Source organism: Sinohyriopsis cumingii, chromosome 14 (genome assembly GCF_028554795.1).
Source record: "Sinohyriopsis cumingii isolate HCF-2022 chromosome 14, ASM2855479v2, whole genome shotgun sequence".
In the NCBI taxonomy this organism is placed as follows: domain Eukaryota; kingdom Metazoa; phylum Mollusca; class Bivalvia; order Unionida; family Unionidae; genus Sinohyriopsis; species Sinohyriopsis cumingii.
In genome coordinates, this window is record NC_142974.1 from 118,154,150 (window position 1) to 118,298,328 (window position 144,179).

The 144,179-nt window shown below is 35.8% G+C and overlaps 1 protein-coding gene across 2 annotated transcripts; it reads right to left on the reverse strand.

Moving 5' to 3' along the window:
• Window positions 1-5,584: 5,584 nt before the first annotated feature.
• On the reverse strand, window positions 5,585-120,034 carry LOC149784694 (uncharacterized). Of its 2 annotated transcripts, none has more exons than XM_089932731.1 (3): window positions 119,348-120,034; window positions 67,192-67,441; window positions 5,585-21,612 (listed from the first exon to the last, which is right to left on the reverse strand). In XM_089932731.1, exon 3 carries the CDS (start codon window positions 21,512-21,514, stop codon window positions 18,557-18,559), a length of 2,958 nt encoding a protein of 985 aa, XP_089788857.1. In that variant the 5' UTR covers window positions 21,515-21,612; window positions 67,192-67,441; window positions 119,348-120,034; the 3' UTR covers window positions 5,585-18,556. The 2 variants fall into 2 exon arrangements, with proteins under 2 accessions (XP_089788857.1, XP_089788858.1); XM_089932732.1 differs by lacking the exon at window positions 119,348-120,034 and adding an exon at window positions 116,460-116,743.
• Window positions 120,035-144,179: the final 24,145 nt, after the last annotated feature.

The window sequence follows — 144,179 nt, forward strand, 5'->3', positions numbered from 1 at the left end:
ATAAGAGATTAGGTGTGCTCAATGAGATTTGTTCTATGCGTATTTTTCACCTTTAGAACATAATAGTGCCATGAAATTAAATAATTGGTTACCTTAGTTACACAATTTTATCATGTTAGTTGAAGCAGTTATCTCAATTTACATCATATTTACTGACTTGTGTATTGCATATAGCAATAAAAAATGAATGTTGGTAGAGGGTGGCGTTGGATATCATTAAAAGTAACTCGTCATAAAATAGTGATCGTCTATCACACACGGTAAATAAATTACTATAACTCACTTATTTTTAATTATATATTTCCTTATAGCAAAACACTGATATGCATGTCCGTATTCTTAGTGGATGTCAAGAAAAACAGATTTTCATTTGGTTTAGATATTAGTTTTCAAATCATAGATAATCTCTAATCCCTTTACTTTCGGTTCGTCGGGATTCATTCGTCAAAGCTGGAGTGAAACATTTTATTTTTGAGGTTTGTGAATACGAATTGAATGATACAAATAATGGTTGGTAATTAGGATTGTGGTTGGTAATTAGGATTGTGGTTGATTATTAGAGGACGATTAGGGTTGTGGTGGGTGGTAAGGTTCTGGTTGGTATGAAATTTAAAAAAAATAGCAAGTTTTGAGATTAGATTGTTGATCTCAAAATGTGTTATCTGTTGTTATGCGAGTTGAATTTTAGAGTGGGTACAATATCCTAGGGTGTGGGTGCAATGTCAATGGGTGGTGATCTAAACAAAAGTCGTTTGTGGTGAGCTTTCTGAGAAAATAAATGACGAATAGTCAAAAAAAATATAAACTTACGCGGATTATTTGGAGGTAATGCTCACAGTTACTTGTCAAAGTGTCATCATCTAGCGGGAACATGTGGAATTAATGTTTAAGTTACTTCCTTTTTTATATATGATTATATACAGACATATATTTTTCATCTTTCATAGATGACTGGATTCGGATATAACAAGGAGTAAATTCCTACTGTTAAAGTGATCAAGTAATGTATTTGACGGAGAAACCTTTCGTCGTATCATTATAGTTTGCATTTTGTTCTTTAATATAGCAAGCACTTCATTGATGTCGCGATCGCTCCGGTGGCCTAGTGATTAGAGCGTCCGCCTCGGATGCGGTAGGTCGTGGGTTCTATCCCCGACCAAGTCATACCAAAGATTTTAAAAAATGGTACTGAATAGCTGCCTCGTTTGGTGCTCAGCATTAAGAGGTTAGTGTTAGGACTGGTCGGCCTGGTGTCAGGATAATGGGACTGGGTGGGACATGTCTGCGGCATGATGCCCCAGTGCTAGACATCACTATAAGCTGTCACACTGCAGACATCGCAGCGATATGACTGAACAATTGTTAAAGCTACGTACAAAATCCAGATTATTGTCTATATTTAACATTTTTACGGTGATTGTGGTCGATTGTACTTGGTTTGTTGATACAAAAATCCCATTCTAATCCCTTTGCATGATGATCCGTAGTGATCTTACCCACATCTGGGTCAAGGTGGTTTCTTCCTAGAGCCATTTCTGTGTTGACCATATTTCTAGCAATGTGGAACCGACCATATCATTTTCAACGTGGGGTGGGTGCGTTCATTTTTAAACTAAATTATAGGCCTCAAATAGTTCTTCTTTTTTTAAATCATGTTCTTTTTGGAAATCAGTAAGCTAATTTGTTCTTTAACTTATTTGAAATCGTGAGGTTAAAAAAAAAGAAATATCGCAAATCGAAAGATAATTTTAGACCAGCACCCAATGAAAATGGCGTGTCCCTTACTGAGATTCAATGGTACACCGTAATATTTATAAAGCCGACTTTGAAAGACGAAAGCACAGTGGTGCATTTAATATCGATACACAAGGTGAGGGAATCAACTTGCCGATTTAGCGAATGTTGATTCGTTTCACAAGATATTTTCTTATATGGAAGATTTTCCACTATCTCGGGGTCACTGCAGCCATCTGAATCACGTGACCTGTCTATACTCGTCAAGAAAGTTCCGTATAGATACCTTGACGGGCATATCCACAATCGAACTGAGTATTCAGAATGAGCAAATGACATAAGGCGAGAGCTGGGTTACATTTGGGTTGTCATTATGTGAATTCTTTGCTGAGAAACCAAAGTAAATTCTTTTTCATCTACTTCAAAAGTCAAATTGTTCAGGATCCATCTTTGACAAGGTCTCCCACTATTGTCTTATGTGTTTTCCCCATAATGGAAAAAGGTTATTGCATCATCTGTGATCCCCACCCACCTCGAAACCCAACACGAGGTTGGTTGTTTTAATAAAAATACATGTACACATTACTAGGGATACTATGTTGAGACAATTGAAGCTCAGTGACAGGAACACAATAAGGTAGCCATCACCTGGTGATATGGGTGGGCATATAACCCGCGACCTCAAGGTTAAGAGTCCAACACTCAACCGAGCTAGACAGTCTCCAGAATTGTGACAAATTTATTGTGCTTCATGTGTTATGGCTACATAGATCCATATACTCGAACAAAGTAGAATCCTTATTGATCGAACCCATGTAGCCACCTTCAAAGGCCCTGTACGTGATGAATCTGTCACTAGCATAGTCTATAGACCGATCTCCTCTTGTACTTTTATATATCAATATGATCAGTAGCTATAGAGGCCGAGAACAAGGCTAACATAGCCTTCTAAAGTTTACATTATTTTTCCAGTAGATGAAAGCATCTTTTCTGACCATTTACCTACGCAAAGTTAAGGCTGAATGTTGTATAGTACATCAGAAATGGTGGCCCCGAGTGGCCGAGTGGTCTAAAGCGCTGTCGGTTACGGATCACTGCCATCTCACCTTTGTCTGGGTGGGTTCGAGTCTCGGATGCAGCCAATCTGGGTATGTGAGAAAGCTTGCCAGTAGCTTCTCGTGGGTCGGTGGGTCTTTCCGGAGTTTTCCTGGGTTGTTCCTCCACCATTAACACTGGCCGCAATGTACAGCCTATGTGTGCTGAAAATGGCGTTAAACCCAACAACAACAACAACATCAGAATGGATACAACTATGCCTTTCCTGCTCATCCATCAGGATCCGGTTATCCACTGACAAGGGATGCAACTCTTGGTAAAAAGAAAGTGCATCATTTGGGTCCACAGTGGGGAGTACTTGTACCATTATTTAATTGCCCATCTTTGCTAGCCCAAGTTCCGATATACACTTTGGCATGTGAATCCGATAATTCTGTGCAACAGGTCTGTGAATTTCAAAATCAAGTTGTTCAATTTTGAAGAATGTTCTTACATTACACGATCGAGACAAAGGGGAGCACACAAGTGGACTGGACTCATAAATAAGCAACTTTCGACTGCCGGTCCATATTTGTACAAGTACATCCTTATACACAAATACAACTGTAATGTCTTCTCTCTGGTATGTAGTCATACTTTTGATGTTAAACCTTTTGACCAATGTTCAATGCACTGCTGTTACATGATATAGGTTTGGTGGCGTGATATACTAAGGGAGACAACCCATGGACTCACTATATGTCAATAGGACACAACACTGAAATACCTGATCAATCCACCAAAGTGTAGATATGGTTAACATATCGGAACCTTTGCTAGCTAAGATTGTAATTGCCTTCAGTGGTGAGGACTGGAACCTATATTGCTGCATCTAATAACTGCCTACAGTGGCAAGGACTGGTACCATCTAGTAACTGTCTACAGTGGGGAGGAATGGTACCTACAGTGGGGAGGAATGGTACCATCTAGTAATAGCCTACATTGCAGATGACTGGTACCATCTAGTAACTGCCTACATGGGGAGGAATGGTACCTTCTAGTAATACCCTACATTGCAGATGACTGGTACCATCTAGTAACTGCCTACAGGGGGAGGAATGGTACCATCTAGTAATAGCCTACACTGCAGATGACTGGTACCATTAAGTAACTGTCTACAGTGGCAAGGACTGGTACCATCTAGTAACAGCCTACATTGCAGATGACTGGTACCATCTAGTAACTACCTATATTGGGGAGGAATGGTACCATCTAGTAACAGCCTACATTGCAGATGACTGGTACCATCTAGTAACTGCCTACAGGGGGAGGAATGGTACCATCTAGTAACAGCCTACATTGCAGATGACTGGTACCATCTAGTAACTGCCTACAGGGGGAGGAATGGTACCATATAGTAATTGACTACATTGCAGATGACTGGTGCCATCTAGTAACTGCCTACATTGCAGATGACTGGTACCATCTAGTAACTGCCTACAGGGGGAGGAATGGTACCATATAGTAATTGCCTACATTGCAGATGACTGGTGCCATCTAGTAACTGCCTACATTGCAGATGACTGGTATCATCTAGTAACTGCCTACAGGGGGAGGAATGGTACCTTCTAGTAATAGCCTACATTGCAGATGACTGGTAACATCTAGTAACTGTCTATATTGGGGAGGAATGGTACCTTCTAGTAACTGCCTACAGGGGGAGGAATGGTACCTTCTAGTAATAGCCTACATTGCAGATGACTTGTACCATCTAGTAACTGCCTACAGTGGGGAGAAATGGTACCTTCTAGCAATAGCTTACATTGAAGATGACTGGTACCATCTAGTAACTACCTATATTGGGGAGGAATGGTACCATATAGTAATTGCCTACATTGCAGATGACTGGTACCATCTAGTAACTGCCTACAGGGGGAGGAATGGTACCATATAGTAATTGCCTACATTGCAGATGACTGGTACCATCTAGTAACTGTCTACAGTGGGGAGGAATGGTACCATCTAGTAATAGCCTACATTGCAGATGACTGGTACCATCTAGTAACTACCTATATTGGGGAGGAATGGTACCATATAGTAATTGCCTACATTGCAGATGACTGGTACCATCTAATAACTGTCTACAGTGGGGAGGAATGGTACCATCTAGTAACTGCCTACATTGCAGATGACTGGTACCATCTAGTAACTGTCTATAGTGGGGAGGAATGGTACCTTCGAGTAATAGCCTACATTGCAGATGATTGGTAACATCTAGTAACTACCTATATTGGGGAGGAAAGGTACCATATAGCAATTGCCTACATTGCAGATGACTGGTACCATCTAGTAACTGCCTACAGGGGGAGGAATGGTACCTTCTAGTAATAGCCTACATTGCAGATGACTGGTAACATCTAGTAACTGCCTACAGGGGGAGGAATAGTACCATATAGTAATTGCCTACATTGCAGATGACTGGTACCATCTAGTAACTGTCTACAGTGGGGAGGAAGGGTACCTTCTAGTAATAGCCTACATTGCAGACGACTGGTACCATCTAGTAACTGTCTACAGTGGGGAGGAAGGGTACCTTCTAGTAATTGACTACATTGCAGATGACTGGTAACATCTAGTAACTGCCTACAGTGGCAAGGACTGGTACTATCTGTAACTGTCTACAGAGGGAAGAACTTGTACCATCAAGTAATTTCCTAAAGTGGGAGGACAGTTACCATCTAGTAATTGTAAGGAAAAGTCACTGACCAAGAGTAAGAATCTAAAATATGGTGAAACATAACAAGAAAGTCATTACTTTGCTGTAATATTAACTTTTATTAAACATATTTTTATTCAAATGTAAGTTCATGAGTTCTTTCACTAAAATATTTCGACATATTTGAGTCTGTTAAAATGAGGTATTTGACATGTAAAAAGTAAACAAAAAGTGCCTGAAAATAGAAACGGAAAATGAGGTACAATGTCAGTATTATATATATATATATACACCAATTTTGAAAACTCCACATGCCCTTGTAGGACTTGAATAGCTCTAAAGTCTGTTACTAACAATCATATATATAATCTGACTTCAACAAATCAATATAGCTATGGTCTACTATATTTAGAACATTATATTTATATGTGAATCTTGAACCTAATGCTACTGATGGTTTATCATATTGTATAGTATGATTATACACCACTATATGTGTATATATATATATATATATATATGTATATACAAACCGAACTTATAGTGTAGTTGAATAAAGTTGCTCTCAGTGTGGCAGTTTTCAACATGGATTTTCCTATCAACCCTTCGAGCCATATGAATCCAAAGTTGGGTGCATTATTAATTTGTTTCTAAACTGAACATTTTTAAAAGATTTTACAAAGATGAAAGGATCAAGTTCCAATTGATTCCTTTCTTTTGTTATGTTCCCATAGTTACAAGAACATTTTGAGGACAAGGCCTATGTGATTTCTGGCCATTAGTCTAATCCTACAGGATCCGACATACTTGTACATTCCTTTTTTTACGTAAATATTTGTACATTCTACCTTCATTTATTTTTAAACTTCTGAGTCATAAGCATATGCATAACCAATTAGTATTAGCAATGGTGCCAGGTCATGAAAATGGTAAAATTAGAAGACATGTTTAAATAATTTATCTCGATATCAAGTCAGCATCGGAAATTCTAAAGCAATGTCCATTTATTATTTTGTAATTTATATTAAAATATCCGTCCAAAGCCCCGGTACTTAGCGAAGAATTGCAGGATAAAAGGGACCGGAATTCTTAAAACTTGCATGATAAAGACATAGAAGACACAGTGTAACCTCACTATAAGGTACCTCTTCATAATATGCAACATTAAGCATACAATACTCCCATATGTAATACAAGATGCCTATTATATTCCATATGTAACATGGAACACTATGCATATTATAATCCCATGTGTAATAAGAGACATTGTACACACTGTATACCCATATATAATATGGAACACACTGTGCATACTGTACTCCTAAGTATAAAGTAGATAATATAGATATTGTATTCCAACATATAATATGGGATAACCTATGCATGCTGTAGTTCCCATAATAGAAGACACTATGCATACTATTACCCATGTATAATATGGGACACACTATGTATACTACATTCCCAGGAATAATATGGAACAATATGCAAACTATACCCCCAAAGTATAATATAGGACGCGATGTATATATTCCCAGGGAAAATATGGGACACAATATACATGCTGTCTTCACATGGATTCCATGGGACACAATATGCATACTATATTCCCAATGATACTATGGGATACACTATACATACTATATTCACAGAGTTATGGGACACACTATGCATACTATATTCCCAAGAATAAAATGAGACACATAATGCATAGTCTTCACACTGGTAATATGGGACACATTATGCATACCATATTCCCAGGGATACTACGAGACACTATGAATTCATTGTTCCCAAATACTATGGGACATACTATGCATAATATACTCTCAGAATCCTATGGGACACTCTATGCATAATATGTTCTCATGGATCATATGGGACACACAATGCATACTATATTCCATGGGATAATATGGGACACAATGCATACTATATTCCATGGGACAATATGGAACACTATGCATAGTATAATCTAAGGTGCAATGTGGTGTACATATTTTTATGATGGAATCCAAACACATTTGGTAGCAGTAATAATCTCTCCTCCAATATAATGTACCCTGGCATAATGTACCCAGGTATGATGTATCCCAATATAATGTACCCGGATATAGTGTCATCTCATTTACATGTACATCATTAGGAGTTCTTGAACAGTGTTATATTAAGGTACTACAGACATTGTGGGATGAGATTTTGAAAGCATTTTATGACAGTGATATGAAAATTGCAGTCCTACCTACTTTTATTAAACAAAATAATATAACGGAAAGTTTTGAAAGTTCTTGATGATGTGAAACGATGATCATCTTTCTACAATTTGTTTCAAGTACAAGTCTCTGTCTTTCCCCTGAAAATTTGTATCAATTCCTGGCCAATGTTTATTCATAAAAAACCCAAAGGATATTGGACTTATTCCCAAACATGGGATAACATTTAATGCCACCAGTAATATAAGAATACACACTGACATCACACCCACTGATGACAGCAAATTATATACTTTGTACCCAGTTATTTTTTAATTCCATGATTTTAAATCTTACTTATTTCAGTATAATAACATTTTCAAGTATATTAAAGGTATACATAATATTCTATCTACAAGAAATGGACAGTTCTAGTTATTTAAACAAATTTTCTAACACATCTGAGGAATAACTAATGAACAGTAACTGACGAGTTCTCCTCTGTATTTTTGTAATGACATTGACTGTTGGAAAACAAAATAAACATAAATACACATAGCCTGCTATTACCCGTAAGGTACTGATTACGTCCTAAATCTACGATTTCAAAGCTAAGTATGATTTAAAGGAATCCTAAATTTTATATTTAAATCACAAAGTTACAGAAGATTTTCATAACACCATGCAAGTGATGTAAAATATAAACTGTCTAAAGTTACAACAGACGATCACTTTAAGAAATGTAGGACACAAAGAAATGTAGGTCACTGTATGAAATATAGGACACTGTATGAAATATAGGTCATATGACACCTATCTGATCATAATGCATATGCAAAAAGACAAATTACCTTGTGCTGAATACAATTTATGGACAAAAAAAATTAAAGCAGCAAGTACAACTGATCAACTTAACAAACACAAATTAAAAAAGTTATATTTGGCTATTGCCGTTAGTGTCCTATGTTTGTTACAGACTTATCAAAACATGTGTACATTGTTGAGTTAGAAACATGATTTCCATGCAATTCAATCTAATCTTTTTAAATGTGGACGATATTTGCCCTTTATAATGTTTTTGTGGCAAATTTTTAAAATCCAATAAATTTCACTTTGAGCTTTATTCAAAATCAAACTGTCAACTCAGCATTTCAAAGGAAATGAAAAGGCTGCATAAAAATCTGGCAACTATATAGACCAAACATTTTGCTTAACAAAAATTTTTCAACGAAATTGTCTTCTAAAATTAGTTACCAATTTGTGTCTTTTCCAAGTGTTTTGTACAAGTGACTTAATATTACACATAGATAAATGTTACGTCTTTAACCTACCAACATCACTGACGTAACTGTTGTGTTTAAAAACACAACTATATTATGTTTGTTAAGAATGGATACATCTTAACATAAACTGAATGCAGTCAAGATGGAAACAAACGTATTTCAATCTATATAAAACACAGGCAAATGTTAAAACAATACAATAAAATATATGCAATGGCCACAAAAGATTAAATTCTTTTTTCTTACAAAAGTCTTAAAGCTTTATGCATGATTTACTGGCATGCTAATGAAGTACGTATGACGATGATAGTATTTAAACGATGCCATGACGATGAACAGAAATGCCATGACGATGAACAGAGAATATTCCGAATAAAATGTAAATCTGGGGTATACGGCAGAAACAGACAAGAGAGAAATATTGATTTTCAACAACAGTAACATTCACAAATCGAATGAAAAGAAGATAAAAACATTACTTTAGTGTGAACCACCTGATTACGGAAAATATTTGCAGAATTAGACCTGAAATTACACACTAGTGCTTATGTTGATGTTAATAATTATACCCATTATCTGCCATCGTAAAATGACCGAAAAGAATTGGATCAATGCAGTCTGTTAAGAGTGGTCAGTAGAACAAACAAAACAGACCTTGATCTGCTGGTACATTGTGCAATAGCAGATCAGGGTCTATGTTGTTTGCAGTTGGAGCCGACTTATAACTAAGTATATACAGCAGTGTCATAAAAATGTTATAAACTCAAATGTAATCTACCATGTTACGAGTAAGTTTTACGTCCTAACTTTTTACCAATTTATTCACCGTGTAAAAACTAATCCCATACATATTTATATGAATTATAATCCATTATCTCTTGATTATTTATCCATTGATGTTAGGTACATGAAGAAAAATTTTTTTTTACAGCTATTTCATGAACATTTACAATGGGATAAATAACCTATTAGGTTATAAACTGTTCATCCTCCATATCCGAGGTCTTAGAATTTCTTATATGTAACTTGATGCCTTCTATTAATTTGATCTGAACAAATTCATCAATATACCCTTTCTTTTCGGTCAATAATGGTCACATCTGTTTGTAGTTGCTTTTTCTTATTTGTTGGGGATTTTTATTTAAATTTCACTACTGTCCAAAATGCAATAAAAGAACTGAGAAATGTATGAATGTAAGAACAGAGAAAAATATTAACTACATTTTGATCTAAATTGAACACCAATTTATTTCTGTATTTCAAATAGTTGTAAAAAAATCACTATAATTGTTTATATCATTACTCTGATAAAAATATTATTTTTCATAATAATATAAACAATTTCTTGAAATTAAATGAAAAAAAAATTCCTAACCTTACATTTCTTTTAAAATCAAGCTTCCAGAAATGTTAGGTTGTTAAAATGTTCTCATTCCTGTGACACGTTACTTTTCTCAATTCTACAGCTGTTGTAGTCAATGTTCTTTTCAAGGATATTAAAAAAATTATGACGGATGCCATGTTAGTGATTGCCAAATGGACATGATGAATGAAAGGACAATGACAAGCCCCAATCTGAATGTGAATTAAAATTAACTCTAAAAATTTAGGTAAAACAACTGATAAAGGAAATGATGTTGAGGTGAAAATGTGTAAAATAACACCCGTATCTAATGAAATTTGCAATTTCAGCATGTTGACGAAAATTGTCTTATCCATCTGACATAAAATTTACAAAAACCTGAAGCCTAACCAAAAAAACATTGGTAATTTCTTTGAATTTCTGATCAAATACTGCTGCAATAAACTGTTCCCAATTGCAATGCCAACAAGTTTCAGAAACACTGTTCCCATCTGCAGTGCTAACAAATTCAGAAACTAAAAGTTTCTTCTTAACAGTCTGATACAAACCAAAACAGTTTGAGTGATTAAAAGAATTTAGCCTATTTGGCAAAAAAAGAATATGCATGCAAACAACTGACTATGTGCTAAGAACAGTATTCATGAAAATGTTACATCATCCAAAATTCAGTGTATGTGTGAAAATGGTGCTAAAACTGGGTGACTGGAAGTAAACTCCAATACTGTACATACAAGTCATATTCAACTTCAAACTGCACAGATTCAAATCTGCTGTGACATAATACACTTGACAGATCTGGGTCGACACAATTTACTAGGATTAATATGTAAAACAAACACAGAACATCATCTGCCAGCCCGTATTGTGATTCCAGATTGGAGTCGATGTTGTTTTCAGTTGGCCTGGACTCACAGGCAATTACATACTGTAAATGTACATTTGAGTCCTGAAAAGCAAGTTTTTACTAAAAATCCCCAAATTCCTTTCTCAGAAATCGATTTTGCATCATCTTAATCAGTTTTATCTACGATGCTGAAATTTGCCCTGGACATTTTAAAAGTCACTAATGAGTGCATTTAGCCCATTTAACTTGTATTGTTTGCATTAATACTCTGTACATTATTTTCTATTAAAGAAATTAAGGTTTCTGAAGAACTTAGATTTTTTTAAACAGTTCTGTGTAAAGAAAGTATTTTGTGAAATACTATTCTGTACACTTAAAAATATCGGGTAAATTTCCACAAGATCCAAATCACATGTATGGCAGAAACACGTGGCAATCCTATCAGAGTTAGCACTACTTGTCTGTGTTAAGAACTCTCCACTATGGAGGTGCATTCCTCTACAGATATACCTGAGCTAAATAAAAAAGATGCAAAATTATTTTTTGACACTGATTTAGTCCAATGCCTTAAGTAGTAACAAGGTATCATGTATACATGAATAGTGGTAAAAAAAAATTTTTAAATTCTTTTATGGAGTTTTCAAAGCAGCTTCTGTCCCACAAAGTATGCTGTGATAAATGCAAGCATGCTTTGTAATGAGTACTTCTTTATACCTGTTTTGATCAAAAGATGTAAGCACTTGTTATGACTACAATTATTACAAGCTCCTTACTGGTGAAAAAAAAAACACTCTAAGTTGATGGAGTTTACTTCCATCATTTCACTTTTCGTCTTCCATTAAATTTTGTATTGTGAAATTAGAAAATGAACTCTGAAATTGAAGAGATCTTTAAATGTCTACTGAAGCATGTTTGGTTTTGTTGGTCTCACAAGTCTGTGGGTACCATATTTATTCACAGTCAAGTGCCAGTAATGACAGTATGTGGGTACCATATATACTTGCATTCAAGTGTGATCCAACTGTACAGTATTGTGGGTACCATATATACTTGCACTCAAGTGTGATCCAACTGTACAGTATTGTGGGTACCATATATACTTGCATTCAAGTGTGATCCAACTGTACAGTATTGTGGGTACCATATATACTTGCACTCAAGTGTGATCCAACTGTACAGTATTGTGGGTACCATATATACTTGCACTCAAGTGTGATCCAACTGTACAGTATTGTGGGTACCATATATACTTGCATTCAAGTGTGATCCAACTGTACAGTATTGTGGGTACCATATATACTAGCATTCAAGTGTGATCCAACTGTACAGTATTGTGGGTACCATATATACTTGCACTCAAGTGTGATCCAACTGTACAGTATTGTGGGTACCATATATACTTGCACTCAAGTGTGATCCAACTGTACAGTATTGTGGGTGCCATATATACTTGCATTCAAGTGTGATCCAACTGTAGTCTGCATAGACACATATCTGACATCACATTATGAACCAGCAGACAAAGTTCTGTGCAGTTTGTTAGGACTAATCAATAAAACAAACAACATAGACATAAATCTACTGGTGCATTATGCAATGGCAAATCATGGTCTATATCGTTTGCAGTTAGACCCGAGTTACACAAGTATATATGGAAGGTTGAAATTCATTTTTTTTTAAATGCAATATGTTGCCACTTTTATGAATACATTGCCATGTCAGGTTTGAAAAAATAATTTTCTCAACTTAGGTATCAAGAAATAGAATTTGTTAAAATTAGGATTTGACAAAAGTTTTATGTTACTGTCATTATGCTTTTACCAAACTGAGAAAAGAACAATCTGCAAACATCACAAATCTTAGAACCAACCATCAAATGATGCAATTATCACATAATCTTTCACAGGGGGAAAAAATTGAAAATTTAATTTTTATTTGCCCATTTTTAATTAGTTATTTTTTTATTTCAATTACAGGCAAATAAAAACCTATCATGAGTACACACACACACACACACACATACATATATATATATATATATATATATATATATATATATATATATATATATATACACATACTCTTCTCTACCATATGTAATTACAAGTTTCACTTTAATTCTCAAATAAATCAATAATGTCTGCAACTGATGCATTATATTTTCAAGCACGATCTTCATTTCTTCATGAAACATCTCCATACTCAGAAACTCTGCCCTTTTTTCAAACTGAGTGCAGAATCCCCCCCCCCCCAATTTATCAGGTTTAAAATAGACTATGTATATACATACTTAAATGTACAATTTTGTGTGGTTTTGTTATGACTATTACGACATAACTTTTTATGGATAATATTGCAGTTCAGTCAAGGAAATGAAATTAACAATGTGTAATGTTTGCAGATGTTCCTTTTTGGTTTGATAGTTTGGTAACTTTAAAAAATGTATGATTCGACACAGCCATATAAACAGCGATTATAAAAGATTCTATTTCTGAATATGATCTATGTTATAAGCTACATCATAAACAACTCTGTACAATAATGAAACATAATTAAACAATAATGCTCTACACATTGTATTGTGTAAGTTAAGTGAGGTATGGCAAACAGCACAGTTCTATAATGATACAAACACACAATGATGTATACATATTCTATAAACAAAAATTAAAATAAAACAAAAATTTGCATAAAATTTAAGAGCGTCAATTACGGGACATAAAACTAGAGGTAAGTTTCCACCTCTGACATTGAACAGGCTTCAACAGAAATCAATCCAAGAAGAAAACAATGAACAGAGAAGATGCTGTAAATACAGCTAGCTCCAATTGAGCAAACTTTCTGTTTCGTTATTACATGAAATGTGTACTAATGGTAACTAACAAATAGGGACAAATAAAAAACAAAATATAAGAAATGTAGCATTCAAAGTTTGTGACGATAATATATGTGAATCATCTGCGTAGAGTTTACACTGAAGACTTGATCTACAATCTGGATCAATAGATCTTTGATTGACCTCCATAAAGGTCACAGGTACACAAGTGATTTTGCCCTGCTATCCATCCACAGATCTCATACCCCTTCCCAGAGCATAGGAGGGTATTTAAACTTAAGGCTTAATACCAGAAAACTTCTACCTTAAAAGCAATTTTTTAGTAGGGATGGAAGGAAACTTTTGCAGTAACATGGGCCTTCAAAATATAGCAAACTGAGGTATTTTAATTTGCATATTATTCTGAATTTAAATACTCATTTGTCCCAGGTGTTAGCGATGAGAGCTGGCATAGATCTTGTATAATGAATGAACCCCGCAGTATTTCCAAAACTGTTCCAATTAACCAATTAACCATAAGCACATATTGCAGATGATAGGGGTTATTAATTAGGTACAATTATCATATCTGTTCTTTAGTGGTATACCAGAATCAGCATGTACTTGAATGTCCTTGAATAATGCTCAACAGTATCAACAAATTTACCTCACCTGAAGAAAAGCAGCAGTTATCTCCCTTGGTATATGTAGCTTTGTGCTATTGACATTTTGCATGCTTTTTCTAAACAATTAATTTGATATGATTGGTCATGAACTACAGTATATACTTGCTTATAAGTCATGTCAAACAGCAATGATCCTGATCTGCCACAGCATAATGTGTACAGATCAGGGACTTTCTTGTTTGTCCTAGTGATTACTCAAAAAAAATAAATGCACAGACCCAGATCTGACAGCACATTCTAGTTTTGCATTTTGTTTAACTTATATGTAAGTATATACAATATTTATTATAATCCTCACTGATGATGTATCTTTTGCTGTTTCCATGGCAACAGAGGAATGACTGATGCTTATAAAATAGGATAGAAAGAGTTGAAAAAATTACAACTGGTATGACTTGAAGTTTCTAATAGTTATAATTCTGGATAACATTTTCATTCTATAAAATCCTTAAGACTTTTTTTGGATGAACTATACATGCTATGTGCATCTGGTCGTGCAACAATTTACATATCAAAACTGTACATATACTCACTTCACTGTACTGGACAAAAGCTTCTTGTTAAATCTACTGCTATTGATGTAGTATACACAGTACTCGATCACTAATGTTACACAGTACTCACCTCAGTTTTCTGTTTGTTTTTGCTTTAATAATACTTTTAACACATTGACTGTACGATGCAAAGGAACTGCTTGCTAAAGCACTTTCCCTAGAACACACTGAGACATCTGACCTAAGATGGCACAGGTGGGTATCGAACTGGTGACCCATTTATTGAATATTATGCATAACCATCTGAGCTACCATATATATATATATATATATATATATATATATATATATATATATATATATATATATATATAAGGAAGTTCCTTTTATCAACTGGGTATGGATCCAATTAAATGTTTTCAAAATACCTTATTATAAGGTTACCTCACTATAATGCCAGTAACTTTCATGGATGACATGATGAGTTTTATACTGAGAGAGTACTGTACCCATTAAAACAAAACTATGCTGACGTGCTGTCAAATTTTACTTTTGTAACAGAGTTTACACATTATTCGAAACTGATCCATGCTTAAAATCGGATATACGAGCTTGTTTAACTAACACCATTACCCAATAGCAGAGGAGAATGAGAAATACCATCACACAATGAGTCAGAGGATCAGGGTCAACTGGGTTCAGCCATTTCTTGATTTCAATTGAATAGTATGCATTAAAATCTGACTTTGTGACTCATTCAATTGAATAGTATGCATTAAAATCTGACCTTGTGACTCATTCAATTGAATAGTATGCATTAAAATCTAACCTTGTGACTCATTCAATTGAATAGCATGCATTAAAATCTGACCTTGTGACTCATTCAATTGAATAGTATGCATTAAAATCTGACCTTGTGACTCATTCAGTGATGTCAGATCTGGCTCTCCTCGCTGAAGATTGAATGGCAAGTCCTTCATCACTTTGTGGGGGATTGTGCACCACAATTCACTCCAAATTGCAAGTAATCAGCAAATACACAGCATATGTGTTATATAATCAAAGAATACTCAGTATTTGTATTAGGTAATCAATGAATACTAAGTATATGTGTTACGTAATCAATGAATACACAGTGTATATGCTACATAAAGAGAAAACTTGTAAAATCCTTTAATCATGCAGCAAGATTTCCCCTCCATTATTTGGTCCATTGTGGAAAGATATAGTTAAATTTTTTAAAATCTGCAACAAAAGTATGCAAGAATCAGTTTGGTCTCATGGCTATTCATGAACACTAATAAGTCTCTAGAACTGTGCCATCCTCTTTCTACTGTCATTTATTGCCAAATGTGTTTTTTTTTCCTACTTCAAGTTTGTAGCAAAATCACAAAAAGTAAATATGATCATAAGTATGAAACAAACTTGTTAAATTCATGCCATAACAAAATCCCTGAAAAATATGGATAATTAGCTTACAGGTAAATAGAAAACAATCGAGTTCACTAGAAAAAGACAGGTGCAGAATAACTCTTCTATAATTCACACTCTAGTGCAGAATAATTCTTGTATAATTCACACTCAAGTGCAAACAGAGCAACTCTTGCATAATTTACACTCTTGTGCAAACTGAGGAAGCCAAGATCTATTGTCACATAATGCACCAGCAAATCATAGTCTTTTTTAGTCAGAGATGGTCACTGGTTATAAGGACAGTCTTACCTATTCAGACAGGGCCAGCCTTAGGCTGATTGGACCCATTTGGCCCAATTGGGCCACTTGCTCAAATGGGCCATGTGCATTAGTAATTGTTAAAAAATATATCTATAGAGAAGTAATTTTAAAGCAATGGAAGAAAAATTTTAAGTTCAATATCATAAAAAATTTGTTTAAAAGTTTATGCTGTGCTCACAGGAGGCCCCCATGAATAAATCCAGAGGGCCCTGCCAAAATGATCCAAATCAGGTTATGCATTTGCTAAGTCCACTACTATAGTCAGAGATGGTCACTGATTATTAAAGGTCTTTCCTACTCACAGGTGGTCATTGATTATGAACAGAGTCTTTCCTAGGCATAGATGGTCATTGATTATAAAAGAAAAAATGGCATGCAATCTCTGAGGTTTTTTTTTTTTTTTAATCTTTCAAAATAAGACAACGAACTGCAGACATACATACGATATATAAATCTAGATTAATTAGTGTGAATTTTGGAGTCATAATTAGTGTGAATTTTGGAGTCATAATTAGTGTGAATTTTGGAGTCATAATTAGTGTGAATTTTGGAGTCATTCTTTAAACAGGATAATTAGCTAGCATAATATCACTATGTGACTAACCAAGTGGAAAACCATAAAGATTTCAAGCTGTATATATCCAGATTTACTGAAGCAAAGTTTCCAACAGTATAGTTGATCAACAGATGAAAAGAGTGGTATTGTTTGAGTGTATGATGTCAGTTGAGAAATTACATGACATAATCACACAGATACAGCCCTCCTAATCCAAGTATTATGTTAATTACAGTTAATTTATGTTAATTACAGTTAATTATTCACATATACCATCAGACATTTTTACAATTGTTTGAACTTCCACAACATATCAAGGTTATTAACAGGTGATGTGGCACAGCATAAGTTACTGTCCTTTTTCTTGAGACAGAACAGTTTTCTCAGGCACAAATTATATTCTCATCGCATCCTCAAAATGCACTGCCAGATCAGGGTCTATGTTGTTTGTTCTACTGATTACGCCTAACAAACTACACAGACCTAGATCTTTAGCATACTGTATGACTGGGTCAATATAGTTTACAGTTAGATCCAACTTGTATGCATATATAGACAGTATATACAGACCAATAACGATGTCTATATAACAGTGTCTGATATTGATCAGCTGAAGCTGCGATTCTTTTATAGGTATATAATAAAGACTTGGATCTGTTGTTGCACAATACGTCAGCAGATCTGGTTTTATGCTATTTGTTAAAATCATAAGTAGTGATTGCCCTTTCAGATATGACACAAATATCCTCCCCATAAATGTTCATGTATTTCTACGCCTCTTGATAACATTATTAATCATTACATAATCTGCTTACCCATATAAAGTTATAACTTTCACCTTTAACCTTCTGACCTCTATATTTGCATGCACAGATGCTGATTTTTTGTATTGGGACATACCACCGAGGTATACTGGGATGAAAAGGTTCAATTTTTCATATAAATTTCTTTTGTACAAAAATAATGACCATTTCCTCCCCTTGATGTCTTCCTTGCTTCCATATGATATAGATATAATTAATATTACTAGTACATTCAGTGAATTGTAAAAACTATATATGTCAAAAATAGACCTATAACATAGAACTATTACCTACATGATAGCTAACGTAAATGTTCTGATACATGAAGTGAGAAGTACATTTTGTCATGACAGTCTTCGCCACACACTGGGCAGACAAAAGGCCGAGAAAAATCTCGAGCATGAAGTTTTGCGTGAATGCGATACATTGCATACTCCATGAAGAAACAATCGCAATGATAGCATCTGAAGAGTTTCCCTGAGGCAACCATGGCAGAGATGAAGTCGTAATCTTTCCCTGACTGAAGAGATGACGGTGAGGTAGCTTCCATGCTGACAGCTGGGGCTGGGGGAGACATCATTTGAGTCATCATCATGGACTGAGGACTGGACAGCATTACTTCTGAATTATTTCGCCCACAGCAGAGGTTCACCTGCACTGCAGAGTCGTTATGACCAGGTCTGATAGGTGCATATGAGGATCGTCGAGACTCTGACCCACTTAGAGACCTTGAGCGTGACCTTGACCTTTCTACCGAGGTATTTGATATACTTGACTGGTCACTCTGTTGGTCAATTGGTTTCTGTATGCTAAGATTTAATGCATCAAGTTGAGGACTTTGACTAGAGGTGTCATATCCAATGGAGACAGACTGAGGTATCTGTGGTGCTTGAGGTGAGGTAGTAAGTCTTGGTGGGAAGAGGTTTCGTGAGGTGAGGTGCTGTGTATACCCAGTGTACATAGAGTAAAGTGCATTCTGACTGGATGTCACAGCGATTGCTGCAGCTGCATGCTGCTGCTGAGATGGGTCGAGGTAGTTTAATGTGGAGGCATCATGATTTCCTCCAGGTAATGTAAGATCATTTGATTTTGTTGTAATGTTTGGAGAGGTATGTGGCGTTAGAAATGAGTTGTTTCGAATGAGATGCTTGCTGTAAGTTCTTTTGCTCCTGCCTGTTTTGTAATCTGGCTTAATGAACAAATCCCAGACACTTTCAGCAATGATGCCATGCCTCCGAGCATGACGTCTCAAAGTTGATCCACGTGTAAACTTTGCCCCACATATATTACACTGGAAAGGTTTAACACCTGTATGAAGCTTAATGTGGGATTTCATGTTATTCTTGTAACCAAATCGTTTACCGCAAATTGGACAGGAATATGGTTTTTGTGCTTCATGCGATTTGAGGTGAAAACTGAGGTAGCCTTTAGGGAAATCTCTCTTACATTCTTGACAGTTCTCCATTACTTGTTTGGGGTCTTCCGATTCATGTCCAACGTCTGCCTGAGATGTGGAGAACGATGGTGGTGGTAGTGGTGGTGGTTGAGCTGACAGTTCACTCTTGTCCATTTCAGTCTCGAATGTCTCATCTAAATTATCATTATTTGCATTGTCATCTTCTTCATCAGTTAATGCATCATTTTCAGAACCATCTCGTAGATACAACAGCGAGTCCCGCTCCATCTTTGGCAGATTGTGGGATAGAAGATGATCCTTGAGCTCTGTCTGCACAAGAGATGCCTTTCCACAATGCCTACATAACCAAGGACCTTCTTGATGTCCTCGGCGCATGTGTGCTTTTAATGTTCGTACGCTTGTAAATAATGACCCACATACTGCACACACACAATTTATGTCTTCTCCTTTGTGCTGTTTCTCATGCTCTACCCGCATTGATGCTTTTACGAACCTCTGGCCACAAAATTTACAAGTAAATGGTTTAAATTTTGTGTGAAGCTGCTCATGTAAATGAAGTTTACCCGTGCTTTCAAATGTTTTGCTGCAAATGCCACATTTAAAAACTCCCATGAGAATTCTGTCTTTTATCTCCTGAGAGGAATCATTCTCATTTCCTATTTCATTGTCACCCGTGTCATCACCCGTTTCACCTTGTATATCAAAATTATCTCCTGAAATTTCTGACTTTGGGGAAACCCCTTCCTGCTTTGATTCATACACTGAGGTATGGTAATTGTTAGGCATATCATAATTTATGTCCTCTGTATCAAACTCATTTGGATCCTGAACATCCATTGTGTAATTTCCAGTCTGGTTTATGGATCTTTCCAAATCAGACTGGTTCTGTAATAACTGTTCTCTATTAAAATCACTAGTAAACAATGAGGTATTTTCTTGTCTTTGTCCACTTGAGGTATGAGAAGAAGAAATTAAGTCAATCCCTTGAGAGAGAAAATTTAAACTCCCTGATGAGGTCTCTGTACGATTAGGTGAGCCACCAGATTCTGGCGTCAAACGTAAAATACTTGACATATCATGTTCCTGAGAATGGGGGTCAGTACCCCCAAGAGCTGCCTGATCTGGCTCATGACTTTCCTGCTTTACAATAACACTTGTATACCCGCTTATTGAAGAGTCCTCACGTCTTTCCACTGTAGGTGGTGGAGTCAGAAGAATGGAGGTAGCATTTCCCTGAGAATCAGAGGTTTGACCAATCCCTGAGGCAGAGACTGGTCCAAATGACTGTCCAGCCGAAGTGGAGTTGCTCTTCTCAAGCCTCTCTTCTGCTGGTGTTGTATGATTGCCACGCACTGTTTCCTCACCAATGTAGCTAGACACTGCAGCTCGTAGAAGAGGACAACGTTTCTCATGGTAGCGTCGTGTTGTTGATCGCGTAAAAACTTTTCCGCAGTAGCTGCATGTACGTGACTTTCTAGGATACCCATTAGAGGTGAACTGGTACATATCTCCTGGGTAACCGTAACTAGGCATTGCTACTCCACTTAAACCATAAGGGAAGTGTTCGGTGCCACGGTAACTAGCACTGCTGGTGGAGTAAACAGCACTGTCAGATGAAGCCCCAGTATTTAAAGGTGGAGACCCAATACTTTGTCCATTACTGCGTGATTTAGAAGTCTGACTGATACCCGTAGATGTACTTCCTGAGTAGACTGGACTTGCCATTGATGAACTGACAGCCAAACTTGTCGCCATGTTGGCTGGCAATCCATATGTAGAAAGAAGACTGGAGTTTTGAAGAAAAGCCTGAGAAGGGGAGTAACTCTTGCTGGACAAATCCATGTTAAAGCGACGATTAATTTCCTGATTAATGAAGTGTAGATGCAATATGAATTCCCTGACAATGAATGTTGATCATTACACAGAGTGAATGGCAGTATCTGAAAAGAGATTAAAAAATAGTTAAGAATACAAATGTTTTGAAAATTGTTGCTAAAAATTCAACATCTCACCTGCAAATAGATCATTCAATACTGATGACCACCAAATATAAACCTTCTAAAAATATGTTGTTTCCTTCAGGATCCCATGAGATGAAATTTACAGTGCATTTTTGTGTACATGATTTTAGCATTATTATGATAGAATTTTGATGGAATTTGAAGCCCAATGCTCTAAATCTGCCATTGATGTGTATCAATGTTATCAAAATTGTCTGTTAACACATTAATCCCTAGCGAAAATTAAACCAACAAGAGGACCAAGTGGGCTGCAGATTGCTCATCAGGTGGCATCTGTGTAAAACGTAAATGCAAAAGCAGCTGTTAGCACATTAACCCCTAATGACAACTTAACGGGGCAGAAGGTAGTAGCCTACTGCCGAGCTCTGTAGCGTCATGGTCATGCATGATACATTAAAGTGGGTGGTATTATATAGAAAGGTAGACAGATGTAGCTCTACAATGATACCAAAAAATCTGGAATATCTAGTTGCACCACAAAATACACATTAAAAACTCCTTTTTTGGACCCGACTTGTTTTTACCCAAAATTCGACCATGGTTGGAATCCTATTTTGTGTCCGGATTTTAGACTTTTTGGTCTCAGATCTAAGGCAGACCAGTATGAACTGCAAACAGAGAGATGAACCTTTGCAAAAAGTATGATAAGATCGGCATTTGGAATAAACAGTGGTCTCGATATGAAAATAATGGGTCCGTTAAGCAAAAAAAAGAGAAAAACTCCAACTTTTACCCTTCTGCTCATGCGCAAGTCAAATAGCCAATGAAAAACGATGTTTCTAACACAACTAGGCAATATGTTATTGAGAGATGACCGGAGATTTGGTGTTTTTGAGTCTATTCAGAAATAACTTTCAAAATGTGTTTCCTACTCAATTTTCAGGCTAAAATGGCAAAAAGCTCAAGGGGTTAATGTTAAACAGTGCATTTTGATGATGTCACCAAATTTGAATATTCCTTGCGTATTTAATCACTTGCACATTGACAATGCACATAAATTACAAATTTAGCAATTTGTTGACAATTTGTAAAAAACAATTCCCTGTTAACACATTAACCCCTAGCGACGACTTAACGGGGCAGGAGGTAGTAGCCTACTGCCAAGTTCTGTGGCGTCATGGTCATGCATGATACACTAAAGTGGGTGGTATTATAGAAAAGTAGACAGATGTAGCTCTACAATGATACCAAATAATCTGGAATATCTAATTGCACTACAAAATACAGATTAAAAAAAACTCATTTTTTGGACCCAACTTTTTTTTACCCCAAATTCGCCTGTGGTCGGAATCCGATTCTGTGTCTGAATTTTAGACTTTTTGGTCTCAGATCTAAGGCAGACCAGTATGAACTGCAAACAGACTGATGAGCCTTTGCAAAAAGTAGGATAAGATGGGCATTTGGAACAAAGAGCGGTCTCCATACAAAAATAATAACTCGGTTTAGAAAAAAACCAAAAAAAACCCACTATTACCCTTCTGCTCATGCACGAGTCAAATAGCCAATGAAAAACAATGTTTCTAACACAACTAGGCAGATGAACCTTTGCAAAAAGTAGGATAAGATGGGCATTTGGAATAAACAGTGGTCTCGATATGAAAATAATGGGTCGGTTAAGCAAAAAAAAAAGAAAAAAAAGAACTCCCAATATTTACCCTTCTGCTCATGCACGATCCAAATAGCCAACAAAAAAACGATGTTTCTAACACAACTAGGCATTAGGTTATTGGAAAATCACCTGGAAGTTGATGTATGAGGATGTATTCAGAAATAGCTTTTAAAATGTGTTTCCTACTCTAATTTCAGGCGAAAACGACAAAAACCTCCAGGGGTTAATGTGCTAATAGGCAGTTGGTAAGGTAATGGTACCATGTAGATAATGCAAGTTACACTGTGGCCAACTAGGGTATCACACTTCTTTTAACAGGCAACTGGTAAGGTATGGGTACCACGTGGATAATGCAAGTTACATTATGGCCAAATAGGTTATCACAGATCACAGTTCTTTTTTAACATTATTACGTTATTTTTCCAGGTATAGCTAATAAAATACCAGCTGCATACAGGTGATGCTAGTTATATTATTTTCGGATGGGTAATGATACTTAGTTTTCCGAGTTGCTGGTAAAATCTGTCTTATGAAAATATTTTTGTGGCTAGCAATTAGTTACCAGTACGTTTATTCTAAGCCATCTCATAAAGTAGCACACTCATTTTAAAAATTATTTGGCTGCCAAGACACAAAAGAGCTAGTGCTCTTTAATTGGCCAATTGCTCAAATAGCGCAGTCAATTGTTTTTTATTTAATTTCCTTTGGAAACTAGATCCATTATTTGATTTTATCTGTTTTATTATCTGACTTTTTCATTTGACCTCATTTTGTACACAACATTCTTCTTTATACCCCAACCACCTCCAAAATTATTTATGACATAAGAAGTAGGTCAATGTTTTATTTTTACAACTCGGATATGGGAGGTCACGGGTTAACACCCTGGCAGAGTCATACCAAAGACTTATAAAAATGGTACTAGCAGCTGCCTTGCTTGGTGATCAGCACTACGAGATTAATTTTACGACTGGTCGACCTGGTGTCAGTATAATGTAATGGTGTTGGCATGATGACGCAGCACTAGACACTAGACTATAAACTACCACACTGCCAACTTCATAGTGACATGACTGAAAATAAAGCTACATTAAAATTCCAAATCACACACACATGCACAGACATACATGTACACACATACATACAAACACATGCAGACATACAATCAAACACACACACACAAACACACACACAGACACACACAAACACATTTCTACAACTCATCTTTTGTAATAGGATAAATAACAGAAACTTGTGCATCAGTTAGATCTATGTACCAAACTGAAAACTGCACAGAACCATCAGCCAGTGCACTACATGACAGCAGACAGTGGGTCTATGCAGTTTAGTACAATTAATTAGAAGCACAAATACAGACCATGATCTGCCAGTGCATTATGTGACAGCAGACCTAGGTCTATCCAGTTTAGTACAATTAATTAGTAGCACAAACATGGGCCATGATCTGCCAGTGCATTATGTGACAGCAGACCTAGGTCTATCCAGTTTTTAGTACAATTAATTAGAAGCACAAACATAGACCATGATCTGCCAGGTTATTATGTGCATTGCAGACCTGGGTCTATGCTACTTGTCACTGGACCTAAATTTTACATCAGTATCTATTGTCACTAATAGATCAACTCTGATTTGGATGAAAAGATTCGCAGGACCAATAGCTTTTCTTTTTTTATTGTGTTGTTGTTGTTCTGTTTAGCCCTGAAATAGCTCATTTATTTTTGCCAGTTAACTTGGACAATAAATTGCAGATATGTTGCCCCCTTTATAATCATCTTGCAAACACTATAAAGCAATTGCTGTAATTGGGTTTAATGTCATTTTTCAGCACAAGATAGGCTATACATGGCGGCCAGTAATAATGGTGGAGGAAGAAACCAGGAAAACCCTGGAAAGAACCACCGACCCATGAGAAGCTACCCGCAAGCTTTCTCACATTCAGTGTATCCCCTAGGGGTGCAAGACTGTGAGTCAAAAATCTCCTTGGTGTCAAAACTGGGGGACGGACTGAGTAAAAAACAAACTTTGGTATCAAAACCAGGGGTCAAATTAAAAATTTGGGGGTCTCGGAAACGCAAATGAGGGTAAAGGGAAACAGTGCACATTCCCACATTGGCTGAGCCCAAGACTCGAACCCACAAAGACAGAGGTGAGATGGCAGTGATCCGTAACAGTGAGCGCTTTAGACCACTCTGCACTATGGGCCCCATAAAGCAATTGTGAAAGTTAACAATTTGTCCAGGAGCTTTAATTTAATATGATTAATGTTTATTAAAATTAATTACTTTAATGAGACATACCAGTGAATATAATTGTTCCTGCATATATAATTGCACATACCCTGACTGCAGTCACATAAAGCACTGTCGTATCTGGATCTATGCTGTTTGCTAGTAGTTATCAATAAACCAAACAGTATAGCTGGCAGTTCAGGGTCTATGTTGTTTACATAAATGGTACAATCAAAACATTTAACATTTGAGCTCTACTCCTAGCCACCTTTTCTGCTATTTTGCAAATTTACTTTTGACAGGGATGGGGGTGGGGTGGGGAAGGGAGTCTTTGAAAGCTATCTAAAAAAATACAATTTTGCAGTCATTTTATTTCCTTGTATTAGCAACATAAGTACCTTTGCAAAAAAAATTAAACATTCTAAATGTGGCGCCTAGCTTTGCGTGTAAGCTGATGTAGAATTGAGGGGAAAAAACTAGCATAAAACAGACAAACCAATTAGGTGGACAGTTTGCAAAAGTGAATCCCCAAATGACTGACAGTTCATGACACAGGTTTTTGTTGGATGCATGTTTACACAACCAAGCCCACAGTTTGACAAGGTTTTACATCTGACTGCCCTAACTTTGTGGACAACTTTGTGCAAACATGCATTACAGAGGTGTGTTGAAAGTTATGTTTATTACATATATATGGGAAGTGACTTGCCTGAGAGTTTAAATATTATTCATGTATAGTACAACCACATCTGTTATCGCATAATTTGCCAGTATGGTACAAGCCTGACTTTAACCTCACCAACCCACATCAAGTGCATTTCGATCAATCTGGGCTTTTCTGCATTAGATTTCAATCTTGTCTGATTGTAATTATTGGTCACATGCTTGAAAAAATCTGAACCACTTGGGTAAGACTAAAACTGTGTTCATATGCCATGGATGCCCCTGCAAGTATGATGCTATTAATAGATAAGGTTCTTTGTAAAATCAGTTACCATAAACCAATTATTGTTGTTGTTGTAGGGTTTAATGCCATTTTTCAGCACAAGATAGGCTATACATGGCAGCCAGTATAATTGGTGGAGGAAGAACCCTGGACAACCCCGGGAAGAACCACAGACTCACAAGAAGCTACTGGCAGGCTTTTTCACGTACCAACGTTAGCCGAGGCTCAGACTCGAACTCACGCAGACAGAAGTGAGATGGCAGTGATCCATAACGGTGAGCACTTTAGACCACTCACGGCTCGGGGCCCCTCATAAACCAATTAAACTTTGCCTGAAAACAGTAAAACTCAAACTCTGTCAGCATTTTCTTAATATAATAAACTCAATTTGGTTCCAATCTACATGTATTAGTGCTTCAAAAGTTACCAAATGGAAACTGAAGGTAAACCTTCTAAGACAAACAGGGCCCATAACTCTGTAAAACTATGCCATAAAACAATACAAACTGAATTTGGCATGCTTCTTTTATAATGAAAAGCCCCATGTCATTCTGATTTCAATCCATCAAGCGAAAATTAAAATGATGGGCTATCTTCTATGTAAACAATTTTACAGAAAACATGAAAATCTAACTGACCCAGGGTCTCCTTAACGTAAAATCTCATACCAAATTTAATTTCAGATGATAAAGTCCTTCACAAGTTATGGCGCAGTTCCAAAACAATAGCTGTAATGCCTGTACAACAAGGGATGAGATGGATATACAAGGATAACACTAGACGTCTCAACCACAGATATGGGGGGATGTTATTAAAACACAATGAGATACAATATTTCTGCCACTTTAGTATCTGAGGCAAAATTGGATACAAAAATGTACCTTGAACCTCATGTTTTCAAGATTGCAGCATCTGATTCAACGCAAGCTTTTGCTCTTAACCATTTTTTTTCTACGATTAATAAGGTACAGTAACTACTACTATAATCATAATCAGCAAGGAATTCAACATCTATCTTATTTTTTCATTAGCGATTAACGACTATATTGAAAACTCATTCTTAATTAAAAAATATTACTTTAAAAAAATCTCATAAAAAGCACTATTTTGTCTTGACAGTTACAGCACTGAAATAGTGACCAATTTAAAGAAGCTGTAAATCAATCTATTTTCATGTGAACAGATTTTCATGGTTTTCCATCAGTACAAAAATGTTGAGTTTCCAGTCCTAGAGTTTGTAATTTGAGAGATGGGTCTTACAGTTTCAAAATAAAAATCATTGCTCACTGGCTTTTTAAAATTTATTTCTGGTTTGTAGCCAGCACAAAATCAATGAAATTGGTTATAGTTTAATTTACAGTGGTTCCAGTATTCAGCAAAATAAAAGACCACTCAAAAAATATCCTTCTTGCATGCATAAGTGTTTCTATACAAGAATGACACTAAACTAATGACTGATGAATATAATCCACAAAACATCTTAGCTATAATGCTACCTTGCCATTAGTGCCCCTCAAACCACCAGATGTCTCCACCAGATGGTCGTCACATTTCTAGTCTAAAATGTTGGCTTGCTATTAGTGTACCTCAAACCAGAAGACACCTGTCAGACATGTGTGACAATTTCTTGTCTACAACATTGGCTGATCATTTGTGTTCCTCAATCCAGGTGTCTCTACCTGTCAGACACATGTGACAATTTCCTGTCTACAACCGGTGGCTGAAAATTCTTTCAGCTTGGTTTTTAGACCAAACTATTTTTACCCTATAAGAGTTTGGTCTCAACTGTATCTAAAAAGGTATAATGAACCATGTAGATGAAGAACAGAAATGTCAGACAAAAAACTAGTTGCTAACTAGTTGCTAACAGGAAAATATATTTACTTTATATTTAATATCATGCTGTAATATTGACGACATCATTATGTAATAATGATGATGTCATAATGTAATATTTATGATGTAATAATGATGATGTTATAATGTAATGCTAACATTTTTTCAAGCTGTTCAAATATCTCTTTTACAAAAGCAGACAGCCTTACAGTCCAGGGTCAATACTTGCATCACGTCACATCCTTACATGGTCTCACACTGAGTAACTTCTTTATTGCCTGTGCACACAAAAAAAACCCAAGAAAACAACCAGTTATAAATGGCAAGATTGTCAAATAAGGTCAGGGTCTTTATTATCCATACTTTTTAGCACTGAAAACACTGTAAAACATGTTTTTTCATAAATGATCTCCCAAAAGGCAAACCATGGAACTGGGTCTAGGAAGGGGGGCGGGGTATTTTTTTCTTCCTTATACTGCTAGCGGCTACTCACTTAAAGGTTTAATTAACAGTTAACAGTTAATGTTGTTGTTTTGGGTTTTACGTCATTTCTCACCACAAGATACATGGTGGCCAATATAACTGGTGGAGCAAGAAACCAGGAAAACCCAGGTAAGAATCACCAACCCTCAGTTAGCTACTGGCAGCTTTATCACATACCCACATTAGCCAAGCCAACAAATCCAACCCATGCAGACAGAGGTGAGAGGTGATCAGCAAAGGTGAGCGTTTCTGACCACTTGGCCACCTGGGGTACCTACTTCAAGGTCAAAATATGGAGGTTTCTGTTTAAACTTGTCATTGAATTTTCAATTACCTGAAGGAAAAGAACATTTTTGTTTTTCTTACAAAATTTTACCGCAGATTTACAATGACTGACTTTTAAAGTAGCAGTCTAACAAAACTAAACAGGTATTATCTGCCCTGGAAGTGAAGTACTAATAGAAGAAAACCTTGCTAACATAGAAAATAAAGTGAAGGGAATTTGCTACATTAAGAAATGAACAGAGATCTGGAATAAATATAAGAAACTGAAATAACTATTAACTATAAAGGTATACTCCATAGTCTATACAGGCATTACAGTCCATAAAGCCAATAATTTATAAGGCCAGTAAAGTCCAAACAGTCAACTCAATCCAGTCTACAGTCAATATAATCCAAACAGTCAATACCATCATAGCGTATATACAGTCAATACAGTCAATAGTGTCTATACAGTCAATACAGCCCAGTCTACACAGAAAATACAATCCAAACAGTCAATACAGTCCATAGTGTTCATAGTCAATACAGTCCATAGTGTCTTTACAGTTATTACAGTCCAATCTACAGTCAATACAGTCCATAGTGTTCATAGTCAATACAGTCCATAGTGACTATACAGTCAATACAGTCTATACAGTCAATACAGTCCAGTGTATATACAGTCAATACAGCCCAGTCTACACAGAAAATACAATCCAAACAGTCAATACAGTCCATAGTGTTCATAGTCAATACAGTCCATAGTGTCTTTACAGTCATTACAGTCCAGTCTACAGTCATTACAATCCAAACAGTCAATACAGTCCATAGTGTATATACAGTCAATACAGCCCAGTCTACACAGAATACAATCCAAACAGTCAATACAGTCCATAGTGTTCATAGTCAATACAGTCCATAGTGTCTTTACTACAGTCATTACAGTCCAGTCTACAGTCAATACAACCCAAACTGTCAATACAGTCCATAGTGTCTATACAGTCAATACAGTTCATAGTCAAAACAGTATATACAGTTTATAGCCTATAGAGCCAATACAGTCCGAACTGTCAGTACAGTCTGGTCTACAGTCAATACAATCCAAACAGTCAATACAAGCCAGTGTCTATACAGTCAATACAGTCTATACAGTCAATACAGTCCATATAGTCTATACAGTCTGTACAGTCAATACAGCCTATACAGTCCATACAGTATATACAGTCAATAGTCTAAACAGTCAATACAATCTATACAGTCCATAGAGTCTTTACAGTCATTACAGTCCAGTCTACAGTCATTACAATCCAAACAGTCAATACAGTCCATAGTGTATATACAGTCAATACAGCCCAGTCTACACAGAATACAATCCAAACAGTCAATACAGTCCATAGTATTCATAGTCAATACAGTCCATAGTGTCTTTACTACAGTCATTACAGTCCAGTCTACAGTCAATACAATCCAAACTGTCAATACAGTCAATACAGTTCATAGTCAAAACAGTATATACAGTCTATAGCCTATAGAGACAATACAGTCCAAACTGTCAATACAAGCCAGTGTCTATACAGTCAATACAGTCTATACAGTCAATACAGTCCATAGAGTCTATAAAGTCTGTACAGTCAATACAGTCTATACAGTCCATACAGTATATACAGTCAATAGTCTAAACAGTCAATACAATCCAAACAGTCAATACAAACCAGTGTCTATACAGTCAATACAGTCTATACAGTCAATACAGTCCATAGAGTCTATACAGTCTGTACAGTCAATACAGTCTATACAGTCCATACAGTATAAACAGTCAATAGTCTAAACAGTCAATACAATCTATACAGTCCATAGAGTCTACACAGTCTGTACAGTCAATACAGTCTATACAGTCCATAGAGTCTATACAGTCAATACAGTCCATAGAGTCTATACAATCAGTATGGGATTATTCATCTGGAGACCCTGACCACAGGATTAAATGACTACGTGGCCACATCACAAAATCCAATCTAAATGTGTAAAAAATATCTTTATTACTATTTACATACTTTTATTTGAACTCCAAGACTTTTAACAGTACTATGGAAACCATCGTACTCCACTGTGCATTTTGCTTCAACCATGTTACTATTGAAAAGTATTAATTAGTTAAGTATGGCTGCTAACTAATGTCAGAGGTAAACTGTATAAAAAAAAGAATCAATAACTTTTTTATACATTTTATACATTTGGTAATTCATTTTTTGCACTTTCAGAAGCTAGTATTGCCTAGTCTGGCAAAATTCATTTACCCTATTTTAATAGCTGCTATGGATAGTGTACTTTAGACTAATTCAGGCTGACTTTTTAGAACAAGGGAGCAGTCATTTTAGTTAGCAGTGTGCTTAGATCATGTACAATTTCCAAAAGTACAAAATCCAAAGAAATATCATCCACATTACATTCATGTAGCATAGAGATATGCCACCATTCTCTCCATTGTTCATGCTTTAAATGCAAACAACTTCACCTTACACTCTCTCAAACGTACATAATAACTGGTAAGTGCCCCCCTCCCCCTCTTTACACCTTGGTGGATCAAACATATATTGGTGCTTTGTCCTAGCAACATAAATTGGATTTCATGAGTTGCCTCCCTTAGTATGTAATGCCAACTAACCAGTAGCATGGTGCATTGTACAACACCAGCTGAAAATAGTGGGGGCAACTGACCCAAAAAGGATACTTTCGAAGTTTAACATAAAAGGTATGACTATGTACAAGAAGGAAGCCATTACAGTTGTTTCTGAGTAAAAGGTATTTGTGCTAACATGGACCCGCAATAGAAAATTGCTTATTTAACAGTCTGTGCAAATTGTGTGCTCCCCATGTCTCAATCATGTAGGAACAGTATTCAAATTTGAACAACTTAATTTTGATTGGAAGCAGTGGCTAAGAAATATTTGCTTGATATACCAAGGTGTAGACAGGGTTGTCACATTGGAACCTTGGCTAGTGAAGATGGGACACTTCTAACAGGTCTGAGGACTGGAAAATTATGGTTTGACTTACTTGATGAGGTTTATCTTGGTCTAACAACTGATCACTGTGTCCTGCAATATGCAGAATGACCACTTCTCAAGGTGCCATATATTTCTTGGCTTAATACAAACTTATCTTAAGCACAGGTATTCCATCAGGAATTTTTCTGTGATGAAAATGAGTAAACCCTGGATTCATCTTTTGGGGGATCAGTTAATATAATTACTTTCCCAATGTCAACCTTCTTCAATTCAGAAATTCAGCATGATTTTGAAATATTAAATTTTAGGACTGAGGCTCATTTGCACAAGCAACTCGAGCACTTTTTTTTTTCTTCCCGTGAAACCCATAGAACAAGAGTCCTTAGAAGTGAATATGTTCATATGGCTGATGTCATGCCAGACTTGTGACTATAATGGTGAATCTTCCCTGAGCACTTTACTCGAATTGCATTGGCACTAGATAACTTTCACATTGGCATTTGTCAAACTACACCAAACAAACCAAACTACCCTGCTGCAAACGCTGCACCAGCTTTCATTGCTAATGCAAGTCTGTGGTGGAAGGAATATTTCCCCCTTTTTTATAAAACCACATTCCATATCCATGTTATGCATGTTCAAACTGTATTTTCCTCTCAGAAATCCATAAGCCTCTCTGATGTTTTTTGTTAGAGAAAATGAATATGCAGCGTGTACTAACACAATGTTATAATGCTGATTGAAAGTAGAAAATCTTGTGTGTTACTCATTTTTACCATATGTACTTGTGTATAAGTCAAATCAAACTGCAAATAACAAAGCACCTGATCTGCCAAAGCATAATACAACCTACAGATCAGGGTCTATGTTTGTTCTACTGATTACTCCTAGAAAAATGCACAGACCCAGATCTGCCAGACCATGATGCAACCACAGATCTCAGCCTGTGCAGTTTGCAGTTTGACATATCTTATAAGCACGGACATGTGGTAAGTAATTTGTTTTCACTAAAGAATGCATTAAGGGGGGGGGGGGCTAAACAAATTTCTGGAGGAAGAGAGAATAGACTCCCAGAGACATGGTATACTATATAATAGTCAGATTCCACTGCAAACTGCATAGACCCAGATCTGTCATAGCATAATCTGATCCATGCATTTTGGACATGCTAGTTTTTATTAGCTTAAGGCAATTAACAAAAGCAAATTTTAAATTAGTTAACCCCTATTAAAATGCATGCATTTGAAAACTGAATATGCAAAGTTTTACCCTTTTTTCTTTTTGTTGTAAGCGGGTTGCAGGGTTGGGGGTGTCTTTTTTTTTTAAGTTCACCAATTATACACATTTATGCAAAAGTACCGTTATCCCATTCCTATTCTATTCAACAACCACCCCTGATGAGCCCCATTAAATCTGTTCCAGGATCTATGCATTCATGCACTGGCCTTGAAAACAGGCAATATTGATCAAACAGCTGAGCAAGACATGGCAACAGCAGCAGCAGAAGCAACACTATCAAGTTTATCAATGCCCTGCTACTGATTCAAAATCATCCTTGCATTCTAAGTCAATGTAATTTAAGGGAAGTAGTGAAGAAAAATCAATTCAGAAGAGAGGAGAAAAAACCCTAATGGAGCCTCAGTCATAATCCAGAATGGTGAAATGCATTAGTGCAGCTTGAAAACTGGTATTGACTAGAAAACAAATGAATCATGAAATAGAGAAAAGTCGGTCAACTCTAAAGATTAGCTAGATCAATCATATAAGTATTGAAAGGAATGCAACTAATGATAACCATGGGGAATGGGTTACTAATTTTTCTTTTCTTTGCTTTTGCTTGGAATTTATAAAACAGAAATTCTCATTTTTCTATAATAATGCTAACAATAACTTCCTTTCAAACCTGCTCAACCAGCTGGGCAAGTATTTAAATTCTTGATCTGACCAGATAAACATGTTACTAGTTCTTCTTTCTGAATGCATCTAGTATTGCAATTTGGTGGGTTTAGTGTCAGGTAATTGGAGTAATGTGCCTTGCCTAAGGACAGTGTTACTAGGGTTGGTGTCACCCAGTGCAGTAACTCATGGTGTTACCCCCACGGACCCCCTTCCTGCACAAAAAATCAAACATTTTATGGACAGTCATGTGCGGTAGGTAACTCGTGGTGTCACCCTATGGACCTCCTTCCTGCACAAAAATTCAAATTTTTTATAGACAGTCATTTTTGTGTGACCCTCTCTGATGGTGTCACTCAGTACGGTTAGCACCCCCTCCCATGTGAAGCCAGTGCCCAAGGACACACCACAGCAGTTGACCCAGGTTGACCAATCAATAGGATCTGAACATACACCCATTCTGTTATAAGTCTAGCATGCTAAACACTGACCCTGTGTTGAAATGGAAAAGAAATCAAGACCATGCAATATGTATGGGCTATGCTGCTATGACACAGTTTCAGGGGTCAAGGGAGGGTTGGTGTTCTCAAACAGTCAACTTCGTCTTCCAAAGTCTGAGATTTCAGATTTTTGGTGCAAATAGCCTTTCAAATTTTCAATAACCAATAACTACTACTTAAAATAATTTGGCTGATAGGATGTGTAAACCACCACCACTCCCAAAAATCACACGCCCAGCCAGAATTTTCCTCCCCCAACAATTCCGTTTATATTATGAACTAGAATGTTTGTGCAAATATACGTACATTTTTACGGACTGGCACCATGGCCATAACTAGGAACAAATATTTCATTTTTTTTAAAATTGCTCCCTACATGTCAATTATTATTATTTTTTTCTTTGCATTTTCCACACTGACATAATGGGGGTTAGGTAATGATCAATCTACTTCAATAAATTACAGTGAAATATAACTTGGAAAGAAAATGCTTAATTTGTAAGACAATTTTAAAGGACACTGCACCAGACATCAATGGATTGATACTTTTCATTTCCCACATGAAGTCAGTAAAACACCTGCATGTTTTTGGTAGAGGGGGGATTATGGGTAGGTACCTTGCAATCAGTTCTACCTACCTACCTGCCTTCATTTAATGAAGTAATATAACTAAACTTCCCCTGACCATCATCACCCATCAGCAAATGCCTCTTAAATCAATTCACTGTCTGATGCACTTTAATTATTTGACTGTTCAAAAATCAACTTCTATTTGATTAAATACAACCAAAATTCGATCCTGTCTCAGCTTTCACATCATATTTTAACAAGTTGCAATAGATTTTAAAAAATAATTTGTCTACAAGTCAGAAAGAAAGAAATTACAACAGCCACAATTTTGTACTTCTTGTACAATTGCTTCCTCATTTCCTAGCCTTCAGCTCTTTCAAGCTTGCATATAAACAAAACAATAAATTGCCTACCTGTACAATTTCAACAAACAACTCTAATAACGTATGGGGACACAAATCGCTGTCCAAAAATTTTACATCATGAAAGAACGATGTCATTATTAATTCGTATCTGTCATATTCATAATTTCTGCCATGAATCACATATATCTGGCATGATAAACATAAAATCTTCACCTGTGTGTGACAAATTTATACAACAAAACTCACATCATATTAACTGTGTAACAAATCTACATCACAAAACTCACACCATAATAACCTGTGTGACAAATCTACATCACAAAACTCACACCATAATAACCTGTGACAAATCTACATCACAAAACTCACATCATATTAACCTGTGACAAATCTACATCACAAAACTCACACCATAATAACCTGTGACAAATCTACATCACAAAACTCACATCATAATAACCTGTGACAAATCTACATCACAAAACTCACATCATAATAACCTGTGACAAATCTACATCACAAAACTCACATCATAATAACCTGTGACAAATCTACATCACAAAACTCACATCATAATAACCTGTGTGACAAATCTACATCAAAAAACTCACATCATAATAACCTGTGACAAATCTACATCACAAAACTCACATCATAATAACCTGTGACAAATCTACATCACAAAACTCACATCATAATAACCTGTGACAAATCTACATCACAAAACTCACATCATAATAACCTGTGACAAATCTACATCACAAAACTCACATCATATTAACCTGTGACAAATCTACATCACAAAACTCACACCATAATAACCTGTGACAAATCTACATCACAAAACTCACACCATAATAACCTGTGACAAATCTACATCACAAAACTCACACCATAATAACCTGTGACAAATCTACATCACAAAACTCACATCATAATAACCTGTGTGACAAATCTACATCACAAAACTCACATCATAATAACCTGTGTGACAAATCTACATCACAAAACTCACATCATAATAACCTGTGACAAATCTACATCACAAAACTCACATCATAATAACCTGTGCCAAATCTACATCACAAAACTCACATCATAATAACCTGTGACAAATCTACATCACAAAACTCACATCATAATAACCTGTGTGACAAACCTACATCACAAAACTCGCATCATAATCATATAATAGTAGGCCAACAAAAACAAAATAAGTGTGTTTCCTATTACACTGGTTTTAAAATTAGGGTAGGTACGTAGCTTCTTTATTTTTAAACATTATATATAAGGAGTAGAAAAAATAATGCACTTCACAAAACTCAAGGACAAATTGTTGCAAGAAATGAAACTATTTATCGATCATAATTGTGTCGTGTTCGAAACAATTTTTTTAATCGATGCTTAGTGCTCTGAAATTAGCAGTTATCATTTTTTTAACTGGATTGTCAGAAGTTCCATGACATTTCCAAAACTTTGCATGGTTTTGAGGATATCCATGACTTTTCAAGGCCCTTAAAATTTATTTTTTAAATTCCAAGACTTTTCCATGATTCCAGAAAATGCCAGAACATACTGACTACATGACACAGCATAAACCTGTGTTAAATAAATGTACACAACACAAAACATTAACCTGTGTCTGACAAATGTACACAAATACAACATGTTAACCTGTGTCTGACAAATGTACATGACATAGCATATAAAAAAGTAACCTGTGTCTGACAGATCTACACAACACAATATATGTAACATTATCTGACAAATGTACACAACACAGCATGTACCTGTGTGTGACAAATGTACATGATAGCATATACCTGTGTGACAAATGTACACACAAAACAACATATACCTGTGTGAAAACTGTACATGACAGCATAAACCTGTGTACACAACATATAACACATTAACCTGTCTGACAAATGTGTACATGACAGCATATACCTGTGTGTGGCATGTACACAACATATAACACACTAACCTGTGCATAACACATATATAACTTTAATTAATGCAGACCCTGATCTGCCAGTGCATGATACAGTAGAGATGACTTTAGATGCAGGCGGTGAACAAAAGGAATGCAAAGTCCTGGTCAGGGGACAAAAGATACAGTCTAATTTAAATTAACTAGCTTAAAAGCATCACTTAAACGTTTTGTAAACTTAGCTTTTAAGCTTCACAATTATTTCTAAAAAGTCTGAATTACAGTACATGTTTTATTTTTAAGTGTACAAATTTACTCCAGGTTCTGGCTTACAGGAACTTGCTGCTGTATGGTTTACTCTCACTATAAAGTTCATATGGTGTATCCTTACTATAAAGTTCCTATGTTGTAACCTCATTATAAAGTTCCTATGGTGTACCCTCACTACAAAGTTCCTATGGCGTATCCTTACTATAAAATTCCTGTGTTGTACCCTCACTATAAAGTTCATATGGTGTACCCTCACTACAAAGTTCCTATGGCATATCCTTACTATAAAGTTTCTATGTTGTACCCTCACTATAAAGTTCATATGGTGTACCCTCACTATAAAGCTCCTATGGGGTACCCTCACTATAAAGTTCATACGGTGTACCCTCACTATAAATCCCATCAATATATTGCATCCTCAATTTTAAAAAATATTTGAGCACAAAATCCAATTAAGTGGATCAAGAATATTTTATCATAGTCACTGGCTGATGACATTTTGAGATTTAATTGTAACTTTTCACCATTCAGTACACAAATAAATCAGAAGGTTTTTATTAACACTATTATGACAGTCATGTTGATACATCCATAATGTTCTTCCTATTATAATGCATATCACTTTAGTGGTCTCATGATCAGTGTGTGTGTGTGTGTGTGTGTGTGTATGTGTGTAAGAGAGAGAGAGAGAGAGAAGTACATTTTATATAAAAAATGTATTGGTCAGTTTTGACAGCAAGTTTTAATTAAGAATAAAATGAACTTACACATATTTGTGACATGTTGGGGATATATTTGTAGTCTATACCTGTATATGATGGATTTATGTGTATAATATATTTGTGACATGTAGGGGATAAATTCATACTCTATGCTAGTATGTCATGAATGTACATTTACTTCTACTTGTAACATTAAAAATAAACATATCATTCAAATAATTGCCTTCGTTGTTCTTGTGAAATCCAATCTCTCTCAACCTGATTTCAGCCTATTACTAAAAACTAATGAACACTATTCGATAAAAATATTATATTTAATATGGATGACAGTTTTAAAATAACGCCATTCTTTCATACTTCAGAGGCACATCAATAATACAAACTTCACTTTAACTGACCATTTAATTTTCTGAAGGCAGGAGTGTTAATCTTGGGTTTTTTTTCTCTCTCCAACCAGCTTATTTCCATTTCTCTCCAGACAATTTTGCTGACTATTACTATATCACAGTAGATGTATTTAGTAAGCTAGCCTGCATGTCACCAGTATTAAAAAAATGGGCCCAATTTCCCCCTGACAGGCCTCCTTGTAAGATGTGTTCATAACACAAAAGCAGACAAGTTGCACCAAGCCCTTCATCCTGTATGCACAAGTGCCGCATGTAGCTCACAATGAAAATGTGATGGCCATATGTATCCATGTATAATAACACTCTCAAGTAGTAATAATAATAATAATAATAATGACCTTATTTAAAGAGGGTAACACAATTAGCTAAAAACTAATCTACCTTGAGGCCCTCATACAAAGGAATTTATTTATTTAAGCTGCATCTCTGAAGCCACTGGATATATTGGGTTTGGAAGAAGGAAATAGAGTGGGCATTTCTAATCTCAGCTGGAATACTATTCCAGAGCAGAGTTCCAGAGTATTGGAAACTTTTTTTAAATAACTCCTTATTTGGTTTGGGAATTTTATACTGTTTGGTAGACATGGATCGCAGGTGGGGTGTATTTCCAGGTAGCCTATACTGGAATAGTGATTGTAAATATTCAGGAGCACTATTATGGGATATCCTGTACATTAATTTGGCTTTTCTCAAACAGATTCAGTCTTTAATAGGTAATATTTTTAACCTACCAGCTAAACTTTCCTTGCTTTCTTTCTGGATTGATATTAGCCCAAATGCTCTTTTTTGAAGATGTGCCAGCTTTGCTATGTTTTTATCATTTGAATTACCCCATACTGTACTACAGTAGTCCAAATAGGGTTGTATGTAACTGTTATAAAATAGTTTCCTGTGCCTTTCAGGGAGAAAATGTCTTATCCTACTGAGAAGCCATAAACTTGAATTGACTTTTTTACTGGTATGTTTGATATGTTCAGTCCATGATAGGTTATTATCTACCAGAACACCAAGTAGCCTATCATGACAGACTATTTGCAGATTTGTATCCTTCCACGTCAGACATAGTTCATCACTATCAAGATTTGTCCTTCTTTGCGGTGTTGAGATAAGTAATATTTTAGTTTTACCAGTATTTACCACCATGCCATTACATGTGCACCAGTTTTCCAGTTTGTTTAGTGCATCCTGTAAAGAAATTTCGAGCTCATGCTTTGTGTTTTGGATGTCTGACAATGTTGTGTCATCTGCATAGAGATCTGTAGATGATATTGAGTCTCTTAGTAAAAGTGGTAGGTCATTAATAAATAAAATGAATAGTAGTGGACCTAGAATTGAGCCTTGTGGTACTCCATATCTAATTGTTTCAGGTTCAGACAGAACATTATTTATGTAAACATGTTGTGTTCTCTCATTTAAGTATGAAGTAAACCATCTAATTGTTCTTTCATCACACTGGTAGATTTTCAGTTTCTTCAAAAGGATTTCATGATCCACCATGTCAAAAGCTTTCCTGAAATCTACAAATACAGTTCCTATTATTCTACCTTGGTCAAGTGCTTGAAGCCATTTATCAGTCAAGTGTCAGCAGTACATTCCCAGTTCTCTCTCCATGTAACAAACTGAAGACTGGGTGGGGGAGGTTGGTTTATTTTTGCGCATTTTATTAAAGTGCAAATATATAGTACATACTTGTCTTCTAGAATTCATTTTTCAGTGTGCATATACAAAGTACATACTTGTCTTCTAGAATTCATTTTTCAGTGTGCATATACAAAGTACATACTTGTCTTCTAGAATTCATTTTTCAGTGTGCATATACAAAGTACATACTTGTCTTCTAGAATTCATTTTTCAGTGTGCATATACAAAGTACATAATTGTCTTCTAGAATTCATTTTTCAGTGTGCATATACAAAGTACATAATTGTCTTCTAGAATTCATTTTCTTTCAGGGAAGCCATGGCAGACCAGTTGATAGAACATCAAATTTGCAATCTCAGGGATGCAAGTTAGATATCAATCCAAGCCAGCCTGTGTTTGGCTGCTTAGGTGTGCTCTATGGAAAGGCACATAGCTCCCATTTATATGGCACAATATAGTCAGTAACAAATTAAAAATGCCATTACGCCACTCACACCCCCAAATAATTTCTGTTATGATTACTCCATCTTGCTGGAAAACAACAAATATCAGCATTACTGCCACAATTGTTTGCTAATGCAATGCACTTTACTACACTTTACATAGAGAATTCAATGTAATAATGAACGTGTTACATATGCCGGTATTTCTGAAATCATTTATCTGACTTATAGCTGGTTTTCATTTGCAGTGACCAATATACAGCTATAACACAGATATATATTTTACTAATGTTTACTAAAACAAATGTAAAACTAAAATTTACAACCAAATGTTATGGATATTCCCAAGTTTTGTCATGTCTGCATTGAGGGTATCATAAATGAATGATGTCATCATGCCCAGCTATTCTGTAAACGAGCAACCATCATCAATCAATTTACTGAAAAAGTACCCTGAACAAATAATGAATTATCATATTTTTTTCACCCTATTTGTAAAAACCTTTCCCACCTTAAGTGTTATATTACAAAATCTGATAAATATATATAAATTTTCATAAGTTTTCAACCATGCTCTGCCATGGATGGAAAGGAGATGTCTTGATCTAATTCTTGGGAAATATAAAATGTGAACACCAATGAAAGTTTTCAAAATGTTATAAATTGCTTTGGTGTCAGAATGTTATATCTTAGATTGTTATAAAATAGTGGCAATAGCTGAAGAAAAATTGCTGACAATACTGTCAACATCTAGCTGTGTTTATTTTTCACTGTGTACTTCCTGTTTACGACAGCCTAATGTCATACAAAGTATGTGCATTATTTTGTTAATTGGCAGACGAAAAGAGAGCATGCCTACTTTTTCACAACAGTTATGTCTTTGTAAACAACCATTTGGTGTATGGCAGTTTTCTTCCATAAAATAGAAAATAGTATTGATATACACTGGTGAACAATTTCAATTTACATGCTTGTTTGCTTCAGATTAATGAAGAAACTTGTGTGCTTCATCCGATGTTTAAGAACTTTAGTTTTCCAGCCTCTGTTCCTGCTGGATAACCAGTTTTCTTAATGTCCATTGTTATATACTCATCAGTTTTCTTAATGTCCATTGTTATACACTCATCAGTTTTCAAGTCCATTGTTATATACTCATTAGTTTTCTTAATGTCCATTGTTATATACTCATCAGTTTTCAAGTCCATTGTTATATACTCATTAGTTCTCAAGTCCGTTGTTATATACTCATCAGTTTTCAAGTCCATTGTTATATACTCATCAGTTTTCTTAATGTCCATTGTTATATACTCATTAGTTTTCTTAATGTCCATTGTTATATACTCATTAGTTTTCAAGTCCGTTGTTATATACTCATCAGTTTTCAAGTCCATTGTTATATACTCATTAGTTTTCAAGTCCATTGTTATATACTCATTAGTTTTCAAGTCCGTTGTTATATACTCATCAGTTTTCTTAATGTCCATTGTTACATACTCATCAGTTTTCAAGTTTAAAAACGACTTTTTGATACTGGACCAAGGATGCTGTCATGTGAAGTTATGTGCAACGAATATGAGTAAAACCATTCTGTAAAAGGACACAATGGTCAACCAGTGTAACATGTACCATACTTTTCCAGGCCAGTGTAACATGTACCCTAATTTTCCAGGCCAATGTAACATGTACCCAACTTTCCTAAGCCAGTGTAACATATATCATACTTTTCCAGGCCAGTGTAACATGTATCATACTTTTCCAGGCCAGTGTAACATGCATCCTACTTTTCCAGGCCAGTATAACATCTATCCTACTTTTCCAGGCATGTAACATGTACCCTACTTTTCCAGGCCAGTGTAACATGTATCCTACTTTTCCAGGCCAGTGTAACATGTACTCTACTTTTCCAGGCCAGTGAAGTGGTAATATTCAAGTGGGTCTGACATCACATTAAAAAAAAAACAGATGTAAACATTGGCACTGCACATAGGGGCAAGGAGGTGCATTTGCCTCCCCCCTCCCCCTTCACCTCTAAACACGTTTTGGCCTACATCCATAAAACTTAACAGGTACATGTTCCACACACACACACACCTGACATGTTCCACCCACCCACCCCTACCCCAAAAATAATTCTGCCGGTGCCTCTGCATGTGAGTGGCAATGATTTATCTGTAAGAATAACATGGAGATGAAAGAAAATGACATATCAGACATTAAGTATATTAGATGATGTAACAAGAACATGATGATTCTGAAAAAATGCCAAATGGAAAAGAAATAATTCTTTCATGGATGTAACAAAGGATAACAAAATTTAAATTACTAAATTAGGAATCATACACCCCTCAAAAAAAAAAACTCAAAAACAAGAATGTGAAAACAAATTTGTCAATTTCAATCTTTCAAATTGATGATTATTCATTTGGAGTGCCTCTAATGTGTTGCTTAATCTTTGGTGAAAGAGCAAAATGGGCATACTGTTCCAACTAATTAATGATTGCAGCAGTCATATATTGATCTTATTGTTCACTATAATAACTAAGCTTGTTTCTTTGGTCTCTCCTTTATCACAGTCAGATTTGATCAGCTGGATATTTTCAATAGTGTTGATAAAATTGCAGGACAAACATTCCATTGATGTCTTACATCTTTTTCTGCACCCCAAAAAGTTCAATTTTTATATTTCCATTCATTTAAAAATAAATTGTTAGGATACTTAGTTTTCATTCCAGAAATGGAAAACGAGGGCTACTACTATGGTAGCTCTAAATATGGAATAATTTTGAAGAAAAAAATAGGGGTCACAAATACCCTTATGTGTTTCTTGCTATTTAAGACATTCAAACATATCATTATCACTGGCACTTGTCATGTCGATTTATTAATTTATATTATCAAAATTCAGTTCTCCAGTCCTATGTTTTGAAACAGTTGTCATGGAATCAGTCTATAGCATTATTTTCTACACTTTCCCTGTTTGCAAAAATAACTATGTCCACAGTTCAGGACTTGTTGCTGTCTTTCCTACTTATATTTGGATTCCTTGTACTCAAGCACCCATTGTCCTCTAAGATTTATTTAAGACATTTAAGTCCCAAAAAATTACATCCTGCAAACTACTTTGAAAATAAATGCAAAAGATTTCATCTCTTTTTCACATGTTCTATCAATGATCCATCAAGTGCTCCAATGATCTATGCCAAAACTAATCAAAGTCAGTAAGATATTTATGACAGCCAATGAAATCGATCATCTTAAACATCTTTGGCAATGAGCACACTTGATTCAGTCTAAAGGCAACTATATAATCTTTAGTTTGGTGGGGGGCATGTGCATTATGGTCAGCATGGGGAAAACCTGTGTGTGCCCGAGATGAGAAATAAGGGGCATGCTGCAAGGTAAATGAGATAAGAATAATAAGAAGTAATTTTTATGAAACCAAATTCAAAAGAAGTGGTTCTATTGTTGTTGTTGTGGGGTTTAATGCCATTTTTCAGCACAAGATAGGCTATACATGGCGGCCAGTATTAATGGTGGAGGAAGAACTCGGGGAAAACCCCGGAAAGAACCACTGACCCATGAGAAGCTACTGGCAAGCTTTCTCACGTACCAACATTGCCCGAACCTGATTCTGTTGTTAAAATGAAACAATTTTTTTCAAATTATATGCATTTTAAGGGAGATTTTATTGTTACTTCTATTGTAAGTCTCCACCTAGCTGATTGTAAAAACACAGGCTTAAAACAAATTAGTTACTTTGCATTGGACCTTCCTGGGCTTTGTTATTTTACAGTACAGCAACACAAATAGGTTATTTAGTTATCTCTTACCACATGTGGGAATGCAAATCCAGCTCGGATGCTAACAGGACAACAGCCGATAACTGCATCTTGTGGGTACAGATTTTCAACTTTGAGCACAAGCAAAATTTTCCTCATATTTTGCAAACAAAACTTCTTCATTGCCTTAGTGAACCTTTTAAGTGCACAGAAAGCACAATATGACTGCAGACAATTCCTTTTAAATATCTCCACTGACCTAAATCAATTTGTCTTTCATGGATGCACTGCAAGCTATGTTTTCTTGCAGCAAAAGTTTGGATCATGATAAGATTGTACATATCTAAAATTCAATGGCCTGAAATTCACCCCTAAAAAAATGAAACTGCATTGTGGATCCTTTTATCAATGAATAACAATGCTAAATGCTACATGCCCGTTTTTTTTCCTGGTTTTGACCTCCATTCTGCAAGCCTTGGCTGACGCTTTTTCCACTCTGTTTGTCTTTGTGACTACCTGGACCAATTAACAATTTCAGTTATGATTACATCTTGCAACTTTAGATATTTTAAGATGACTGGTTCAATCATCTATACAATTTCAAAGGACTGGTACAATGATCAATACAATTCAAATGAACAAAAACTTAATAAAAAGCAATTGTTTTGCAGAAACTTTTGGTTGTGCACCACATGCCAAGAACACAACCTTTTCTTCAGTTGGTACCTTTAATGGACAGGAATAAAAGCCTTTTGTATTCTTTGCTGCTTTGTTTTGTAACTAGATGTACAAGAAAAACAGTCCTATCTTGAGCAGAATTACATCTTTTGGGTGAATTTTCAAGTATTGTCAATGACCTGGATTATCAGGTTAACAATCCTCGGAAGTATCTTTGTCACGACACATGCAATTATAAAGCGTATATTTTTATTCCTGGAGAAAAAGATTTTTCAGATACAGGTAAAAGATGTAGACAAGATGGCCTGCTTTCTGAAGATGTTTACAGAATTAAAAAGTCAGAGTAACGCCATGGCATGCTTAATTTCAGTGCACAAGGTTTGAAATATGTTAATGAACTTAGAAGTTAATGCTTTTCACAGCATCATAGTCATAAAGGGTCTTTAAAAAAACTGCCAAATTCATCTATTTCTAAAAACAGTGACGATCAAATAATCATCCATAAATGTGTGACAACTGCACATCATTTATACAAGCCTTACCTTTATTCCTCCAATTTATTTCCTTGTATATTTAGATACTTCTCCCCTTTTACCGAAAGCAGGGGAGAATTTCACCCCATTATTATGCATATATACAAAATCCATAGATCACTTCAATTTGTATTTATGCATCTTAATGACAGATGTATTAGGGAGTCATTGTCATAGTAAGTCCTTATAACTGTATTGAAGGTGATTGCATATTATTCACATAATCAAATGTCTTGAGTATAAACAATGTATGTTATAAATCACTGAAAGAATTTTCTTCAGACAATGAATGAATTCTTGTTATAGCTGCCAATGCTGATGGACTACAATAAATTTAAATCACTGAAGCAATTTATTTTTCACCAGTTCCCAGTTTTCTATATACGTCGAACCATAAAATGTTCTCAAATAAACAACTGACAAATGGAAGGAAGGCAAAACCATCAGCAAAAAGAACTTGAAATGCCAGATTTTTCCCTTTGCACGCTTATGGGTATATACTGGTAAAACATTTTAAATTAATTATGCATTATTATTACTGTACATGAATTGACTACTATCTCACTTATTTCTTTGATACAAATGTATTAACTTTCAAATGGCCTTGACCTTGCCTTAGGACAAGAGTATATAAACATGAAGGGCAGAGCTAAAAAATTATACAGTCCATGTATGATAACTTACTTCTTATTGTTTAGTGCCAAAGACCATACACAAAAACTGAAACAAAAATCTTTAATAAAATGTTCAAATAACTTTGACCTTGAATGAAGGCCAGACAGATGGAAAGGATTTCTGAATATGAAAGTCAAGAGCTTTCTGGTAGCCAAAGCATGATATTACAGGGTTCAAGACCATAAATATAAATTAATAACTTTATCAAACTTTGCAAATGACAATGAACTTGCCTGCATGATGGTCAATAGGAGGTTATTGATTCATGAACAAAATAAGGCAAAAAAGTTGAAAGTACAAGAAAAATAGCTAACCCTTGCATGGTCAAAAGTACACGAAAAATAGGCAGCACTTGCATGGTCAAAAGTCAAAGAAAAATAGCTAGCCCTTGCGAAACCTGGGACCTATGATCATTCAAAACCTTGACCAATATTTTAAAATGACCCTGACCTTGGCTCATGGGGCAAAAGTGGATTGGGGTGCAAGAAGTTGAAATGTTGATGCCTACTGAATGCACAGTACAAGTATAACAGCTATTTAACTGAGATTGCAACCATACAAATATATCTTTAGCTAGAAACTTAACCATGATTTTGAAATAATTTTGACCTTGCTGAGCAAATGTTGTCGAGTTGTTAAAAAGTGTTTCTAATTTAGCAGTGGCAACTATATTGATTGTGGACAAGCTTCACTTGTACAAAATTGAAAGTTCCTTATTCCAAAATGATATAAAATTTAGTTACAACATTTAAAATCCTTCCTTCCAGGATTCCTTCTGTCAAATTCAGTCAAATTTTGTTGCGCATTTTTTCGTCAGAGGTCATTTCAAGGTTTTCTATCGTCAGAAGTCATATTTGATGGATGATGAATATCATTCCATTAAACTTTACAGCTCTTAATTTATACCCGACTGTTTTCCGTGGAATTTTGTCTAATTTTCTTGAGTATATTTTTTTGTGGGAAAAAAATTGTTTCATAGTTCTTTATATATTCTTCATGTGTTTGTGTTTTGGGGATGTTTAGTGTGCTTTAACAATATAAGTCATATCGCTATGATGTCTACCATATTGTGGCAGTTTATAGTTATGTCTAGCATTCGGGCATCATGTCACAGACATGCAACATGATGTCCCCCCAAGTCACATTATCCTGACCCCAGTGGCCTAGTGGTTAGAGCATCTGACTCAGATGCAGGAAGTCGCGAGTTTGAACCCCCGCCGAGTCATACCAGAGATGTAAAAATGGTACTAACAGCTGCATCGCTAGGCATTCAGCATTAAGAGGTTAGTGTTAGAACTGGTCAGCCTGGTGTCAGGATAATGTGACTGGGTGGGACATCATGCTACATGATTGCGGCATGATGCCCCAGTGCTAGACATCACCATAAATTGCCACAATGCAAGCATCATAGTAATATGACTGAAAACTTATTAAAGCTACATTAAAAATCCAAATCACACACACTCATAACAGGCCTCCCAGTCCTAACACTAACTTTGGAATGATGACCATGGTGCCAAGCAAGGCAGTTTCTAGTACAAACTTTTATAAGTCTCTGTTATGACTCAGCCAGGGTTTGAACCTGTGACCTCCACCATCCGATGCAGATGCTCTAACCACTTAGAACACTTAGTCTATTCTTTGTAATGTTGGCCATATTTGATGCCAGATCAGTATTATTTATACAAGCCCTTTATGCATGAACTCTTTAAAAGTCTGTTATGCTGGTTGCGATCAAATTTTGAAAGGTTTTTCAAATTTTGGTATAGTGGCAGATTTTTGTAAAAATCTGAAAGGCCCTCATGTCAGGAGGCTGTTGAATATGGTTGGTGGGTTTTGACAACTTCTGAACAATATTTTAGCTCTCTTGTACTGATTCAATAATAAACTAAACAATGACAAACACACTGAAATATTGTACATAATGAAAAGGAATATGTATTATCATAATAACATAATTATCTGAAACCACGTCACCATCTTGACTCGTGAAGATTTTGTCCCTGGTAACTGACTGTTGTTTTGTACCTTTGTACATCCAGTAACAAATGTTATGTTCCTTCTGTACTCAAGGTCATTTTCTATGATGGTTTGTTTTTAAGAACATTCTTCATGATGTCTTTTTTGGATGTCATTGTACATGTCTTCTTTGAAGGTCATTCTATATGTCTTTCTTTGAAGGTCATTCTACATGTCTTTCTTTGAAGGTCATTCTACATGTCTTCTTTGAAGGTCATTCTACATGTCTTCTTTGAAGGTCATTCTACATGTCTTTCTTTGAAGGTCATTCTACGTGTCTTCTTTGAAGGTCATTCTATATGAAGAATAGAACTGAGACTAGCACGGAACTGGTTGACACAGAGGGTGTTAAATTAATTTAGGTGAATTAGTACTGTACCAAAGAACTTTGCCTCAACAACTTTAAATTTAAAGTTGCAATCAAAACATATGGTGTGATAAAGAAATTAAGATCATTTATTTAAATTCAAAGATAAATGATTTTTTACGCTAAGCCATGTTATAACCAAGGGCAGTAATTCATAAACTACTTTTATATTTTATTAATATAATCTTTTTAACTTTGCTGAAGATAAAACATATTTTAAAACCCAGATTCTATAAAAACTTTTTGATGAAATCACTGAAAATAATCACTTTAAAAAAATTTGTTTTGGCTTCACAAGAGTTGTTATATGAAATGGCAACTTCAAACACAGGTGACAGTAAAATAAATTATAATGCTATCTTTTCATATATTTAATGGAAAATTTTATTAGCAGCATATCTTGATGCATCGACTAATTCATATTTCCTTTCAACTGGGCAATAAACATTCAAATTTTCACATGCACTGTAAAAAAGAACCAAGTGTTAGTTTTCAGTGAGGATTTCATAGGTATGTTGAATGATGGCCCTGTACCCACAAAACAAAACATGAATCAAAAAACTCGGTGGACAATATCACCTCTGTTAAAACACCACCACAACTTCCCACACTGATAAAAAAAATTTATTATCAGATGAAACTGTCAATTTCGATTAACCACAAAAATTTGTACCCACCAAAAATATGAGAATTCAAGCTAAGATAAGCTATGAATAGGGTTGAAATGATACACCTGTGCCATCTGTCAATATGATTCCTGATACACAGCCCACCACACAATACACTATCATACTATCACTACACATCAACTTGATGCTCTTTTCGTATTTAGAATGTCCATCAGTATTAGGTGGTGCTCTTCTGTATATGCTGACATCTTGGTTGTATGTCCAGTATGCAGATTATGGAGAGATGTAGAACTGTCATCTTTTCTTTGGCCATTCTTGTCTATATCAAGATTTTTTTAAAAATACTTCCAGACTGATGTGTCAATGATTTTTATTCAACCTTTCAGGTCAGTTCAGATTGTTATATTTAATCAGCTGTATGACTCAGTTTGGTCACCATTCCCATTCCCTTTGTTTTGCCTGAATGCATTAGAAAAATCGTATTTCATGTAATCACTTAAATGCGGGAAACGTTATGGTATTACCTTTAAAACAGAAGATAAAGTGCAATTTCCTCCTGCAAGGAAAATCTTTAACAATAATAATAATAATAATAATAATAACAATGACTTTATTTAAAGAGGGTAACACAATTAGCTAATAATTAATCTACTTGGTTTTCCAATAAAGGAGTCTTCTCATACAAAGAAATTTATTATAATTTTTGCTGCATCTCTGAAACCACTGGATATATTGGGTTTGGATGAAGGAAATAGAGTGGGCATTTCTAATCTCAACTAGAATACTATTCCAGAGAGTATTGGAAACATTTTTTGAATAATTCCTTATTTGGTTTGGGAGTTTTATATTGTTTGGTAGACATGGCTTGCAGATGAGGAGTATTACCAGGTAGCCTTTACTGGAACTGTGATCGTAAACATTCAGGAGTATTATTATTAGATATCTTGTACATTAATTTGGCTTTTCTGGATTAGGTCTTTAATAGGTAATACTTTTTAACTGACCAGCTAAATTTTCCTTGCTTTCTTTTGGGATTGATATGAGCCCCAAATGCTCTTTTTTGAAGATGTGCTAGTTTATCATTTGAATTACTCCAAACTGTATTACAGTAATCTAAATAGGTTGTATGTAAGTGTTATAAAATAGTTTTCTGTGCCTTTCTGGGAGAAAATGTCTTATCCTACTGAGAAGCAACATGTATATGACAGTATAAAGTATAAAAAGACAAACACTAATAATTATTTACTACTGTGAAAGATTAAAGTAACTTGTATTAGATAGGTATCATTTTGTATTGGCTTTTCACCTCTTGTAACAATATGGTTATCCATGTTGAAACATTATCAGTACATTGATATATTGTTTCACACCTAGCTATAGGTGCACAGTAAAGGGTCCACTTAAACAATTAGCTCCCTTGGGACTTAAGCAGAGAAATCTTTTTTAGAAAACCAAAGTTGTGAGAAGATGGGTATTTAAGGGCCATAACTTCTATCATTAATCAAGTGTTAAGTTAGAATTCCAGCTCCTCAATATAAGTAAACTCCCAAGTGTGAATAAAGATGTAAATTTGATCGACAAGGGCTCACAACTCTGTTCAAAATGAAGTACATATGACTTGGAGGTCTATGAAACAATGTGCACATAAAATTACTGAAGAATACATGAAACATACCATGAAAAGATACAAAGTTAATTAGCAAGGGCCACAACTCTGTACAAAATGACGCAGATAAGCAAGCCCACTGAAAGCTTATCTAGGTAAAAGAGACAATGCTCTTTCCAAGTTTCATCAAAATAATTTTAATTTTTCTCGAGTTATACTGATAGTATGGAATATCCTGAGCTTCTAAGTAACACTAAGAATATGCATAACAAGGGCCATAACTCTATCCAAATGGAGTTCTGAAACCTAACATGAATCCATAAAATGCACAACTGGTTTCCAAGACAGTTTTCATTGCAGCTTGCATCAGAATGTTGAATGGTTCTCAATTTATTTACAAGGAACAATCCATGTGAAAATATGAATTGTTATGGACAATAACCATTTTAAAAATGGAGCCGAGGAAACAAAACCCATACAAGGAACATTCAGGTCTAAAAGATAAAGTTTAGACTAAAATGCATATGAATGTGCATGGTTCTTGAGCTGTGCAAATTACAAGCAATAAAATAGAAAGAGTACAACATTATGTGTCTACTGTTGTTGTTGTTGTTGTTGTGGGTTTAACACCATTTTCAGCACATTTTTAAAAGCCATTATGTACATAACTGAAACTTTTGTTCACTTGACCTTTTCTGTTAGACTGACTGTGACCTTTGAACTTTGAATCCCAAAATTAAAAGGCTTCTTCCTTACCTCAAGTGTAAGTTAAGCCATTCAAAGTTCAGTTTCCGATTTGCACTGCAAAGTCATCATGGCCTCCATCCACAAAACTGATAACCTTCTTCCAAAAACTAAGTAAAGGCCATCCACAAAGTTTGGTCCTGGTAAGTGATGTATAACAAGGGTTAGAGTACAGAAACCATTTTCCTGTATGCAGTCGATTACAATAACCTTTGACCTTTTCATCCTAAGATCAATAGCATGTTTGGTAACTGTGGTACAGTGAACAATTTATACTATTGTGGAAACACTTTTTCTTTTTTCGATCTGTGACCTTGACCTTTGAACTTGTGACCCCAAAATCAACAGGTTTCTTATCAGAAGTCGAAGACATTCACAAAGCTTGGTAACTGTATACGGTGAACAACTCTGGTAATTGTGTGGGATAAAATATGTATAACACTGCAAAATGGATGAAAGGATAGACAGCATCATGTTGTATTTTGGAGCAAACTAAATATTTTAGTTGTTTTATTTCACACATTAAAGAAATGTCTAGGATACACACTTAAAGATTATTCAGACAATTCCTTGGAACATGTGGAAAGAACATTTCTAAATTCGTGCATACTGCATCCCCGAACAATTTTACAGGACAGCTTATAATGATATACGTGCACAATGTTTGCAATACAGTGAATTCACAGTGTGTTTACGGGGTAATGATTTCATTGATTTTATGAATTCAAGTCCCCACCCCAACAAAATGATGATTTATGTGTGACAATGTGAAACCCACATGAATTTTAAGTACATTTGAAAACGGATCTGCAAATGTACAAAGGTTTTTAGCCATGAAGGTAGAAAAGTCATATCATGTTCCCAAGGGCCATATATTCACCTAATTTCAATAAAATTTTATAATTACCCAAAGTCTATCAGACATTTGTATGTACTTACCCAATGTCATATCTTGTACCCAATGTTTAGGTTTGACATTTCTTATAATTATGCACTGTTTAAGACTATCTGAAATTTCTTGTAATTATACAATGTTTAAGACTATCTGAAATTTCTTATAATTACACAATGTTTAAGACTATCTGAAATTTCTTGTAATTACACAATGTTTAAGACTATCTGAAATTTCTTGTAATTATACAATTTTTAAGACTATCTAAAATTTCTTGTAATTGCACAATGTTTAAGACTATCTGAAATTTCTTATAATTGCACAATGTTTAAGACTATCTAAAATTTCTTGTAATTATACAATGTTTAAGACTATCTGAAATTTCTTGTAATCATACAATGTTTAAGACTATCTGAAATTTCTTGTAATTACACAATGTTTAAGACTATCTGAAATTTCTTGTAATTATACAATGTTTAAGACTATCTGAAATTTCTTGTAATTGCACAATGTTTAAGACAATCTGAAATTTCTTGTAATTATACAATGTTTAAGACTATCTGAAATTTCTTATAATTACACAATGTTTAAGACTATCTGAAATTTCTTGCAATTACACAATGTTCAACCATCTGACATTTCTTTTTATTACTGATGCACGCATTCAAATGATTTCAAAACCCAATTAGTTTAAACATATTTTAATTTGTAACAGAAAATTACAAGAGGTACAATACTGAAAGTATAAAAATGAAATCATGTGGCTTATAATGTGCTTCTCCATTAACAACACAAACAATATGAATATATGTTGAATGATATTAAGTTTTAACGACAAAAACCTAAATTATTTAATAATCAGAGTAAAGTGCCCCTTCGTTACACATTAGCATTTAGCTGAGGTATATGAAGCAGAGTGATCAATGAGGGAATTAGAAAAAGACAAGGATAAAGAAAAGAAAAAAGTTACAATGGAAAAAAATCAGTTAAAATGTGTTAAGCATCATGCACTAAGTTGAGAAAATAAAGAGAAAAGAAACCTGCAAGACAAAAATAAATAAATAAATAAATAAATAAATAAAAAAGGAACAAAAAAGCAAGAAAAGTTAACAGTGCTCCTTTGTTGAGTGAGTCGCTGCAGAGGTGATGGTGAATTATTTTGAACAAATTGGAGAAAATGCAGTTTGCAGCTGTGCATAACCTATGGAAAAGTGCACAAATAATATTAACATGTGCATCCAATTATAAAGTAATTATGAAATAGAAGGCTTCTGACATGACTTGAAGGTTATAGAGTTTCCATCATTAATCACCAATGTGATGTACTCTTCGAGTTACTAAATACATAAAACTTTTCCAAATTCACTGATGCATGCTGCATCCATAAATGTTTTTATAATCTTGTGCCTTCAGGGCATACAACCTTATAACATATTGTGCCCCAGAGTCATCAATTTCACCTAGATTAAAGCACACATACATCCTATTTACATAATTTGTACATTAGCAAGTTCCACCATTTTGCCATGCAGTGCAAATATCATGAAAACCAGAAAACAACGACAGAGTAAAAGATGATAGAAAAGAAGTGAAATTTAGCAACAAAAGGCTGTGTGCAAGAAATTTAATTATAGAAATCAATGTTGATGTTAAACATATGGTTCAACATAATAATTAATATTACAACACTTTTGTGCATGATTAAATATTTACCAGTGTCACATATTGGCACAGCTGGGGTTAAATGCTAGAGGTTGTACATCAAAACAAGTTTCTGACATATACAATTTACATGTATCAAGGGAACATGACATATTAATTGTGCTGGAAGTACCTGTCACATTTTTATTTTGAAATGCAAATACACTGAAACCTTATATCAAATGCATTTAAAACAGGTCTGGTTTTTCCACTCTTGACATTCATTTCATCCAAGTGTTTTGATTGCTCAGCCAAGAAAAACCTGCTGACAGAAATATCTGCTATTTAAGTAAGTTCAAGTTTAAAAACTAATATTGTTTTTAAAAATACCTCTTGTGAAAATATCAAAGGCAAAAAACATCAAAATCAGCCTAACCAAAAAAAAAACAACATTTGAGCAAGGTAATTGATTGTCCAACTTGTGCTACAGTTGATGGAGAAAAAATAAAATTAATGTATGCACGCTCCTGCAAATAGTGTGCATTTAAAATAATACTGCACCGCTGGCCTAGTGATTAGAGTGTCAGCCTCGGATGCGGGAGGCCGTGGGTTCGATCCCCGACTGAGTCATACCAAAGACTTACAAAAATGGTACTAACAGCTGCCTCACTTGGCACTTAGCATTAAAAGGTTAGTGTTATGACGGGTCGGTCTGGTGTCAGGATGATGTCACTGGGTGGGACATAATGCTACATATCTGCGGCATGATGCCCCAGTGCTAGACATCACTATAAACTGCCACACTGCAGACACTGTAGTGATATGACTGAAAAATCGTTAAAGCCATGTTTAAAAAATCCAATTCACACACACACACTCACCGGTAGTAGAAGATTTTCAAGATGGCTGATTTGTTGACCATGTTGGATGTCAGATCGAAACCAATTTCACCAACAACAAACTAAACCTCATAAGAAGTCTTGTTGTGAAAATGCCATGTTGATACGACCGTTATTCAGGGAGTAACAATAACAAGATTTTCAAGATGGCTGCCACTGTGTTGGCCATATAGGATATGTCAGCAGCATTGTATTCATCTATGACCAATTAGACAATGGGATAAGTGTTTGTAAATTTTCACAGCAACCCTCCAAGTAGTTACGGAGTAGATACAAAATCTTATGATAAACAGATGACAGACACTAAACAATGGACAATTCTGTTCGATACCCAGTAGAGCTAAAATATATATTTAAAAAATGTCATGCCTTGTAATTGTATCCAGTGGTATTTCTCAACACAATTGTAGTTCTACAATTATAAGACATGAGAAGCAGGCTAATTTTATTTTTTATTTTGGGGTCAAAAGTTCAAAGGTCAAGATTATCGACAAAACTACCAATCTTAACAATGCTTTCTCAGCAATGCAGTCAATACTTTTCTGTAAATTAGAGAATTCTCGGTAAGTTATATCAAAATATGTATTGCTATTGTTGACTTGGATAACATGCATTTGAAAAGTCATATGATGCAGCAAAGGCAACTGTTATGTTCAAATCATGAAGCACAATGACCTACATTACAGTCTCAGAAACTGCAGTTCCAAACTACATGGAATTTAGCAGGTTCATGGAAGATCTTTCATTTTTCATTGTTTTTAAAAAAAAATATTATTTCATGTATTGATGGCAGTCTCTCTCTCTCTCACACACACACACACACAGAGAGACATACTCAAGCTGACAGTCCAGAACATATAATTCTTGCTTTCTTCCTTTTTTTCCAAGAATCTATCTTTCTGTTTTTCTGTGCCGAGTGTTTGAACTTTAAAAAAGAGTGGCTGCCCCTTTGATCAAGATCTTTTTGTTTGTCAGATGACAATATTAGAAAATCCTAAACATACTTTGTTTGCTGGATGACATTGTAGGAAAACCTCAACACGTTTTTTGTTTGTTTGATGGATGACATTTCTATACAATCCTGAGCATGTTTATGTTTGTTTGTTGGATGACATTTCCAGAAAATCCTATGAGCAACACATTGGTCATGCAGGCACTTTTCACAAAAAACATGGTCCTATTCATGCATATGAGGTACTCCTATAAAGTTAGATTGGTTCACTGATTATCTCCAATGAATCTAATATGAAAATCAGAATCTTGAACAAATCCAGAAATGTCAATATCCAGATTTGAAAGCAATGATCCTATTTTCATACTGTTTGTTACTTTTCTGTAATTTAAGGGAAATTTCCATAAGCTTTATAAGTCAAATTGAAAGGAATGTCTGTCACAATACATGTAGTACATGTATATGATTCAAACTGTAGAATAATGTGAGAACCAGTCTTAATTATTTGTTATCTCCCTGACATTAAGTAACATTTGATTACAAATAGTTAACAAACCTGCAAATTCAAAATCTCAACTGTAAAAACATACAAGAATATGTTGTCCTTTAAATTATTAGATACAAAAAAAACCATTAAACATATTCTTTATCTTGTAAACTGTGTTTTCAGACTTTAATTAAGGACAAAGCTTTTCCAACACAAATGAGCCAATCCTGGTTTCTGCAGTACAGAACCAACGAGCCAACACCCATGGCCAGCTAAAAATGTCTCAGATATGGATAGCTTTGTGTATGCATGATTTAAACATTGCATGTGCCATCACACTTTAGTCACTGTATGTACCACTACAGTTTAGTCACTGCATGCACCATTATACTTTAGTCACTGCATGTGCCATTACACTTTAGTCACTGTATGTGTCAGGACGTTTTAGTCACTGCATGTACCATTGCATTTTAGTAACTGTATGTGCCAGTACACTTTAGTAACTAAATGTGCCAATATACTTCAGTCACTAAGTGTGCCACTACACTTTAAACATTACATGTGCCATTACACTTTAGTCGCCACATGTGGTACTGCACCTGCCATTGCACTTTTGACACTGTATGTGCCATTACACTTCAGTCACTGTATGTGCCACTACAATTTAGTCACTACATATGCCATTACACTTTATTCACTGTATGTGCCATTATACCTTAGTCACTGGATCTGCCATTACACGTTAGTCAATGCATGCACCATCACACTTTAATCACTGCATCTGCCATTACACTTTAGTCAGTTTTGTGACTTTTGATATTTTTTCAACATTTCATGGCAAAGAATGCAGTACCTTTATTACAAGTACTGGTTTAAAGGTAGAATTCCATTTCACAAGGCTTGCATTACAATTTATGCACTGCACAGTTTTTTTTATATCATGGGATTATTCTACTTATTCTTAACTTGAGATTCAGTATTCTATTTATTCATATCATGGGATTCATTGTTCTATTCATTCATATCCTTGGATTCACCATTCTATTTATTCATATCCTTGGATTCACCATTCTATTTATTCATATCCTGCGATTCATCATTCTCTTCACTCATATCCTTGGATTCATTATTCTATTTATTCATAACCTGATATTTATTATTCTATTTATTCTTATCATGGGATTCATTATTCTATTCACTTATTTCCTGGGATTCATTATTATATTCACTCATATCTTGGGATTCACCGATCTATTTATTCATATCCTGGAATTCATCAGTCTCTTTACTCATATCCTTGGACTCAATATTCTTTTTATTCATAACCTGAGATTTATTATTCTATTTATTCTTATCATGGGATTCATTATTCTATTCACTCATATCCTGGGATACATTATTATATTCACTCATATCCTCGGATTCACTATTCTATTCACTCCTATTGTGGGATGCATTATTCTATTCACTCATATCCTTGGATGAATTATGCAGAAAAAACTATCAAAATGTGAGTCTTTGTTCTTTCTTCTATGAAAAACCAGGCCATTTTTTGTATTAAATTTAGACAGCCTAACAATGATTTTTACTAGCCCCAGCAAGCTGGGCAAGAGAATTGTCATCCCTTACTACTAGTGCTATTTATTTAAGTGATTTTTATTCCTGGTTGCTGAGATGTGCCATGCAGCCATCTCATTAATTCAGTAGCTTAACTTCTGTGTGGTATTTTACAGGGGAGGGGGAGGGATATTACGACACAGTAATGTTGCAACATACCTTGACTTAATTTGACTTATATTCTTGTCAAAAAACTGAGCATTTATCAATGTCACATTGAAATTACAGATTGATTATCATTTACATCGTATCTAACAATGAGAAAACTGTCAAAATGTCAAACTTTTCTATAAAAAAAAAAAAAAAATTTCTATTAAAAAAAAACAAAACAAATTACATGTGGAGTACAACAGGGATCAATCCTATGCCCACTCTTCTTTTTCATTTTCATAAATGACCTGCCAACGTAAAATAGGCAACTGTATTTCATCTACTGACCTGTGTGCAGATAATATGACATTATCAGATTTCAAACATACAGTCAGTCCCAGAGGGCTCCCTTCTGACATCCTTACTTAGAATAATTTCATTATGTGTGGAAAATGCAATGAAAGTAAATGCACACAGCACTGAGGTATTAATGATTACTACCATGCAAATATGAGCAAAAATGGAAAATAACCATTTGAATCTTGTGTTGGATGAAAAATGGCCTACAAATGGCTAAACGTTACAAAATTCTTGGGGTGATGGTTGGCAACAGTTTGCAATGAAATGAACAAATCAAGTCATAGATCATAAAGTGAATTCATGTCTGTTGTTATTTAGCAAGATAAGGCCATATCTACCAAGTAAACTTAATTAATATATTACTAATACTATATACAACTAAACCTAGACTAATGTAATGTTATCTGGGGAAACACTTCTGACAAGAATATTTACTAATTATTCTGCGTGCAAAAAAATGAGCTTGCAGACTCATCTGAGATAATGCTGACAAGATCCCAGATGCAATGAATGATATTAAAATGCTAATAGCAAGTGAATGAATATTTCTGAGAAAGGCTAGACTATTACGAACAAAGTTTCAAACAATATGGTCCCATTACATCTCAAGGACCTATTTCATGCTAGAAAACAAAGCAACACTCCCAATTTCAAGATTATTTTCAGCTAACCACCTTTTCATCCTTTAACCAAATAAAGAAAAGTTTTCTGTATTTAGGATCATTACAATATGACAGAATCCCTAAGGAAAAATTAAAACTATAAATACATATGCCTAATGCCATTACAACTTCAAGCATAAATACACTAAAATTCCTCTCTGATGTCTCATTACTTTGATACTGTTTATACAATATGTACCTAGTAGAAGCATGTTCATTTAAATTTTCATTTCATTGGTCCATCTATAAATATAGCCTATACATAATAATGTGGGGGTGGGGTGAATGTGTGTACGTGTAAAACTACATACATGTACTTTGACTGTAAATATCCATATAAAAGGGACACAATGAGCATTAATTTCATGCTACTGTCACACTATGTAGTAGTAGTAATAGTAATAGTAGTAGAAGTAGTAATAGTAATAGTAGTAGAAGTAGTAAGAGTAATAGTAGTAGCAGCAGTTGTAGTTGTATTACAGATGGACTTGGAGAAAACTACATAGCCCAAAGAAGTTGTTGTTGTTGTAGGGTTTAATGCCATTTTTCAGCACACGATAGGCTATACATGGTGGCCAGTATTAATGGTGCAGGAAGAACCTGGGAAAACCCCAGAAGAACCACCAACCCACGAGAAGCTACTGGCAAGCTTTCTCACATACCCACATTGGCTGAATCCGAGACTCGAACCCATGCAGACAGAGGTGAGATGGCAGTGATCCATAATGGAGAGCACTTTAGACCACTCAGCCACTCAGGGCCCCGCCCAAAGAAGTAAAGCTGAAGCAAAACTAGGCTGCTATAATGGTAGGATTCTAACCTACACTCTCAGTCATGAGTCCAGCACTCTATCCACAGAGCCACCACATTTCACGCTTACCACAGTCATTTACTGTGACATGCGGGAGGGTGCATCAATAAAGTGGGTCACCCTTGTGACATGGGGAGGGGGAGCATGGGTCCTTAAGACCACTACTGCATCCCTGACTAGTAAAGTGAGTCACAGTTATGACATAAAGGGAAATGCATCAGGCCAAAACTACATCACCTGGCTTTGTGATAATTTCTATTACTTCCATAAACAATGTCATAAAAAGTGGAAGCAATGTAGCTCTTTCCACACACTGTAATCTCAGTTGATGTACACAACCTCCAGGTTGGGATATATGGTAATTTCACAGCCATAAACAAGGTGAAGGTCTCAATAACAAGAGGGATGTAGTTCTTTAATCTGTATGGTTGAATATTCAGCCAATAAACTCCATACCATACTTAAAATAAATTCACTCAGCTATTACAGCTGGCTTTTCTGTGAAACATCATAATCTATATTTTAACAAATGAGTGCTGCATTTCAATTATATATATATATATATATATATATATATATATATATATATTGTATAACTTTTGAGAGATACAAATAGGAGGCCATTTGAATGATCATCTGATACACAATTACAGCAATTGATGACAATTGAAATAAGGGGATGGGTGTCTGGTATTATTCAAAGAGCTATGGTGACTACTTTTATTGGATTTACAGCACTTTTAACAAATTATTGACTCTATTATGCCTTGGAAATAGGCCTTTCCCAAGGACACAGCACAGAAGCAGGCTCAAGCTGATATGGGTGGGTACTGAACCTTCAACATCTGGATTACCAGTCTAATGTTCTACCAACAGATTACCAGTCTAATGTTCTACCAACAGAGTACCAGTCTAATGTTCTACCAACACATTACCAGTCTAATGTTCTACCAACAGAGTTAGAGTGGCATCAAGAGCTAAAATTAAAATGTCAAAGTTTAAAGTATTCTTTTCATGACATAAAACTTGGACCCTATAATGACATACAACTTGGACCCTATAATGGCTTACAACTAGGACCCTATAATGACATACAACTTGGACACTATAATGACATTACAACTTGGACCCTATAATAACATACAACTTGGACCCTATAATGACATACAACTTGGACCCTACAATGACATACAACTTGGACCCTATAATGACATTAATGACATTACAACTTGGACCCTATAATGACATTACAACTTGGACCCTATAATGACATACACCTTGGACCCTATAATGACATACAACTTGAACCCTATAATGACATTACAACTTGGACACTATAATGACATTACAACTTGGACCCTATAATGACATTACAACTTGGACACTATAATGACATTACAACTTGGACACTATAATGACATACAACTTGGACACTATAATGACATTACAACTTGGACCCTATAATGACATTACAACTTGGACCCTATAATGACATACAACTTGGATCCTATAATGACATACAACTTGAACCCTATAATGACATTACAACTTGGACACTATAATGACATTACAACTTGGACACTATAATGACATACAACTTGGACACTATAATGACATTACAACTTGGACACTATAATGACATACAACTTGGACACTATAATGACATTACAACTTGGACACTATAATCATGGTATAACTTACAACTTAGACACTATAATGACAAACAACTTGGACACTATAATGACATTACAGCTTATATACTATAATGACAAAGAACAGTGACACTATAATGACATACAACTTGTACACTGTATTTGCGTAAACAGAATAATTAAATGTGGTCTAATAATGCAACAAGAGTTACTGATATAACATATATACTTGCTTCCAACTGCAAATTGCAGACTCAAAACTGCAGTCAAATAAGGTGCTTGTAGAACTAGGTCTATGCAGTTTATTAATAGAACACCAAACAGCATAGACCCTGAACTGCCACTGCATCATTCAGCAGCATATCAGGACCTACATTGTTTTCAACTGGACTGGACTTACAAGAGAATACGTATGGTAGCCCATGTTGAAGCTATTACAATAGAAGCACTACAGTAGGTAAAGCAAACATGTGGAGGGTCACAGTCATGTTAAGTACAGTGGCCTATTGACATTGCCTGTACATGTGCTACAGGAAGGATTCCCAGAGATAAGTCACAATTGTTTGTGTAGGTAACAAGAACTGCACCCAGTTGAGCTAGTGTCATTGCTAGTTTTACCCACACAACAACTGGGGTCTTTTGGAATGAACCCAGTGTAGTGAGTGGATGTATGTCATCTAAATGTATTCTATATTTCATCATATCACACAAAGTGACAATTACTCTCCATTTTTGAATCTAAGTCACTTAATTTTCAAGTTTCTTATCAATTTAGTACAATAGGCATTCCATGTAATGTGGTGTCTCACTTGGTGCCATTTTATTATACACACCTTCCCACCATGGCCCCCTACCCCTGACCCACCCTACTGACCCCCATTATAGGCATTCCAGGGAAAATGGTGTCTCACTTGGGTAACGTGTTATTGTATGCCCCACCCCTAACCCCACCTCCATAATAGGCATGCCAAGTAATGTGGTATATCAAGTACCATGCTATGATAATCCCCCTCCTCAACCCTGCCCATGTACATCCATGTTAGACTTGTTCAGCAAGACAATTGGGACCCCAGTAAATCTTCACAGAACAAATTCTGCAAAGTTCTATACAAATGATTGTTGCACTCAAAAGGTATATACGAATGAATGGTGCACTCGAAGGTATACACAAATGAATGTAGCACTCAGAGGTATATACAAATGAACATAGCACTCGAAGGTCTGTACAAATGAATGTAGTGTTCAAAAATGAGGATTATAGAAAATCTGGTCAAGTCACTGACTGGTTGACACTGTATATTCATTATAATATTCATTAAAACCATTGACTGATTAACAGTGTATATTCATTATAATCATTAAAACCACTGACTGGTTGACAGTGTATATTCATTATAATATTCATTCAAGCCTTCTTCTTCAATGAAATACCTTGCCTTTACTAGCACAAATGATACTGTATAGCACTACTTGAGAGGTAGGGGCTAACAGACCTTTCTGAAATTTGCCCTTGATAATTTGCATTAAAAAATCAAAAGAGTCTGAATTAATGACCCTTACTACTGCCATATACAAGGCAGATCAAAATGCATCAATCCAGATCCTCTAATACAGAGATCCAGACCTGCCAATGCAAATTAAGACTTTCTAATACACAGATCCAAACCTGCTAATGCATAGATCCAGACCTGCTAATGCATAGATCCAGACCTGCCAATGCAAATTAAGACTTTCTAATACACAGATCTAGACCTGCTAATGCAAACAGCCAGACCTGCCAAGCCTGCTAATGCATAGATCCAGACCTGCTAATGCATTATGGGCTGACAGGTCTTGATATATGCAGTTTGTAAGAAGTAATCATTTAGAACAAACAACAAGGACCCTGATCTGGTGGCACATAATCTGACAGCAGATCAGGATCTGTATTGTTTGCAGCTGGACCCAAGCACAGACTGTACAACTTAGAAGCAAGCACAGACCACATAACTTCAAATAGTTGAAAAGCGTGTACTGCTTGCAAATCTTATGAAGTAAAACATGAAAATCATTCTACATTTTCTTTAATTCAAATCCAAAAATGATCATACTGGTGCAGAGCCAGTGCAAACCACCCCAACACCTGCACTTACAATAAGTGCAAGACACATAGAATGTTTCTTAGAGTGGGTTTTCTTCACAGATATTTACAAGTGTACCCTGGAAAAACTTAAAATACAGGCATTTCTGGTGGCTTCACCCTCCGGGCCCCCACTTAGGTTCCATCCCACCAGCCCTGCACTTACTTGTGTACACCCCCCCCCCCCCGCCCCCAACTGAAATTTCTGGATCCACCACAGGCAGGCACTTCAAGACAAGTATCTAACACAAAAAGTATTCCAGCTGGAACTGACCAGCAGGTTACTGCATTCTGCCCATTTTTCTGCCCATTCAAATGGTTCCTTGCCATTTTAACAGGATGCTTTGCCAAGACTTGGCATGCTCAGAGTGAATCTGCATGCAATTTTCTAGTGTAGATAGCTGCCTGTTGCCAGAAACAAGCACCTGCTGGACTGGATCTACCAGTATATTCTGCATGAAATTTAACTAAAAACTGGCAGATTTTCCCTTTTCCCTTTAAGAACTCACAAACATTACTGAACTTTAGACACAGTTCAGGGGAGTGTGTGCCTTGACCATATGGTCAGCTTTGTTTATCAAACTTTGCATTCCTTTCCAAAGAAGGAAAGGAGGGTGCTATCTTGGTTCTGTTAGCTACCTTTACTTTGCTCACCTGTATGGCAAGATAAAGTTTTGAGATGAGTCTTGTGCCATCAGCTAAGTTGCAACATTCATAATTTTATCATATAGCGTATCCATCTAATTTTCTTCATGAAGGCAATGACAAGTTTGATGCCAAGTTCTCAACAAGCACCATATTTAGTTACTTTTTCGTCAGATTTTCTTTAATGCATTAAAATTATGCAAAAGATTTTTATTGTAAGAATTTAATCTAATTTATTAATTTAGCATATTAATTTCAGGCTATTGCTCCTGGCGTAAAACTACATACCATAGTAAATAAACTACTCCATCAGTTCAAGATCCTGATGTTCCATGCATGCTGGGAACTATGCTGCTTGATCCAGGTCCCATTTCTGCTCTTAAAATATCTTAAAATCTCCCCATGCTACAAGTCCCATTTCCACTCAATCTTAACATATCCCCAAGCTAAAATTCAGATCTCTTATGTGAGTTGTTTTTAACAATTCTGAAAAGTTTAATTATGAAATAGGTTATTAAAAATGCTGTCAAAACGTCTGTGATTAAGAGTTATGAAAAAAGATCTGTTTTGACACTGAGGTCAATTATTATAAACTGAGATTGATTACACATCTGTTCAATGGTGTTTTAATTTCCATATGTCACAATTTTTCATTCATATATAATTACTGATTTCAACAATTTCATGCTAATTTTTGTTCTAATTCATCAACTGATTTTTTCATACATGTTTGACCACAATCAAATTCCATATCCTTTAGACACATTTCTCATACGGCTTTTGGCAAATAGTTTTAAGTTTTATCGCTGCAAAAGCATTTTGAAAAAAACATGTTGATAAATTGGCTTTCAAGGGAACAAAATTACCCTCGTTTAAGTACTCTCGTTGGGATGTAACGGAATGTTATGCAAAATCTGAATACCAAATTTATAATAATAATAAAACTTATGACAGATGATGTTCAATTCATGATCGAGTGTTCTGAATGCCATAAAACTGCAGCGCACATTCATTATGGATTCTAATGCAAAAATTGCCTGATTTATAATGTGTTAGTCAATTAAAGGCAAAACATGACATTTGCCAGCTAGCTCGGAAACTGTGCAGGGAACTGAAAAATGCTTTATTGCTATTTTTGTTTTAAATTAAAAAGGTACACAATCAAAATTATTTGTGTTCTGATTTTCCGTAAAAATTTATCAATAAATATTTTGTTCTCTGCAAATGAGATTAGTCATTTTCATGTCAAACATCCGGTAGAGAAGAGGTTTCCACACTTACTATGACTCCTTTATATCAGAAAACTCCGTATTCATTGTCCTTACAAAACTACACTGTATAATCGTGAACTGCAATTTAAAGTGATACTATTACTAAACTTTTAGCGGGCATACAAGTCACACATCTGCTAAATATATAACCGGTTTAAGGGGATTAAAGTGCTAGTGACTGTGGTTGGCAACTTGTGATAGGTCATGGAAAGAACATTGTGAAGGAATTTAAGAACTAAAACAACTAATGTTACATCTGCATTGAATATAGTATCAATGGCTAAAAAGCCAGAAGGCCAGGCCCTCCATGTCAACCCCATAATTGAAGCATTGCTATAAAATGAGTGACCTTGTCCACAAGGTCAAAAGATTTAGCAAGCATGTGGCATAATTAACTGTCTTAGCTTCATAATGATTCATCCAAGTATGAAGAAGGGAGTTAACTTCTACCTTACCCAAAGCTATCAAAAAAGCTAGGTGGTAGTATGTGATATAGCACTACTGTTATAGTATTGAAATCATTTTTCTTCTTTTAGTCACAATGACCTTGACCTTCTACCTTTTGAACCCAACATTAACCGGCTTCTTCCTTAATACAAGCTATTCAAAGTCTGGTGTAGATACACATTTTAGAACTGAAGCCATCATGCTGAAAAATTAATGGTCAGACAGACTGATAGGATAAAAGCACAAGATGTTCTGCCAAAATGGTGAAAACAATAAAGAATGGAGTCCAAGAAATGGAGATTTACTTGGACATCAGACTGGGGAGACACATTTCTTTCTGCTATATTCTTAGTGTTTTTAGGAATAATACCAGTTTTTCCAATTTTTAAAACAGCAGCCATATTTTCCAATTTTTCTGAATTCTGTTGAGAAAGGAAGCCGAATAACTGACAGCAACTAAGCCACCCCTGTCCCATCTCCATCTTTATTTTGAGGTTTATCAATAGCCAAAATCAACCTTTAATAACTATACACTTGTTTTTTATCCTACTGTAAATTATAAACTTTTTATAAGCATTAAATCTATTGAAATTAATGTTATTGAACAGGCAAAAATGATTCCCTTGTTTTGAATATAATTCTATACAGATGACACAGGGTCAATCAGATTCTTTTAAGCCATTACCAACATTTGCAAGGAAGACTTTCTGATGCATTCCTTCCCTTAGCAGATCTCTACAACACGTATAAAATTTAAAATATGTTTCCTTTCTTAACTTACCTTTCACATGAATTCGTCCTGAGATATAGTTCTTGTACATCATGTGTTCTGTTCATTCCCATGCATCGAGCTGTGACCCCACACTGACAGCCAGGACCCAGGGGCCACTGGCCGTGGGGGTCCTTGCGGGGTAGTGTTGAACCAACCTCAGAGACCACCAAGCCAAAGGAGATAATGAGCATTCTGGTGCATGTCATCAGAAAAACTTCAAAGGGAGATCACTCTTGTTGCAACTCCAGGCAGCAACAACCTGCAGAGAGAAAGGAAAAGTATCACTTGAAATGCATACTCTAACATGCATAGACACATAGTCACATGTACTAATATAATATGACTTTTCTTTTAGCCACTCTTACAGTCCATATCCTTGTAAAATAAGTGAATATTTATTCCTAATCTCTACATAAGGCCAATAACAAAATATGTTTCCTATTGCACTGGTTTTAATATTGTGGTGGGCAGATCAAGTTCATTTTTAAAACATATTCTTTTAACATGATTTGTTGTGATTTTTTTTACCATGGGTGGAAAAAGTGCTAGGGTCAGCAATGAAAAACATGGACAGTCGGCTGACTGCAAACACACATATTGTATTGTTTGGCCTAACTAAGAGTAACCCACTCTACTCCCAACATGACCAATACCTCTGACCTTTTGACCCGGTAGGTTAGTCAGGATATCTCATGTTGACTTTGAGAATATGTGCTACTCAATAATCGATGAATACAATGCCAGTAATGTCTGATGTGAATTCAAAACATGAGAATGCTCAAGCAAATAAAATATGGACGTGTATCAAAAGGAAACCATAAATTCTTAATTTTACATTCAAACTTTTTAAAACATATAATTTATGAGAATATCCTAAAATCTATAATCAGCAGAAATACATAATGTGTCCAACATAATGCAAGACATTTTTCAAAATAATACAATAATAAAAATTTAAGTCACTCTGTGTCAAATTAGTAAAAAGTACTTCTTACTTTATAAATTAATTGCTTTGATGTTAATTATCTGTTTAACCATTTGTTAAAAAAAGACCTCTTTCATCATAGAAATCTTGACCAATTTAAAGGAACTATGACAGAATATGAGTTGAGAATCCATCCATTCGGCAAGTTCCTTAAATTGACAAACAACCTGTGTGTGTTTGTCACTGTCCCAGAAATCTGAATGCTAATACAAGACAATATATTTGTGAAGTTTAATATAAAAAATATTCAATATATATACATGTATATATCATTTGTTTCCGCTATTTAAAAAAATTGCAATTTATTCCACTATACAATTTTTTGAAAATGATTAAATGACAAAAAGCAGACTCGATTCCTGAGATTGGTACAAGTCCTAACTGACAGGGTATTTTCCAAGTGTGATGGTGAAAGAATAAGGCATTTCCAGTGAAGGGACGGAGCATTTCTATTTAAGTCTGATAGTGATTAGGAACAGGACATTTCTATTAAAGTTGTTTACTGAAGGAACAGGACATTTCTATTTAAGTCTGACAGTGAAGGGACTGGACATTTCTAGTAAAGTCGTATAATGAAGGAACAGGGCATTTCTAGTAAAATCCAATAGTCAAGGGACATGACATTTCTAGTAAAGTCCAATAGTGAAGGGACAGGTCATTGCCAGTAAAATCCCACAGTGAAGTAACAAGATATTTCAAGTAAAGTCTGACAGTGAAGGGATAGGGCATTGCCAGTGAAGTCTGATAGTGAAGGGACAGGGCATTGCCAACAAAGTCTGATAGTGAAGGGACAGGGCATTGCCAGTAAAGTCTGATGGTGAAGTAAGTGACAGGGCATTGCTTGTAAAGTCTGATGGTGAAGGGACATGGCATTGCCAGTAAAGTCTGATGGTGAAGGGACATGGCATTGCCAGTAAAGTCTGATGGTGAAGGAACAGGGCATTGCCAGTAAAGTCTGATGGTGAAGGGACAGGGCACTGCCAGTGAAGTCTGATGGTGAAGGGACAGGGCATTGCCAGTAAAGTCTGATAGTAAAGGACAGGACATTGACAGTAAAGTCTGACGGTAAAGGGACAGGGCATTGCTAGCAAAGTTTTATGATGAAGTAACAGGACCTTTCAAGTAAAGTTTGATGGTGAAGGGACAGGGCATTTCTATTAAAGTCCAATAGTGAAGTAACAGTGCATTCCCAGTAAAGTCTGACAGAAAAGTAACAGGGCATTTCCAGTAAAGTCCGATAGTGAAGGGACAGTCTGATAGCGAAGTAAAGTCTGATAGTGAATGGACAGTCTGAGAGTGAAGAGACATGACATTTCTAATTACTGATGGTGAAGCTTTCTTTTTGATCAGGTCCCCAATCAAGTACTGAAATATGATAAATGATAATAAAAGTTACTTGTTCTTTCTGGTATCATTTTTTATTATCTGGGCATAGGCGGCATATTTGTTGTCCTATACATCTGTCACCAAGAAACAATAAAGTTAGAACACACAGGTGACATGAGGGACTGACACAATGTACATGCCCTGAAGCAATAGTTCAATTATAGTGTTCTGTTGGGATTTTTTATATCAAAGAGATATGATGTCAAACCTTTTTGTCCTGTGTTTTGTGACTTGGTTTAAACTGGGAAAACATAATGAACAAACAACTGCATGGCATCATTACAGGTACCCTGAGTTCCCTGTCTGTTTATTTGGCAAATGGTCATTTGACACTACTCACCTCATTTGTGAGTGAGTGAGTGAGTGAGTGAGTGAGTGTGTGAGTGAGTGACTGAGTGAGTGTGAGTGAGTGAGTGAGTGTGTGTGTGTGTGTGTACAGTATCAAATTTTGAATTGTATTGAACCTTAAAGCTGAATGCACTGAGCACTGAAATTTTATCACATTTAAGCCAGAAAAGTCTTTGTGAATGGTCACTTTGACCTTTCTTTTTTACTCCCCCCATATCAGTGTTAAACTTGAAAGGCTAGAATTTATGACTCATTGAGACTGACTATGACATTGCTAAGCTGTCCTGAGAAAGTAAACATTTGAGCAACCAACCATAACCGCTTGATAGGAACCCATGTCAAATTATCATTTTCAAAGGGAAATTTATATGCCTCTTACTTCACAGATTCTACGCGGTTTGAAATTTGATGGAAGAAATGATTATCTTGGGATAATGTAGGAACTGCTGCTTATGACTGGCCTGAGTAAATTAAGGTGTATACTTTGAAAATAATGTGAATTTAAAGTGACAACCTTAGTCAAAAATTTTCAGTCTTAAAATTCCTGAGAGAAGTTTGACTCTGAGGATGCCTAAAAAGAATAGTGCTTTCCTCTTTAAAAATAAGGGGACCAGGTGGCTGTCTTGTAAGTTTACTGCTAGGATGCACAATTTATGAAAAAGAACAGCCATATGGTACGTAATTTTTATTTCCCACGTCATTTTCTATTTTTGATTGTTTGTTTTATGCAAATGTGTTTGATATGACTAGGATTCATATTATGTATCATTTACTCAATTTCATGGAAATCTGTTGATGTTAGAGTTGTTATGCAATTTATTTTTAATTTTATTGACAGAATTGACGATTGCATGCTATCCAAGTTTCATATGTAAAGGATTCCAGAGGGTTATATGAAATAATTTCCTTTGCTAGGACAATACTGATTATCATGAGTTAACAATAATCGCATATTTACATCTTATCTTGTAATGTTTAATTAATCATTAAGCTAGGGACTACTGTGAGCTAGAATTCTGTGAATTTTATGCAATAGTAATCAAGCATGTGGCAGCATAGGCAAAGAGATACGGTAACATTCGATATACCGCTAATGTGTTAATTATAGCCTGTCACTGCAAAGCGAGGGTGATGTTCTATTGGATAGTCGAGAATTTATGCAGTGTGGATAGCTCGTATGCTTCTGAGTAACTTAAGTGAGGAAATTTCATGTACATGTAGAAAGTGGTACATATAGAGATTATGGGGTAATTCTGTCCTTTTTGGAACAGCTTTCTGGGTAAAGATGGGACAATCCAAAGATTGAAAAAAAGAAGTGACGAGTTCAGAATAAAGGACTAGAAAGACCAGGAAGGGGTGAAGTGTAGAGAATAGGAAGGCGCGATGAAACAGGAAGACGTTGATACTCGGTCACAGGAGAAAGGTGATGTAATCAGTCCTGGACATTGCGCTCTTCTCACCACTTGTTTTTGTGATGAAATAAATCGAAATTAGACATTGCTATTAAATTCTGTTGACATAATTTAGACTGAATTGGAATTGCCGCTATTAATTTGTTTCAACTAAATATGTTGTTTTTCTTGTCTATGGGGGTCTCGTGTTGCATTATTTTTCCCCAATATTCTTGCTCAGTTCTATGTTGAAATTCTATCGTTCCGCTCCCACTGGGCTGTTATATTGAGGGAGGTCATCCTCTAGATAATGCCAGCCAAATCCAATTAACCACCCCTCTTACTAAGAGGGTGATGTTACAGTTTGTATGTATCTTTAAATTGGGTTTGATGACACATCAATACAATAGTGCCTTAGTAGAGTGCAGGGACTAATCTAAAACTGAAACAGGGAGGGAACCTCCCAACTCCATTCAACCAAAAGGGGAAAACTTTCTAAATACAGGAAGGATTAAAGGAATATGTATAGACTGAGATTGACAATATTTTGCATAAATTTGGCAATTATTTAGTGCTACCTTTGAAATTAGCATGAAATTAATGCATTTGGTAGATTTTTTCAATGCAATAATTTGAAAAAATTAGCAAATTTGTTGTATCTGGTAGGTTTTCAATATAAACACTGGTAGATTTTTAATGATATCTTCAAAACATTAGCATGGGTTTGGTAGGTTTTCAATGATATCTTCAAAACATTTGCATGCATTTGGTAAATTTTTTAATGATATCTTCAAAACATTGGCATGGATTTGGTAGATTTTTTTAAAGATATCTTCAAAACATTGGCATGGATTTGGTAGATTTTTTTAAAGATATATTCAAAACATTAGCATGGATTTGGTGGATTTTTTAATACAATCTTCAAAATATTAGCAAGAATCTGGTGTGTTTGGTAGATTTTCTTCAATGCAGTATCTGAAACATAAACGTGAATTTGGTGCACTTTGTAGATTTGTCCAATGAAATATTTGAATTTTGGTGCAATCTTCCAAAACAAAGCATGAAAGTGATGCATTTGGTAGATTTTTCAATGCACTCTTTGAAACATTAGCATAAATTTAGTCATTTGGCAACTTTTCCAGCACAATAATTGAAGTTTGGTGCAATATTTCAAACATTAGCATACATTTGGTTCATTTGGACGATATTCCAGTGCCATATTAAACGAAATTAGCAGGAATCTCATAACTGCTGGTCCCAAAGCAGGCACTGTATAGTGCCAATTAAAATTTAAGATCGAAAAATGCAAACACAACTGCAAATGTAAAAAAAATTCAAAGGTATATAAAGATGAAGGTCAAAAACAAAATATTAACATAATGGATCAAAATGACTGTATACGAGTACTTCGAACAACCTCTGTCTCACAGGGTGAAAGTCAATACATATGATCAAAATGTATTTCACTGTCAAAGAGTAATGGTAGGTTCATCCTTCAGGAAATATGTACAACCAGCAAAGTACCACCTCATCTTTGCAATTTGTTCTTTAATGGACGCCAATCTTCAATGATAGGTTTGAAGTTTAAATGTTTCTTCATACAGATTTCATTCCTCATATTTTGCCATGTACAGTTCACTGCATATGCAAATTTAAAGAACATCTGAAGTCACTAGTGGAATCTTCCATTCTGATATGGGTGTGAACAAGGTAGTTTTAGATGCTTTACCATTTGGATAGTGTTGATGAATAAACATTTGATAAAGTAGAGTAACCCCAGGTGGTTTATCCCATTTTTAATAATTAATATAAGCTGAGTAAGTGACACAAGGTTAATCAGTATGCATGAATGGATCCAACTGAATATGAAACTGCAATTTATTACAGTGCAGCCTCTGTGAGAAAAAAAATCAATGAAAATGGAAGCCTTTATGATAGCATGTGCAGGTCAGTTGCTTCAACAGCAATGCAATTTTGACAGAAAAATCAAATATTGCAAACAACCATGTCAGAATAATATCAGGGAAAGAATGCCAATACATTCTTTTTGAGGCCACATTACATTCAAATGGCTTTGCAGGAAGCTTCCTCTCTCTTAAACAGAAATTCAACAAAATGACTTCGTTGGAAAATCAAATGCCCTTTTTTGAAGCTTCCTCTCTATCTTAAACAGAAATAGAGTCAAATGTCTTTCTGGAAGACAAACAATTGAATTGCTTGTTGGAAGACTGAAACAGAGTTAAATTGCTTGTTGGAAAACTGAAATAGAGTCAAATGGGTTTGTTCGAAAACTAAAATACAGTCAAATGGCTTTGTTCGAAGACTGAGATACAGTTATATGGTTTTGTTGGAAGCTTCCTCTCTCTCTTAAACTGCTGCAATAAAATTATTTTAATGCAATATTGCATCAAATCTACAAATTAAAATCTGACCTTGGAATTTCAGGTCTTGGCTCAAATTGAATCGTTTATTATAATGGCGGTTTATTGTTAATCTTCCAATTTTAGCAAGTATAAAAACTGGAATGAAGTAAGCAAGCAAGCTATCAATACATCTGTATGCTTGCTAAACTTTTTATGATGGAAAAACATGAACCATCTGGATGCCTTATCTTTCTGTCTGTCTGCATGCATGCATGCATGCCTGCCTGCCTGTTTCTCTGTCTGTCTGTCTGTCTGTATGTATGTATGCATGCATGCTTGTATGTATGTATGAATGTATGTATGTTTTAGTGACACATCAGCATAATCCAGGCTATTTAACACTGATTAAAAGAAAAGTTCTAAGTGGAAATGTTTAGAAAGATACCCCCCCCATCAAGATAAATGGCAAAAGTCTACAATAGGTTGAAACTGCTGACATAAAATCAATAGTAAAGATATTCATTTAAAGTAATGTTCTATTTTATGTTCTATCTATATTTAAATTTGAGAACGGATGAGAATCTATGTTGATATACACATGCTTTGGAATAGTTGTTGTTGTTGTTGTGGGGTTTAACGCCATTTTGCAGCACAAGATAGGCTATACATGGTGGCCAGTATTAATGGTGGAGGAAGAACCTGGGAAAACCCGGAAAGAACCACCGACCCACGAGAAGCTACTGGCAAGCTTTCTCACATACCCACATAGGCCGAACCCACGCAGACAGAGGTGATATGGCAGTGATCCGTAATAGTGAGCGCTTTAGACCACTCGGCCACTCGGGGCCCCGTTTTGGAATGGCAATTGCACAATTTCCTCCAAGTTCAACACAGTGCACATGCTGTCCTTGTTTCAACAAGACAAAATCCAATACATTTCTTTTAAACAATCATTTTTACAAAACTTTTGTTTCCAACATGCCATAATTAAAGATTATTAAAATTTAGTGATGATTAAATTATGTTAATTTAATTTAACTATGCATTTTCTGAAAAGCCAGGTTTATCTTGGTTTAATATTTTAAGTAAAAGACATAGCATAATCATATATACTGGTGTGTTATCTACCATGCAATATCAGAGTCTATCCTGTTTAAAGTTGTGTGTGTTATCTACCATGGCATATCATAGTCTATCCTGTTTACAGCTGTGTGTTATCCACCATGGCATATCAGAGTCTATCCTGTTTACAGTTGTGTGTGTTATCTACCATGGCATATCATAGTCTATCCTGTTTACAGCTGTGAGTTATCCACCATAGCATATCAGAGTCTATCCTGTTTACAGTTGTGTTATCCACCATGGCATATCAGAGTCTATCCTGTTTAAAGTTGTGTGTGTTATCCACCATGGCATATCAGAGTCTATCCTGTTTACAGCTGTGTGTGTTATCTACCATGGTATATCATAGTCTATCCTGTTTACAGTTGTGTGTTATCTACCATGGCATATCAGTGTCTATCCTGTTTACAGCTGTGTGTATGTTATCCAGGAGTAAATATATTAATGTTCAAAGTTCATGTTAGAACATTATTTTTTAATCTAAAGCTTCCATGTTAGTCTTCAGGTGTGAATTTAGGACATTAGATTGGTTAATATATATACTCTTACACAAGTATTACTTAACTGCAAACATGATGGCTGCTGATCTACCATCCTATAGTATTCCAGCTGATCAGGGTCTATGTTATTTGTTCTACCGATTAGTCACCACACAAAAAACCTGCACAGACCCAGATCTGGTGACACATTATGTAACAGCAGGGATGGCTCTATTTTCTTTGCAGTTCGATCAAACCTACACATTTACATGTGGTCACTGTTGCTTTACATGTGGTCACTGTTGCTTTACATGTGGTCACTGTTGCAAGTAAATATATGGTATCCAAAAGCAGATACAATGAGGATCAATGTTCGGGTGGCAACACTGTCAATATATCAGGCTGCAGACCTGTGTTGATATGTTTTGTAGTTTGAAGTCATAAAACACTGCAAGACTGCACTCTGAGAGAGAGAGAGAGAGAGAGAGAGAGAGCTTATGACTGCTACATCATCAAGGCTTGCATTATTTCTTATGTTATTTTAAATATTTTGTACATTAATGTTTTATCTCTAGGTAAGTATTTTTGAACAGATCTGTAGTGTGAACTTGCATCTGTTACATTCACTATCTTGTTATCAACTGTGGATACCTGATTAGGTGGCATGCGGCATGAAAGTTAAAAGTACAATGTAATGTATTTTGTTCAAGTCCCCACACTGAACCTCTAGTATGCTCCAGTTATCTCAATTAACTGGCCTGTATACACAATTCTGGCTTGCGTTTTCCGGTTTGCTGCATTACCGTATGTCACGATATTGAAGAGTTTTAATACAGAACTGGAATGATCTAAACATGCAATTTACAGATGATCTCCTAAATGAAACTTACAAGTAAAATGGTGGAAAATATTATTTAATAGGCTGAACAGATATGTAAATTTTGCAATAAACTGGATACATATTTGTATGTATTTTGCTGCTTTTGCAAATCTGCTTCTAGAAGTGTTATGCTGATTTTTAAGACTAGTTTTATTAATACTGGAAAACTACTGGTTTCAAGTTCTTTAAAGTTCAATAACATGCCCAAGATATAAATGATGTACATTAATTACATCAATATAAAACAGAAACTATAAAAATGTTTTCAGAAATCCTTTCTGTGAAATAAAATTAAAGCAAAATGCAAAACTTGATTCTAAATCTCCAATCATATATATGTTAATTGTTAACTGCCACTTCCAACCATCCTCCCACCAAAACAGGCATTTAACCAAGTTGTAAAAATAAGTGGCAAGTTTAAAGTCATGCGGCTTTCTGGATCCCACAACTTGGTGTGTACAGTAGTTGCAGTGAGACTGGTCCCACAACTCTGCCATTCACACCAAGGTTCAATAGAGCTCATGTGACCTTGGAGTGAAATAACCAAACATAACTCCAACCCAAAAGATTTCTTCAGTTAGATCTATCTGGTCAGGGAGGCTTTTGTAACAGATTAGATAAATGGCCCCATTATTTCAGAGCTCTCAACAAAAGAGTCATTCACTCATTTTAGAGGCTTATGTCAGAAGATAGTTGGTTTATTTAAACTATATCTGAGGGTCTGAACCATTAAGTAAGTTTCTATGGTCTGCACCAGTAAGTGGCTATGTCCAAGTGAGGGTCTGCACCAGTGCCATGAAACTGGTTAATTCACAAACATGACTGACTCCTGACTGTGCAGTATTAGTACATTTAAAAAAAAATGAGCACCACTGAAAGTTAAGACTATAGAAATTAGAAAGTTAACACTGTAAAAAGTTACCTGTAGAAAGTAGAAAGTTAATGTAGAACGTTAACACTGTAGAAAGTTAACTGCAGAAAGTAGAAAGTTAGCACTGTAGAAAGTTACCTGTAGAAAGTAGAAAGCTAACACAGTAGAAAGTTACCTGTAGAAAGTAGAAAGTTAACAATGTAGAAAGTTAACACTAGAAAGTCAACTGCAGAAAGTAGAAAGTTAACTGCAGAAAGTAGAAAGCTAACACTGTAGAAAGTTAACACTAAAGTTAAGAAACAGTTTATTAAAGCTATGTTAGGAAACAAGTGTTGATTGTGCAGTAATTGGTTTTATGCTGCAACTATGCTGGCAATCTAGTCGCCATTAATAAAATACATCAGTATTCAATGTAAACTCCAATCGCTCATGGTCCAAGAAATATGCAAAATGATTTCATTTCAGTCCTGTCTAAAATAACATTAAACAAATTATTTCTGCAAATATCTTCATGCTTGTAATATTTTCATCCCGTTTAGTTTCTGAATTTTATTGGGTTTTTTAAAATATTAAATGTGAACTTTTTTTCTTATATTCATTATTATTTAATTTTAGTACAAGTTCCATCTAACCATTGGTCTGGTCTATACTTCAAAATGTTTTTGCTTTTTGTGCTATTTGCATTTTTAACCAAATGGCCATTATCAGAAACTATGTCGTTGTTGCTTTGGAGTTTAAAACCATTTCTCAGTGCAAGGTAGGCTACATGGCAGCAAGCATAACTTGTGATGGTACAACATGGGAAAAACCCTCTATAAACAACCGACCTACAGGAAGCTACCGGCATCTTTCTCACATATTATAAAATTAGGCTAAGCCTGAGACTCAAACCCACATGGACAGAAGTGAGACGGCAGCGATCAGTAATGCTGATCACTTTAGACCACTCGGCAACCCGGGACCTCAAGAAATATGATATGACAACAATAAAGATCTGGGCAGGGGTCAAAGTTATAAAAAAAAATATGGCAACACAAATTACTGATCTGGGCAGGGCAAATTACAGATCTGGACAGGGCTCAAAATTACATAATATGGCAATACAATTTTCCGATCTGGGCAGGACTCATTGGTAGAAAACAATATATCAACACAAATTACATATCAAGCAAGGCTTATATGTACAAAACAATATGGCAATCAAATGGGAAAATTGTTTCAATTTAGTGTTACTGCATGTAATGTTTGTAGTTTCAAGCAGTGGCCTTTGTTAAAAAGGATATGGTAAAATAAAAACTGGAATGATACTGGAATAAAGTAGTATTTTTAGAACTGTCAAACTACTGACAGGTATGTAAACACATCAATCAATAAGATCATTATATATTTGCTTTTACTTTTGTTACAGAACAGCCTATACATGGCAACCACTATAACTGGTGGAGGAAGAACCCAGAAAACCCTCAAAAGAACCACCAACCCACAGATAGCTACTGGCAAGCTTTATCATGTACCCAACCCAGAAGCAAACTAATACCAACAAAGATGATATATCCATGATATGTAAAGGCAAATGCCTTAGACCACTCAACCACCTGGGGCCACTGTTTGCTTTGTAAAACAGATTTAGGTTGACATATGACACTTTGTCTAGTCAGCAGTGGGTAATGACTGCAGTATACTAGCTGTCTTATCAATAGGGGGTAATGATCACTGTATATGGTTGTTTTAGCAGCAGTGGTCACCCTATCAGCAGTTTGTAATGACTGCTGTATAACAGCTGTCTTGGCAGCATTGGTAATGACTGCTGTATAACAGCTGTCTTGGCAGCAATGGTGTTGTGCTGTGTTGTGGGGTTTATCACCATTTTTCAGCACATGATAGGCTATACATGGCGGCCAGTATTAATGGTGGAGGAAGAACCCGGGAAACCCCCGGAAAGAACCACTGACCCACGAGAAGCTACTGGCAAGCTTTCTCACATACCAACATTGGTTGAATCGAAGACTCGAACCCATGCAGAGAGGTGAGATAGCACTGATCCATAATGGAGAGCACTTCAGACCACTCGGCTACAGCAGCAATGGTAATGACTGCTGTATATTGGCTGTCTTAAGCAACAATGTTAATGACTGCTGTATAATAGCTGTCTTAGCAGTAGCGAGTGATGACTGGTGTATAATGGCTGTCTTCGCAACAGTGGGTAGTGACTACTGTATAATGGTTGTCTTCGCAACAATGTTAACAACCACTGTATAATGGCTGTCTTAAGCGACAATGTTAATGACTACTGCATACTGGCTGTCTTAGCAGCAGTAGGTAATGACTACTGTATAATGGCTGTCTTAAGCGACAATGTTAATGACTACTGTATAATGGCTGTCTTAGCAGTAGTGGGTGATTACTGCTGTATAATGGCTGTCTTCGCGAAAGTGGGTAGTGACTACTGTATAATGGCTGAATTAAGCAACAATGTTAATGACTACTGTATAATGGCCAACTTAGCAGTAGTGGGTGATGACTGTTGGATAATGGCTGTCTTCGCAACAGTTGGTAGTGACTACTGTATAATGGCTGTCTTAAGCAACAATGTTAATGAATACTGTATAATGTATAATGGTAGCCTTAGCAATAGTGGGTGATGACTGCTGTATAATGGCTGTCTTTGCAACAGTGTTAATGACTGCTGTATAATGGCTGTCTTAGCAGCAGTAGGTAATGACTACTGTATAATGGCTGTCTTAAGCAACAATGTTAATGACTGCTGTATAATGGCTGTCTTAGCAGCAGTAGGTAATGACTACTGTATAATGGCTGGCACATTGCATATAAAAAAAAATGAGTAAATATAATTTGAAACAACATTTTGATCAGTTTTAAACATCCAACTAAAACGTGACTAAAATCAAGGCATCATCATTTCCCTGAATGTTGTGAGACTGCAGATAATATTATTAATTGAATGAAGAAAGAATTTGTAATATTAAGATACTTACCATCAATCTTAAGAACAGTGTATGTGACATTACTAGATAACAAAATGCATGCCTTTCTATATCAAAACTTTTATATATATATATATATATATATATATATATATATATATATATATATATATATACACATGCAATAGTGTTTAACATCCCCTCAGCACAATTGTGGTCATAGGGTACCAACTAAAATTTAAAAAATGTAAAACTGAGAATTAAAAACAAACCGAAAAAATCATATAAAATACTAGCACATCAAAAGTGACCCAACCCCTTAAGAAAACACTGAGGGACCACTGACGCCATATCAATTCCTGAATTGAAGATGCATTATGTAGAAAGCCCTTCTTTATATTCTTAAAGCTGTGCAAATTATATTATGAACACAACACACATAATTATTCTTCATAATAATAAAAATGTATTTTTTTTAAAAGAAGGCACCCTAACAAGGAAATTAAAATTTGATGAATTACTTTTGTCTTTTTGTTTCAGAGAACTTAATAATTTTGTTTATCTAAATGTTCCAGAAATTTACCTTTTGCAGAATACCTTTCTAGGTAAACAACTGTATGGACATCTCCTTATACATAAAATATGTTACGAGTCAGGAAATGGTGGCAAATGTTTTGAAACGGGGACAGTTTTTTCAAATATAATTTTTTACATGAAGTGTGGGATCTTTTGCCAAACATGATAAACAAGTTCTAATAACAGCCAGAACACCCCTTGAAGCATTAATGATGTAGCATAATTTTATTTCCATGTGATACATTATGATACTTGTAGATAATTTACCTTTACTTACCTATCACACCATAGGTAACACTCCGTGCCAGGTGCAACCCATTAGGAGCAACATTATAAACAAGTTTCCTTGAACTTTACTGCTGTATACAGGAATTTTGTTTTCAACACTGCATCAAACTGCAGTAATATATAATCCAACTAGGAATGATAACAAGGTTAAAGGTCAAAGAAGAGATTCTAATACATGTACATAGTGGTATCTGTGAGCTTTGCCTAAACTGGGCCAAACACTTGACAAATACTGTGTGATAATGCATTCAGTGTATTGCTCAGGAAATAATACATGCACTCTCAAAATGAAATTTTTACAACATTTGTTTATATATAACATATATCATATATATCCAAATGTAAACATTATAGACCTAGATCTACAATTACATATGCACTGTATGTACCTCAATCTATAGTTAAACATAAGTAATATACGCTTAGATAGATATACAGTTATACATAAATAATATACACCTAGATCTACAGTTATACATTACACATAAGTAATATACACCTAGATCTACAGTTATACATTACACATAAGTAATATACAATTCGGTCTAGTTATATATTACACATAAGTAATATACACCTAGATCTACAGTTATACATTACACATAAGTAATATACACCTAGATCTAGTTATACATTACACATAAGTAATATACACCTAGATCTACATTACACATAAGTAATATACACCTAGATCTACAGTTATACATTACACGTAAGTAATATACACCTAGATCTACAGTTATACATTACACGTAAGTAATATACACCTAGATCTACAGTTATACATTACACGTAAGTAATATACAATTCGGTCTAGTTATATATTACACATAAGTAATATACACCTAGATCTACAGTTATACATTACACATAAGTAATATACACCTAGATCTAGTTATACATTACACATAAGTAATATACACCTAGATCTAGTTATATGTTACACATAAGTAATATACACCTAGATGTAGTTATATATTACACATAAGTAATATACACTTCGGTCTAGTTATACATTATACATAAGTAACATACACCTAGATCTAGTTATAAATTATACATAAGTAACATACACCTAGTTCTAGTTATATATTACACATAAGTAATATACACCTAGATCTACAGTTATACATTACACATAAGTAATATACACCTAGATCTAGTTATACATTACACATAAGTAATATACAGTTATACATAAGTAATATACACCTAGATCTACAGTTACTTAACAGGTTCAGTCATGTTTACTTCACTTATAAGCAGATGACCATTTCCAACTAACCAAGGTTATTAAAACAATTGTTAGGCAACTGGCATTTCATGTCAATATTTTTATTTTCTTTAAACAAAATAGCTAAAACTTTGTCAACTTTAAGCCTGGGTGACTTAAATTTAAACTGGTAAAGCTTCAAACTTATAACTCAAATTTAAAAGTTTCAGTATCTGCCCACATCCACTTGGATCGGCTACTTTGGTGTGTCCTTCGGTATGGTATTTTGTTACCATTTCCTCTGCATGATGTACAAATATAAGTGTTAGGAGCTCGATAAAACTCATAAAATGGATTATAACATCATTTTTGTTCCATCTGTCTGTCTGTCTGCTTTCTCTCTCCCTCTCATAACAGGCTTCTTATCAGACACAGAACTACATTAGCCTGGAATCTAATTCAAACTGCCAACATTCCATTAAAAATGCTGACACCATACAAGTGAAGTAGAAATTCCTATATGCCATGGTGGAAACCCTGCAAACAAGGATAAATCAAGACTGGGAAATTTGCACACAAGGATAAATCAAGACTGGAAAATCTGCACACAAGAATAAATCAAGACTGGGAAACCCTGCACACAAGGATAAATCAAGACTGGGAAAATATGAACACAAGGATAAATCAAGACGAAAAATCTGCCAATTCCTTAGAACTAATTAAGATTTTCATGAATTTTCACAAAATGCTCAATATTTTACTTCATATTTTGTATTTAAAATTCAAGGCTAGGGCAAATATTTGACCTCAGTACAAATTGCAAAAATCTTGGATTTCCCTGACGACTGTCAATTTGCTAATCCTGGTACTGAACTCTGCTGCAGTTAATCTTAATTGAATTACTAAAACACATTTAGCAACTAATATTGTACAATTATTGACCTTTCTTAAAGTGATCATCTGATTATCAAGCTTTATGGACCAGTTGTTGTTGTGCGGTTTAACACCATTTTGCAGCACACGATAGGCTATACATGGCGGCCAGTATTAATGGTGGAGAAAGAACCCAGGAAATTCCCGAAAAGAACCACCGACCCTCGAGAAGCTACTGGCAAGCTTTCTCACATACCCACATTGGCCGAATGCAAGACTCGAACCCATGCAGACAGAGGTGAGATGGCAGTGATCCATAACGGAGAGCGCTTTAGACCACTCGGTCACTCAGGGGCCCTTTATGGACCAGTAAAACTCGTACAGATTGGTCAATATGTTAGAGGTGCTGATTCTTAAAAACTTTATATTTACTGAAATAAACACATATAATTGATGAAATAGACGATTTATTGCAAACATGTTCAAAGAGGCTAATTTCAGAATAGTGCAAATGCCATTTCATCTGCATGATGCCCCAAAAATAGGCCATGTTATTGAATAAAAAGAAATCAGTGAAGTCAAAAGAGTGCAATAATATCACAAGTTTTTTCTAGTCATGTGACCTTGTATCATCAAATGAAAATGCATCTCTCGCTGGAATCGTGTAAAATCTCAAACTTCAAGTCATACCCCTTTCCTTTAGTGTGTGTGTTTGTGTGTGATTAGGATTTTTAATGTAGCTTTATAAAAACATCAGTCATATCGCTACGATGTCTGCAGTGTGGCAGTTTATAGTGATGTGCAGCACTGGGGCATCATGCCGCAGACATGTAACATGATGTCCCACCCAGTCACATTATCCTGACACCAAGCCGACCAGTCCTAACACTAACCTCTTAATGCTGAGCACCAAGAGAGGCAGCTGTTAGTACCATTTTTGTAAGTCCTTTGGTTGAACCCACGACCTCCCACATCCGAAATGGATGCTCTACCCACTAGGCCACCTGAGCAGTCGATATCAATCATGAAAAGAGTTAACAACTATGTTTGAATGAGACTGTCACAGGTGATTAAATATGGATTTACTTTTTTGAATCCAACTTGAGATAATGTAGTTTTGGATCAAAGAAAACAAGCAGAATCCAAAAACCGCTCTACACAGTTGCACTGTCATCCAGGTACCTGTGCCTGACTCAGCTGGTGTAAATGGACATTTTTACATCCCCAAACTGCTGCCAAAACTTGTGGAACACAGCTGTTCATGCTCCAGTACCTCCAGTATCCATCTGCTCAATGACGATGCATCAGTGAATAAAACCGTCATCATGACAGACTCAAGACTCTCCCTGCATACAAAAGAGATCTAGCTGCATGCGATTTTTCCCCCGATTCCTGATATAAAATATTTGCTGAGGGGCAGATGATTTGAAAGCCACCAAAGGGTTGAAGTCCAGTTTTCCAGTGTATTTAAAACAGGCACAAGTGAATAAAAAAAATGGCACTTAACAAATCGGATAATCAGACTGAGAAAGAGTCCCGAGGTTAATGGGACATATCATGCAAGATGAACTGTTCGTTAATAAGGAACTTTGTTGTACGACAGGCTAAATATTCAGAACTTTAAAAAACCAACCTCTTACTAGTATACTACTCAGTATGCGAAGAGACTGACCAAAGGTGTTTGCTTATTAGGCTGACCAATAGGCGTTTTCTTATCAGGTTGACCAATAGGTCTTTTCTTATTAGTGTGATCAATACATGTATGTGTTTTCTTATCAAAAAGCCAAGCTACTGACCAAAGGTGTTTGCTTATTCAGCTGACAAAGAGGTGTTTTATTAACAGACTGACATATAGATGTTTTCTTATTAGTAAGCTAAGAGACTGACCAAAGATGTTAGCTGATTCAGCTGACCAATAAGTGTTTTCTTATTAAGTGACCAAATTATGTGTTTTCTTATTAAACTGACAAATATGCATTTTTTCATTAGACTGACCAATTGTGTTTTCATATTAGGCTGACCAACAGGTGTTTTTTTAGTCAACTGACCAATATTCTTATTAATATGCCAAATGACTGACAAAAAGTGTTTGCTTATTTGGCTGACATATAGATGTTTTCTTAATAGGCTAACTAATAGGTGATTTTTTAAATCAGATTGACCAATAGGTGTTTTCTTATTAGAGTGACCAATATGTGCTTTCTTATTAGAATGACCAAATGTGTTTTCTTAGTAAATTGACCAATATGTGATTTTTATTAGATTGACCAGGTGTTTTCTTATTAGGTTGACCAGTAGGTGTTTTCTTAATGACCAGCAGGTAGTTTCGTAGTACACCCTGCCTGACACCATTAGAGAAATCAGTTCTACTCACTTAACCTATCTTGACAGATGTATTGCATATGCTACCAACCCAACAACCAGACAATGGTGGACCTTGGCCTTTAAAATTATCAAATGCCATTGCAACCAGGGTCAACTTTGGCCTGATGACCAATTGGTACACTGTAGAAACCATGCCATGATAATCAAGTTCCAATGAGAGTTAATGTTCATCCAAGGTCTAATCTAAACATGATAACTGTGACAATCATTTTTCTCAGTCTTTGTATGAATTTGTAATAACTGTGTCTCAGTCTTTGTATGAATTTGTAATAACTGTGACAATCATTTGTCTCAGTCTTTGTATGAATTTGTAATAACTGTGACAATCATTTATCTCAGTCTTTGTATGCATTTGTAATAACTGCCACAATCTGATCAAACCATATCATGCAGCAATGGAACCTGTGTCATTCTGACACTATTCTGTATGCCTGATTTTACCTTACTTCAGTACAATGTGTGACTATTTTTGTGTTATTTCCATACACACTGTGGTTGATTTCATCTTATTTCAGCACACTGTGGCTGATTTCATCTCATTTCAGTCCACTATGTGGTTGATTTCATCTCATTTCAGTCCACTATGTGGTTGATTTCATCTTATTTCAGTCCACTATGTGGTTGATTTCATCTTATTTCAGTACACTATGTGGCTGATTTTATCTTATTTCAGTACAGTGTGCCCAAAGTTGCCCTATTTCAATACATGTATACTGTGTGCATGACTTTGTGTTATTTTAGTAACTGTGTCGCTGATTTTATCTCATTTCAGTACAGTGTATGGCAGATGGTCTTATTTCAATACAGTGTATGGCATATAGTCTTATTTCAGTACAGTGTATGGCAGATAGTCTTATTTCAGTACAGTGTATGGCATATAGTCTTATTTCAGTACAGTGTATGGCAGATAGTCTTGTTTCAGTACAGTGTATGGCATATAGTCTTATTTCAGTACAGTGTATGGCATATAGTCTTATTTCAATACAGTGTATGGCATATAGTCTTATTTCAGTACAGTGTATGGCATATAGTCTTATTTCAGTACAGTGTATGGCATATAGTCTTATTTCAGTACAGTGTATGGCAGATAGTCTTGTTTCAGTACAGTGTATGGCAGATAGTCTTATTTCAGTACAGTGCATGGCATATAGTCTTATTTAAGTACACTGCATGGCTGATTTTGTCTCATATCAGTACAGTACACTGTCAGACAGATTTGTCTTCTTTCAGTTAATTTTGTATTACTTTTTTTGTCATTTCTTTTCTGACAGATTGTCATCAACGCTGGCAAAACCTTGATGGATCTACATGCACTAAGGGAATGCACCGATTCTGATACAATGACATCATCGTGTAAAATCAGTAGCTAATGTATACAAAAAGCCAGCAAGTTTACGACGGCAAACAAGCATCAACACATTTTAAGTTGGCATGATTGTTATACTGTAGCCTATCAAAAAGATGTCAAAAATGATACTTCAGGTCAAATGCATTACATTTAAAGCCTGGTAGGCTGACAGACAGAGATGGATGCATTTTGTCTTTGTAAGTCACCATTTTAATGGTAATTTACAGTAAAGTAAACATGAAATTTGATCATCAATTTCATACTGACAAATATCAGTAGTAATCCATCAAAAGAGAAAAAATGCAAAGCAAAAAAATATATATATATATATATATATATATATATATATATATATATATATATATATATATATATATTACATTTCAGTAAAGAAACATATACAGAGGCCAATGACCTATTAAGTACCCATGAATGTCAATCATCAATATTTCCATGACAACCAATGATAATGAGTCACCAGGATGAAAAGAAACCAAAAAAACAGATCGACTCACAAAATGGAGAATTGATATTGCAGATCTTGTAACTTGCGTTTTCCCACTTGCACCAAAATGTCATGTTCAATGAACATGAATGTCAGGCATAATACCCCCTCCCCCCATCATATCAAGGTCCACAATCTGTTCCTGGTTCCTTCAACCCTTTACCTGTAATGTGCTATGTAAAACAGACATCCGACTGATAGAGACTAATGACAGAGAAAAACTGGTTAAATTGTTGTATGCCAGACATTCTATATTTATCATAGCAGCAAACAATGTTCACATAAACATATATGCTTGAGAGGAATCAAGAATGTGTCGACAAGATTTTCGGTGACAATTACCAAATATATAAACCTAAGTGATACTATAATAATAATAATAATAACGAGGACTTTGTATAGCGCCTAATCTTTAGAAGCTCTAGCGCTTTACAACATTAGACAACACCTATAAGATAAAAAAACAATGATATGATTACAAAAACAAACACCATGAAATTAGAAAACATTATAAAAAAACATGCTGAGAATATTTATGGTAGGAAACATTATTAGGTCTTTAAGTTTGTTCTTGCAGTCGAAATAAGTCAGTTTTGAGAGCACTCTTGATAGTGATCACTGTGTCTTTGAACTATACAACTTCCATTGTACTAAAATGGCTTCCCTCTCTTCATCCAGTCCACAATCAGAACCAAATAAAATGAACTTCACAGAAATAAATCAAAGTGTTATTAAGTCAGCAATGTGGGCATCATGGCTGGTAAAACTATGGCACAAACACCAAGCCTGCATCTGTCTCTCAGGATTAAGACTGCTATAAAGTAATGACATTTTAACAATTATCAGAGGATACATATACATGGATCTACACTTCAGGGGATGTTTGCTTTGTGAAATGGAATGGGTTACTATTCAAAATACTCTGCCTAATCAACAGCAGGTAATGATGGCAGTTTGATGGCCAACACAAAAGAAATATACACCTGCAAACACTCCATAGAAACCTGTGCATTACCTCCTGCTAATGCCCACTAAACAAGACCCACTGGATCTACAACAAGATGTCTGTTGCATAATTTATTACACAAACTGAATAACACTTTATATCACAAGCTGTTTACAGCAAGTGGTACATTACCCCAGATTCATACATTGTATGTCTAATGAGCCACGGTTTATAATTACATTGACCACTCCAATGCAAAGAGTTGTGCTGGTTGCAGTAGTGTAACATGACATCTAATTAATTATTATAATTTTAATAAACATACCTGGTGTATAATTCTAAGATATATGCATGGTATGATAATGTTTTAATGTATAATACTAATTTATGTGCATGGCATGTCATTAATGATGATATCAGTTTGACGAATGGAGTTTGTGTGCTTTATAGAAAAACATGGCTCAATTGCCATTGTAAATGTAAATGACAGTTGTGCACCACTCAACCAGTGTACCCACAATGCCACATTCTGAAAAAATAAAACTATCTCAAGCAGCAAATTTTTACTCTGATATAAAAAAAATCCATTATATGTATTATGTAAGTTTAAAAAAATTCCCACAGGTCACTTATGTTGATGGTCAAAGGTCCCACAGGACTCCATGTTAATGGTCCAAGTCCCACAGGACTCCATGCTAATGGTCAAAGGCCCAACAGGACTGAAAGCTGATAGTCAAAATATTGTTGTACAGTTTCGAATTTGACCAGAAAAACATTCTAGGAAAACTTGTAATGCAATTCGCTACTGTAACATAAAGTTTTCCAACAAATTTCAATTGCTACAGAAGCCTATGGAATTTAGAGAATTAGGTAATTATGCATGGTCACATGCCATGTATCTCCTACCATCCAACCTCTCAGCAATTTTAAAGCGCTGTCCTTCACTGCCTTGCCTGTGATGCAATGTTAAAGAGCAAGTACTGTATTTGTCTCGCCTGTGATGCAATATTAAAGAGCAAATACTGTATCTGTCTCGCCTGTGATGCAATGTTAAAGCGGCAACCTTTAATGTATCACCTGTGAAGCACATGTAACATGTAGGTATAACATTTTCAATGGCATTGTCATCATTGAAATTGTCATAAACATCAAGGTTTTACATTTAGGTCAATTCTCTGATACCACCATCTGTACATTAGGAACCTTGATCACTTAGGTCATTGTAACCTATTTTTGTTTGTGCACCAGTGATTGGGGGGGGGGTAGTTTGGAAAATGTTTTGGTGGAGTATTCCAAGAAATGTTCACAAAAAATTGCTTTACTGAAGGTCTAATGAGCAGTATGTAAGTCTATTGACATCTAACATGAATACAGCGTTATTTACAAAATGAGGAAAGTCAGTGATCAGTAAGCTGGAAATATTACAGGTTTCTAAAACCAAATTTTAGTTTGGTTTGGTGCCAATACAATCACAACTGGGAGAATAAACATCAAACAATGGCAAAAAAGAACATGTAAACACTTGTGTGGCAGAAAATCAACCAGCTGTGTGTTATTTTATTATAGAAAATCAACCAGCTGTGTGTTATTTTATTATAGAAAATCAACCAGCTGTGTGTTATTTTATTATAGAAAACCAACCATGTTATTTTATTATAGAAAGAAATTAGGACGATAGAGAGTAGGCGAATTCTCCTGTTAAGGTCATTCAAATTCTGGTGGTTGGCTGCTTGGTTGGTTTGTTGGATTGGTGGGATGGTTGGTTGGTTTGCTGGGTTGGTGGGCTGGTTCTAATGTCAATTTCATCACACCACTGGCTATATCATGATGTAACTCCAGTACCGATCCCAAGGGCAAACTGAGGCAGCTGACACAAGCTGGGCTGGGTGGGTATTAGTAACCCAATAGCCGATCCCAAAGGACACAATGAGGCAGCTGACACAATCTGGGCTGGGTGGGTATTAGTAACCCAATAGCCAATCCCAAAGGACACAATGAGGCAGCTTACACAAGCTGGGCTGGGTGGGTATTAGTAACCCAACAGCTGATCCCAAAGGACAAACTGAGGCAGCTAACACAATCTGGGCTTGATGGGTATTAGTAACCCAATAGCTGATCCCAAAGGACACAATGAGGCAGCTTACACAAGCTGGGCTGGGTGGGTATTAGTAACCCAATAGCCAATCCCAAAGGACACAATGAGGCTGCTTACACAAGCTGGGCTGGGTGGGTATTAGTAACCCAATAGCCGATCCCAAAGGACAAACTGAGGCAGTTAACACAGTCTGGGCTGGGTGGGCATTGGTATCCCAATAATGCCTACAGGGGGTTTCACGGTTAGTATCTCCTACATATATTACATAAACATACTTCTGGTTAAAAACAAGTATATAATGATACTAAGTTAGAAAGAGTGACTGGTAGATAAAGACAAAAAAAAAAAGAATATTTGTTGAGTATTCATTTATTATTGACTTGTAGAGTATGTTCTTACAAGGAGTCTCCTTTTTAAATCATACTGTTTGCAACTTTACATCTGGTCATGTGGATCAATATTGATTTAAAAGGCAAACCAAAGTAATATGACGGAATCTGTGAAATAATTGGATCTTTAAAACTTACATCTGTTCTAGATGAATTTGCTGGTAGCAATCAGAAATGTTGTCTAAAGACCCCAGCAAATTTGAGTTATTACGTGTCAGCATAAGCAAAGAAAAATCATGCTGAAAGTTATTGCATGTACCATCTGATACTTGATGTTTCAAAAGTCAAAAAGAAAATGAAACAACAAAAAAAACATCATTGGCATTTATTTAATCTGAATATTGTACGATATTTACATCCAAATATGAATAAATATTCCATCTGCATTAATTACACTCATTTATCGTTATGATAGCTAACGTAATTATTGCTTTGTTAAGTTCCTCGGAATACATTAAAATACTGTGTTCCTCCTTTTTTTTAAAAAAAAGAAATTTCTTAGTTGAAAATATTCAGCATTACAAATCAGCTGACATATCGAATTCATGTTATAATTTTCTTATCGAACTTGTGTTATAACTTTCTTAACTCGTATCATAAATGAACTATTTAGCCTTGCAAAAATAACTGAGAAAGAAGGATATATCAACATATGAAAAACGCAAATTGTTGAGAATGTTTTCGTTAAGGTTATATAACCAAAAATGTGCAATAAATGTTTAAAATCGGAGAGCAGAGTGAAATGTTCCTATGAATGTATCTGAATTTATGGATAATGAATTTATATTATCAGGTATGGACAGTATATTTAATTTAATTATTTGATATCATTTAAGTATGTAAAGTAAATATTATTTAATTATCTGATATAATGTAAGTATGGACACTGAATCTAATTATCTGATTTAATGTCTATAACTATTCTCCTAGTATGAACAAAAGATGTTTGACATATATAATTGATTCATTGGTTTAACCATAATGATCTGTAGTACAGCTAAGATACCTTCCTTTATTGACTTTATGTTTCGCTAACCAAATGTAAAACGGTGAACTATCCGAAACTGGAAAATTTATGTGGGCATGCGCATTGGAGGTAAGGGAGGTAATTTTAGGTGCTATGATCAGTAACTCCATTGTAACCGTGAAACCCCCTATACCAAGGACACAGTGAGGCAGTTGACATACTCGGCTGGGTGGGTACTGAACATGCAATCACTGATTATGAAACCTACTCTCTACCAATTAATCCATGACTTCAGTGCAAATCCTGATCGTTTATCAACTTAGGCATTTAAAAAAAAAAAAATTTTTAAAACAGGGCCTGGGTTGGTCTGAATAAGACACTGGTTTGACAAATTTTTTCCCCTCTCTATTGTACTGCAAGTAAACCAAGGTTGTATGGCCCAATCTTATCCCTTGGAGTAAAGACCATGTCAGTAATAATGAACAGTATGATATGATAGTTATAAAAGTTATGTCTGATATTACCTGCTGTAATTTGAACCTAACTATGATTGGGGAACCAAAAACACTCATTTTTAAATCATGCTTTGTAGTCTATATCTGGTAGGCACTTTAAAATATTGGGAAAAAATAGAAAGCATCTTAATGATTATGATTTCTAATACTATTACCTACAAATTAAATGAAAACTGGACTATCACAACATTCAGAAAGTCTGCAAGCTTTTATTTAGATTCAAATGTGTTGTTTCTTTGTGAGAAAAATTGCAAGTGTCAGTGGATTGAAAATAAGGTTCACTGGGAAACTGGAAACAAAGCTGTTTTTCTTTTCACTCCATAATGTTGTATATTACTTTAAATCTTACATGAACTACCAAGATTTGGTGACATATCGGCAGCAAAAATTTCGTAGAAGATTTTAAAAAAATTACTTCCTCTACCAGTCTGAGGAACCTGATTCACTTGAAGTTTTTTTTTAAATAATGCATTTATTATTCTACATAATATCCACACTACAATAGACAGATTCTTATTTAGGTAAATTTCATGAGTTGAAAGCTCATCACAATGAGTGCACACCACAATAAAACTTATTCCCCATCATATGTAACCACATACTAGAAAAGTTAGCCCCCATTTTTTATGCTGAGAGTTCTGCTATGGAGATGCATTCTCTCTCCCAATATAAATGCATCATATGCAACACCTGCAAGAATGATTTTCTGTACTTATTTATTCCACAAAGTTTATGTGATAAGATGACGCCAAACGCAGAAGGCTTTAAGTTAAAAAAAATTATGATATTCTTGGCAAGTTGTAGCAGATGCCTCTTTCCTTTAAGAATGATGGAATCACGGCATAGTTAATGGATAGTTGTAATGTGATTTTAACTTAGAAAAAGAGGGGACGTGTTTAATAATAATTTGATGCCTAAATGCCACATTAATAATATGATGCCTAAACACTACTTTAATAATATGCCTAAAATGCTACATTAATAATAATATGATGCCTGAATGCCACATTAACAATAATATGCCTAAATGCCACATTAATAATATGATGCCTAAATGCCACATTATGATGCCTAAATGCTACATTAATACATGATGCCTAAATGCCATATTAATAACATGACACCTAAATTATACATTAATAATATGATGCCTGAATGTCACATTAATATGATGCACAAATGCCACATTAATATTAAGATGCCTAAATGCCACATTAATAATATGATGCCTAAATGCCAAATTAATAGTATTTATATGCCTAAATGTCACATTAATAATGTGATGCCTAAATGCCACATTAATATGATGCCCAAATACCACATTAATAATATGATGTCTAAATGACACATTAATGTTGCATAAATGCCACATTAATGATGCCTAAATGACACATTAATAATAATTATATGCCTAAATGCCACATTAATAATATGATGCCTAAATGCCACATTAATATGATGCCTAAATGCCACATTAATAATATGATGCCTAAATGATATTAGTAATAACAGGATGCCTAAATACCACATTAATATGACACCCAAATGCCATATTAATATGATGCCTAAATGCCACATTAATATGACACCTAAATGCCCCATTAATAATAATATGATGCCTAAATGCAACATTATAAGAAGCCCTCACTTGTAAGGCTTCTGAAAATTTTAATAAAGGAGTCATGTAAAATGAATACTCACATGCTAGAATGCTAACAGAACTAAATTCAAGTTTTTGATGATACACTTTCCAGTTTTCTGATTAATTTTCATTAAAGGAAGGGACTATCTGGGATCAAATAAGAACAGGAATCTCCAATTACTGTGGTCTGAACTGCTTTCATACTGCCTGTAATCATAAAGAACACAGAAATTTGTATTTTCTACTTAACATGTTTATTTTCTTTTGCCACAGTATATTTCTGTAACTGTATAATAAAACATACAAGACCTTTTCAGTAATTTCTTAATAAAATAAATCATATTGTGTACCTAGTTTCAGTATATAATACAATTAAATACAATATACCTACAATTTATATGATCTATAATAAAAGACTCCCTGCCTTGTCAGAATGCAGGTAAAATATGGCCGGGGTGATATCAAGTAACTGATTTATACCTCCTTTTTTATAAAAAAAAAAAACTCTCCTTGTTTTAAATAGCTTTCATTCTCTCTTTTCCTGACAGACAAGACATTCATTACTCATGTCTGACTTTCTAAGGTTTCCAATCTGGGCATTGCATGCAACAAGAACTTCTTTGTCCAGTGTTTTATTGGCTTATAAATTTTCCTGGGCTGCTATAAGTTTTGCCTGCATAATCAAGGCTTGTATCAGAATCCTGAGTTCTCACATAAGCTTTCAAAACAGAATCCCTAGCAAAATAATCATCACTGAGGAAAACTAAAGTCATTATACAATTTATGAGAGTTTTCACGGAATGACAATCTGACTTTAGGAGATGTGCAATTTTATTATCAATTTATGGTATATACGGTTCATGCCCCCCCCAGCAGTTGGCCGATAATACCACTTTTTCCTTGCCAACCATAGCACATTTTGTCCCCTGGGTAAAAAAAACAACATTTAAATTAAAAAAATCCTGATATTATTTATGCATTTAATTGAACCAGCTTTCCCCAACTGCATTGATCCAGAATTTCAGTTATGATGTAAGAAATACATGTAGCATTATTTTTTCAGGGAGGATGTACAAAAGAGTACATTTTTTATTTTCAGTGACGAACCAAACAGACTATCTGTTTTCAGTCATGATGTACAAAACAGCATTTTGACGTTTTAGTGATAGTGGTGTAAAAATCCGCATTTCTTTTTCTGGCATGATGGTATATGAAACAGCATTTTGTATTGGTTGTATTTTAGTGACGTTGTAAGAAGCAGTGATTTGGTTTTCACAATAAATACATGCAATTTGCACTGTAAACCTTTCTTGAATGACCAGTGTGATAAAAGACCACCTGTCTTGAGAGACCAGATTGTTAATGCATAGATTTATTGATCACATGGTGTTATGACTTCTCAAACGAGACCAAGACTTTCTGGAGGAAATATTCATCTTTCAAGACAGATATTATTATTCTGTATAGTAATCAAATGGACCTTCTCACAAGGTAATTTGCCAAAACAATTCAGACACAAAGTTTCGACACAAATTAAGAAAAGCATCTAAAATACATTGCCAAGATCTAATGGACAAGGCTATGACATAATACTGTCATATTTGTAACCTCATGCATCTGAAAGGCATTTATGCTCTTTGCACCATGAAACAGCTGGAAAGGCATTTCTGCTATTTTTGAAACAATACTTAATTGACATGCAAGACACTAAGAACTGTAATAAGACAATTAAATACCTTAATTTGACTCTATAGATATCATCATGATGTGTACTTCATTTCCGTCATCATAAGGTTTACCAATGCATAAAATGTCATATTTGCCCCATCAATGGTAACCTCATGAACCACTGAAAGACAATTATGCTATTTGTGAAAATGGGGTCATGCCTGCATGAGCAGGATTCAGACCTATTTGGTGAAAATGTGGCCTTGTCTGCATGGGCTGGATTCATACTTGTTTGGTGAAAATGGAGCTTTGTTGGCATTGGCATAGGATTGAGACCTGCACCATTCTGGTTGCAAGCCCACATGCTAACTAATGAGCTTCTGTGGTTCTCTCATCCCTCCACAGAAAGTTCTGTAATTCTCAAATAAAAAATTCTGCAACCAAGTCCAATAATCGAAATATGATAACCATAATGTACTGGGGTTTTCTTTGGTGATTTTATTTCAAATAATTCCCAAAGACCTAAACTTTTAAAAACTATGCATCAGTTTGTGGTGTTTTGTGGTTCTCTCTCAAATAAAAGTTTTGTTCTCTGTAAAACTTTATCATATCAATAAATGATAAGTGCAAAATGGGAGGGTGAAAATGAACCTTTAAGTTTTCCCTTAATGTTGGCCCCCTGTGTGTGCTGTAATCTGTGGAAAGAAGGAATGTAGATTACTGATGGTAACAAACTAAATTTGAGCACCCTGCCAGATATTTAATTGTATGCTGTAGACCAGCTGCTGTGGACTAAATGTAAGTATGTAACTGAGTAGTAAGAAACAGCTCACAGAAATAATCAATAGATGCTGCTGGTTCAGCTGCAGCAACTTTCAACTACACCATGTCTACCCATTTAAAGGCCCTGTGTTACACCATCTTTACCCATTTAAAAGCCCTGTGTTACACCATCTTTACCCATTTAAAGGCCCTGTGTTACACCATCTTTACCCATTTAAAAGCCCTATGCTAAACCATTTTTACCCATTTAAAGCCACTGTGTTCGAGCATATTTAATAATTTAGAGACCCTGTCCTACACCATCTTTAAATATTTAAAGTCACTGTGTTGTAGCATCTTTAAACATTTAAAGGCCCTGTATTACACCATCTTACCCATTTAAAGGCCATGTGCTAAACGATATTTACCCATTTAAAGCCACTGTGTTCTAGCATATTGAATAATTTAGAGGCCCTGTCCTACACCATCTTTAAATATTTAAAGTCACTGTGTTGTAGCATCTTTAAACATTTAAAGTCACTGTGTTGTAGCATCTTTAAACATTTAAAGTCACTGTGTTACACCATCTTTACTCATTTAAAGGCCCTAGGCCCTGCACCATTTAGCCTGTTTACCCAATTGAAGGCCCTGTACTATATACCATGCCTACCCATTTAAAGGCCCTGTACTATATACCATGTCTACCCATTTAAAGGCCTTAGGCTATACCATCTTTACCCATCTAAAGACCCTGTGCTAGTGTAAATACATGGAAGTATTTTAAACTTGCAGCAGAAAAACACCACGTAAAATTATATGTGCGCAAATGCAAATAGCTGGTGGTCGCTAACCCATAATTCTCCACTAATTACCCTGTTTTAGGCCCCCAGTTTGGATGAAGCCTACTGCTTATGATTTATAGCAATCCAATCCAGATACGTTTCATGATACCACTAGTAAATCCAGATACTTTTCATGATACCACTAGTAAATCCAGATACTTTTCATGATACCATTAGTAAATCCAGATACTTTTCATGATGCCATTAGTAAATCCAGATACTTTTCATGATACCATTAGTAAATCCAGATACTTTTCATGATACCATTAGTAAATCCAGATACTTTTCATGATACCATTAGTAAATCCAGATACTTTTCATGATGCCATTAGTAAATCCAGATACTTTTCATGATGCCATTAATAAATATGAAGGTTTAATGCATAAGATGTGCATATTGTAGGAGGTTGGTGGCTTGCATGGTTTGGTTCTGTACCATTTGCTCCATTTTAAGTCCATGCAGTGGTACACATACAGCAAAGGGTCACCAGTTTCCTGCAACTTTTTTGTCCTATGTCTCCCAAATCTTGACCTGTGCACCCCTTTGAGAATACTTTTTTTAATCTGTAATTTTTTTTTATAAAATCTTTGTCTACAACTTTTCTTTAGCAGATGTTCTGCTACAACTATGTTATCAGTGGCCAAAGTCACTGAAGGCAATAAACAATTAAGATGACAATGAATCCATTTCAAGTAATGTTGTTTATATTTTGGGGTTTAACGCCATTTCTCAGCACATGATAGACTGTGTATGGCAGCCAGTATAACTGGTGGAGGAAGAACATGGGAAGACCTTAGTAAGAACCAATGACCCATGGGAAGCTACTGGCAGGTTTCTCACATACCCACAATAGCCAAGCCAGAGACTTGGACAGAGGTGAGATGGCATGAGCGGTAAAGGCGAGGGCGTTTGACCACTCTGCCCCTGTGGCATCTTGAATAATGAATCTGGCAATGAAAACATTCAAGTTGTGTAAAAGTACACCAAGCTGCTCAATTCTTTTGCTTAATTGTAAAAGAGACTAATTTATGCAAATACATAATTTGTCATTTGATTAAAGATTTAATTAATTTATTTACTCTGAAAAGGAAAGTAATTAAGAAAACATGAGCATTTATTATAATAAGAGTGAACAGTACAGTTAAATGAAAGCATGATCCGGAAAGGAAAATTCTACGTGGCATCTCTTCAGCGATAGTCATATATTTATGTATGTTAATATTTTCACAAGTTACTTCATTAGATGAAAGTATGTTTATTACAATAATGTAAGTGTCAAGGTATATATGACAAAGTAGTAAAACTGTCAGAGCAAACAAGATTATCTCATCTCTTTAGCACTTCTAGTGCATCATGTACTACAATTTTACTTATTCCATTTAAAATGGTGTGACCTCAGATCTGGAGGGTGAGGGACACTGTCCACTGCTCTTGAGATTCTAGTTGACAATGCTTAAAGCAACAATTCTTAACTAGAACATCCACAGCAAAATATGGACAAATTTTAAATTTAAAATGAAACTGAAAATTCTGTTATGTAAATGAACTGATATTGGTGACAAGTGCGTGTATGTGATTGTTGTTGTTGTTGTTCGGTTTAACGCCATATTTCAGCACACGATAGGCTATGCATGGCGGCCAGTATTAATGGTGGAGGAAGAACCCGGGAAAACCCCGGGAAGAACCACCAACCCACGAGAAGCTACTGGCAAGCTTTCTCACATACCCACATTGGCTGAAGCATGTGATTGTGTGTGTGTGTGTGTGTTTGTGTGTGTGTGTGTGTGTGTGTAAGCTCAAAGTTCTTTTACACTGAAACATACAATGAAATTTATAATCAATGCATAATGCATCAATGTGACATCACTTTGCCGTAGTGTATCATACAAATACGAGTTCTAGAAGAAGTTAAAAGTAACAAGATGTGGCTGCAGATGCGTATTAAATAACGAACCAGAACAATTCATAAACAATTTTAATAAACATCATTAATGGTCCCCAGAAAGTAAATTAGAAATTCAATGAAAAAAACACAAGAGTTATTAAGATATTTAGCAATTTGTAAAGATGTAAAGAAGACCCTCAGATTTCCATTGTGGATAATTGATGTGATCTCAACAACCGTCTTACTGAGAAAAAAATCATTGCCTAGATACCCATTTTCTTTGTGTATTTGATATGTTGAGTCTATGATCTCCAACTGTGCAAATTTTATGATTTTTGAATAGCTTATTTGTGGGCAATTAGTGACAGGGTCCTTTGTCCCACACCTGTCTACATTAAGACCCTTTCTTGGGAATATTAAATCAGAGTAGCAGAAGTAAATGCATAAAAGCTACTTTAAATGGTCTTGGACACATATGAAGGTAAAAATATGCTAAAATTGCTAAATCTTCCTTACAAGTTTCAAAAGCTCTGTATCAGCATACAACAAAGACATAGTCATTGAATTTGGTCTGTCAGTATCAGTGTACTACAAAGAAATAGTCATTGAATTTGGTCTGTGTGTATCAGTGTACTACAAAGAAACAGCCATTTAATTTGGTCTGTGTGTATCAGTGTACTACAAAGAAACAGCCATTTAATTTGGTCTGTGTGTATCGGTGTACTAAAAAGAAACAGCCATTTAATTTGGTCTGTGTGTATCGGTGTACTAAAAAGAAACAGCCATTTAATTTGGTCTGTGTGTATCAGTGTACTAAAAAGAAACAGCCATTTAATTTGGTCTGTGTGTATCAGTGTACTACAAAGAAACAGCCATTTAATTTGGTCTGTGTGTATCAGTGTACTACAAAGAAACAGCCATTGAATTTGGTCTGTGTGTATCAGTGTACTACAAAGAAACAGCCATTTAATTTGATCTGTATGTATCAGTGTACTACAAAGAAATAGCCATTGAATTTGGTCTGTGTGTATCAGTGTACTACAAAGAAATAGCCACTGAATTTGGTCTGTGTGTATCAGTGTACTAAAAAGAAACAGCCATTTAATTTGGTCTGTGTGTATCAGTGTACTAAAAAGAAACAGCCATTTAATTTGGTCTGTGTGTATCAATGTACTACAAAGAAACAGCCATTTAATTTGGTCTATGTGTATCAGTGTACTAAAAAGAAACAGCCATTTAATTTCATAAAGCATGTCCATTTTACCCACCCCCACCCCAAGAAACCTGAAGAAAATAAGTTTAAAAAGGACCATCTGCCAAATTTAAGGTGGATATCAATGATGGGAATATGAAGACAACAAAGCAGAATATGCCAGTGCACAAAAAAAAATTAAAGATCGTAAAATACCAGGATACTTTTAACAAAGTTAAAGATATTAAAATACCAATATACTTGCAAAAAAATTAAAAACAATATGGCAGTATATTTTCAACATCAGAGTCAACACCCGATCTGTACACCACACTTTCAACTAAAGTGGAGAAGGCAAATAACAGAAAGAACCAACGACCCATGAGACGCTGCTGGCAAGCTTTCTCACATACCCACATTAGCCGAATCTGAGACTCGAACCCACACAAAAAGAGGTGAGATGGCAGTGATCCATAACGAAGAGTGCTTTTGACCACTCGGCCACTCGGGGCCCCCATATATATATATATATATATATATATATATATATATATATATATATATATATATATAAAGAGAGAGAGAGTGCACATGTTTAATACAGCATGTTATAAAAATACTGTTGGGCACCAAATTTAGTTTACATTGACAGTTACAAGATCTTTTGTTAAACTGATTATGTAGGCAAAAATATTTTAAAACTTAGATGAAATTCAGCACTTGATCAAGTCAAATTCAATGCTTTTTTTTAATAAACTCAATGAAAACTAGTTTTACCCATACCAATTAGTCAAGAAAAAAAATATTCTTCATTATACTCCTTATCTAAACCAAATTACCCTTTTTTATCAGCAGGTGATTGTTTGATAGGACTGTCACCTAAAAAAAGATTAATAAAGCAGAACTAATAAATAGGTCAGTAAATATCATATTCCTCTGAACTTTGGTAGGCAAGGATCCAGGAATTTTGAAATGTGGGGGCACATTATTCTTTGCTATTAAAATTTTAAAAGTATAATATATTTGCTAAATATTATCCCCGTTATTCAGCAATTTGTACTGAACTAGTGACCCATAAGAGATAATGAGACCAACTGAGTTACTATGACTCTATTCCATAATCATTCATCTAACTGCAGAGAGGGTTGAATAAATAAAAAGATGTATTATGATTTATGTGAAAATATAACACTACAAACTATATAAAATCAAACACTATAAACTTTATAAAATATAACATTATAAACTATATAAAATATAACACTATAAACTATATAAAATATAACACTAGAAACTATATAAAATCAAACACTATAAACTATATAAAATCAAACACTATAAACTATATAAAATATAACACTATAAACTATATAAAATCAAACACTATAAACTATATAAAATATAACATTATAAACTATATAAAATATAACACTATAAACTATACCATATGGCATCTAAATCAGGAACATTTGTCATCCAACATACATGCACCCTTGCCCAAAAAATGCATACAACCAGTCACACCAACTGTACATTTATCCTATTTGGCACTTGTACAAGCTGTTTAAACTCACTGTCAGGCCGATGTAAACAAAATTATGTACTTTTATATCAAAATGTTTCTTCAACTGACAGCTATAACACTTTGTAAAACCAACCTCCACCTAATTGTAACCAACAAACCTAACTTGACTGGCATTCAATTTAGGTGCAGAAAATCAGGGACAATGCTGTCATGCGTTGAAGTATTCAGTACAAATAATAACAACAATCCTATGATGACAGTGTTGTCATGCCCAATTCGAGAAAATCTGTTTCTGTGCTTTTAAAAATACTAGAGAGCATATATATTATTCAATAAGAAATTTTGAGACCAAAACTGAATTTTTTGGAAACATTCCCAATATATATATATATATATATATATATATATATATATATATATATATATATATATATATGTATTACTGTAGGGACTTGATACATGCACATTTCTTTCTATTTTATTTGCTTGCAAATATCCATTTTTAAAGCACATATGGAAGGATGCAGATGGTAAACAGACCTTGAACTTCACACTTATATTGCACTCCCCAACCCTGTGTATGCCAACTGTGTTTATTACCACTGAACTGTATGTTAAAAAACAAAGCAAGAATGAACCTTTGATGCTTTTTAACTCTCAAAACCATAATGGGGGAAAAAAGTGATTTCCAAAATGGAGAGCACTCTAGATACAATGGGAGCTAACTCTTTAAGCATGTACATACACACATTAGGGCAGTTTATGACTCTGTCCATATGCTTCTAACATTAGTTTCTTAAATGCACAGCTCTGATATTACTGAAAATCAAGTTCCTTACACAAGTACCCAAGGATATTGTATATACATACTCTATTAACAAGGTGGATCCAAAAGCAAACAATACTGACTCTGATTTGCCCTCTCTTTTTGCATCAGTAGATCAGGGTCTGTTTGTCCTACTCATTACTCCATAAAACTGGATAGATCCAGATCTGTGGGTACATTATGTAATGGCAGATCTGAGTCTGTGCAATCTGCCCTGACTTCTAAGCAAGATTATATGATAGAAGAATTGAATGTAAATTGAGAATGGCTAATCTTTATGTTTGTATCAACAAGTTCTATAATCCAAAGATCAAAGTGATAACACTTTCTTGGTACTCTCAAATTCCACAGAAAGAGGCAAAATGATTCAACCTGCAAACATAAATTGGCAAAAATCATCAAGTATGTGTCGCATTCAAAAATTAGCAAGCAGGGGTCACATTCTCCTCCCTGTACTGTACAATGCTAAACTGTATCACAGCCTAATTACACTGGTAGAATGTTCCGGTACAGTATACCTTTGATAAATTTTTCACTGAACACTTGCACAAATAAGTACATTCCTCCAACCCAGCATGCACTGCAGATAAGATACTAGTATGGCAAGTTGTACGAAGTTGAAAACTTGCCAGGTAAAAAGCTATGTTGGCTGAACTTGGCTAATCTTCAGTACACTGTATCATTGCAGACCAAGACATACAATATAAACTTTTGACAGCTGGTCACCGTTATGTTTCCATGTAACGGTTTTATGAATACATAAACATTTGAAACTAATTGTGCCATAGTCTTCACTTCTACCTTATACATCATCAACTACATCAACAGATTGTGAAGCAAATTGTGGCAACAGTATCTCACTTACCTGGTTATTTATACCATACCTTGAAATGTGTATTATTTTAATACTACGGGCTCACCCTACAGGTTTTTCATCACTGAGATGACAACCATAATTGGAGCGAGAAAAAAGCAATGAGAAATCAGCAACAATACAGTGAAGGAGAATTTAGTGTAAGAACAAGGAGCAACAATAAAGTAATGGTGAAATTAGAGTAAGTGTGTGTGTGTGTGTGTGTGTGTGTGTGTGTGCATATGTGCAATTTGGATTTTTAACATTTTCAGTCATATAGCTACAATGTCTGCAGTGTGGCAGTTTATAGTGATGTCTAGCACTGGGGTATCATGCCACAGACATGTAGCATGAAGTCCCACCTAGTCACATTATCATGACACCTTGTCGATCAGTCCTAACACTGACCTCTTAATGCTGAGCACCAAGCAAGGCAGTTGTTAGTACCATTTTTATAAGTCTTTGGTATGACTGCCAGGGATCAAACCCACGACCTCCCGCATCCGAGGCAAACACTCTAACCACTAGGCCATCAGAGCATTCGAATTCAGAGTAACAACTGAGAACGAGAAAAAAATAAAATAGAAATCAAGATTTTGAATCCAGAGTGTCAGTAAAATAAAGGAGAAATGTGTTAAATGTGCCGTTATTTAAAAAAAAAATACAAATCCCCTGAAATTCAAATACCCAACTCAAAGTAATCTTACTGTCATTCAACTAATACTGAAATAGACTCACCCCCACCCCCACCAATAAACAAAACAATCATGTTCAATCAGAACACATTTAAAGAGTTACCAAACTTCACATTCAAATCATCATTTTTTTCTTTGGCTGATGCTGATCGAGTTCAGGTCACAAGATCCAAGTGACAGATGGACAGACACGACAGCAGAGAGAGAGAGCGAGAATCCAACATAAACCCAAAAGGTTATGGGGTGTAGAAATTCAACCAACAATGGAGCTTGACAAATATTGCCTCATTCTCTATGCATGGTTTGCCCTGATGCCATGCAGAAGTAGAGTGAGATCTGACATGTTTACTGCAGCAAAAATGTGGGCAAATTTTCAAACAGCCAACAAGACTATAAAGATAACCTTGAGTAGGGCAAGAAGAAAACTATAAATCACAAGGTAACATGATCACAAATTTAGCAAGAAAACTAAATTACAGAAATAGAATACTACATTACAGAAATAGAATACTACATTACAGAAATAGAATACTATATTACGCAAATAATAGAATATTTATCAAGAATGCTACATTACACAAATAGAATGTTCAGCAAGAATAATACATTACACAAATAGAATGTCCAGCAAGAATAATACATTACACAAATAGAATGTTCAGCAAGAATAATACATTACACAAATAGAATGTTCAGCAAGAATACTATATTACACAAATAATAGAATATTTATCAAGAATAATACATTACACAAATAGAATGTTCAGCAAGAATACTACATTACACAAATAGAATGTTCAGCAAGAATAATGCATTACACATAATAGAATACTAAATTATCTGAGGTTGACTGCATTGGACTGATCCCAGCCCTTAAATAGGATGTAACCCACCCCCATCCCAGTAATGCATTGGACTGATCCCTTTAAAAAGTATGTAAGCCATGTCATGCATTAGACTAATCCCTTTAAATGAAAGTCGTCAATTTCATTGGACTGATCCCTTTAAATGTAAACCAGGTAAGGGGCTAATCTTAAGATGGCAACATGGTGTAGGACCTGGCAGTCTCAGAATCAAGATGGCAAATGTATGTGGGAACTGGCATTCTCAGGATTAAAATGGCAACTTAATGTAGGAGCTGGCATTCTCAGAATAAAAAGGTTGTTATGCTGTAAATTAAATTACGTTTGCGTGAATCAAGGTACAGTGATCTTACCAAGCCAAACCTTTTACTTTGGAGAACTGGCTTTATAAAATGAAATGCCTATTTCTCTGAAAAAATATTGTCTATACTTGCTTATAGGTCATACAAACAGCACAGACTCAGATCGCACAATGCCCTGAGATATATTGATCTATGTGGTTTGCTAAAAGTAGTAAGTGTAAGAAACACTACAGATCCTGATCTGCTGGCACACTAAGCATCTGGAGATCAGGGTTCTTGTTTGAAGTGGGACCCAATACAGATGCAAGTAGTACATATATTACACTTTAGTATATATGCCAGTTAAAATATCACATTATTTTAGTACTGCACAAAGCTGTCTTAATAAGGTTTTGCTTCTTTTGATAAGGGACAACTGTAATTATAAAGAATGTAAAACGTTTTCTACTTAAGGAATTATGATTCTGAAGGTTACCCGATGGTGCCTACCTAGCCGTTTTCACATGACAACTAATTTTGTCACAACAAAACGTTAAATAAATATAGTAGCTGACCATTTTTCCTGAACTTTCTAAAAATGACAGTGATAACATAAAGGAAGGCTTTTATCTGCATTCAATACAGAGTCAATGCCGATTGCAGATGGGTCCGACTTTTATACGAGTACTGACAGCAAATGCCAAAAGCTTTGAAGATCAAACATTTGTAAACTTGGGTTACAAACTGCTAAAAAAAGCAATACAGGGTCAATGCACCTCTGTCTGCGTGGGTTCGAGTCTCGGATTTGGCTAATGTGGGTATGTGAGAAAGCTTGCTAGTAGCTTCTCGTGGTTGGGGGTTCTTTCCGGGGTTTTCCAGGTTTTTCCTCCACCATTATTACTGGCTACCATGCATAGCCTATCATGTGTTGAAAAATGGCGTTAAACCCTACAAGAACAACAACAACAGTGTCAATATGCAGATTGCAGATGGGTCCAACTTTTATGTAAGTACATACAGTAAATGCCAAAAGCCTTGAAGATCAAACATTTATAAACTTGGGTTACAAACTGCTAAAAAAGGCAATACAGGGTCAATGCACCTCTGTCTGCGTGGGTTCGAGTCTCAGATTCGGCTAATGTGGGTATGTGAGAAAGCTTGCTAGTAGCTTCTCGTGGGTTGGGGGTTCTTTCCGGGGTTTTCCGGGTTTTTCCTCCACCTTTAATACTGGCCACCATGCATAGCCTATCGTGTGTTGAAAAATGGCTTTAAACCCTACAAGAACAACAACAACAGTGTCAATATGCAGATTGCAGATGGGTCCAACTTTTATGTAAGTACATACAGTAAATGCCAAAAGCCTTGAAGATCAAACATTTGTAAACTTGGGTTACAAACTGCTAAAAAAAGCCTGGCCAAAAACCAACTGATCCAATGGAATTTCTGCTCTGATCCTGCATAATAATAACACTATGGTAAGTTCATCTTTCCCTTCTGATTAAAAGGGTTTCAAATCTCTATGTTTGAAGCCTTCTGGACTCAGGTTGCATAGCAACTCAAAATTAGGGGCACTAAATCTACTGTTAATGGTTTCTAATACAATCTTCCTAGTGATTTTTGTAAAGGTGTGGCTCATGGTACTGGAAAACAAATAAAGAAAAAATAACATATTTGCCCAATTTTTTTAAAATTCTAAAGTGGTATTTTTCAGCAGTAAAAAGAACATCAGTTCTGTGAAGAAAGTGTCCATGTAAAAGATATGTATGGTCTTCACGTATATGCCTGAAATGTGTCCATATGACACAGATGCCCCTGCCAATATGAAAAAGACTAGTTCAAAAATGCGGTGTTACAGCATTCCTATGGTCAACAACAAGACCCATATATGGACATACTTTATATCCATAACTCGAATCCAACCGCAAAAAACATCAACCCCAATCTAGCATTGTGTAATGTGCAAAGACCAAGATCTGCAGGCAGATGTGCTGCAGACAGATGTGGATTTATGCAGTTAGACTGGACTTATAATTGAGTATATATGGTAATTATCCAAATGGTTTCAAAGATAGTCAACCAGAATGTAGGCATGAATGATAGTAATATTATATATCTACTACACCTTTCAAGGTAAAAACTGATCAGTCATAACCCTATGACTGTAGACTCAAATCAATCATAGCCCTATGAGTGTAGACTCAAATCAGTCATAGCCCTATGAGTGTAGACTCAAATCAGTCATAGCCCTATGAGTGTAGGCTCAAATCAGTCATAGCCCTAAGAGTGTAGACTCAAATCAATCATAGCCTTACAAGTGTAAACTCTAATCAATCATAGCCCTATGAATGTAAACTCAAATCAATCATAGCCCTATGAGTGTAAACTCAAATCAATCATAGCCCTATGAGGGTAAACTCAAATCAATCATAGCCCTAAGAGTGTAGACTCAAATCAATCATAGCCCTATGAGTGTAAACTCAAATCAATCATAGCCCTATGAGTGTAAACTCAAATCAATCATAGCCCTATGAGGGTAAACTCAAATCAGTCATAGCCCTAAGAGTGTAGACTCAAATCAATCATAGAATCATAGTCCTATCAGTGTAATCTCAAATCAATCATAGCCCTATGAGGGTAAACTCAAATCAATCATAGCCCTATGAATGTAAACTCAAATCAATCATAGCCCTATGAGTGTAAACTCAAATCAATCATAGCCCTATGAGTGTAGACTCAAATCAATCATAGAATCATAGTCCTATCAGTGTAATCTCAAATCAATCATAGCCCTATGAGGGTAAACTCAAATCAATCATAGCCCTAAGAGTGTAGACTCAAATCAATCATAGCCCTATGAGTGTAAACTCAAATCAATCATAGCCCTATGAGTGTAAACTCAAATCAATCATAGCCCTATGAGGGTAAACTCAAATCAGTCATAGCCCTAAGAGTGTAGACTCAAATCAATCATAGCCTTACAAGTGTAAACTCTAATCAATCATAGCCCTATGAATGTAAACTCAAATCAATCATAGCCCTATGAGTGTAAACTCAAATCAATCATAGCCCTATGAGTGTAGACTCAAATCAATCATAGAATCATAGTCTTATCAGTGTAATCTGAAATCAGTCATAGCCCTATGAGGGTAAACTCAAATCAATCATAGCCCTATGACTGTATACTCAAATCAATCATAGTCCTATGAATGTAAACTCAAATCAAACATAGCCATATGATTGTAAACTCAAATCAATCATAGCCCTATGTGTGTAAATTCAAATCAGTCATAGCCCTATGAGTGTAAACTCAAAATCATAATTTGTACAGATCTCAAAATCTTTTTTCAATACCTTTTCAATGACCTCCAAAGTTTCAAGGTTATTTTGTTTTATAGAGACTGAACTCTTTTCATGTTACTTTGTAAGGTACTGGGTATTATGTGTCATTTAATCCACCCAATTTTATCTCATATGTAGATAATGCAAATTTAAACAAGTACTGCAATTTATTTAGTTTTAATGTTCGCTTTTTCTCATTTAAATTTAAGACTTTATCAAACTGCAAGTAGTTTTTCAACAATTTCAAGGATTTTTTTATTCGTAAAGCAAAAAGGTTTTTCTAAATTTTAATTCATGTAGTTTTCAAGGTACATCCATCAATTTATGCATATTCAAAGCTGTATGATCCATGGAATTTGATATCCCAAAATATATCTACATTTATGACGTAGTCGAGTCCAACGAGCCAAATCCGTTCGCTGATCGCTGATGGATCTGACAGCTTAACTTATGTTCAAAACTGTGAAGATCCACGCACTATAAGAATATATCCTTGGGCAAAAAAAAAGACAAATGCACATACCCAACTGACATCTATCCCCAGGGGCAGTCTTTATCCTCCCCATTTCACATACTGATCAAGATTTATCTTTAAAAAACATGTAATGCCCCCACTTTAGGACAAAAAAGTTCACAGCCGTAAAATTTAAATAAGTAAACCCAAACAAAATCCAAATCCTAAGTACAATAGCCTAAACTCTCATGAGCTCATCTACATATTTGTAAATTATCACCTGTTTACTTTGAGCATTGTTTGCTTGTTTGTGCAACTAAGCTTTTTTTTAAAATAATTAAATGCTCATTCAAAAGAGTGAGAGGAAAAAGAAAAAAAAGCTAACAAATTGCCATAACAGCCCAAATATCTAACTGGGTCATCTACCTACGATGAAGTAGTTTTAAGTTTCATATCTCTAAGTTTAGTAGTTGTTGTACATCGTGCTAAAATGGAACTAGGATGGATGCACTTATGACGGCAATCTCTATTACCCTTCCTACTACTATAAATGAAGAACACAAATCTGAAGACAGCAGGTTATGATCGGCTGTTGCCTGATGCATTGGAAGATTACAGTCAATTCAGTTTGTTCTATCAATATTTTAAAACCAAATTATGTGACAGCGTTTATTAATATATAACTATACTATTCAACGCTTTGTACGCAGCTGCATCAATAACCGAGAAAAATGTTTAAAAATGTTATATCTCACCTTTTTCAAATAAATGCCCTTTCAGATTCTTCAAACACTGGCTTGCATAAAATTATTAACAAGTTGATACTGTTGACATATGACATCATACATCTGCATTTTTCCTTGGAAAAAGGTGAGACAAAAAAAATCTTCCATCAAAATATAAACTGATAAAAATCATGAAACAACCCATAAACTATATCAGCTCCTGACCTATTTTGATGCTTGTCATATCATCACCATGGACTTGCCATAATGAATTCACTTACATACTTTAACACACCGAACATTTCTCCACTCCTTCATTTCCAAACCTAATCTGTAGGTCAAAGTAATCAGTCTTTGTGTGCTGCACTATCCTAGATAGTCATTTGGCCTGTGGCTAAAATACTGGATCTCCATTCATTTGAATCTACTTACATTGACCTATTGTGAATTAGAATGATTAACCCGTTTCATGCCATGATACCAATGAAACAAATCAGCTCTAGTGAGGATTGGAATTCATTTGGGTGCTATCTGATGAGAATAGAAACGTGAAGTTTTTGAAAACACTGATGTTATAACTTTAATATCTTGAAAGCACACACGGTGGAGGATTTGAAACTGATACCTGTAAGGAACAGCCCTCACCCATGGCACTAATGGCTTTGATCATGCCACTTGGAGTTGTGTGGCAACTATATGGGCAACCTTTCTTTGTGCAAGATGTACATGAAGGCATCCAAAAATGAGTGGCTATTTTTACCTATTTCAATTTGGATATATTTTCAAAAGCAAGAGTTCCTTTCTGATACCTTCTTTTTACAAACCCCATTAAGCAGGTACTTTCTATGTAGATGTAGGTTGTAATCTAAGATTACTCACTTGTCCATTGCAATTTTCAAGAGTCCAACAAGATTTTCGAGAGTCCACCGTGTCCACCAAGATTTTCAAGAGTCCACTGAGTCAACCAAGATTTTCAAGAGTCCACCAAGTCCACCAAGATTTTCAAGAGTCCACCGAGTCCACCAAGATTTTCAAGAGTCCACCAAGCATTTGATATTGGCCAAGACTTTTGCCTCAGTTAATCGTTCCACGAAGGCACATAATTCCTGGCATACTTGAAATATTAATATTTCCTCTAACAGCAGAACATGTCATTAATTTGTACACCAAGTAAGAATGAGAAACAGATCCAATTGCAATTCAAAAAGAAATGTATAACTGATTGCAAGGCTATGAATTACAATTTATGTTGATTATTCTAAATAATTTGTCAGTGACAGGTTTGGCAATATGAAATATATATGAACTTGTCAACTTCTTATTATGTTTGCCGTCTCTTCATTTTGGATGACATATTTTGCATATATAATAGTTCCGCTTGTCAATACAATGCAAGTGGAAACGATGCAATATCTCTTCATGTGAAAAATTCTGACTGCCATTCGTGATCGCACTCAAGACAACATTGCATTATTTGAAACTATCCAAGCATACAAAACCTATATAAACTTCAACAGTGTCTATAAAGTCGGGTGAAAGTAACAGGAAAACAGACAACACAAACCCTGATCTACCAGCACATTATGCAATGGTAGTTCAAGGTCTATGTTGTCTATAATTGGACCTGACTTGTACACAAGTATGTATGATATGTATTACTTTCCACAAAAGACAAGCCCCCACAATCAATTTACAACAGGTCATACAATTTTTAAGGTTCCCATGGTCTCTTAAATGCTTTGTTAACTTGATCAATTTCTTTTGAAAGACTGTAAAATTATTAAAATTGTGTAGCATAAGATTTTTTACTTTTCATCCATTTTTAAGAGAGATCATTTAAAGTCTGATTCTCTCCTCAACCCCTACCCACCTTGCAAGTTCATAGTTCTACAGTCCTACTAGTTAAAAAGTGTTATATTCTCAGTGACATCATAACCTAACGATTACATCATTTGGAGCAGCATGACTTACTTTTGATTTGTTGATTTACAAAATGCAGACTACTGGCACCTTCAATATAGTTTCTAACCAGTCTATAAAGATAGCTTCCAATATAGGATCTTGTAGTTTCTTCAGTGTCATTTATAAACCTTCACAAGAAACTTGATATTTGTCTTCTGATTAATGATAGATTTTAGATATATGAAAAATAATTGTTCTGCTTTAATATATTCAATGCAGATAAGACCAAGAGTCCCCTGAAGGGAATGACACTCTACTGTAAAAAGAATTTCCATGAATTCAAGACCATTTCTTCCTTTTAGCAACTTAGTGATGAAACCAACTATGACATTCTTTAGCGATAACATCCAATCATCTGAAATTGCAACAACAAGATTTTCAAGATGGCTGTGATGGTGTTTATAATGGATGTGTGAACAGCACTATTTTCATCTAGAACCAACTAGACCGAGGGATGAATGTATGTATAAAATTTCATGGCAATCCTCCAAGTAGTTTAGGAGGAGTAATGTTAACAAACTTGTGCTAACAGACAGATGGAAGAAATATGTCTAACAATAGTTCATCATGAAAAACTCTTCTGGTCTATGGCCAGTACTTCTAAATATTAAAAACAAAATTCCAGCACAGTCCTTCTGAAATGTATTGTTCAAACTCAATTCATAATTATTAATACAGTGGTTATAAAGGCTGTACACCTTTTCTAACTCTATAGTTTTACCATCTGATCCCCTCTAAAATGGGAGCAGTCCTTTTATAATTCCATTTTTTCTGTCCAAAATGGAGGACTAAAATTAAAAGACAGGGGTCCCTGTATACATTTTCTGTGCAGAATGGGTTGTTTTGTAAGACAGCGACTCTTTATATATTCAGACCAAATTCCATTACTTTTCACACAATGGTTGCACTGTGAAATGAAAAATGCAGCAAAAAAGTCAGACACTGGCAGCAGACTGGATAAAACTGCAACGACACAAGTGCTGGAGCTTACTTCTGACATTAACCGGCACTTTTTTTTTTAAGTAAAGCTACGCTTTTCTCCAAATCAAGTCCAGATGTTTTCCATAGGGTGAATTCATGTATCATTATAGGTATCAACTTTCATGGTTTCATATTTAAAAAAACTAATAAAAAGATGACATTTGTATCCCTAGTCAAGTTCCTGGATTTGGGAAGAGATCCTATTATTTCCACACATGGATCATTGTTCATTACATTTGTAAATTCCTGGAGTCTAACTACCAAAAATCCATAAAAAGTGATAATCTCAAAGGGTACAATTAATGCATCCATAAATCAAAGAAGGAAAAAAAAAACAATTGACTATCATGTTTTTTCCTGAAAATTAATTAGGTTACAGCTCTCTATCAGACAAGGTAAGGGATATAACTAGACTGGCTGCCAATCCTTATAGCTTCTCTCTTACCAATTCACAATAGGTAAGTTGTGATTCACAGCCTTGCCGACAAGAATGATGAAGTTTGGAGACAGCCCCTCTTACAAACTCAAATTTGAGTCAATAAAATTGGTCTATGATTACTGTTATGTCTAAAATTAGTTTATATTCTATAATATACTTTGAGATTAAATCACCAAGTCCACAAGAACTGTACTTAAAATGGTAAGAATGAAAATTATATGACCTACACCATATAAGAAATGATGAAAATTTTAAAAAATCTTCCAGTCTTCTGCTTTTAAAGAGTAAAGTATGCATTTCTCTGATGCTAAGAGTACAATTCCTTAAGCTTCTGTTACAATCTTTGCATTATTTATTTCAAAAATGGTATTCCGCAAAACGAAAGCAACTGCCTTAGTTGCGTCATTTGTAATTACATTTATGGATTCTGTATTGAAATATCATTAAGCTGTCTTAGAAATCACTCTTTCTTTAGACTGTCATAGAAATCACAGCTGCTTTGGGCTCTTAGAAATCACGCCTACTGTTCAACAATATTTTTATTCCTACTTTAATTACATTAGATTTATATACAGATCTTGAGTCTTGCATCACAAAACTAACTGAATGGCAACGATTTTTAATAATGCCTTTTGTTTCTGTTGGCTTGAATCAAATGTCAAATTACCTTGCCAATTAACATGTATAGATGTTTAAAATACCAACTCAGGAAAATGACACTTATTTGTTTTTTACCTGTCCAGGAACATTAGCATAACAGAGAAATGGTGGATTTGAATATCATTTGTTTTAAGGCTGATATGCTATTATCTAAATAAAGTATATTTGACAAAATAGAAAGTTTGAAACCCATTAGAGTGTCATTCTACGATGTGTAAAGACTGGATCCATGCTGATTTTTAGGCATCATGCCATCAATTGAAAGAGCAAAAAATTGTCAACTGCATTACCTTTCTAACATCACAACATACTCCAATATTCTGAACAATCCCCACCCCCCTTTCCATGAATGAAATGGGGCAAGTTCGCTCTGAAGCTTTCAGTTTTAGACGAGTCTTATGACATGGTCTTTAAAAATGCTACATATGCATGCTTTTTGTGTATAAAAAAAACAATTATCAAAAAATCCACAGTAAAATAATTTTTGTATATTTGACCTCTGACCCCTCCAAGGAAACCTTGAGTCAAACTGTAAACAACATACACCCTGATCTGCCACCATATAATGCACATGCAAATCATGGTCCATCTTGTTTGTTTTATTGGTTACTGAATCTACCAAACTGCAGAGATCCAAATCTGCTGGTGCATTAGGGGTATGTGCTGTTTACAGCTGCACTTGACTTGCATGCAAATACATACGGTATACTCCCTCGTTGACGGTTGCCATAACTGAGAATTTATGTGCCAAACCTCTCTGAAAAATCTTCGGATACATACGTAAACTTGCTCTTCACAAGGACAAAATCTCTCTGTGTGACCTGGATTTTTAACGATGCTTTAACAATTTTTCTAGCATATCGGTACAATGTAAAACTTGGCCGGGGTTTGAACCCATGAAGTCCTGCATCCGAGGCAAACACTATAACCACTTAGGTCACAACAGCACTAGGGCAAAATCTTTAGGTAAATTTAAGATATAATACAACTGCAAACAGAAGCAACCTATCCCCATGCAATCAAGGTTCTATTTTTATTCCCTATTTCTATTTATTATGTTCTTGTTGGACTCATTACCCAAACGGTGAAAAACTAATGAAATGCTCTTGCTGGACTCATTACCCAAATGGTAAAAAATTAATGAAAAGCTAATTAATTCAGACCAAACTAAAGTGATTCAAATAACCACTCAAAGACATAACTCAATGCATTATATTCTCAATACATTTTAACAATGTTGAACTGAAAAATGTCCGAAAAGATCACACTTTTAGGAATTAAAGTTAGAAGCATATCACTTGCCAAAATGATGTCCAAGAATATCTGGTTACTATCAAAGTATTAAAGGGCAAACAATACAAAAACAAAATTAGGTATTTTAATACACTGTATGATCATTAATAACGTTCTTCTTCCCAAGCCCAAAATCTGAACTGTACAAAACTGTATTGGTTTTTCCTGGTCCAATGTTTATTCAAACTTTTTGTCTAACAATGTCCAAGAAGCATCATCAGTGCCTTACTTTCATCATGGATGCTTGCAATGGATGCAATCCAGATAATGTCTATAAAAATGGTAATGGCAACTTTTGGTTCGTATGCGTGTGTGTGTGAGAGAGAGAGACAGATGTTTGCAAAAAGGGATGTCCTGTGTACACAATATTCTGGGTGCGGATTCTATATTATGTTGCCTATGTATCCAAAAATCCATAATACCATTTTGTATCCATAAATCCATAATACCATTTTGTATCCATAAATCCATAATACCATTTTGTATCCATAAATCCATAATACCATTTTGTATCCAAAAATCCATAATACCATTTTGTATCCAAAAATCCATAATACCATTTTGTATCCATAAATCCATAATACCATTTTGTATCCATAAATCCATAATACCATTTTGAAGGATACTTCTTTCTCTGCTGCACTGGATATATTTTTACCTGTAAATATATCAATAGTTAAAAGCCACAATGAAGTTCTTGTAGTATTTGTGCTACCCTGATAAAATTATTATTATTACTATTATTATTATTGAAAAGTTACAAATTATGCCTACAACTATGTATTATGATCAAATTTACCCCCCCCCCCGGGACATCATCACTAATGGGTAAATTGTTCTGTCCCTAGACCAGGCTATGAATTTTACATGTTGATCCGTGCAGGCTTAAGCTTAAAAAATTAAGTACCTAGGTCTGTATGTTAATAAATCAAAGGTAGATGCTGGGTGTCACCTTACAGCCTTTGCTGGCATATAAATGCAAGTGAACAATATATCTGGTGGAGGAAGAACCATAAAAGAACTGTCAACCCTTGGAAAGACACTGGCAGCTTTCCTGTCCCGCTGGTCGAACTAAAACTCAAATTTATGCAAACAGAAGTGGGATGTGTGGTAATTTGTAAAGGTGAACACCTTAGACCACTCTGCCACCAGGATGTCCATCGGATAAGTAAACTTGGTAAAATGGACTGTATATTGATTATTTTTATTCACATACATACATACATACGGGTCATACATACATACGGGTAGACTGATAAATTATAAACGGTTGGTGACTTGCTCAACATAATTTCCCCTCGTGGTGCCCTTACCTGTAATTTTATTTTGAACAAGTCACTGCACATATAGCAGCAGTTAAGGCTTTCAATGACATATTTATCAAACTAAAGAAAAAATCAATTGACATACACCATGCGGCGCTACCTTGCGAGGTGTCAAATCTCACCTGGATTTTTAACTAGTGTACCTGTCCACTGAAAACAGAACGATATCTAGAGTGGGAAATTGAATTACTTACCCTGCTTGGGGCTTTGCAGTTTTCTTGAAACAGTTGTAACCCAAAACAAATAAATTCTCCCACCAATGGCAGTACGGTTGTAAAAGCTCGGCTTGTTTTAGAAAAACTAGGCCAGGCTGGAATGTATCTATCTAGATTGTTGAATGATTCATACTCAACATGTGCACATCGGTACCACGGCCAGTGATCTCTCTTGCCCCTGATCTGTACAACCAAGCTGTACAGATGTTAAACCAGCCCTGTAAAACAGCACACACCGTACTCCCTTACATTGCTGGCAAACCTATTTGTGTACTGCAAATATAATACTCGTGTACAATTATTATAATACCGCACAACGACAGTGTACTGTTAAGGGGAGGAGTTCTCAATTCTAATTATAGACCTCGGAAGAAATGTGGGGTAATGCACTGCTGTGCAAATACTGCTAGTTCAGTCACTGTGTTATCCATTTCAACACAACCACTGGGCAAAGTCATCACTGACATTTTCGATAATTCCCATAACCTAAACATACAAAGATAAGACAAGATTCCGTCGTTATAGATAATCATACAAGACAAAGCAAATTACAGAAGCATGGTAATGTCACAAAACTAAGGATAACAGAAAATATAGACAAATAAATTCACTTATTCACAAATACAAAATTTTAAACAGAAACGGTTTATAAAATCAATAAATAGACATTTATTAACATATGTAAATAACCGAAATAAATGACAAGATATTATAAACAAAGAATTCAATATTCAGTGTTGGCCCATGCATATCTAAATTGTACACGTGATTGCCTGTCGCTCGTATCAATGTTAAGTACTAAAAACCTTACCATGGGACTAAATAGCCAACTTTAAGACACTCAACTACAAGAAACGGCTTACAAAGGTGCTGAATATATCTTCTGCGAAAAATTTGCTATCTTTACTTTCAATAAAGCCAGTAAAACAACAAGACCAATAAAGACAGCTTATGCACAAACATTTCATTAAAAATAAGAGATCTTGAAAGTAATATTGGTCATTTAGAGACCAACATATAAATATGTATGTATATGTATGTGTATGAGAGTATGTAGGTGTGTATAGGTTTTAAGGCACATCAGCACAATCCAGGTTATACAGTGCCAAACTGAAAAGTGGTAGTAAACATGACAAGGTTAAAAAAAGATAAAATCTTTATTATTATAGACGCAAATTATACTGTTATTAAACAGCAAATGCAAGTTAATTAGGTGCAACTTGTGAAGTCCTTTACAAAATCACACACACACACGTGTGTGTGTGTGAAGAGAAAAGATCTCTGGTTTGTAATGTATTTTGGGTTACATTTTCAAACATTAGTACAGCAGGAAGCTTCATGTATACATGAGAGATTGTTTTTAGTTTCATGACAAGGAACTTAGAGAAATCAATGTACGGAGACAAAGCAGGGTAAATAAATACATTAAAGACTGGTTGTTTGTTGGAGATGGAGTGTGTGGTGGTTTATTCAGAATCATATGGTATGGTAAATAATGCAGTGTCCACCGAATGACCAAACAGGATCTACAACAGGAAAATCCTGCACAGACAGGATGATTTCCTGTTAAGCCAGATGCTCTCAACAAACACCATTGACATCAATCTGGTACTATGATTTACTGACGGGGATTTCTTTTATTCTTGAATTTGGGTCAGTGGGGCTAGATAGAAAACAAGCTAGCTAGAGCAATTGTTAATTAACACACGTTATAACTGACAAGGTATATATACTTATAGCATATAGGCGACAGTGACACTCAAATTGATGTTGAAAAGCAAGCATGGATGTATTGAAAGAAATGCATGAAATATGGGTTACTGAGATCTATATCTGCAAAGGTTATGTTTGTGACATGAAATGACGTTAAAGTGATTCAAGTTCCTCCCATTTTTTTTTTACAATAATTTTCAATTAGATATGATCTGAAGTTACATAAAGAGATACGTTTTGTAAAACACAATTAAAGCCAGTACAAAAATGTTAATACAGACCTTAATCTGCTAGTACATTTTGTGATGGGCGATTTGAGTCTATGTCATTTGTAGTACTGAAAGTATACCCCTATAATGTTCAAATCAGAAATCAGGTACCAGTTACGATGGAAAGCATAGAGTAACAGCTGTGAATATGGAAACCAGTGTTTCACTCTCTTATGACTAGAATGTTGCCCCATCATCAAACCCATACAATTCATTTTTAATTATATCAAAACGTTTTTAACCCCACACAGGTGCAAAATTAGCACTTGTAAAAAAAATGTTAAAAATTCGTTGTTTTTAGGCTGTTTATTGTATATAGTTTTTAAGAAATGCAGTTCTATCGATTATGTGTAATGTTTTATTCCTTCTGTCACCGATTTCTATACGTTTTATCTTAACTTCCTCTTGTTTTAAATTCTAGAACAAAACTTGTTTTTTACGAACAACTAATTCAGTCTGTATGGTCCTCTTCGTCACTGAAATGTGCAAAATATATCCATCGACTTTGACGCACTATAAAAATTAATTAATTAGTGAAAGGAAATAAAACGGTACACCATAGGAGCATTATTATTGGATTCTTGGACTTCCAATCATTATACGTACTGCAGAATATGCACCATAAATTAACATGTCATGTTTAAACATTACTTACCTTTAAGTGCAGACATGGTAACGATATGATTGAAAAATTGTTCAAGCTACATTAAAAATGCAAATCACACACACACACACACACACACACACCTACCTTTAAGCATGTCACGAAATAAAATATAACAACCGCCTGACGATTTTCATCTTTCTTTCGTCCTAACTCACCCACCCGATCCTATACAGAATCAACTTTAGCACAAGCGACCGCTTCTAGCCCTAGTTACTTACCTCGACCCCGTGACGGCAGCACCTCTGTTCCGCAACGTGGAGGTGGCGCGGCCCAAATAGCCTCTACGACAAGCACACCGTTCTGTTCTTTCAATGCACTGCACACATAACTATGTCACTCAGTTGAGAAATAGTTGCCTAGCCTACTATGCTGTACTGTTATCTCAAACTCTCCTTTCCCCCAAGTGGAATCACCATGTCTTCTCCTCCCCCGACTGAGTTCACATGGGAAGGGGTATTGTCATTTCTAAGCCTCGGAGGGGGTAATACACACGCTCTCACCCTCACCAGCTTTTTTAATCGAAGGATTTGTCCACTTCTTCGTTCAGCCGTGATCCTCGTCGCACTGAATTACCAATGCGTGACCTGTACCCTTACTAGAACTGTGAAACGTATTTACCAGTCCCCAGCTCAATAATGGGTTAGTTTACGCAGAAAGACCACTATAGCTGCAATGTATATAGGTAAACTACACTTCTCCACGCCGACTCTACTCCCAGCTATTCGAGTGTTGATTCAAACTAACCTCATATGCAATCTCCATGCAAGGTTGAAAGATATTCATAGTTCAGTCCATTCGATTTGAAGGGGGAAGCGAGCTCAACATAAATTCATGCAAGATCATTCAATGTTGTATTATCGATGTGTGCAAATGCCACTATAGTAATGTACATGAGGAACAATCGAATTTCCAGCAGTGTCCTTTACAGCGTTGGCCATCACTGCAGATGATACAAGCCTATCTTTATTGAATCCGACACCTGCAATGAATGGTGGCGCAATGTACACAGTGTCAATAACCCAATTAGCAGGTGCCCCTCTAATTAGGCACTTTGTGCATCAAGTGCTCGGGGCGAATTGTCAATCAGCGGTACCCTTGTACTGCTTCCACGGCCATTTAACTGTAAAACTGGGAGCAATGCCATTAACAGTACAATAGACCCAATTGAATCATTCTTGCAAAGGGTGTGATTGTTAAGAAAAACACCACACAATAGGAACTCTGCATATGTAAAGGAAGAAATTAACATACCCATATATATATATATATATATATATATATATACACACACACACACACACACACACAATGTAACTTTAACAATATCTTATCTTGCATGTAATTTTTGTTCAACCGCCAGTATATCCTCTTACCAAATATTCTAAAAGATTTAGTAGCTTTTTCAACATTGTTTTTTACCATTTGAATTTCAGTTCTTTCATATGCTTGATCCAGCCTGCAAAGGAAATATTATTTTCATAAATTTCCCATGTAGATATGGATAAGTAAAAGATTACGTGCTGTATTTTGTATATCATATAGTGAAAGAAATCAAATTATTTACATGGTTATTGATGCTGTAACTTATCAAAAATATTTTTTAAAAACAACAACAAAAACAACATTTGGATTGTTTTCAAGAACATGCCTATGTCCATGACCTAACAAAATATTCAGAAAAATTAACTTTTGCAGATTTTTATTTCAAGAACATTTATGCATGTTTGTGTCAATTAATTAAAAGTATATATATATATATATATATATATATATATATATATATATATATATTTTTCCATTCCCAATCAAAGGTAGCAAAAAATTCTTCATCAAAAAAATGAATTTATATCTTGGGAACTAAACATGCTGAATGGTATTGAGGCTGTTATTTATCAAGAAGAGTTTACATTATTCTGTCAGGTATCACGGTTACCATATATACTTACATGTGAGTTGGAGCCAATGGCAAACTAAATAGAACCTGATCCTCTATACATTATGCACCAAAAAGTCTAGGTCTATGCAGCTGTGTCGGGAGAACAGACAGTACAAACCCTAATCGGCCAGCACATTAGTAGATGGCAGATCAGGATCTTTGTTGCTTGAAGTTGGTCTAAGCAACTTACAAGTGAGTACAGATGGTATACAGTTTTACAAATACCCTACATACTCGCTTATGAGTCCAACTGCAAACTGCACAGACCCAGATCGGCTGTTTCATAATGTGCCAGCAGATCTGGGTCTGTGCAGTTTGTCAAGAGTAATCAGTAGGACAAATAGTATAGACCTGATCTGCAGGTGCATTATGCTATGGCAGTACAGGATCTGTGTTGGTTGCAGTTTGACTAGACTTCTAAGTGAGTATATATATGGTACTTAATAACTTACACATGGACTAATAAATACATGTATGTAACTTACACATGGACTAATAAATACATGTATGGACTAATAAATACATGTATGTAAATACATTTATACTTGCATGTACAGTATATGTGAATACATACATGCATGTCCAAGTCCCTAGCACAAATGAAACAATTAAATAGTGTCCAACCTAGGTAGGCAAGTTTGTCAAAGGGCTTAACAAACACTTCTCCCCACTGGCTACATGAATTCAAGTCACAACTTGATCAGGGTGGGTATGTGACAAAGTTTTCCAGTAGTTTTGCCTGGGTCAGTGGTTTTTCCAGGGCTCATCCTCACTGAAATCTAATGTATGGCCTATCATGTACTGAAATACAGTGTTAAACCCAAAACACCAGAACCACTCAAAAAATGACCATATGTGTCAATAAAGTATGGAATATAATTTGTTTTCATTTGCTCAACTTATAGGTATCATGGTAATCCTTTACAAGGAAGTAAAGAAGAAAATCTAGTGATTTTTGTATTTATTTATTTTTTACTTAACTAGCAGTTACACAAATAATCACTTGTGAAGGTGAAACAAAACTTGGAAGAAATGAAACCATTGTTCATCAAAATTTACATAAGCTTGCATATTCACAAATCACTCCATTTTGTATATTTTTATTTATGAGTTTATTTATTTGCTGACCATGTTCACATTTTGTCTGTAAAATTCAGAAGTGGCAAATTAAATGCTTGGCCAAATTCCCATGTAATACAAACAATATAAATCAATCAGGACAGTCTAAATGGACTAAATAAAACCTTTCCCATGTACTACCGACACTATGAATCAATCTAGTCTGAGTGGAGTAATTAAGATTTTTTACCATGTAATACCAGCACTATAAGTCAAGTCAGTCTGTATGGGATAGTTAAGACCTATGTGATGTAATAATAAGACTATGAATCAATCAGATAAGCCTGAATTAACTAATTAAGACCTTTACAGTGTATTACCAACACTATAAATCAATCAGGTCAGTCTGAGTGGACTAATTAAGACCTTCACCGTGTCATACCAATACTATAAATCAAACAGGTCAGTCTAAATTAACTAATTAAGACCTTCACCATGTCATACCAACACTATGAATCAATCAGTGAAGTTTGAATGGACTAATTAAGACCATTTCTATATTACCAACACTATGAATCAATCAGGGAAGTTGGATGGACTAATTAAGACCATTTCTATATTACCAACACTATGAATCAGACAGGGAAGTTTGAATGGACTAATTAAAACAATTTCTATATTACCAACACTATGAATCAGACAGGGAAGTTTGAATGGACTAATTAAGACCATTTCTATATTACCAACACTATGAATCAACAGGGAAGTTTGAATGGACTAATTAAGACCATTTCTATATTACCGACACTATGAATCAATCGGGTAAGTTTGAATGGACTAATTAAGACCATTTCTATATTACCAACACTATGAATCAATCGGGTAAGTTTGAATGGACTAATTAAGACCATTTCTATATTACCAACAATATGATGAGATTATCCAACAATAAAAGATTGTAAGTCATAGGCAAGGAGCAAGCAACAAGCAAAAGAAAAGAAGCTGAAATGCTGTTTGCATTGTATTTTGAATTTAATTACTTTTGAAATGAATTACTTTTGAATTTAATTACTTTTAAAATGAATTACTTTTAAAATGAATGAATTTTGAATTTAATTGCTTTTGTGTTCAATATGGTACTGTAATCTTGGAAAGTTGTCAAAATTAGGTTTGTTCATGTTTTTGCAAAACCATATACTACAAATGTCTTTTCTCATTCTTTTTTTTACATTTCTTTAAAGGATTGCATCATAGATATGACTTTTCATTTTTCATACAGACTGTTTAAAAACATAGACAACTAAATGCATGTACTAAATGTGTTACAGCACGTTATCCAGATAACTTTTCTGTACATTTTGAAATTATTATTGTCATTTACCATATGCTATTTAAATGTTTTAACCATTTGAAATAATTATTCTCAATTACTATGTGCTATTTCAATGTTTTAACCCTTTGTAGGAATTACTGTCAATTACCATGTGATATTTCAGTGTTATAACACTTTGATTGAATTACTGTCATTTCATTGTGCTATTTCAATGTCATAACACATCAAATTACTGTTATTAAAATGTGGTATTTTAATGTTATAATATTTTATATTGGTAAAATCAATAATATACCTCTTCATTTATTTCTCTTAGTAAACAAAATAATGAAATATAGTTCTTAAATATTTATTGGTTTTAATGATTTCTTTCAGTTCTTAAATGATAAACAATAAATACTCAAACAGCTAAACAAAGAAAAATAAAAGTTAAAATGCAAAATTTTAATTCTGAACTTTGACTTGTGTTATCATTTTTTATTCAAATAGATTTGCCATTTTTGATGTGGAAAAAGAGCATATTTATCATGGATAGGTCAGAGTGACCTGATTTCAGTGCATAACCAAATGAGATTGGTGAGTGTCTTTAACTGACATCTTCTATGCTGAAATTAGTTGCTCTAAATGAATGCAATCATTCCTTCTTTAACTCCTTGGTGAGCAAACTAATCACTCCTTTTACTCTGTGGTTTGTAAATTAATTTTTAAAGTGAATCATTACTTATATTTACAGTTAAGGATGACAAACTGCATCTAAAATAAATCAAAAAGGGAACAGAAAAATAGCAACACAAAACAACAAGTACATATTATTTTCATATTACTGTACATAATTCATCTCTGAGATGGCAGCAGTATCTAGCTAGTAGCATGTTTGATTACTGTCATTGATATTTTCAAAAATAAAGTATACAGTGTAACAAAATTTGAAAGAAATTCTATGTTTAACACTAATTTCAATCATACCAGCATTCTGTACCTTCAAATTCTCTGGAAAAGTCATTACAATAGAAAAATTGACACATAATATGGAAAAGTCCATATAATATGGAAAAGTCCTATAATGTGGAGATGTCTTTATAATATGGAAAAGACCATGTACTTGTGATATAGAAAAGTCCTTATAATAGGAAAAAGTCAGTATAATGTAGAAAAGAACATATAATGTAAAATAATCTTTAAACAGTTTGTCTGTCGGGCTGTAATTCAGAGGCATTTAGGAATGCCAAAAATGAAGATAAATGATTAAAAAAATTATTTTGCTCATCAAACAGCACCAAGGGTTGGCATTTGCTCTCTGTGATGAACATATATTGCATCTGAAATACATTGGTGCATAAAGGGGTCCAATCTATACTTTTTACCATATATACTCCTTTATAAGTCATGTCCAACTGCAAACAACACAGACCCAAATCTGCCATCACATAATGTTCTGGCAGATCTGGGTCTAGGCAGCTTTTTGTGAGTAATCATTAGAAGACACAACTCAGACCCTTACCTAAAGACCCATTATGCAATGGCAGATCAGGGTATATGTTGTTTGCACCTTGACTTACAAGCAAGTATATATAGCAATTAATTTCTGCAAATTGCATAATACCAACAAATACTTTAAATCTTATAATTATAATTATTATTGGAAGAGAAAGTAGTAATTAAAGACCAGGTAAAGAAAAGAGTTAAATTTAAACCGACATTAATTGACAGATTCGTTAAGATCTAATGTAAATTGTAAAATCTGTCAATCTTGCTTATGTTGAATACAGTAAACATTTCTATGAATTCAGCAGGATATCAAATGTATTTTAAAATTCGGAATCTATGTTAACAAGATTTGTCATTCAATTCACATATTTATGAGCAGAAATTGTAAAGGTATTGTCAAAAATATACTTATATACAATAATTATTTTACATTAAGCTAACCTGACTATATACAACACTGGTTTATTTTCATTAAAACAGCTGTATCACGTATTAGAAGGTGTATTTTGCTCAAGGTAAATCTTGACAAACCATTTGTAACTTAAAAGAATATAAAAAGTTACACTACATAACTTTATAATTATTTGAATTAAATGTTATGATGTATAATCATTTTAATTAAATGTTACATTGTAAAATCATTTTAATTAAACGTTACATTGTAAAATCATTTTAATTAAATGTTACACTATATAACCATTTGAATTATAATTTATTATAAAACTAACACATCTTATTTTAATAATTTTCTATCCTAACTCCTCTGTCATATTCATTTGAAAGCCATTTATGACAATGAAGAGTTGTGCCCCTTGATGTTGATTTCTGTCCTAAAGTATTAACCAAGACAGACTCTGTCTCTCTCTCTCTCTCTCTCTCTCTCTCTCTCTCTCTCTCTGCGTGAGTTTTATTTTGCTTTTACATGTAAACTCATGTGTTAGTATATCGTAGAAGCTGTACAATCTGATTCACAGGGAATCATTTTTAAATTATTTTTTTTAAATTAAATTGAAATTTTTCCCTAAAGATTATTTGGATTATACTTGCCTATTTTTAGAACAGATGCTTGTAATATACCGTTACAGTTTAAACTATGATATTACTAATGCATATAAAATCACGTGAAAACACGTGAGAGCTGGGTCCTATAATATACCCTTACAGTTTAACCTACAATATTACTCGTGCATATTAAATCACGTGAAAACACGTGAGAGTTGGGTCCTGTAATATACCCTTACATTTTAAACTATCATATTGCAATGTGTATTAAATCAATGATTGTGAAAACACGTGAGAGCTGGATCCTGTAATATACCCTTACAGTTTATACTACGATATTACTAATGCATATTAAATCACGTGAAAACACGTGAGAGTTGGGTCCTGTAATATACCCTTACATTTTAAACTATCATATTGCAATGTGTATTAAATCAATGATTGTGAAAACACATGAGAGCTGGGTCCTATAATATACCCTTACAGTTTAACCTACAGTATTACTCGTGCATATTAAATCACGTGAAAACACGTGAGATTTGGGTCCTGTAATATACCTTTACAGTTTAAACTGTCATATTGCGATGTGTATTAAATCAATGATTTTAGAAAATATGAAAGAGCTGTGTCCTGTAATATACCCGTGCATTGTAAAATATCATATTGCAATTTGTATTAAATCAACGATTGTGAAAACACGTGAGAGTTGGGTCCTATAATATACCATTACAGTTTAAACTACGATATTACTCATGCATATTAAATCACGTGAAAACACGTGAGAGCTGGGTCCTGTAATATACCCTTACAGTTTAAACTACGATATTACTCATGCATATTAAATCACGTGAAAACACGTGAGTTGGGTCCTGTAATACACCCTTCCATTTTAAAATATCATATTGCAATGTGTATTAAATCAATGACTTTAGAAAATATGAGAGGGTAGAGTCTTCAGCAAAAGTCCAGAAAATGCTGATAAAAATGAGATAATAATAATGTATGCACAAAATTTTACTGAGAAAATCCTATTTTTTAAAATAAATATAATGCAGTTCTGGTATTATATGGTATTATATTATGGTATTATATGGTATTATTATATTATATTATTCTGGTTTAAATACTTAACTTTTAGAAGCTGCTGGACATTGGGTCAGCAAATCTTGAAACAAATATTGAAACAAATCTTTAAAAAGTCCACTCTAAAATGCCCAGGCCATGGGCTGCTAAGCAGGCCATACTTATGAATGCTTGGTATCCCCATCATTTGTTAAAGATGACAAGTTACAATAATTGGTAGAAATAATAAAAGTATAAGAAATTAATTATTTCTTATATGCAAAAGGAAAGTTTTTTATTAGGCAGTAAAACTTTAGAAAAAGCTTCAAATTCTTCACAACACAATGAGATTTTTTTATATACATTTGTATTTGTATTAATTTTTAGTGAATGATCGTATAAACTGTCTGAACTCTTTTTCAACTGAATATAAAAAGTACAGCTTGATAACAATAGTTTGTTCAATAATTGCTTAAAATTACTATGCTTACACTTGTGGGCTAATGACTCAATTACTAATTACTTATTAACATTCCAAATAATAGGATATCTTATTTTCATCAGACTTATTTGATGCAAAAAATTATTAAATATATTCAAGTACGAATCATTTGACGGCTTGCTTATTTGTGAGATAGATTAGGAAAACCTTTACAACCAAGAATATCTGTTAATAAATTTTTTTTTTACTTAACAAGAAGACAAGGGAAAGTAATAAATAAGTATAGTGATAGGCCAGTTGTTTGTATTGTGCATTTGTATGGACACTGGTTTGTTTGTAAAATCTCCCACATTTGCCTGGACACTGGTTTGTTTGTAAAATCTCCCACAATTGCCTGAACACTGGTTTGTTTGTAAAATCTCCCACAATTGCCTGGACACTGGTTTGTTTGTAAAATCTCCCACATTTGCCTGGACACTGGTTTGTTTGTAAAATGTCCCACAATTGCCTGAACACTGGTTTGTTTGTAAAATCTCCCACAATTGCCTGGACACTGGTTTGTTTGTAAAATGTCCCACAATTGCCTGGACACTGGTTTGTTTGTAAAATCTCCCACAATTGCCTGGACACTGGTTTGTTTGTAAAATCTCCCACAATTGCCTGGACACTGGTTTGTTTGTAAAATCTCCCACAATTGCCTGAACACTGGTTTGTTTGTAAAATCTCCCACAATTCCATGAAAATTTAAATGAATTAAAACTGATTTCCAGATGGCCAATTGTAGGGAAAGATTTTCACTAGCTACTGGATCTGTCAGCCATCTTGAATCACCCTTCATTTGTTTGTTTTGTCTCCACCTGTCTATCTAAATCTGCCTTTTACTGCATGCCTACCTAAATCTGCTTTGCTTCCCTGTCTGTCTAAACCTGCTTTGTCTGCCTGTCTATCTAAATCTGCCTTTTTCTGCCTGTCTGTCTAAATCTGCCTCTTTCTGCCTGTCTATCTAAATCTTACTTTTTCTGCACGTCTTTCTAAATCTGCCTTTTCTGGCTGTCTATCTAAATCTGCCTTTTTCTGCCTGTCTATATAAATCCGCTTTTTTATATATCTAAATCTGCCTTTTTTGCATGTCTATCCAAATCTGCCTTTTTTGAATGTCTATCTAAATTTGCTTTTTTCTGCCTGTCTATCTAAATCTGTCTTTTCTGCCTGTCTATCTAAATCTGCCTTTTTCTGCCTGTCTGTCTAAATATGTCTTTTCTGCCTGACTATCTAAATCTGCCTTTTTCTGCACGTCTATCTAAATCTGCCTTTTTCTGCCTGTCTATCTAAATCTGCTTTTTCTGTCTATCTAAATCTGTCTTTTCTGCCTGTCTGTCTAAATCTGTCTTTTCTGCCTGTCTATCTAAATCTGTCTTTTTCTGCACGTCTATCTAAATCTGCCTTTTTCTGCATGTCTACGTAAATCCGCTTTTTCTGGCTGTCTATCTAAATCGGACTATTCAAGTACTGGTATGTTATGTCTATTAAATAAGACACCCACCCACCCCTCAAAAAAGCAAAAAATTAAATAAAACTGAAAGCAAACTATATTACAACCATCAGCCCAGTTCTTCATTACACGTACAAAAGATCACCAGCATGACACTGAACCCTGGAGTCTAATGTGCTGCCTTTTTGTATACATAGTTGCTAATTGGTTTGATTTTAGATTTGACAGCACAACAACACAAATAGGTTATATGGGAGCGATTAAAGTCACAAATATTATGACTGATTGGTCTTATAACGATGATGTTTTGTGTATTCAATCAAATTTATCAACGTGAGAGTCCATTAAAACTGAAATAAATTTGGTAGCAATGATGAAAGAAAATTTGACCAGATTAGTGCGATTCATTATCATAGCCACATTGTAAGGTGGTAGTACATTGAGGGGCCTTAGTGTGAGAAACCACTATTGTGTAATAAGAAAGACAGCAGTATATTGAGGGGTCATAAGGTGAGAAACCATCCGTATTGTGTAATAAGAAAGACAGCAGTATATTGAGGGGTCATAAGGTGAGAAACCATCCGTATTGTGTAATAAGAAAGACAGCAGTATATTGAGGGGTCATAAGGTGAGAAACCATCCGTATTGTGTAATAAGAAAGACAGCAGTATTTTGAGGGGTCATAAGGTGAGAAACCATCCGTATTGTGTAATAAGAAAGACAGCAGTATTTTGAGGGGTCATAAGGTGAGAAACCATCCGTATTGTGTAATAAGAAGGACAGCAGTATAGTGAAAAACCACTGTATTGTGTTATAAGTTTATTTTGCTGCAATGAACAGGCATTTAAATACTGGACAATGTGGACAATAATGGTATATGCATTTTGTTTTGCATAAAAAAAAATACAGTATACCTGCACTATAAGCTCCATCATTAGAACACCATTCCTGTGTATGGATCCTATTTCACCATACAATGGTGAAATCGTATGCATACAGTAGTTAATTATAAAGCAGTCTCGTATTGTTCATGAAATATAATTTAATGACTTGAAAACGTATTGCGTAAAGAAACCTTATTAATGAAAGGATTGGTAGGACGAGGACGGAAGCAGAATAAAATAGATACAGAGATTCCTACTAATTACCTAATTAGAGACAAATACAGCCTTTAATTTTCTGTTTCATGTTTTCTGCACTTTTATGCATGTTTGCTGTAATCTTTATAGTAATCCAATGTGCACTTTTTTCTATTTATCATTATTTTCAATTTATGATTATTTTCTGATTATTTTCAATTTATGATTATTTTCTATTAATGCTTAATTTTTATTGATGATTATTTTCTATTTATCATTATCTTATATTTATGATTATTTTCTATTGATTATTTTCTGTTGATGTTTGTTTTCTATTTATGCATATTTTCTATTCATCCTTGTTTTGTTTTGCGTCTTTTCTACTAATGATTATTTTCTGTGTATGCTTATTTTCTATTGATGATTATTTTCTTTTTATACTTATTTTCTATTGATGATTATTTTATATTTACACTTATTTTCTATTCATGATTATTTTCTACTTATTATTAATTTTTTTTGTTGATGATTATTTTCTTTTTTATGCATATATTCTATTTATGGTTATTTTCTATTTTGCTTATTTTCTATTGATTATTTTCTATTGGTGATTTCTTTCTGTTTATACCTATTTTCTATTTATGACAATTTTTTATTTACACTTACTTTCTATTTATGATTATTTTCTATTTATGCTTATTTTCTATTGATGATTTTTCTATTGGTGATTATTTTCTATTGATGATTATTTTCTATTGGTAATTTCTTTCTGTTTATACTTATTTTCTATTTATGATAATTTTTTATTTACACTTGCTTTCTATTGATGATTATTTTCTGTTTATGCCTATTTTCTATTTACACTTATTTTATATAGATTATTTTATATTTTTGATATTTTTCTTTTTTGCATATTTTCTATTTAGCCTCATATTCTTTTTGCTTATTTTCTATTGATGACTATTTTATATTTATACTTATTTCTGTTGATGATCATTTTATATTTATACTTGCTTTCCATTGATGATTTTTTCCCATTTATGCTTATTTTCTATTGATGCTTATTTTCTTTGATGATTATTTTCTATTATACTTATTTTCTGTTTATCATTATTTACTATTTATCATTTTTCTTATTTTCTATATTTTTTTTTTACCAGGTGCATTTCATTAGAGCTGGGTATTGCCAGACTTTTAGTATTGCAGTATCTTGCAAAAATCAGTAGAAAGTGAAAAATAAAGAGTGTACAAGACGTAAAATGTTTAGGATAACTTTAAATCTGTTCAATGTCTGTAAATGATTGATGATTGGGAAACATTGGTAGCTAGGACGGTATGGTGTCCGTGTACATGGTCACATTGGTACCTAGGATGGGATGATGTCGGTGTACATGGCCACATTGGTAGCTAGGACGGTATGGTGTTGGTGTACATGGTCACATTGGAAGCTAGGACGTGAAGATGTCGGTGTACATGGTCACATTGGAAGCTAGGACGTGAAGATGTCGGTGTACATGGCCACATTGGTAGCTAGGACATGATGATGTCGGTGTACATGGTCACATTGGTAGCTAGGACGTGAAGATGTCGGTGTACATGGCCACATTGGTAGCTAGGACGTGAAGATGTCGGTGTACATGGCCACATTGGAAGCTAGGACGTGAAGATGTCGGTGTACATGGCCACATTGGTAGCTAGGACGTGAAGATGTCGGTGTTCATGGCCACATTGCTAGGACGTGAAGATGTCGATGTACATGGCCACATTGGTAGCTAGGACGTGAAGATGTCGGTGTACATGGCCACATTGGTAGCTAGGACGTGAAGATGTCGGTGTACATGGCCACATTGGTAGCTAGGACGCTATGATGTCGGTGTACATGGTCACATTGGAAGCTAGGATGTGATGATGTCGGTGTACATGGCCACATTGGTAGCTAGGACGGTATGATGTCGGTGTGCATGGTCACATTGGTAGCTAGGACGGTATGATGTCGGTGTGCACGGCCACATTGGTAGCTAGGACGGTATGATGTCGATGCACATGGCCACATTGGTAGCTAGGATGCGATGATGTCGGTGTACATGGCCACATTGGTAGCTAGGACGTATGATGTCGATGTACATGGCCACATTGGTAGCTAGGACGGGATGATGTCGATGTTCATGGCCACATTGGTAGCTAGGACGTGAAGATGTCGGTGTACATGGCCACACTGGTAGCTAGGACGGTATGATGTCAGTTTAAATAGTAACATTGGTAGCTAGAATGGGATGATGTTGGTGTACATGGTCACATTGGAAGCTAGTACGTGATGATGTCAGTGTACATGGCCACATTGGTAGCTAGGACGGGATGATGTCGGTGTACATGGCTACAAAGGTAGCTAGGACGGGATGATGTCGGTGTACATGGCCACATTGGTAGCTAGGACGGGATGATGTCAGTGTACATGGCCACAATGGTAGCTAGTACGTGATGATGTCGGTGTACATGGCCACATTGGTAGCTAGTACAGGATGATGTCGGTGTACATGGCCACATTGGTAGCTAGGACGGTATGATGTCAGTGTGCATGGCCACATTGGTAGCTTGGATGAGATGATGTAAGTGTACAGGCCACATTGGTAGCTAGGACGGTATGATGTCGGTTTACATAGTCACATTGGTAGCTAGAATGGGATGATGTCGGTGTATATGGTCTCATTGTTAGCTAGGACGTCATGATGTCGATGTATATGGTCACATTGGTAGCTAGGACGGTATGATGTCGGTGTACATGGCCACATTGATAGCTAGGATTGGATGATGTCGGTGTACATGGTCACATTGACAGCTAGTACGTGATGATGTCGGTGTACATGGTCACATTGGTAGCTAGGACGTGAAGACGTCGGTGTACATGGTCACATTGGTAGCTAGGACGGGATGATGTCCGTGTACATGGTCACATTGGTAGCTAGGATGGGATGATGCCGGTGTACATGGCCACATTGGTAGCTAGGACGTGAAGATGTCGGTTTAAATAGTAACATTGGTAGCTAGAATGGGATGATGTCGGTGTACATGGTCACATTGGAAGCTAGGACGTGATGATGTCAGTGTACATGGCCACATTGGTAGCTAGGACAGGATGATGTCGGTGTACATGGCCACATTGGTAGCTAGGACGGTATGATGTCTGTGTACATGGCCACATTGGTAGCTAGGATGGGATGATGTCGGTGTACATGGCCACATTGGTAGCTAGGATGGGATGATGTCGGTGTACATGGCCACATTGGTAGCTAGGACGGTATGGTGTCAGTGTACATGGCCACATTGGTAGCTAGGACGGTATGGTGTCGGTGTACATGGCCACAGTGGTAGCTAGGACATGATGATGTCGGTGTACATGGTCACATTGGTAGCTAGGATGGGATGATGTCGGTGTACATGGCCACATTGGTATCTAGGACGTGAAGATGTCGGTGTACATGGTCACATTGGTAGCTAGGACGGTATGGTGTTGGTGTACATGGTCACATTGGTAGCTAGGATGGGATGATGTCGGTGTACATGGCCACATTGGTAGCTAGGATGGGATGATGTCGGTGTACATGGCCACATTGGTAGCTAGGACGGTATGGTGTCGGTGTACATGGCCACATTGGTAGCTAGGACGGTATGGTGTCGGTGTACATGGCCACATTGGTAGCTAGGACGTGATGATGTCGGTGTACATGGTCACATTGGTAGCTAGGATGGGATGATGTCGGTGTACATGGCCACATTGGTATCTAGGACGTGAAGATGTCGGTGTACATGGTCACATTGGTAGCTAGGACGGTATGGTGTTGGTGTACATGGTCACATTGGTAGCTAGGATGGGATGATGTCCGTGTACATCGTCACATTGGTAGCTAGTACATGATGATGTCGGTGTACATGGTCACATTGGTAGCTAGGACGGTATGATGTCGATGTACATGGTCACGTTGGTAGCTAGTACGTGATGATGTCAGTGTACATGGTTACATTGCTAGCTAGGACGTGAAGACGTTGGTGTACATGGTCACATTGGTAGCTAGGACGGCAGTAGTGAAGTGGGATACTATACGTACAATGGGAATTAGCATTACAGACCCCCCCTCCCCGGGTCAATATACGTACAAGGGGAATTTAACATGGCGAATAATCGTGGGTCAATATACGTACAAGGGGAATTTAACATGGCGAAAAATCGTGGGTCAATATATGTACAAGGGGAATTTAACATGGGGAATAGAGTTTGGGCTTGTTTAGGGAAAAGGGGAATTGAATATGGGATTTTTTATTTTTTTTTTAAATTTTAAAAAAGGGGTAGGCAATTGAAAAGTCATTCTCTTTTCGAGAAATATGGCTGGCCCTGAAAAGGGCCTTTGGGTTTATGTTAATGTATCCATTAACATAAAGGGCACTGCATTGGTCTTCTTCTTGTCCTTAGGCTGCGTCTCACTGTTCGCCCGTAAATCAGCACTCTTTTGAGGCATCCTTGTCTTTCTACGTAGATCCTACGTATCCACAGACTGGTGTTTGTCCTGTGGACAACGGTCCACTTGGATCGGCCATACATGAGCATGTCCGTCCTGAACATCATGGAAGACACAAGCGTAGAAGATTGCACATCAGTCCACATCTTGAAGCGACGAGAACAGGTGAATCAATGCAGTGAACTGCGCTTATTTATAGGTAGAGGAAGGATTGAAACGGATTGAGTTCATTCACCAATCCGAACACGCGTTACAAAATTCAGTCAGCTCGCATTCAATCAGAAGAGAGCAGTCTGTGACGTCACATGGTCTATATAGATTTGCTAGCGCTTGTGTGCAGTCAATCTATGCGACAGTGATTCAACATGACGGAAACTCAGAAAACGATTCATTGGGGTGCACCAGCAGGGGAGACTGCCCAAGGGAACTCGGACTTACTTTCAGAAGAGGTGAATTGGGATTTTGTGGATTTTCTCTCCTCGCAAGAATTTGTTCCGGAACCTTCGTTACCTTCTTCATTACCGCAAGTGGATAATTTTAGACAGAGACAGAAAGAAGAATTGGAGAAATTTATACAACGACAAAAGGAAGCGGAACAAGCTTTTCTCCTACAGCAACAGCAGCAAGAAGAAGAGGTAAGAAAAAAACAACAGCAACAACAGCAAGAAGAAGTAGCAGCAAAGAAACAAGAGGGTGAAAATCAAACGGTCACGGTAGTGTTGGACATTTTAGCGGAGTTAAGAAGTCTAAAACAAATGTATCAGACTTCTTTATTACGACCGAAGAGAATACGACCTTCCCGAGCTAAACACGTTAACCCTGTGACTAAGCCTACCGTACCACCCTTAGAGATTTCAACCAAATCATCATCATCATCAACATTACGCAGTCCAGAAGTAGGCCTTGGCCGTGGCAAAGGCTTAAGGCAGTTAAAGTTGATTGCTTAAACTCACCCCTACACCACAATAAAAAGGCCCTTTTCAGGACCACCCACATTTCTCGAAAAGAGATAGCCGTTCAATTTGCCAATCACTCAAAAAAAAAAAAAAAAAAAAAAAACAACCCCATTTTACCCCGTATAGTACGTGTCTTCGTATGAGTGCGTGAGTGTACGTTCTTATTTTAAAATCACAACTCAAAGACACTTACCTTATATCATTAATTTATTCTTTTATCCATTGTTACAATCCAATTCACAATTCACACCACAACACTTTAATAAAAAGTTCATTGACTTCTTCTGTCGCCTTGTTTAGTCTCTCTGTTTTTTAAATTTCTTCACCGTCACACTCTTTTCCTCTTCTTCCTTCTCACTTTCTTCCCTTCTTCTTTTCTTCTCCTGTTTCTTTTTCTTCACCTGTCTGCTTTCTTCCTCTGAAAAATCCCTCTCTTCTTCCGAAGAATCCCTCTCTTCTTCTGAAGAATTCCTCTTTTCTTCTGACTCCTCTTGTTTCTTTTTTGGACAATCTGGAGACCAATGTCCTTTTTCTTTGCAGTAATAACAGGTATCTTGACTTTTGTCTTTTTTAGTCCCTGTTTTTGTTCTTTTTTGACGGTCTGGACACTCTGAAGACCAATGCCCTTTCTTCTGACAGATATAGCAAGTATCTTGACTTTTATCTCTAAAGGAAGGAGAGTAGTCCGTAGGCTGGTCTGAAGAGAATTTTCTAATGACCCCTCGCAAAGCTCTGACGAAACGTTCGATTTGGTTAGTCTCTTCCATCGTTGTGCTCGGCTTGAGAGTGAAATGAATAGTGAAACGACAAGACACGCACCCTTTTATATACACTGGTCTGCCATGACTATAAATTAGTCTATGGTGTTTAAACTTGAGTCATTTGACGGTTTGCACTCAAGATGAAACGATCCTATTCATTCGAGAAGAAAGAAGAAGAAGAAAGTAAGAGGCAGAAACGTGATCTATCGCCTCGTACCAGGGCTGAAATCTTAGCACAAATTCATGCCAGTGATTTTGAAGAGGACATGAGTGAACCAGAATTTGAAACCTCTAAACCAAGTTCACCACCCTTAGTCAACCCTGAAAAATACTATTCCATTCGAGAGACGGAAAAGCGCTCCTCTAGAAAATTTAGAACCACGGCTTACAAATACACGGTGAAGTTTAAAGATTTCAAGGCTGAAGTGCCGTTAGAGAAAGCAGAAGTGTTTATCACTGGGGTGTGGGATTCTCTGCTCACTGCACTAAAGCGACAATGTCAACCCAAAGAAGACGATCGCTTGAGACTTTCCATACAACACGACGGTTTGAAATCCCCTGTTTGGATCGAGTTTAGCACCCCTGCAGAATTGACCGCTTCCAAAGTCATGGACAAGATTCAACACGTGCAACAATCTAATGACCAGTTTGACATCACCGATGGAAAAGCCACATTGGACATGACCCACGTCTCTCCTCCTCAAGGGACCGGACGCAAAAAGATGTTATTGGTGAACGAGCTTCGCAGCATTAAGCGTAACCTTGTCCAAATTCACAATCCTCATGACCAGATGTGTTTAGCCCGTGCCTTCGTGGTGGGACGAACCTATGCCAACAAGAACGACACGGTAGAATGGAAAAGAACCTGGAACACTATTCAACGTTCCTATCGAGCCAAACAACGAAACGAAGCAGAACTCCTGTTGCAACAAGCTGGCCTGTCCAAAGACACACCTGTGGCATTCCTGAGATGCAAAAATTGCAAGATGTCCTAGCTCCACGCTACACCTTCAAAGTGCACCCTCAAGAAATGCGCGGGCCTCTGTTGTTTCGAGGCCAACATTTTAAGGACGGAAAATACATTCATGTTTATTATCACGATGACCATTTCGATACCATTACCACCATCACCGGATTCCTGGGATACGGTTATTATTGTGAGAAATGTGATTATGGTTTTAACAATCGAGAGCAACACAAGCATTGTGGAATGAAATGTCCAGGATGTTTGGCCTCTCCACCCTGTCTGAGCGAAGAACCAGTGCCTTGTTCAACTTGTCTGCGCACGTTTGTCAGCCCTACCTGTTACCAACAACATTTGAAAACACAAGGTTCACAGAAGAAATGTGCTTGTCAACTGCTGAGATTGTGCCCTACGTGTGGACAAGGCATATGTACCAATAATGCCAAGGCACACGTATGTCGAGGAAAGAAAAAATGTCACATTTGTCACCACATCGTGGACTTGGAACACGAATGCTACGTGCAAAAATACCAACCCCCACCAGAGAAAGAGGACGGTCACAAGAAGAAAGGCAATTTCATCTTTTTCGATTTCGAATGCATGCAAGAGACCGGCATTCACATCCCTAATTTCTGCGTGGCTCATCGAGCGTGCGAGAAGTGCATTCAAGAACCTATCTTCAGTCATTGTCCTCACTGCAGCAAGATTCCCGGAGGGCGTGAAAAAATCTTTCGGGGACCGAACACGTTAGCCGATTTTGCCCAATGGGTCTTAGACCCCATCGACAAGACGTGGAGCCAAGAGGACATCGAACGTTACGGAGATTGTCATCGTTATGCCACAGTGATGGCTCACAATTTCTCCGGATACGATGGACAGTTTCTTCTCAGATACTATACGGAACAAGGCAACGAGCGTCCTAAAGTGACTTTGAACGGAGCCAAAATCATTTTCATGCAAGTGGGACAAGTACAGTTTAAAGATTCGATGAGCTATTTGGCCATGCCTTTGAGCCGAATGCCTAAAACGTTTGGAATGACAGAAATGGCTAAAGGGTACTTTCCACACTTTTTCAATACGGAAGCCAATCAACACGCCGTTCTACCCCATTTACCTGAGGCTCACTATCACGACCCCGACAACATGTGTACCGAACAACGAGAAGCTTTCTACGCTTGGTACCAGGCTCACGCCTCGGACCCTTTCGACTTTCAGGAAGAAATGCTAAAGTATTGTCGTTCCGACGTGGACATTTTACGGCGTTCTGTGGAAAATTTCGAGAACTGTTCATGGAACACGGAGGGGTCGATCCTTTGAAAGAAGCTTGCACCATTGCCAAAGCGTGTTCCTTAGTGTATCGACAACGATTCATGCCTCAAAACACCGTGGCTGTCATCAGCCATCAAACGACCCACTTTGTCAAGCGTCAATACTCGGTCAAAGCCCTACGTTGGTTACATTACTTGTGCGACAAGGAAGACAAGTGGATTCAGCATGCCCGCAACGGAGGGGGTGAAAAGACCATCGGAACGTATTCGGTCGATGGCTGGGACTTAGAAAACCCCAAGATCGTGTACGAGTTTAACGGTTGCTTATTTCAAGGATGTCCCGTCTGTTACCCTGACCGTGGCACTAAAAATCAGTTTTTACAACGAACCATGGAAGACTTGTACCAGGACACTTGTCAGCGACGCCTAAAGTTAGAACAGCAAGGATACCAAGTGGTGGAAATGTGGGAACACGAGTACGATCACCGTATGAAAACCGATCCCGAGTTTAAACGCCTCGTGGAAAGTTACCAGTTCATGGACCCGCTGAACCCGAGGGATAGTTTGTACGGAGGAAGGACCAATGCCACCTGTTTGCTGTACCAAGCCGACGAAGAGAAAGGAGAAGAAATCAAATACTTGGACGTGTGTTCGCTCTATCCCTACGTGTGCAAATATTGTCGCTTTCCTGTAGGGCACCCGCAATTGTTGACGGAACACATCGACCTGAAAAACATTCGACAATACGAAGGCTTGATCAAGTGTAAAGTTTTGCCTCCCACGAACCTATACCATCCCGTCTCACCTCACCATTGTCAAGGGAAACTGATGTTTCCCTTGTGCCGTACTTGTGCCGAAACGTGCAACCAAGATCAGCCTTGCCATCACAGCCAGGAAGAACGTGCCTTGACGGGAACCTGGGTCAGCGTAGAATTGTTCAAAGCTCTGGACATGGGATACCAACTGTTAGAAGTGTACGAAATTTGCCACTTTCCCAGGACACAACAATACCACAAGGGTGATCCCAGTCAGAAAGGCATTTTCGCCGACTACGTGGATGCCTTTTTGAAACTGAAGCAAGAAGCCAGCGGCTATCCTTCCTGGTGTCACACTCCCGAAGACCAAATACAATTCAAAGAGAAATACTATGAACAAGAAGGCATCTCTTTAGACCACATCGAGAAAAACGAAGGCAGGAGATCGTTTGCCAAAGTGATGTTAAATTGCTTGTGGGGAAAAATGGCACAACGACCGTGTTTACCCAAGACGGAATATTTGACAAAACCTTCCCGCTACTTCCAGATGATTCACGACAAAACCAAATACATGAAACACGTGGACGTCGTTCGAGAGGATTTGATCTTGGTCAATTACGAAGAAGATCTGGACTTTGTACAAGACGACCCTTTTGGAAATGTCATCATTGCGGCTTATGTGACAGCCCATGCTCGCTTAAAATTGTACGAAGCTTTAGAACTGTTAGGGGAACGCGTCCTGTACTTTGACACGGACAGTTGCATTTACATCCATCACCCGAGTCAACAGCACCCTAACATCGAAGGAGACCGTTTAGGAGCCTGGACAGACGAGCATCCCGACGACAAGATTCTAAGTTTCGTCAGTGGGGGTCCCAAACATTACGGCTACGAATACCGGAACAAACAAGGAGAAGTGCACACGACGTGCAAAGTGAAAGGACTGACTCTGAATTATCGTACCAGTCGAGTGGTCAATTTTGTGTTATTGAAAGAAGCCTTGCAATCGCGAGAGGATGGAAACTTTAAAGTGACCACCTATCAACCGAACAAGATTGTACGTTTACCCACTCATCACATCGTCAGTCGGCCCTTGGAAAAAGTCTATCAAATAGTGTACCAGAAGCGAGTTCGACTTCCCAATCATTTCACCTTACCGTATGGACACGTTGGTATAAAACATTGGTTGTAAGAGGATAGTCACCCACCAGAAAGATGACTTCGCCACAGCAAGAATCGAGTGAGAAACCCGATGAGAACTCCAAGTTCAAACCCTACCATTTTCCAGTCTTCTTACCTGACTATTGTGATTGTGCCCGTCGATTGGACACGTTTCAGAAATGGCCTACGGATAGGGAAGGATTACCTTCTTCGCATGTTTTAGCTAGAACAGGATTTGTCTACTTGGGACCTGAGTTAGGATTGAGATACGAGGCACAGTGTTTCGCTTGCGGACTGAAGTTACGAATGGATCTATGTATCTATAAAGATTCAGCTATTCTGGAACATACTCGATGGTCTCCGCACTGCCCTTACCTTTCTATGGCCTTTCCACCCATCACACTACGGTACAATGTTGACGGTGCCTTAGAGACGGTACCTTCCAAAACAAGACATAAAAAACATAAAAAAGGAAAGATGTACAAGCTGGAGACTGCATTGCGACTAGTATAAAAAGGGGGCTATGGTCAAGATCGATAGTTCATTCTGACTACCAAGACCGAGCGAACAAGATGAATACTTTCAGAGAAACACAGAACAAGTTGTTTAGAAAGGCACAATTCAAGTGTGAGGCTTCGGAAGTGGAATGCGATTATGAGCCTTGCGATGGGTACGATGCTGTACGTTGTGACCTGAGCGATGCCGTAAAGCATCATGGGAACTTTAATGTCACTACCCCTATCATGGAAAGGGATGCTGTGCGTGTCAAACCTGAGGGATGCGAAAGTGATGCCGCTCGTCCTCTTGGACACTTTACTGGGTTTAAAGGGGAATATTCACCTTCACGCCTACCCCCCTACGGATGTCATCCAGCCCTGAGCAAACTCCTGCCCATGTCACTCAACCCTCATCGAAACGAACCTGTGAAAGACGAATATTCGTTCCCTGTGTGTTTGTCGGAATACTGCGACTTTGAAAATCGTCTTCAATCGTTCAAAGGAAAATGGCCTAAGTATCTGGGAGGACCGACCCCCGAAGAATTAGCCAGAGCCGGATTTTTCTACTTGGGCGAAGGAGATAAAGTCAAGTGTTTCAGTTGTGGTGTGTCACTTCACACTGGGAACCGCAAGATTCGGCCTACGTAGAACATGCTCGATGGTCACCGAATTGTCATTACTTACCCTTAGTGGGACCGAGACATTGAAGTAACTTACCATAATCTGTTCATGGATACTTTACAAGAGAACATTCGTGCTTTGCCTGTGGAGTTGAGAGAACGCATTTACCGAGAGCTGGTCAAAATACAAGTGAAACGTAAAGAACAATTGCATCCGTTACGTCACCGGTGTTTGAACCACTGGTACCTGAAGGCTATACAAGGACTGATTCAATTGAAAGTGTTCCATTGGACAGACATTGATCAACGATCCCCTGGTTTTAAAAAGGATTGGTTTGTTATGGACGATTCTATCTACTACATCATTGTAAACTTACTGCATCGAATTCCAGAGGAAGAGTTAACGAATTACCAACATCTCGAACACAATGTCAACTTGGTGAAAGAGGAAACTTCTGAAAGAATTGTAATGTGTAGATTAGTGACTAAACGATTTAAATTCGACATTGAAGTAAAACCATGTCTGTGCAAAGAGTACATTTCTTGTGTCAGACCAAAGAGGATTCAGTATGACCTATTCATGGATACTTTGCTAGAGAACATTCGTGCTTTGCCTGTGGAGTTGAGAGAACGCATTTACCGAGAACTGATCAAAATACAAGTGAAACGCAAACGCAAAGTGATTCAACCGTTTTTAAATTATGCTTTGTTCCAAAGTACAAGAAGACTGATTATGAGTGGATATTACATTAGGCACAAAGTTAAACGAGGCTATTGGCCACCACCCAACGATTCCAAAAACAGTGTATATACTTATGGATACCTTACAAGAGAACATTTTGGGCTTGCCTGAGGAGTTGAGAGAAAGGATGTACCGAGAGCTGTATTGCTTCCGAAACAAAGAGACTATAAAATTAGGCTGCCATGCCACGGATTATGTCACAAGTGATTGAACAGATTCCGTGGAAGGAACTCAATGACCATATTCAAACCGTGAATCATTACCATCGATTATTACAAGAACTGTATCCATTCAATTTGGGACGACAAGTGGTGTGTGTCTTAGTGACTTGTTTTCTGGGATTTCGTTTACCAGCCGATTCTTTGTGGACTCTTTACGATCAGTACTTACCACCTCAATGGCCTTAAATGGTCACGAAAAACTCCTTTTGCTCAAAGCCTTGCGGTTTCATCTGGATACTTCTCGACCTCTACGGGAAAAAAAGATTCGTCAACTTTTAGCTACCCAAGACGTGTATGACGATGTGTGTGTAGCTTGTGACTTACATCCCCACTGGACAGATGTCCGTGCCTGGAAAGAATGGGATTTTGAGGCTTCGACCCAAGAAGTGACCCAGTATGCACGAGAGTTGTTCAAGGAAAAAAGTTACTTTTCAACCCGTGTTAGTGACGGTGCCAGAAGAACCCGTCACCCAGGACAGGACTGTCGTGGACAGGCCTGAAAGACCCTTTCGGGAGGACACTTGTGTGACCTTACCCCCTACTATAGAACTGGTTAGAACATTACTCAAAACATGTTGTTGTACAGACACATGTGTTTATTCCACGTTAATGGTTATCATGTACCTTTTATCCTTGTACTTAAGCCTTTGGCTTTTATGTATTTTTGTCCTTCGTATTCATGTTTGAAAAAAACATTCAATAAACGTGTTCTGAAAAAGTATATAAACTCTTGTCTTGTTTGTTTTCGTGTCACAAGTGACATTTCTCACACAATGGCTACCTCTGCTGTCTCTGCTCCCTCTTCTGTCAAAGTCATCGACGAACACTTAGATCGTGCCAGTTGGGAGGCTTTGTATCTTCGCCATCCCTTTAACATGCTCATTGCTGGACCTAGCGGTTCAGGCAAAACCGAATTTGTCAAACGTTTGATCGAACATAAACATCATTTGATCGATCGGCCACCTCAACGGATCGTGTGGTGTTACAAAAAGTGGCAATCGGCGTACAGCCTCTTGCGAGAAAGTCAAGGCGATTCCATCGTGTTTGTGGAAGGCATTCCTAAAGAAGGCGACGGCATCGTCTCTGGCTCCCGTCAAACCCATTTGGTCATTTTCGACGACATGTTAGGAGAAGACGAAGAAGAAATTAAACTGTGGTTCACGCGCAAAGGGCATCACCGTAATGCCAGTGGCGTTTACATCACCCAAAATTTGTTTCAACAAAGTAAAGCCCATCGCACCATCAGTCTCAATGCGCATTACGTGGTCTTGTTTAAAAGCCCTCGAGATAAATCGCAAGTGCAAGTCTTAGCCAAACAGTTAGGAACGCCTTGGCTGACTCAGGCGTACGACGATGCCACTCAAACGCCACACGCCTATTTACTCGTCGATTTGAAACCTACGACCCCCGAGGATTTGCGATTTCGTACTCACTTGTTTCACCACTGGTGCCAAGACGGAGGGCCTGTCCTGTACACGTCTCCGTCCTCGACTTAATTTCACTCCCCATAAAAAAATCTATAAAAACCTCAGACCTTTTTTCGTTTGTCTCACACAACGTCAACATGACGTCCCTTCAGTCGCATCTTCCCGTCAAATTGATTCGTGCCTTGCATGGCATCAGTCGAGAAAAAAATCCACAAACACGAGCTCGTGTCTTAGAAGCTAGTCTCAAAGAAGTCTTACGATGGTTCACGGTGAC

Coding starts and splice junctions, on each gene's coding strand:
- LOC149784694 (XM_089932731.1), bottom strand. CDS start 21,514: ATGGATTTGTCCAGCAAGAGTTACTCCCCTTCTCAGGCTTTTCTTCAA.